At 37.3% G+C, this 144,179-nt stretch overlaps 1 protein-coding gene across 1 annotated transcript; it reads right to left on the bottom strand.

Moving 5' to 3' along the window:
* Positions 1 to 29,624: 29,624 nt before the first annotated feature.
* LOC107188798 (telomerase-binding protein EST1A-like) lies at positions 29,625 to 111,314 on the bottom strand. Its single transcript, XM_015577159.1, has 9 exons — positions 111,214 to 111,314; positions 98,220 to 98,323; positions 97,501 to 97,674; positions 95,922 to 96,052; positions 95,104 to 95,176; positions 57,930 to 58,092; positions 37,040 to 37,260; positions 33,056 to 33,140; positions 29,625 to 30,136 (listed from the first exon to the last, which is right to left on the bottom strand). Exons 1-9 carry the CDS (start codon positions 111,290 to 111,292, stop codon positions 30,000 to 30,002), a joined length of 1,167 nt encoding a protein of 388 aa, XP_015432645.1. The 5' UTR covers positions 111,293 to 111,314; the 3' UTR covers positions 29,625 to 29,999.
* Between the last annotated feature and the right edge of the window lie 32,865 nt (positions 111,315 to 144,179).

Raw genomic sequence — 144,179 nt, 5'->3', positions numbered from 1 at the left:
AAGTCTTAATTTTCAAATCACACGAATAAGTTAATTTAGTATAAGGTCTACCGGAAAGTTTTGTCCGTTTTTGAATTAAAGAAAATAATACACCTTCAATACATTTATTAATATTTACTGAACAATATAATTACTTGAATTGCGCAGCAAGACAATCACCCTGTACAGTGGTAAAAAGAGGCAGCCATATATGTATGTTTCAAACAAACACGTGGTAATGAGATGACATTATTCGACAGAAGTTTCCGGTAGACCTAATACTAAGAAAATGAAGTTCTTATTTAATTTTTATCTTTGTAGATTAGTATATAAAGGTATGAGAATGTATAATTATTTTTCTAATCACGTTTATACATACAACCGAAATAAAAATATAGAGAGTGAGATTTTAACGGTAAGTATAAATCATAAGATTCATGGTTTATAATAAGTAACTAAACATAAAATAAACTATTTATTGGTTTTGTTAATTAACCTAAAGTCCTTTTATATAAAATACCTATGAAATTGCTTGCTCCTACTAATTAACTAAATAGGTATATGTCGTAATGTGCATTTTCTCTTACGCTAATAATACCTTCAACAGCTCTAGTTACATGTTTATTAGAAGTATCAGCGAGTAATCTACAGTTTTTTGAACAATATATTTAAAAACAGAAATATTTATGGTAACCTGTAAGAAATGAATACTTTAGAATATAGCATAACTTCCAATTTCTGTATAAATAAGGACTAAATTTTGAAAACGAAATAATATAATATCTATATTATATACGTATATTCCCCTTTTGAAAACTTAAAAATGAAAATCAGTAACCCAGCACCATTAATACTGAAAGTTATAACTAGACTGCCCATGTACACAAAGGCAATTATAACAAATTTAAATATTTCAAATACACTGAAATGAAAAAGTAATGAAAAAGTAATGAAAAAATTAACAAAGTCTTTATGATATTTTTAATTTAATAAACCTCTTAATAATAAAATAAATTTTTTTCCGGTTCTGGTTCCTGGAAAATAATCTACAAGAATGGAAATTTGCATAAACATCCGCAGTCTAGTCATTAAACCAAGCATCATCCATTATCTATTAACCGCTTAAACCCCATAGCTTATCACTCTATAATATACGTCGTACCATTACTTGAAAATCGTTTTGCACATTACAAGAAATACAGACATAATGATAGATTCCAACACTGTTATTTCGAAAGAATCAGAAAAATTAAGAAATTCTTTATTTTTAAAAAATTATTGTAAAAAATTAATATAATGCGAATATATTCGTCATTCCCGCTATATATTAACTTCGATCACAATTAGATTGCGGATGTTTATGCAAATATGGATCTTTAAAGATTTATTTATGAAAACTAAAAACAAGCAAAAATTTGTATATTAGTTTTGAAGTTAATATAATATAAGTTTTGACGTATTGAAATTTCTATTAGGCCCCAATATATAAGAACATGTATATATATTCCCAAAGGAAAATAAGAACTGTACTAAAGTTTGCTAAATTTTTCAATATACTGAATTTTAGACCATCATGTATGCTATAAATCGGTATAAATACATAAAATCTGTAGTCTAGTCATAGCGTATAAATACACCAACTTTACGATACTACTTAACCTCGGATCACGTACAAATAAAACCTTCACATCGATCGAATAAATCCAATAAAAACTTTTCATCTAATTAAATATACCAACGAGGACAGCCACCTGCAACCCTAGCAACCGGACCGGAAGCTTCAGCTGCTCGAACTTACGATCGCGACGTCCGAAGTATGCACGAGTATCGTTCATCAGCCCGGGAAATTCATATCGAGTTCCGCATACTTTTTACGTATAAATACATCAGCTATCGGAAAATAACATTCCCCGGTGTAAATCTCGCCGGGAGGCACCGCGGTTGATCTACCGACGCGAACTGGCGATGCCCGAAGAGACGGCCGTCGGGGTTGCAGAGACGAGCGACGAGGGAGGAAGCAAGACACCAGCGGAGAAAAAAGGGACGGGTACCGCAGCAAACTGCGAAATATAATAGGTCTGAGTTACGACCGCGAATGTGTGGTCCTGGGTTTGACCCCTGCTCGCAACGACTAGTTAGCTCTGAGGTCTAGCGCTGGATGACGTGCGCAACTGGAACGAAGGGAAGCGGGTATGATGGCTCTCAAGATCCGACTTGACCATCGGTGTTGCATCATTAACGATAATTAGATTTCGTCGTTATTAAAGAGAATGAATTTGTCCAACAACGGTTTAATTTGTCTTGTCGATCTGCAGATAATAAGGGTCGGCCTATAGGTAATAAGGAAATTGTTGATCTTATGTACGTATATTTATGTGGTCTATCCAAGAAGAAATAGAACTTGTGAAATATGTCGGTACCGAAACGAAGCACTAGACTCGCGATTGTGGTGACGCTTAGCCTTGATCTTAAGCTTTTGTCTCCCATGTGGTAGATCACGCCACGTTAATTAGTCATTAAGTACATATAGAGGAGTTCAAGGATTCTTCCGGGTTCAAGTATGAAGGATCTTGAAAAAAAACGTGTTTGCGTAAATTTTTGTGCGAAATTAATGAAAACTTTTACCGAGACTTTCTCGTAGACTGTACTGTGTACAAGAACAATACCCGAATGAACTACGACAATGCATTTGCTCACTTGTCGCTTCTCATCTGTGAATTTTTAGGGCAGCACGAAACGACTGCAATTGAACAGCCACCTTACCCTCCAGATTAGGTAATTGCGGGCTTGTTTTTGTGTCCAAAAGTAAAATTCCGTCTCAAAGGGCGCAGATTTCAAATGATAGGAGAGATAGAAGAAAATTTGCTACAGGACTTACACAGTATTCCATACACAAAAAAAAATCAAAATCGTATCACGTAGATTCAGAAGTTTTAGTTAACATATTTTTTTATATAACATTTTGTAACGAAAAAACTATCGATTTTTGTAACACTCTCGCAGAGAATGTTTATTTCTTTTGTGTCTCTATTCTAAGGACTATGCACCAAGTGTTACAAATAGATCCATGAATATTGTCGGACCACTGCATTTATATGTTCAAATTGTCTTAAAAAAGCGGAAAAAGTGAGTTTTTAATTTTAAATGATAATTTTAACTTTTAATTGTAAACAGACTCTCATATTAGGAGCAGATTTTTAAAACAACTAATTTTGTACTCTTTTATATTTCCTGTATTTTCATAATAAATTGTAGTATCTATCAAACTAATGTATTTCTCAAGTATGTATAAACAAATGACGACCCAGATAGCACCATACATCCAAAGGACCTCCGTTTCATGTACAGTTTATATCCGAATGTCCTACGTTCACTTTGCATTTGTACTGACGCGCAACACATTTGACATTTGAAATTTTATGAAAATATAGCCAGGGGACAGAAGATTGGAAATAACTTATAATAATTGTTTGTAATAACTAGTTACATGTATAAATTGTACATAATAAATTGTAAAGGTAAGTTTGCTGGTAAAACACTTGTTTACCTGTTTAATATACATATACAGTTTATACATGTATATAATTATTATAACAAGTAATTATTATAAATATTAGTTCCAGTCTTATCCTCCTTCAAATATTTTTAAAGGATTTCATGGAAGTGTAGTACAGCCAACTGTCTTCCTATTATTGGTTTATTGTAGATACTCAATAATTGGCACTACAGAAAGAAACCTCCAATTGGCCCTTCGTATTATAGTGACGTGGGCCCTACGTTGGGTATGATCGTTGGCCCAGTTGCAAAAAAAGGGTGACAATTCTAACTGTTGGCCAACCAATACTGCATCAAAGGCCCACAAAAGTGCCAACAATAATTGCTACTAGGATAAGGTGTGTAGCTTACTTATCGACTCACTCTTTTAAATATCGTGATCACAGAAATAAACAACAGTTTCAGAAGCAGTATAAATTCATTTTCAGATAGCAGAATCCTCCGTAAATTTCGACCACCCCGTAGATCGAACGTTGCTGGTCGACTCCGCGAAGAAACATGTTCCCCGAAAGAGCGGAGCTTTCAGCACGAATCGGCGAGGGGAATGCGATTACCGCATTCGCGCAGTAAGTACGTCTTCTGCATTTCGTAACCCAGACGAGGCTGGAGCGCTCCGACGAATACAGAAAACGCATTCGAGTGACCGGAGGGTTAGGAACCTCGTCCGGGAATCGCCGCGCGTCCCTATGCCTGTCCCGTGTCGCCGGCTCTTGCGCAACACTTCGGAAATGGAACGCATGGGATCCGATCACGGTGACGAAAAACGGCTGTGTCGTCGACAAATTATAGCCACTTAATGGTACAAGCTTAATTACTTTCACTTTTTTTTTTTGCCAAATTGAATGCAGAATTGTGTAAAATCTCCGTGCAAAAATGAATCCAAAATGCATCAATGGTGTCTAAGTTCTTCCTTCGATGTCAAATCTATGAAGACAAGAAAGAAATTGTCACGTGTTGGTTCGGAAATGATGAAAAGACGGTGCTTAATCCTTTTTTGAAATTTTAGAGCCAAAATAAGTTGTCAATGAATTTATTCCGATTTATTCATGTCTTCTAACACACAAATTACGAATTTTTTCATTAAAAAAAAAAACAATTTGGAAAAATAATCAGAAATTTTGAATGTGGTAAGATTTAAAACAGTCATTTGTCTAAATGACTTTACACTTATCGCATCTTGTTCCGGGTCCCCTGTCAATTTCTATCGAAACAAGAAATTACCCATCTTGGGTTCATCTACTTAGACGAATTTTTATGCCAAAAAAACCGAAAAAATCACGAAATCTTCACTTTTCAAACTGAAACTTTGATTTTATTTCAACGCTATTTCATTAAATTTTTTCGTTAATTAATTGCTAATATTTTAACGTCAATTAAAAAAAACATCTAGCGGGAAATTTCTAATGGATTCATAGATCTAGCCCCGGAGCGAGAGAATTAAACCTTTTAAATCAGTATTTATTTTAACAATAAAAGTAAAATTTCATGTAGGGATGATTGGGCATTTAATAAATCAAGAAAGAAAGTGAAATTGTAATTTGTTAAAAGAATCACTTCACTAAACAACCATGTACATCGAACTTTTCAGGAATTAAAGAAAATTAAAAGAAACAGCAATTTTGAACATACTTCGTATATACGAATTTGCCGCATAGCCTGGATAAAACAGAGTACCGTACTCGATATGCTCCCCTAGCATTTGTGGCAACAGCATTCATCAAATTGATATTATTACACTTTATGTGCAATTTAATACACGACGAACAGTATAATTTATACCAAAAAGTGCATACCTAACACTGTCAATATGTAGTTGTGAAGTTTTAAAATGAACGATAATTAGATCGGAGTATTGAACAATACAGAAAACATAACCCTAGTAAGCACACGTGTATCGCGGTCGGTGTTTGTTGATGAATGATGCAAATGGATATGGTAAATGGCCACAACAATGTAGGAAAATTGAAAATAGTTTTAAAAATAACAGCGGGCCTTGGCCCTACTCGGGTACCCGGTTCTGGAGGGGTTTCCCGTAACCACTAACTACAAATAATATGACGTTATCGCATATTTATTGACATAACCCTTTCCGGCCCCGTGGTTTCATTCCGAAACCACGTTTTCATAGCCTTTCTCACACTGCCCATTAGCCTCTCTTTAAAACTAGCATGGTAAGTCAATTAGTATAGACCGCTAGCGTTAATATTCAATATTAGCTGCAACGATAGGTATTTGTTTTAATTAGAACTGTATGTATTCGAATATTCGAACTGTCCGAATAATTCGAATAGTACGAAGTATCCGAATAGTACGGAGTATTCGAATAATTCGAATAATACGAAGTATACTTAACGTTTGAAAAACAAGTAATTGTAAAGACTAATATGAAAAGAATTTTACGATCAAGTGTTAAGAGAATTTCACGATAATGTATCAAAGAAAATATTACGTTTAGATTCTCATTTAGAGAAATCCAAAATTTGATCACTTTGAATATTCGAATACTCCGAATAATCCGAATATTTCGAATACTTGCAATACTCCAAATAATTCGAAAACTTCGAATATTCGCGTATCAAATTCAATTTCTATTGCTATTTGAATACTCAAGTGTTCGAATTATTCGAATATTCGCAACAGCCCTAGTTTTAATCTGTATCATAAAAATAGATGAAAGAAAAAATTCATCTGTATTATCTATTTTTGTATTCTGGGCCACAAAGGACTAAGGGCTTCAGTTTTTCCTGAAAGATCTTTAATTGTTATGGCTACTAAACATTAATAACATTTATTAAACCCAGCAATTTCTAAAAACGAAAAAATGTTAAAAACACCGTAATAAACCTCATAATAACAACGAGTTCTCACCGTACAATGAATCTTAACAACAGTAATAATCAATAGTCCAGTCAAAATTTACTTCATTCACCGCCTTAAATTACAATCAAAAAAACTAGAAATATAAATCTCCGAACAGTCAATAAAAGACAACTGCCTAATATGATTTGGTTTCACCCCACAGATACGGTACTCCCGACCCCAAAATCCACCAATACCACACACTCAAAGGCCAAACGGCAACCGTTTGCCCTTTGCAACGCCACCAAAAATAAAGCTACAGAAAACGACCCTCGCCCCCGACAATTCTATCCTAATTTCTCCCCAACCCCCTGTGTCGTAACGATTACTGTTCCCCAGCCGTCCGCGAGAATCGAAAGTCGTTCAGCGTACCGAGCGGCGGGTACATCTGGCTCGTAGCCAGCTGACTCTGCGATAGAGCTTCACGACTACACCTTCTCCTCCAACCGGTGTGGTACACGTGCAACGACCCCGTGATCTTGAACTTGTCGTAATTCTTCGGTCGGTGGACTCGTTCAACGAAATACGGGGTGTTTTATAACACGTGTGACTCATTTCGACGATACAAGGGTCAGAGAAGACAAGGACTAGTTGTTACATTTTTCTGTTTTTTATTTTTCATTTTCCTTGGTATTCCATATCCAATACCATTAATGACTCTAACTTAAAGTACTACACATACTACCGAAACAAAGTCACTTTGAAGGTCGAGACGTCTTCGAAAGAATCGAAGACGGGGACAGTTACACAATAAGGGGACAGTTGATAAAATGATAAATTTTGGAAGAGAGGTTAATCATGAGTTATAGAATTATGTTTTTCTAGGAAAAAATTAATTTAATTTTTGTAAAAATCAATTACACTAAAATTCTACCTTACTTTCAAATAGCCAACAGTTTATTCAGAATCGTCTTTCTGCTAATACTTCTTAATAAATCTGCGCAGAGTTATAAACGTTACGCAACGATTTTAAGGCTGACAACCTTATACCTTTAGTTTATTATCGATAACGGTCGTAAACTGTTACCTCAAATACCGCTAGCGGAGTGGTACCTCCAGAGTTTCCTTCATATGTACACTTAGGTCCATACCATTTTCTAGCAAAATATTAATAAATACTTTGATTACTAATTATGAAATTAACTAAATTAATTAATAAATACAATGTAACAACATGGCCCTTTTCTTGTGTAACATCCAATCGTGGTTGACGCCATTGTATAAAAAAAACAATGAGTTCATACTAACTGTGCCTATTCTTATCTAATTGTCATAAATCTATAGCTAAAGGAACACTATTTCAAATATGGTAATATTAGCTTAGATACGTTTACTTGATTTTTCGATGGAAAAGATTGAAGTAGAATGAGAGGGATTATTAAAAAGATTATCAGAAGATGAGGTCTATCGGAGGACGACCACAGGATTCTGTTCAGGCCAACGTTAGACCGACGAGTGGTCATTTCGAGCATTGTGGGTAGTGGTGGGTAATCAGCCCTACGCAACTTTCAACTAATAATTCATTAATATATGTTAATGTGATTATTTAAAGAGTTACGTACCCTTAAATTATTTCATGATACGTCCAATGCTGCAAAGGAAAATTGATTTATATTTACCAATGTGGTAAAAATTAACATTAAATAAAATAATTGAGTTCTGGACCATCGTGGCTGCAGCAGCCCCAATGCATTTAGTCTACATATAGCACGAAGTATTCCTTTTCAGTTTAGCTTTGACTAAGGAGATCTGTTTATCTCACGGAGTTCGTAAGCAAAACATTGAGATAATATGAACGTGAGATGCAGCTTGGAAGTATCAGAAAGGCAGTCGATTTTCGAACCTCCGGCTGTGAACTTGTGAGACGTTTTAGTCGGTGTTAGTGAATACTTGTGATCTTGAAATCTCAGAAGATGTGCCCCTTGATGCAATTTAAGTTCCACGCCACAAAATTTTCGTTAAGCCATTATTCGAGGTGATCAAGTAAGCTGAGACACCTGTATTGTCTAAACAAATGACAGAAAAATGCACCAAGAAACTACTAGTTAATTAAATATATATTTTTTAACCACATTACTAACAGTTAATTAAATACATATTTTTTATTATGCAGTCTGACAGACTCGAAGATTTTCCGCTTGTGTTATGCGAAAGGACGTCACTACTCCAGGGTTAAACTTCTGACGGAGGAGTCTCCGTAGTTCAGACTGAGCCTCATCACGATGAGGCGTTCGAACTAAATGTCACTTCCAAACAGTGTAAGGACATTGCAAACTCGAAACTCTCGAGCCATTGTGCTGTGAACTTGCCAAACCGTGATGAAACGTTCCAAACTTCAAGCCTCTCGAGCTAACATGTGTGGGATCGGGAACTCCATACCCAACAAAGAAGCAAATAACATCTTTGGAAAATAGGAGGATTCCGTGGAGTAGTGGGTAGAGCCTCTGCTTTCGGTGCCGGGGGTCGTGAGTTCGAATCCCCCTTGGGCCCTCTCATTTTTCCAACGCTCCTACACATGTATCAAGATGGACTGTCAAAGTACAGAAGTTTTGCAACGTTCATTCTGGCGATAACTCACCAACTAGTCAGAAGCACTGTAACCAAGCTATCGACCGATCAAATTGGCTTAGGTCAGACCAAAACAATCTGACGAGTGATGTCGCTGTCACTGTGACCACAACCCAAGTGGTGATGTACCCGAAGCTTTCGATATGCAGTTTGCAACGTCATCAAACTGTTTGGAGTTTGCTATTTCTTCAGACTATTTGGAATTTCAATTTTCGTCACACGTGTCTGAGGTTTGAACCGTGATCAGAGGTGTTTAGAAGCAATCTTCTGTTCGAACGCCTCGCTGTGATCAGACTCGGTTTGAACTATTTAGACTCCTCCGTTAAATAGACCAAACATCAGAGACTTGAGGCTTTCACGGCCCGGCATCATACAGCTCTCACTCTTGAGGCTTTCGGGTGTAAGCCGTGTCCTTGTGAAATTGTTTTCCCAACGTTTCGCAAGCATTGCAGCTAGCTTCATCAGGGGGCCGAAGACACACTGATACTGGTGTGTGCCTTGTGGTGCTCCTCTAATATACTGGAGCTTGGTCATGTTACGGTTCATTGCTTACCAATCAAAAGAAAAATTGTAATTGGTCAGCTGAACAATAAAAATTTGTCTTGAAGTTAGCTGAAATGCTTGCGAAACGTTGGGAAAACAATTCCACAAGGACACGGCGTACACCCGAAATCCTCAACAGTGGGAACTGTAGACCAAATATATTTGAAACAGTCTGTCCGCGAACCTACCACCTACAGTGGGTCCAGAATAATACGAAACATCCTGTACACATTATTAAAATTGTCAGCGGAGTGGTGAGAAATAGAAAAGAAAGGAGGCGATGAGGAGCGCGGTGGAAATGAAAAAGGGGAGGAAAACGACGGACACGCGCGATTTTAATTGCTACCAGGAAACGGCGGCGCTCTGTTGGCCCCGACGAACACACGCGGTCCTTCATGCGTGTCAGGATCTGCCCGGATCTACGGGCAAGTGCTTGCCTTGGTGTTCCCTAGCTCCTCGAAACTAGCCGCCGCCAAGCTAGATTTTAGATTCACGGGAGGACGCGTGCGCAATTCCTTTATGCCGGCGCACGCCGGCCCGGTTTTCTCTCTCTGTGTACGTACACGCGGCTTTATACTCTCGTCGGACGAGTGCAGGACCGCTCCGCGAATGCGATTACGTGTTCCTATAAACGTAATGTCCGGGCAACCAGTAATACCAGAGGCCGCGGCGTATGCTCCGTGGGGAATCGCGACGAGGAACTCGACTCTGCGGCTGATTCGTTTCGTTTAATTGAAGCGAATTATACAGGGTGTCTCGGCTAACTTGATCACCTCGAATAATGACTTAACGGTACACTTTATGAAAATTTTTAGACGTGGAACTTAAATGGCATCAAGGGGCACATTTTATAAGGTACGTGCCTTTTTTGTGTGTGGAGGCATTTAAGAGATTCTAAGGTCACCTTGATTTTTTTGAACGGAATGACCTATTTTTTGTACCGTAGATCGATAGAGTATCAAATTCTGAGCAAAAATGTGTGGACCTTCATACGTCCTAAACCTAATAGTTATCGAGATATTTACAAAATAATTTTTAATACGTACTTACTACAGTAATGTTTCGATGAGTGCGACATACTCGGATCCACTTTGGAGCATTCATGGCAAGGCTAAAAGGTTGTCAGTCCCTCATAAATTTGTTTTTTGCCCGAAGCTAAACCTCTGATTAGCTTTTATTTACTCTGTTTTGATTGGTTCTACAGACGGACTCCCTAAGTGGTGGGAATAACGCTGTTGCTCGTGTTGCATTCATCGAGGAAGTACTGTATCTGGAAGTTATTTGGTACTCGAACTGATGCCTCTCAACTTCAATACAACGATTTCAATACTGTGATTATTTTGTAAACATCTTATTAACTATCAAATTTAGAACGTATGAAGGTCAACACATTTTTACTAAAAATTGGATACGCTATCGATCTATGATACAAAAAATAGGTCATTCCGTTACAAACAATCAAAGTGACCTCGTAATCTTTGAAATGCCTCCATTCACAAAAAAAGCACGTACCTTATAAGATGTGCTCCTCGATGCCATTTAAGTTCTATGCCTCAAAATTTTCATAAAGTTTACCGTTAAGTCATTTATTCGAGGTGATCAAATTAGCTGAGACTCCCTGTATATGTATACATAGGTTACGAAATGTTCCTAACATGCGTAAGCTTACCACCTGGGTGGGTACTTAACGCGTTAACTGAGAAATGGTGATTACTAGACCACGAATTTTTTGTACTTGTTAAATCTTCTCGTTAAGAGTGATATTTGTATCTTGATCGCTGATAATTAAATGTTCTGGAGAAGTAATCGCCTTTTCAAAGCAAATGGTATACATGTTTTTCGTGAGATTAACGTTAGTGATGGGTATAGAGATCTCTTGTAGCTTCGGCTTTGAATTATTAGGGAATGGTTAATGATCATTAATAAATTCCTTATTCTATTTTTAACTTAATAACCTTTGGACAGAGGGATCCAATGCATATTTAGTTTTTCCTCATCCCAATTGGTCTGTAAAAATTTAAATATATAAATTTTAATTCTACGAATTATTTTTGATTCTTTTAGGTATAGACGACCTCGAATACAAGCTGTCAATAGATATATTGTTAAGAATGCTTTTACACGTTCTCGAAGGTAGATCACGTACTCTTTTCCCACATTCTGTTATCATAATTTAATTTAAAAATTTTGTTTAACTTAATCCCAATTTTATATGATTTATTGTTTCAACAGTGCAAGACGCCACGTTTCTTTGCATCACTGAATTACTGGTGCCTTGATGGAATGTGAATCACATTGGTTAAATTTTAATTTCCATTACTTACCCTTACTGTCTTTAAATTTCTACAAAAAAACACTTGTTTACTATTCTCATATTGGTAGTGAAATCCAATTCTTAAGTTCCAAAATTACCAAATCAAAATTTCTTTTAAAACTAAAAAAAATACATTGTCGTTTACGCACAACACTCGACAGTAATAACTAACCGTTAGATTGAAAGAAAAATACTATATGCTAAGTAATACTGACACTTAATAGTAAACTGACTAATGAAGAAAATAAGTATTAACGGAGGTAAGAAGTGACGTAGATCTACTTATTGGTTGACTCGGTGAGTGCTCAGGTTTGACTGAGGATCTACGCTAGATATGACAAGACGAAAATATGCAAAGTAGAGGAACTCTCCTTCATTGACTACAGTATAATAAAAATGAAGGTTTTTTCTCATATGGCTAATTGGTAGCCTCGTAGGCGTAGGTTCATTACATCAAAGTAAAAAATTGACAATAGAGGGGGAAGTTACTGTGCATGCCAAAGTGCATTGTTCGCTGATTCCCGAAGAGGTTAAGAATTTAAGTTCAGCTACGTATTTAATCTGACGAACCATAGATCGCTCTGTAATTGTCAGGAAGGAAATTACATCGCAAATCATAAACAAGCTGATAACGACTATGATGCAAATCACTTTTTTATCCATGCGAACTTAACTGTACACAAATCATTAATATTACTTATTAATATACTAATTAATTTACCTTATTAACCATTTCGTTATTTACTTAACATTATTCCTTACATTGATGGTTATATTAATATAGTTATTTTTCCTATTGATGTACATAGCTGTTTTTGCTATTCAACTTGGTATTTTGCATGTAGTTAATTTTTTGTTGCAAAAGAGGAGTGTTTATTTTTTTTTCTATTAATTTAGTATTAGTAGTGGTTTTTATAGTTAATGTAATAGTAGGAACACGTAGAGTTTACGCTGTTCAACAAACTCTTGTCGGAGAATTACGACCTCCGTTGGTTCGGGTTTACCGGAGCTACTCGGTTTACCTAACCTATACCTCCGCGGTAACGAAGCCTCAGATTACATTATTGCTAAGGAAAAAGTTGTTCCAATTCACCCCCCGAGTATCCCATTTCCGGGTCAAGCAACATTTTTCTTACACCCTGTATAAACAAGTTCCAAATCCTCTGTCCCACAAGTCTAGGACAGGTCCCACCAGTTGTAGCCCTACTGACGAGTCTAACTGGTGGTTCCGAAACGAAACGCGCCTCTCTTTTGTCCTCCTCCTATCCGTTCTTCTCCTTTATTTCTTATCTGCTCTACACACTCTAATGCCTTCGGCGGGAGTAGGAGCAAGAACCCAAAGTAGCGTCAACGCTGGGATAACATAGCACGTTACATATTATGATATTGGTCTTAAAGACTGAGTCTTTAAGGCTACGCTTTATAGCTTCGAAGACTCGAGCTTCATACATCATTACTGTAATTAGCTACGTCGTACAAGTGAACGATCGACGGGAATAGCGCGCGTGTGATAGGTACTCGTTTATTGCATCGTTCCTCGAAATTTGTCTGTCTCGAAAAATGCAATAAACAAGCGTTTACTGTCTACCCTAAGTCCGGTCAGTATTTGCTAGGAGCGCAGCCGCCAGCGGATATACCGTTTCAGACTGAACATACACATCAGGTTTTCCGGCCAAAGACCGGTCAGATCTAAGGCTTCCTAATCGCGGTTATCTGGCAGCTAGTCGGCCACGTAGCTGCACGTGTCCTGTGCACGCCGTTTTTCACGAGGGGACGCGTAACAAAACTGCCCTCGCGCAGCTCCAGGTACACAGATCCCCGGATCTCCTCGTGATAACTCCCCGCGAGAGTTATGCGGTAGCCGCCGCGAGATAACATAAACTCGCGCGTTATCTGATCGGACAATGCATCTGTTGATTTGTGGACTCACGAATGAGGTGACCTGCATACCGAGATACCCCCCGTTCGTCCCTGCTGTGCGCTGCCCGCCACGACCGCCAGGGTACAAACTATTGGCCCCTGCCCACGGGACCGTCAAACCAGTCCGCTCATTTCGCGCGTTAATACCTTTCTGATCTGCATAGTCGCCCGACCCGTTTCCTCTTTTCGGGTGAAACGGAACGGGTTGCTCTTGGTTACGAAATAATCGGCTTACCTTAAATCATTTTACGTTTTCCTTGAGCTGTCATTGAACGTATTTTGGTGCGAAACACGATTCAAATTGATTAATTGTTGTTGGTGACACCCAGAAGTGACTATTTGATTCGGTTGCAGCAGCTCGTAATACATGACACCTTTCATATGTCACGAAACGCACAATAGAAACATAATTCCATTAATGTTGCGTTTTGGAGTCGATGTCGATGATTCGTCTGAACGTACTCATGATTTTTTACGCCTAGGATTATGGTAATACAGATTCCTCTCGATTCTCGTCCCGAACTCGGGTCTGCGCTGAGACAATAATCTTGTTTGTAGAAATACTTCAGACCCGCGTAAATTCGTTTTTTGCTCGTAGCCCGAGCTTCGGCAACACAAACGGCGGAGCAACGAAGTATGATCTTGACAGGTTCCACGGCCTCTCCTCAAGCCCCTGTCCTCTCAGTGGTGAGGATGACGACTGGACAATAATCGTGTAGAACAAGCCAGACGATAATCGAGAGAAGTCTGTGAAGCTATTCTTCATTGTCAGTTACAATTTGATACAAAAACTGTTTCTTTTTGTGGCAAGAAAGCAAAGAAGTGCAAATGATTGAACGATTCGGAATTGCCAATACAGAGAATTCATGTGAAACCCATGTTCCTTCTTTCAGAAACGGTTGATTTACCAATATTTAATACTTCAGCTAATTCTTGAAGCGTTTGAGCTGAATTTTCATGCAATAATGCTTGCAATTCGACATCTTCAAAATTCTTTGGTTGACCGGAGCGTTCTTCATCTTGCAAATCAAAATCACCACGTTTGAACCGTCGAAAACAGAGTACTCGCATGTTTTTACTGATGGAGCAGACTGAGAATAAGTTTCTGAGACAAATCGGTGAGCTTCGGCTGCCGTTTACTAAGAATCAAAGCAGTAAAGTAGCCAGCGAAGCTCTTTACTATGTTCAAAAATCGAAGAAAAAATTATTCCATCTATAAAGAAGTTTATTCAATGCAGAAAATACAAAAACTTCAGTCACCTTTGCTAAAATTTCCATTTCAGTGTACTCTGAACTTTTGTTTGCTATAAATACGTCAATATGTAGTCTAATTATTAAAAAAAAAGGTTTGTTTCTGTTTAATCGTTTTAGCTTCTTCTAACCGGGTTTTCTTTCTTTCGGAAAAGCATTTCTTAATACTAGAGGACTATTAAGAGGAAGAAAATGAAAGATACTTGACAGACAAAGTATACAAAATTAATTTGTTCAATGATATATTGCAATAAGATAATTTGATAAAGTGTATCATTGTAAGTTTAAGTAATGTAGAAACAGTCAATAAATTATTTTGGCTTATCATTCATTTTGACCATTCTGGTATTTCAAGTGGAGAGTGTTGAAATTGAAACATTAATGATTAAAAAAACGGAATATCTGAAAAATTGTTAAAAAAGAAATTATATTGAACGAAAATACATAGAATTTAAATATGGTATATTCATCATCCCTTCTTCAGCAATATGGAGTCGGAAGCTAGATATTTAAACATCAAATATGCAAAAAAAGCAGTGAATTTCACATTAGTGTATTAAACTTCGATAGACTCAGATCGATAAAAAAACAATTTCATTTAAAGTATCGAAGTTGCAAAGTAATTATAATAGATTAAGAAGTCAGTTTTCATATTAGCTTCAACCTCAAAAAACGGTTCCAAAAGCGTTTAAGTTTCTATTCAATTCTAAGTTAAATTAAAAATTGTGAATTTACATGAAAATCCGCAGAATAATCCCCAATTAATTTACGAAGAAACGTGAAAAAAAACATCTAAAGATAGAGATAGACAAATATTCATTAAAAATCAATAATATCATAATCTCCTGAATCATCCTGAAAAGAATTCATAAAAATAGTAATTTTCGAATCAATGCCTTCTCAAGGACTCTGTATTTAGCCCCCCTCCTCTGTGAGACTATCCAATTAAAAAACCAAGGCGAAAAGAAAGGGTCGAACAATATATCAGTTCGATTGTTCCACCGCGGGGGCACATCTTTAAACATAAACCCGGCCAGGCAAGTTACGTCGTGGGACATATATTGGCGAATGTTAAGAGGTCCCTTTCAAGCGTACCCTGACCGTGTCCCCGGGTACCCTCGGGCCCAAGATGTAGTATAACGTACGTACGAGACACGCCGCTGGTGGGAATACAGCGTGGGTACTTACCTTTAGCCGAGGGAGCCGATCGCCTTTCTCAGAATTAGATAAGTCCCTTTATTGGTGATCGGATCACAGCAGCAACCAGCACCACCGGTAGCGTCAGCAAGTTCAAGGTTTAGTCGACCGGAAATCTACTGTCCGACCATAAACATCGTATCCAATTCTTCTGCGCGTCGAACCATCTTTGATGATGATGATGGCCTGGGTCAGGTCCTAGATCACCTTGATTCTTATCGAGTATTGGAACCCAAATCGACGTTCTATCATCGTCGACTAGGAAGATTCGAATGATTGATAGTGTTCTCGATAGAGGTCCAAGCGGTGCTGGTTCACGAGCTTCCCAAGTTGTCTCTGGGAAAATAGTACCTCCTTGTGGTACCTTTCAGTGTAAGTAATGTCTCGCGATGGATGCGGTTGGTCTTGAATCGATGGGTTAATGGCGTCGGCTAGGAGAGCAACGGGCTGATCCCGAACAAAGTTGTGAGCCGAGATAAATCATGTGTGAACGAGGTAAATTGAGTGATTGGAGTTGCGGCGCTGGGCTGCGTAACGGTACACTGGTACCTTGAGGAATTGCCTTTCTTCGTCTCGTGGTGGGGGGCAAGGATTGGGGATTTCAGTAGCCTGGAATGCAGTTTGATGCGTTATGACATAACTGTTCAGCCGTTTATTGACAATGTTTCGCGGTCATTTGAACTTTGAATAAAACAACAACGCGATTCGCTGGGAACGTTACACGTGTGCAATTTGCATATAATGAGACGGGTAGAAACTGTGCAATTTTCGTGGTGCGGAATGCGGTTCGATCGATATGCTAAGTACTGGCCACGTAAGTTTTAATATTATAATTGGGTAATTATAGTAATGGCGCAAATACTGTAATAACCTGGCGTCTCTTAATTTTTTCGAAATAGAAATAGCGATTTATAGCTTGTTTTGAAAATAAAATAGTATTTAAATTGTATATTTTAACGTTTTTGTAATGATACTAGATAGTTCTACATAGTGAAATTTGAATATTCGAAGATGAAGGTTAGTTAATGCAAGTCTGATAAAAAGTTAATGATTCTATTATCAGTTAAAGGAATTCATATTTATTTAATTGCTTACATTTAATTTTTATTCTAGGCAGTATGATTCATAGTTCTTTAGCTTCAGTTAGTAGTTAATTCTCGTATAATACAGTTTCGAATCTTAACGCGAACGCCAGCTGGTGATTTCGATGCATGGTTCAGTACTATCCTCGAACTCAGTCTGTTAAAAAATGGTATTACATACTAACAATAAGTATAATAATTAAAAGATATAATCCCAACGATATTTATTTTATCTTATACTTTTATCAAATTAACGTTATTTTTTCTACACTTTTTATTTTTAAAAAATTACGGAATGATCATTCGTCGATAGGGAACAGCAAATTGTACAAGGTGAGTTACCTAATTTGCTCATTTTTCGTAAATTCTATATTATCTTCTGCATAAAAAAATATATAAAAAAATTTTGTTACTGTAGTTAAATTTTGATACTTGAAAATTCTATTCGTCTCTATTTCTCTACTCGATCCAATGCTTGTCATGCCAATTATGAGCCCATTATGGTTGTGCAGGTCGAGAGATCGAAATTTACATGTGTAGCTATTGTAAAACTATATAAATTGTGACTGTGTTCTTATACTTGACACTTATATGTCATTAAAACTTCTTTATTAACGCTTTAACGGAGTTTTATAATTAATATCTATCAAAAGTAACACTGTCTCATATTACTACCCGAATTTCTACATGTCTAATTTTACCTTAATTTAGAAAAAATAAAAAAATTAAAAGTTCTACAAAGTTCACAATATTTATGTTCACGCAGCACATTTCAAATGAAATTTCCCAAAGTTATTCTATTATAAAAAAATAAAATGTTTGTCCCATATTCATACCTCTTCCTCTTTAGATCTTTGCATGGTTTAGTTTAGTAATTCATTTAAGAATAACGAATATTAGTCTGAAATACTTTCTCTTAAAATATGTAGTATAAAAAACACGATTATTACTATTTAGTTAAATCTTGGCGCACAGACCATAAATTGCTTACCTATAAACGATACAAATTACTTGACTTGTAATAATTACACTTCTGTATAAATCTTGTTTAGTTAATATTTGATATTTCTTTCATTTCCGCGAAAATATATTGGACGATTTATATAAAATTATTAAACCTGATTACATTAATACAATTTAAAACAACTTCAGAAGAAATTAGCCGACTCACCTTGTACACAGACGGACAATAACATAGAATATACGTAGTTTTCAACAGCGATTCTGTCAACGTCACGTTTTATTGAATAATCAAAGTGGTAACACTACAGTAGCGACATTCCTCGTAAATTTAATAAATGATTAGCCTAGAAAATTTACCGCCGGCGTCGCCGTCATTGTCATTATCATCGCCGCCATAACGATCGTCGTTACGCCGAAATTTCTCTTCCTGAGATGGAATACGAACCGTTCCTCCGCTTATTATACATGATTACACTATTACGCGTATATTGGTATTGTAGAGAATCTTGAATAAAATCGGTGACGAGTGTGTTTCATTCGTATTCTTATATAATATATGTATATTCATATGCATTTATAGGTACACTTATGGTGTAAAACGCTCCTCGCCGACGCCCTTAAATCTACGTCATTTATCTATCGTCAGGCGGTTCAAACGTTCATCTGTCATTTCTGTGGTCAGCATAGAATCAGTCTGAAGAATCGAAGCTTTCGAAATCTCGACAGTCCCATCCAGAAAATTTGCCAATGGCAAAAGTGACGAATATTCTTCGTAATGAAAGTAAAGACTTTGAATAAATAGTAACAGAAAATCTTCACCTTTGATAAACGACTCTTGCAATGAAGGAAATGTCGAAATATTTTTTAGAGCAACATTAAAGTTGTTGACTGACAGAGTTAAAAACGTTCTTCTTGTATATCTTTGAATGAAATTTCTTTTATTTATCGTGCAAATGTTAGCGTAACACTTTTTGTTAATAAGTATTTCGTATAGTGAACAAGAAAAAGGAAGATTCGATACTGTAATTTTCAAATGATTATTGCTTTAGGTACTACAATATTAACATTGCGAACGATCTGTGAAGGGAACATTTAAGAAATTGAGCATAAAAATTGCAGATGAGTGATAATGATTTCAAGCATTGCATCCTAAAAATATTCTACTTAATCCTAACAACCATTTTGGAAAATGTGAAAGTTCGTATAAAACTCAATCTATTTCTCCTAACTACCGATTCATTATTTCGTATCAATTAAAACTTCAGATTATATTGCCATGCGATTTAATCGTATTAAATTCATCAAACTCAACAGAGTCGAGCGATGAAATCACCACAATATATTGCACTATTGCGATTATTGCGACTATTGCAAGAGAAAACTATTGGACATAATGATTCCAGCAAGAACGATGCAAACATAAATGTAAATTTTACTTCGTGGCTTCCCTCGAATATCCAATACGACTGATTCTAGCCGACTATCTTTTTACTCTCTTTTATTCTTCTTTCCTGTCGTACGCGCAATTAATTTAGAACTTACGCCCCGTTGTCCGTTGCATTGTTTTGCAGCCATTTCTAACAAACCCACCGCGAGAACAATGGCATTGTATACGTTTGATCAAAGTTCTAAGCGATCGCGATATGGATTCAACGATAATTGGAATTTTGTCTCGGACACATTCTAAATTCATTTTTTTAAATTATGATATTTAAATTTTAATAATTTGAAATATTATGTGCTGTATCAGATACATAAAACTTTAATCATCAGAATGGGATGATCGAACTGAAAATTCCTGTATGAAATTTTTGAAAAATCAAAAATATGCTATCGACTGAGAAACGTATCGACTGTTTAGAGTTCTTTATTATTGTATGAAAACATATTAATAAACTGTAAACGTTCGTACAGATATAAATTTTTGTAGACTAATTTACAGACGTTGGAATCAGAAAGAAGTTTAATTATTTATCAAGTTATAAATAAAGTAATTACCTCACTAATCTTTTTTAAATTCTTTACTAAAGTGGTCTTTAGACAATCGTTTCCAGCGATAAATACATGAAATCTGTCATTTTTGTACTAAATAGTAAAAGTTTTATTTAGCATTAAGCAAAATATAAATTAATGATACATTGAATATATAACATTATATACATAGAAATTATTAGGTTGCTATATATGAAATGTCGACTTTTTTAGTGACACTATTTATATTTTAATTCATTAATGAATTTCATCTATAAAGAAATACGTGTATATACATACAATTTATTATATTTCTGGGGATTAATTTTTTAATTAGAAACTAATTCTTAGAAATCATTAGAAATTGTAGTCTAAAGTTTTTAAGTGTAAATACACAGATAGATATTAGCTGGTTATTATCTCAATTCATCATCCATTTTAATTTGTGTTAAATACTTTTAAGCAATTATACTGGTAAAACAAGTAGTGTTTCGTAAACAATACATACCGAGACCTAACTTAGTATGCAAATGGTGGCTACTGTTAATAATTTTCTTTCGTGAACGTGTGACCAACTGTGTCAATTAATAAAAGCGATTTTATATATGCAACGACCTAATATAATTCATTGTATGAATGCAGAATAAACATCTGCAGACGAACGATCGTAGTAGGTTATAAGTAATAAGATTAAAAGGTGTACAAACACCTCTGAATGAGAGATCCTATATCGCAGAGGATTCGGTCAAAGCAGCAGCCAAAGACACAATTCACATTCAATTCTGATTCCGTGGAAGAAATCAGTTTCAAAAGAGTTTGACGCGCGAAAGAAAAAATCCACAGGACTATACTCAACATCGTATCGCATCTGATCATTACGGCTCAGTCCAGGGAACAGGCAGAGTTGCAAAGAAATCATTACCGATTTTAAGTGTGGGTAGAGGTGAGTCCCGCGAACAAACACTTTCAAACACATCTGAACATCTGATGGAGGAGTCTAAACAGTTCAAGCCGAATTTTTTCATTAAAAGACGTTCAAACGGAATGTCGGCTTCGAACATTCTGATGATTTTTTTAAATCTTAACTCTCGAGTCGCTGTAAACTTTCCACATAGTTTGATGAAATGTTCCAAACTTTCAGCTATTCGAGCTGCGAACGTCTGCTAAACGACACGAAATGGTGGGGCATCGATGGTTTCACAGTCAGTTATTCATCATTACCCTCTTTGCTCTGTAGTTTACAGCGGCTCGAGAGTTTAGAGTTTGAAACGTTATCAGCCTGTTTGAAACCTTTGAAGCAATTCGAAACCAAGCGTTCTGTGGAGTCCAGTTGTTGCAACGAGAGTCAAAGAAAATCAGATATGTATACCTGATAGGTGCAAAAGCTTATCGACTACCCTGATGGTTTGTGCTGGCCGCATATAGGTATGCGTTTCATTCGCAAACGATTAAACTCCTCGTCACATGTTTAATCCCTTAACTTTATGAGACTCGTGATCGGTTTTAGGGGCTGAACGTGAGAACGACATATCAGGCTCGTGGTACATTTGTCGGGTCAAACAAAGTACACGTGTGCAGCTGGTTGTTCATTTTTTTTAAATGCGTTTTCTTATGTATTTATAAAAATTAATCAGATTTTATGATTTTCGTAACGAAGAAAGGTGTTCTGTTAGCATCCACACGATTGTCGCGGTGATCCGACTGCTATGCGCCACAGCGTGTGTAAAAAATAATTACCGCGTATGGCGCTGTGTTACGAATTAAATCATAAGTTAAGAGCTTAAACGGTTTGGACGGTTTCGTTATCCACCACTAGGCACGGGTGAACAGAAGGCAGCGAAGAGCGCGTTTGTGTGGAATCTGCTATGCACAGACGGCCCTAATTTTGTTTCCCACATGGTTCAGTGGAAACAGACCCGGCGAGCCAGACAAGCAGAAAATGACATGACAGAAGGTTGCAGACACAAGTTTGGACCCCAGAGGCAGAGTGTATCGTAAAAATTATTTCGTTCTAAGTCGTCTAGTTCTTAATATAGGTACATAATAGTCTAAAAATCATATTAAGCTCATATTGTTAAAACAGTTTGAAGTCTATCACATAGCGGAATTAATGCAAAGTTCACCAGTTCTACATATAGAGACTTATTTTAACCCGATTCAATAGTTCGAAGGTAACAATTGTTTTACGCTGAATTCTTACCAAACAGTTCCAAAGTTATGAGGTTTTCGCATCTTTGATTTACTCTCCTTTGAAGTTTGAAAAGTGTGACGTAATACACTCTGGAATTGGGGTCCAGAAGCATGTATTTTATGTTTTCTGAAAGAGAGAGGATCTTAGGAATCCAACATAATCCCGCGCAATCCCACGCATTCTACCCGTGACGTCGATGTTAAGCGTAAGTCGATAATAAACAGGGTGAACCACGAATCGTGATCAGTAGATATCATTAGATGCGTTCCAATGTACAGAACGAAATGTTTACAAACAGTAAGCAACAGCTCAACATCGGAACGCGTACAATAGCGTAGCATACGTTACTCTTTGTAATATTAGTTCGAATATTTCTTTAATCTGTTCTCGATCCAGATGAAAAAAAAGGTAACACATGTTATGTTATGATACTTACCGGATTCGTTTTGAAATCCTCTAACAGATAGGCGTAAAAAAATTATGGCTTTATTTGCAAAAAATTGAAGGTGACCTTGAAAAATCATGAAAAAAAAAAGAGTTAACAAAAAATTTGCTATAATCACGTTAAAGCTCTCTTGAAACCATGCTAAACCCGATGAAAACATTTTCGACCGGACTGCTAATAACAGAGTAATTTCTACTGATCACGATTCGTGGTTCACCCTGTAGATATAGAGCAGAGCTGCGTAACTTCTGCTCCCGGAGTCGGTGCCCCACTCCGGGGGTACCCCCACTAGGCGGCTCAAGCTGCCTCTTCCGCTACGTACAGAGTACAGAGCGTCGCATGCTACCCGCCACACTGCCAGCGATAAGACCTTTCCCCGTATGGGCCGCAGCGCCGTAGCATGCGACGCTCTGTACGTAGCGGACGAGACAGCTTGAGCCGGGGGGTGGCCAGGGCCTAAGGGGTGGCGGCCATAGGCAGTCGGTCTAAGATGTTCAGAAATCAATTTTTCTTCAGCAAATGTAAAAAAAAAAAGGAAACAACTGATATACTATACTTCGAGGTAGTGCCTACAATGAAACTGTAATCTGTGTTACCTCTTCAGTATCAATATTCCCTCGATATATATTATGTACTCGGGTCTACAAAGAAGCGTATAACGAGAGACAACCACGTTTATATAGATTTTGAAAGTTGAATATTTATCATAAATTAAAGAATCATCGTGCAACTTCTATCCAAGTAACATATAACGATGGAACACTACTAACGTAACTATACAGAATGCAAAATTCGGATAGACCATTTCTGTAGAACTTTTTCTCTCCAGAATTAAGATTTTAAAATCTAGTATCATTGAATCCATTCGCGTTATCTTGCCGTCGTTTTATATATATATACATATATATGTATATACGTATATATATATATATTTTTTTTTTCCAGTTTTCAATGAAATTTCTAATCAGAGGATAATAAGAGTGAACACGTATCCACGTGTAGCGGCTAGCTAACCACGTGTACTAATGCATTAACATATACATTCTATATGATAAAAAATAATATTAATATTAGCAATGGTGTACAACTAAATTATGAAATTAAAGAAAAAAAGAAGAAGCACGATCAAGATGAGTTAAGTTACCTACACGTATGGTTTTGTCGCGGGTACAACTGTTTCACTTCAGCCAGCTCTCTCATTCACTTCGCCGCTTTCTCGCATTCGCACTACAATCGATTAATCGCTAGGGATCGTTAAGTAACTACATCTTTGTCGAAAAATAGGACACGTCACGGCTTAGTCCCTCGGTCCCTCGTTCGCGCCTTCATCCTCACCTTTACACAGCGTGATCCATAATCCACGGTACAATCGGGCACTTCATTCTTCTCATTAAAAGGACTAATATAAAAAATCAGATGAAATTTATCTTCAGAAGGCTGAACTATCTACGAAAATATAGACTCGTATGAAACATTTAGTTCTCGATTTTTTCATTATTCCTTCAATGCAATAGTCAATCGTCGAAAATCTTGACCATACCGCGAATTCTGCGCCACCTTGTATATGTTTAGAATTAACATATCAGGTATTATCGAACAGATCGTAATTAGTTCAGCGCTCCTCAACTACAATTGCGTCACATTTTATAAGTTTTAGATTACGAGGACCGATTATAACGTCATTAACTGAGAAGCAACGTGATTGACGTGAAAAAATTTCGATATAATTTAGACACTCAAGTCTAAGACCAAGAAACGGCGTTAGTTAGATTTGGCCAAAAGAGGAAGAAATACTACTTAAATTAATTGTTTACAAACTGGAATTATTTCGATCATTCGTTTCAAAATGACGTTTTCATTTAATACTATTCATCGTTGATCGTTACGATTAATCGTAAAGAACGACGCACACTTAAGTATCCTACGTGACTTTCCATGCAACGCGCTTCGCGGTCCCAGTCTCGGTCAGCCAAACTATTTGACGATTTTTTCGACAACTACGAGCATGATTCGAAATAGATTCGGTTTATAAGATCACAATAAATCCTCTCGTTGATCGCAAAACATTATAAATCAATAGATTCGATTACCTAAAACCCACTCAAACGTGATACGTCATGTCTTATGCGAATTATTTTTCCGACCGACATCGTGACGTACGAGAAAAAAAGATTTGTTGCAAAAGAAGCCTCCATGATCTCGCTGCTAGCTCGACATCGATCTACTCGGAATGTTCTTGATCGTACCAAATCTACGGGGCGTCCGAACGCGTTCCGCTCGATTGAGGCTCGATACTCCGCGGTTAATCATTCTTAACTATTTTTCGCCTTGATACATGAACTATGAAATTTCAATTTTTATTGGATAAGGCAATTTCTTGTAAATGTACGATCCACCGCGGACATGATTAATCTTTGTTATTCAATCGAACCACGTTGCGACGACACCAAAATACTCTAGATCCTACAAAATCAACGGGCGCCAAATATTAACAGATCTCTGTTACCTCCTGATTTAACAGCTGTGCACTTCGGGAAATTGATGAAAATCGCAGGCTCGGTATAACACGCGTACGATACTTGGTGAAACACGCAGACTCTTTGATTTCTGTCGTTCGTCGAGAGCCATTCGTTTATAGATCGTCATGCAATGCCACATGGTTCGATTGTCGTTTGTTCATTCGTGAAGCGGACATTTATACCTGTAGATGTCTATGCAAATAAGGCATTTTTTATGGACTATTTTAATGGAAACAGTAATCGGAGGAAATATTAGTTTTATCTATTAAGAGGTTTATTAATTTACTAAATTAAATAAAGATTTCATTAAGGTCGTGTTTTTATTGTGTTATATATGCATATAAATGCATCAACATCCACAGTCTACTTATAACTAACGATCAGGCTGTTGCACATGAAGCCTCGGTTTTCAAGAACTATAATATTTAAATTACGGTTACAAACGAAAATTATTTACAAACTAAATTTAATTTGTGTTAAATCAAAACTTGCACCCCATTGGTTACACGCGATGTATCATTGTGAGCTTGAGCTTAGGAATTCAAAATTTAAATTGTATATTAAACATATTCCTCCTAAAAACTATTACATAACGAACAAACAACATCGTTAAATAAACAGGCAGCATTCAAAGCTTCTTATAAGGATCGATTCCAAATTCGAAGAAATGCTTTAGAGGATTCAGAATGTTATAACTAGACTGGATCTTTATGCAAATTCAGATTTTCATGGACAAACTTATGAAAACAAGAATTACGTACATACTTGTTCCTTCCGTCAATCTTTTACAGAGAAAAGAAAAAAATACAAGGTTTACTTCGGACTTGTTTAAAATTATTATTGTGTTCTGCCATAAATGCATAAACTCCGCAGTCTATTTATAACAACGTTAGAAACATACTAAAACTTTATTTAAAAATTCATCAACAAACTCATTAAAAATTTATTACAATATAAAAAAAGTCAGTCAAAGTTCGCAAATTTCCGTGCAACAACCTAATAACAGTGAATTTTACTGGGTGCTTCCAATTTGATTGAACAACTACGACAAAAAAACTATAGCGGATCCCTGCAATCCACAATGATCTTGGAATTTATTTGGCTATATAACGTGCACGTATCGTTATAACTTCAAACACTTTGTGATATTATTATATGCATCATCTAAACGTGGTATACTGGAATTAATGAACATGCTTCATAACTATTGCTAACGTTAAACATTTCGAAGAGATATGGCGAAAATGTGGATCGCAAGGGATAAAGAAATGAAACGGAAAACGGCACCGCGATAAGCGTAACTGGAAAATTCGGGAAAGGCATTCTGGAAATAGATCTAGAAAATCTATTACGATTTCTTAAAATTCGATGCCTGAGATCTCTACGGAAAGCGTATCTAATCTTTATCTATTTCCACGATCGGATAGCCGTGCAACGATTACAATCATCGATCTTGATTATACGCGTCGATTGATGTCAGTTAATCCTCGTACGTGTGCTGGAACGTGTAAATGTGGCCAATCTTGGTCACAAAATGGGATTTGCAAGCTTGACACTATAAAGCTAGCTTTCACGTGCTTGCTAAAATGTCATCGATTCAACCGAACTAATAGTAACAAGAGTTTCATTGATAAACTGACACCCTTTTGATTAACACAATGATGTCAGTTCAACTGTCAAGATTAATACAAGGAATCAGTGTAACCGAAAGCATGACTTATCAAATCAGATAAGATGGCAATGGTTTAACCGAAGTAACAGTACAAAATCTATAAACTAATTTTGATTAATTCCATTAACGAAATGGCACCCTCCTAGTTAATACAATGACGACATTTTAACTGTCAAAGAAAGAAGTCGATTCGACCGGCACAATGGCGTCGAGACAGCTCATAATGGGGCCAATACGTCCTACCGAATAACATCCAAATTCGGGAAAATGGCGCCAACGAAAACGACGTTTCCATTACGACACGTACGAGTTAATTAACGATATTTTGGTTTTACAGTAGCCACGTTCCCCTGTCTGACGCGTGCAGGTATCACGATTAAAAATTCACTCGGTCGCAGCATGCTCGACAAGGACACGCGCGCAGTCGCTGGAAAACGTCGAGGATTTTCCGGACCTCGTACGGCATGGCTCTTGAACATTTTAACACGTTGCTCAGAATGCGTGAGAACGTTTAGAATGTGTGGTTCATGCTTATTTGAAATATTACCACTTTTTTTGTGCTGTGAAAACGTGTATCTCCTTGTTTCACACTAATAACATCAACGAACGTGTAAATAGCTATAAAAACGAATTAAAACGATACTTGAAACACCTCACGGATTGTAGCTACATAATATTTTAATATTCGATATTCTTTTACGTTTATTAAAAAAAAACACGATGGCAATGCAATATCTAGACTGCGAATGTTTATGCAAATTTAAATCCTGTTGGACTAATGCCTGAAAAAGGAAATTTAACGACAATTTGATTATCCGATGAAAGATTTAGTGACGATAAAAAATAAAATTATAACATTCTACATGTTTTTAGTTCCACAGTTAGTAATGGTACTTGCAATCACTAGTTTCATATAAAATGGTCACGACAGATAAATATAATGAACAAATAGGGTATCAAGTTAAAGTTACTGTGACCTTTTTTGTACAAGTTCTTTTCAGTTAATATAACGTTGCAATAATACGTTGAAAAACAAATGGTCATAAAATTAAGGCACCATAGCTCTATAATATTTTACATATTACTAAGACACTACAATTGATTTAAATTTTTCAAGGCCTAATTTTTAATACCACAAAGAAAAATTAAGGATACTTAACAATCTGTAAAATAGTACCAACATCAATATGATTAAAATGGCTATTTATACACATAGAAAATTCCCTTTTTATAAATTCCTGATAGAGTTCATTCGAGATTGATGCCTTTTTGAAAGAAAAAGATAGAATTAAATATATTTCCATATACTTGACTTAATATCGATATTATTATTGTAAATTCAAAATATAGGATGTGAAACAATACAAAAATAAGTATATAAACACTGAACTACAAAATAAATTTTCAATCCAACATATTCTCTCTTATACTAAAGAGGAACGGCGTACAGTACTGGGAAACAGCAAATATTACGAAAGTACTCTAGGAACAAATACGAAATTTAGTAAAAAAAGTAATGAGTTAATCAATCATGACCACTCGTTTATAAACATAATTCCGATACACGTTAATACTTGATTCACACGACTTCAAAAGAACAGTCCGACGACACAGCGCTTGCTCGATAAAAAAATGTACGTTCCCGAAACTGTTCCTTGAAGTGAAACACATTTTTCACGGCCGGCAATTCGTGAGGTGTTACAAAGAGCTAAAAAGAAAAATACGAAACGCGGCATAAAACAGGGACGAGCGTTAAAAAGGAAAAGATAGAATGATTAAAATACAAGAGAAGAACGGCACCGAGAAGCTCGATGAAAGTGCTTCGGTGTGCAGGTCGCTTGTCACGCGAAAGCCGAAGGAGCCAAGTAAAAGAAGGAGAAAGAAAGCGGAAGAGAAAAGGTTAACTCCAGAACCATTCGGTACGAGGTTCGCTAAGGACGGCATAAAAAAAAGAGACGAAAAAAGGAAAGCGGCAAAACGACACGCGGATGTATGCGGATTCCGTGCGCATCCTCCAACGACCGCATACGGCCTATACAATATTCAAAAGTGCGTACAAATATATACATGTAGATATATATGTGTATACGGTGTATAGATCGTAACAAACATGATAAAAGAAAGGTACACAAAAAAAAGCGAGCCGCGAGGCGGTCCGTCATCAATAAAAATCAACCAAAAAATATTCGTTACGTGTAAAAATACCGACGCCTCTCTCTCTCTCTGTCTCTCACTCTCTCTCACTCACTTCTCTCCCCCCCTCTCTCTCTCTCTCTCTCTCTCTCTATTTCTTACTCCGTTGCTTTTCACTGGTCAATCGTCGCTTTCTCGGTTGCCATCTATCGTCGGACAAAGAAACGTCAACCTAACATCTCTTCTGGCCGATCTGTCCGTCTATCGCCGAATTTCTGAACGATCCTACGCGAAAGGAGCAGCTTCTTGCGATCATATCGTGAATTCAAGGGATGAAATTTATATCGATCACGTATGTAGGACCACTGCCTTAATGCTTTCTCCCTTCGTTCGAACGCACATCGAAGAAGAAGATGTCATTGTTCGCGTTTACTCTCGCACGAGTTCAGATACACCGTCTGGATTTCTTACCAAAGATAAGTAACTTTATGGTGGATAAAACGCGACGAATCTGTCGTCTCGCAACACCGCCATGATCCTCGCCCTAGCTGAGATGAGGTACGCACGACTCCACGAAAACGAGGCTCGACGACACCTCGACAATCAGAACGAACGCACACGCGTGACAGCTGTACGGCCACGATTGGAGGAGCACGATGAACATCTACTCACGAGACATCCTTCCTCTCTTCCACGCTTTCCTCTCGGTCTTGCCGGTTGTTGTTGTTACTGCTGCTGCTGCTGCTGCTGCTGCTGTTGTTGCTGGTCGAAATTTACTCGGCGGGGGTAACGGGAGATTTTTTTTCGTTAACGGGTGGGTCAGGTCAGAGGAACGTTTCACCCGAGGCCGGCCCACTGCATGAAGTCGGGCACTTCTCTGACGGGAACGTCCCTCGCCAGTGCCTTCACCCTCAGGTTTCTGTCCTCCGTTAGCAAGACTACTTCTCTCCTCAGACGTCGCGGTTGGCCTTCCTCTACGGAAACAAACAAGGTAACGAGGATTTTTATTTCGACGACTTTATTGTTAACGGATTTTTGTCGATGGGATAGATCCAACGCATATCGATGATGTTTAAACAATTTAATAATAAAGTATTGACAAGGAAATTTGGATAACCTGAAAAGTCTGATTTTTTGAATTTTTGTTTTTCTGCAGGGGACCTGGATAACAGTGCCAGACAATGTTTTTATTTGGTTGCTTTTCGGCCCTTCAGGGTGCAAATTACCTTAATAATTAACTTTCATTGCGATATGAAAGTGAAGAAATTAGTTAATTTGTAAATTCGTAAATTTTACATAGTTTGTCATGTTTATCGACCGAAAAAGATATGCGTTTATCGTCGGTAATTCTAATGGTAAAGGTTAATGAGTGTTTTTCTATTTTCCTGTATATCTCGAAAACTATAGTATATATAATAAAACAATTGTTAGAGTAGGAATTTAATGACTTTACATATATGCCCTCTAAGACCGTGTGCTGAAATTGTTAAAAAATTGTTTAGTTATATATTTAATAAGAAATTTTAGCGATTTCGTTGCACAATTTTAGACAGCATAAAAAGCCATTCATTTTTCAGTGTAACAATTTGTTCATATCTACTACAGTTTTCAAGATATACCTATGTACATATAGGGAAATAGGAAAACACATTAACCTTTAACATTAGAATTACCGACGATAAACGCATATCTTTTTCGATCGGTCGATAAACATGACAAACTATTAAAAATTTACAAATTTACAAATTAACTAATTTCTTCACTTTCATATCGTAATTAGTAGCAAAAAAATTTGACAAAATGTATTGTTATAACACTTTAATTATCGTTATAAGAGTGTACTGACAAGTCACTTTTACTTGTTTGGTAGTTCTAGTGTTAAGGTGTGTTTTCGACCCGATGAAACGAAAAGTAGTAAAAAAACATTGCCTAACACCACTGTCCACGTCGCCTGCAAAAATGCAAAATTGCCAAAAAATAAGATTTATTAAATGGCATTCCAAGCTCAAACACTTGGTCTCGATTTTCGATACCGATATGTTTTATTAGTAATATCAATCATTATCAATACTGTACTAACGCGGTAGGTATATTTCAAAGTATTAAGTATTTTCAAGGAATTTTTCTAGTACTTTATGAATACATACATTTAGGAAACTTCTAATAATTTGTATTAATTTATATAATAATTTTGTATTAGCTATGCTGTGTTAGAATAATTCATACACTATGAAATATTTTAATCATGAAAAAATATTTTATTTACAATATTTTTAAGTGTATTATTTATGCAGTCTGTATATTTTCTCACATTTTCCTCCCGACATATAAGAGAACCTATTCTTCTATCATAATGTATGAATTAATACAGCTTTCCTTGTAAGTGGTCAAGTAAGGACCGCACAAGATGAACGAAGTAACGTGAGGATTGAACTGCGGATGTTTATGCAACATTTCAATATTAGGAGTATTTTACTGAAACTAGAATCGAATAGAAATTACTTTGCTTCTTTAAGGTCTTTATCAGATTTCAAATAAAATAACGATACAATAAGACATTATTAAAATTTTTACTGTACTATACTTAATGCAATATTGTATTCTGTAGATGCATGAATGTTAGAAACAAATTGAAAGACAATCTCCACCGAAGATTAATGAAATCCGTATTTTATTTCTAACGCAATGAACTTCTAAAGCGCTTAATAATTTCAAAATAATGAATTCTTAAAAATGAAAAATCGTATAAACGTCTGATGGTTATTTATAAATTACTATACTGTAAATTTAATTTTGTGAATATACAGGGTGGGGCAATAACTATGAACATTGCCACTTTGAATATTGCCGTTATTTGTAATAATATGAAAAAAATGTTATATACAAAACTTACACGGTATAGAGGGGGGCATATTGTGACACAAACAGTTTTTACGTGGGTGAAGGCATAGGGGAGATATCAAGGTCATCTCTATTTTTTTTTAATGAAATGCTATGTTTTTTTTATCGCGATGTGATAACCGGTGTTGAAACAGCTTCAGCGAGCTATCATTGAAGGTCATTGCAAGGTCAAATGTGGTAGTAAAATAAACTTTCGTACATTACAGGAGATGCTCGAACTGGTGACTGTTTGCGTCAATGCAAAGTTGCAATCTTCGTATCGCTGCATCACGTGCATGTATACTCATAGCAAATAGGAACACGCAACATACAGTAAAGCGAAAACTGTGTTACACTTCAATGATATTTTTACATTATACTCAATGTGTCTTCAAACTTCGTTTTATATTTAACGTAATTAATATTAAAGAAAAATTTAATTTCTATGTTTGTAAATTATGTTATATATTGACATATATTGTCTACTTTACATATATCGAAAACATGAAAACAAACAATAATAAAAACTTCATTTTGAACCGAACAAACCCGTCAATAGAAAAAGTAAATTTTTATATAATTACTGTATTTTTAAAATTACTCAATAAAATACGAATTGACAGAAACGTCCACAGTCCACTCATCGTACGGATCACAGTCCACAGCGTGAATCACAAATCAATCGGTGATTATCGTGTTTTCAATTAGCGCACCAAGTCCCAGCGGCACTGATTACATTAGGTGTCGTTCCCGGCACCGGGAAGAAGCGAATAATTAGTAGTACATTAGGTGATAAATGCTACCGCGGTAGAGATTGATAAAAGGCGAGGCGTGTCGTTTTTCAGCACGGTAACATCCCCCCCCCCCCCCCGATAACGGTTAATCTACGTGTAAACGAGAATTACAATCGGCACGGTATTAATCACTATCAGAGCCGTAGGAAACCCTGAAACGTGGCCGTGGTATGTATACATGTATACACCGAAGAGAAATGCGCGCGTTTGTGTACGTACCTGCATTTACTTGATCTTTGTTACCCGTTTTGCAGAGGCTCAAGCACGTAGCCAGTATTCTGTCATCGTTCCTTGTCAGCCCGTCCTGCAACAGAATCCCAGATGGTGCTTTATTATTTGCGAAATGACACGTGTCAGCTTTGCGCGAATCTTAATGGCCGACTTCATCCAGAGAAGCCTGTTATTTTTTTTTTTTTTTTGAACGATATAAGAATTCATTGAATTTTTGTTAGGAAGCTTCTGAAATTACGAAACAGGGACAAATTGTACTTTACGTCTAAATGATGGTCTTGAAAATACAGACTTTCCTGGGGATTTTGTTAGTATTAACTATTTAATTATACTTGAGTCTTGACAATCTTTGATGATTTAGATATGTTGTGTGTCCTGAAGGGACGAAATCTGCAATCTGTTTATAATAAACGATGAAATATTAGGTGCACCAGTAAGTAATCCACTATTTCTTGACGACATCTGTATCGGCTTTTACCGAAGCCAAGGATCTATGTATACTATTTAATTGTATTCGTAACAATTCTCCAACATCCTGCACTCTAGTTTTCTTCAGCGGAAAATCGAGAAAAATATTATCAATTTAAAATATACCGTTTTATAATTTAAGAACATAGTGGATTATTTATTGATACACCCAATGATTTTGAAATAGATATTCGAGAATAATAGCTTTCATTGATTTGTATGTTTGGTTATAATTTTATTATTATTTCTATTACTTCTTTTACTAGTAGAACTACTTCAAAATATTGAAAATAAATTAAAACGGATGATGGATTAAGATGATCTCTATGTACATATTTACTCTCGAAAAATCTTAAGCCAAACTCGAAGATAAACTTTATGAAACTCCATCCATGGTTTTGGTACCGATTACTATTTTAATAAAAAAAGATCGAGCAAGAAGACTTCAATAAATAACATTTTCCGAAAATTAGTTTCAAATTTAGAAGTTTACTTTCAAGAACTTAGGTGTTCAGTAATAACTGTACATACATACATACCTACAACATTTAAAAAATATATTCTCAAAATTTTTAAAGTTGAATTCCAAAAAAATGAACAAGTTGCAAACTGCGTGTTTCTCGAAACTATGTGTTTTAAACTGGCATGCACGATATCCAAAAGAGTAATATATTAATCAATTTCGGACGGTGTTCATTCAGTTTCTTACAAATTTTTCTAGGGATTAGGCATTAAACTTTTATTATACATTTGATTCATAATATTTTGTTAAACAATATAAACTCATCATACCTGCCGAAAAAGAATAAATTCTTCTCTTAAACGCTACAACTTTTCTAATTCTTCAGGTTTCCCTTTCAAAATAGGCATAACCCTAGCATAAACTATCTAACTATAAAACAATTACTTAGACCTTCCATTCTGTTAACTCTGACAGATGCTACACTGCACGCTGACATTGTTACATCGTCGACAACTATCACAAGACTTGCACAATAAATAATAAGAAGAATTGAAACGAGAAAAATTATTTTTACGCTCTAAGACTTTCTTTTTACATCCCAGGAAGGTGTAGTCCAATATCAGCAGTAGTTACACTAAACAAAATTCATAAGTAAATCAGCCCGCGAACGATAATTCAGTGTCTGCACTCGGTGTGAAAGTTTCAGCACTCTCAAGAAGTCGAACAAAAGGAGAAAGAAAAATAGGATGAACGGTGTGAGAACGGACGTATAGGCGAGAAGAAAGAGGAAGAGGCGACGCCCGAGTCGCAGGGTGGCTGGGCGCGGAGAATAAAATCTAACGAGCTCGGAGCGCACGTTATCTATCGTTTGACAGATCAAGGTTCCTGTTACGATACTATCCTACCCATGTATCCTGCATGTTACCGACGAGATAAGCGGCTGACCGAGATGCGTGCTGCGCCAGAAGTTACCAGCGCCGCGAGAAGAATTTATCTGTACACCAACGTGGGGGTTCTCGTATACTCAAACCCTTATCATAACATTCGCGCTTCAATGAGCACCGGTCAGTCCCTGCTTGCGTTTTTCGCCTGTACACAAGTCTTGCCTGATACCCCCATAGTATCTTCCATGGGTAATTTCGGTTAACGTAAGATACTGACAATCTCTCGTTATGTTAAGAATAATGTATACTACCGTTCGAAAGCTTCAAATCACTGACTATATTCGTAACTTTTAAAAGATAACACACTGTATCCCAATGTTTCCTATCGTCAGCAATACCACCTTTCTGTATGGTCATACAGGGTGATCCATTGCAAATCACCGTATTATCTTTCATTTGGTGGACAGTATAAAAAAATATTCACGTGAGTTAAAGTACTGTGGTAGTATACAGGGTGTTCGTGCTATTACTAAGTTGACGTTGTTCTCGCAAATGGTAAATATTAGAGAAAATAATGGGAGACAAAATTTTTGCAGTTTTCTGTGACCAATTTAACAGCGTATATCAACCTTTTTTATATTTGCAATATTTGTCGAAAAACGAAGGTGATCTTCCATTTTTTAAATGGAACGCCATATAGTTTTTTATGTCACACGAAATCATGTTACAAGACGAATTCATCCATGTACTACATTATGACCTTTAAGGTTACCTACTATGATAAAGCTTGTGCTCAGTTGAATAATTTGTCGCTTATGATACAAAATATAACGACTGTACCATGAAATTATTTCAAAATCAAAATGCAACTTCAACAAAATCATTTATTACGATACAAATCGGGCGCACATATGGGTTTATAGCGCGCATTGAATAGTTGTTTTGGGACATATAAATGGGATACAGCACAAGATGAACAATTTTTCGAAATTTATGCATGGGTTCGTAGCGCTAAAAGGGTTAATAGTAATGCGTGCCAGTACGCAATGAGTAGAATATGTGTATTATGTTCACTACAATATAATAAGTAGTTTTGGAAGTATGCCGATCACGGCCTTGTTAACCCCTTAACGCGCACGCTCGAGTTAACTTGAGCAGCGTGGACTTTTATGTTAATGCTACCGCGGTAGAGATTGATAAACACGGGCAATGAAAAATAGTCCCAAGAGAGTCATGGCTGCATAAAAGAATTATTATTTTAATATTTGCATAATTAACTCAATTTTCAATCATTTTTGCAACTTCTCGCGAGCTTAACATATCATGAGTATTCGCATACATCCACCGATAAATACAAGCGTCGAGAGAGTGGCTTTTCAAAAGTTTGCTTTATTTACGACTGTTATTATTTCAGCAATCATATTCATTCAATGTGGTCCTGATACAGAATAAGGTAAAATTCTTAATTTTTGTAATCCTTACAGTCACTGCAGTTATTGCGCCTACATTTTTCGCATATAACTTGAAGTAAAATTAATATTCTTGATTAAACACTTTTTTTGTCCCGATATGTATGAGTATTTTACAAAAAATATGTTCACATAATGATTTCCACGAATAAAAAATAGTCATTTTTTTAACGATTTTTTACAATAAAAGCGCACGTTAAGGGGTTAAACCAGCGCTGGACAGCGTAGGGGCACCGCACGCGCCTGTTTCCCCTTCCAACCTTTCTTTCGCATCGTAGAAACAAAGAAGCACAGACTCTTGTCTCTGTCACTCCATGGTAACGGTGGACGATGGTGGGGACAAGTTTTAGCTCCCAGGAGTCAACTTTGCCCACCGCTGGGTTAACACTTTGACTGCCACGTCACCCAAATATGGGTGACACGTACATTGAAAAGTGTCTGGATTATTTAAACACTGTTATAAAATGTTTGCATGAAATTAACATCACAGTATAATTTAAAACAATACATACAGCCTCTATTAACTAAACTCAAATATTTTCGACAATTTATGACTTAAAAAACGAAATAAAGTGTATCTGGCTACGGGCGGCCTTTTTCACTGTGGCAGTCAACGTATTAAACAGACGGTAAGTAGTATTAACTACCCAGTGTCAGACAGTAACTAACTACGGAGCAATCTACTTACCTTGTCAACGTCCTCCTCCACGGTGAAAGTGCTAGATGTAAGGACAGTTCCTCTCGTGGTTAAGCACCGGATCGCTGGATTTCTGCTTCTGGCGAAAGCCAGCGCCGCTTTCGCGCTCTCAGCTACCCTGGCCACGTGCTCTGGATCCAGAGCCGCCCTCGAAGCCGGAGGACAGTCTCTAGCATCCGCGCCCCTGGCTAAACCCTCGAGCTCATTCAAAACTGAAACAAAAAGTTGAAACATTCGATTGGATACGTTTCAATCTAAAAAGACCATTGCAGACATAGTTTCTAACTGTTTCCGCTTCGTAATAATATTATACCATTCGATGATTATTTACCCCCTTTCTACTCGAAAACTGTTTTAGCTATGGAGAACTAACAAACGTAGCTTTTTTTCCGTAGGACACTAAAAACACGACGAACTTTTTATTAAATAAACATATAAAGAGATAGTAAGACTAACCTTAAAATAACAGGGTATCGTGAGGTGCACGTTAGCCAAGTATTATTACCAGATAGACTAACACGATACAGTTACGCATCTACAGTGTGAAAATAAAGAATCGCGTGTCTGTACCGCCCGTGATACCTCCCGTCGTGAACATGTTAAAGGTAAATTAGTAGTCTTCTTATATCGATAAAATAATCACCAAAATCAAAATGCGTATTAACAGGCCATCAGTTAGTACAGTGTTAAATTTACTATTTCCAACAACTTTATGATCAGACGAATTTTATTGCCAAAGCACTTGATCGATGCTTAAGTTTTTATATTCAGAATAAATTTTAAACATATAGTACATATTGTGGATTTAATCATTTTAGCAAATGAATGTCACAAATAAGAGTACATAATAAGAAAGAAAACAACTGAAGATGTGCAATATGTTCTAGTACGCCTTAATATAATAAATATTACAACCCTTAGAATAGTATCACAATGTTCTATTATTATTGTTCGCTATTTTTAATGCCACAGTCTTTAGTTCAGAATCAAATACTTATTATTTTATCATCGAGGTATTGACACGAAGTAAGGAACTTTATTTTTTCCTTGGTAGAATGCACTAATTTCAAACCAACTCGTTGGAAAAGTTTTTTCATTGGGCACCGTGGCCCCAGGAAAAAAAACATTAACACGGAATCGTGAACGAAGGGGCCTTAACAATGTTTATTCAAACTTTGTCGGTCGACCCTCGCGGAGTGAAGGTACCACTAATGAACTTTCTGCCGAGGTGTTTGGGGGAGACTACATAGGCAGTCGAACTTCTTGCCCACAATTGAAGTTTGATGAAAAATTTATAAACTGGCTGGTGGAAGACCCAGAATGTTCATAGAGAAACTTCATTCCCCATGCACAAATAATAAACGCATTACAATATATAAACAGCCTAATAATGTAAACAAAAGATGAAGACCAAACAATTGATTACAAATCACTAGACTGCGGATTTTATGCATTTATAGTAAATGTGAATATGAGGAACACAATACATCAAAAATGTTCATAAAGATTACTATCAATTTTCCTTTACGTTGGACATTAGAAAACCTTCAATAAAGGAAACAAATTTCTGACATACTTTCAGCTCGGTATATTAATCTATAAAAATGTGAAATTGCATTAAGATTCGTAGTCTACATATCACCTATTACAGTGAAGATAAATTAATATTTTGTAGTAGTTGTGTGTCTGGGACCTTACGAACACTACAATGTTTCTATTATGGAACGGTTTGTATAAACTAATTTCAAGTTTCTGTTGTTAATTGTAGAACAATCACTCACGTCACATTAATTTCATTTTGTCTCAATATTTCTACGAGGAACATTTGGGGGATTCAATGTTATCAGTGTTATAATATCGTACTTGTTAAATATATACAGTAGTATTTTAAACAATGCCTCTTAAACAAAAATGTCACGAGGAAAAGTTATAACATCAGCAAAAATTGGTTTTCAGGGAAACGAAGGATGTATACCTAATTCGTCAATGTTCATGATTATTCTCCAACATCCCACGCCATTTGTACCAAGAAAAAATCGAAAAGATATTGACTATAAAATACAATGTTATAATTTCACAGAAAACAGTGGGTTATTTACTGGTGTATCTAATGTAAAAGGGAAGCATCGAGTGCCATTTAAATTAATAATAATCTGAAATCAAGTATGAACTAATCAACGATTGTGTGTGAACTACTAGCCATTAAACAATGTAGTAGACGATACAATAACTGAAAATTGTAGCATTATCAGTTATAATTTAAGCTATTCTAAAGAGGAGATTAAACGATTTTTTAAAAATCGAATCTACTATTCATACAGGTGACAAATAATAATAAGTCAAAAAAGATGTGCTTGCGCCAAGGAAAATGGTCATTTTCGACACAGATGTACTCTTTTCTTAACAACCTAATTACCGCGGTTTGGTTTCTATCGGTCATTACTGTCTCATAACATTCGGGTATTTTCACTTATATTTTTAAATCACATACCATTATAGAAGATTAAAAATAGGAAAAGTCTGGAGGTGTAAGCTCCGATGAAAAAAGTAGGGTACTCCACTACTACGATCTATATTTTATCCAGATATCTCTGTACAGAAATCTTCCTGCATTGAAACGATTAACCCGAGTTCACCGGAGCTCCACTTTAGTATAACTCGAATACCTGACGGATCTAAAGTCTGTATTCTGTGAGGATTTGCGAAGTCTTTCTCGAAATAGAGCGTAGCTTCAGGAATAATATATGAACGTGTAATGGTACGATATCGGCCATTCTAAATGGAAAATAGAATACGAGTTCCCGAGAGAAACGGCAGGAAGTGAGCAGTCAATAAGTAATGAACGAGGAATTTCTGGCTCTGTTGGCCCGGCTCACTATTGGAGGATATTCCTACGATGACATTTCTAGTTACTCACGCAGTATCGATTCAGAACTGAAAATACAACAAAGTTAGACGCGATTTCACGTAAATAAATATTCGTTGCACAAATTCATTCGGTTTATTTTTTTTACAACCATCAATGTTTGTTTATATACAAAAAATCAAATACAATTTCAATATTCGGAATAATCTCCATTATTTTCTATGCCTGTGCCCCAATTTAGTGGACACCTGATGAATATTTTTCCGAAAAATGCGTTCTCTCACTATACATCAGTTCAGGGGTCGCAAACTGTGGCTCGCGAACCAAATGCGGCTCTTTGGGTACTAACATGTGGCTCTGAAGTACAATTAAAAATGAAATTACAATCAATAAGAGCAATTTTTCTGAGAGTTTTTCTTCATTTAATAAAAATATAATTAATATTATAACTTGTTATAATGTTACTTTAAATTTTCCTTATTTATAAGAATATATTTATAGCTCTCAAATAATTTTTAAATTGTTGTAATGGACAGGTTTGGCTCTTCCGTCTCAAAAGTTTGTCAACCCCTGCACTAGTTATTGATAGATTAAATTATCCTGAATTCATGGTTATTTTATTGAATTTCCATGTTCAAGCTCAAAACGTTCATTATTAGGATAATATAATTGCAAAATGGTTTATTTCAATTCCTATTAACAAGAATAAACGTATAAATGGAATAGTCACCATCTGAGTAACTATTATAGGTATTATTAAACATGTCTACACAATCGGAAATTTTACTGTTTAGGAATGGGTATTGTAATAGAATATAAAATTAATATAATTAGTAGTGTTTAATCTATATCGGAAATTGTGTTACTTAATTTAATTTAACATTGTTCGTCGTCAATGAATTATATAATCATTAATGAATCAGTAAATTTTCAGGAGTAAATGCTTCATATTATAAACAGACTATGGATTTCATTTATTTGTTGCATTTGCAAAAGTGCCAACCGCGATACAATAAAAACCCAAATGAGTATATACGAAATCTTTCTTTTCATTTTCAAGCATTCATCTCCTAAACAGGAATTACAAAACCTACAAAATAAATTTTATAAAATTCTCCAAACACTTGTGCTCACAAAATAGTCTTCAAGAATCTAAATCCACACGAACATTCACAATTCTAATCGCTGAAGTTACTGAAAATGGTCATAAAATCATGACATGATTTAATAACAGAATTGAACGTGATTTATAATCGTAGACATCTTTCCATTCAATGGTATCGTCTAATTTGTTTCCAATTCTTCGTTTCTGCCGCTTAAGCGGTACAGATTCCGTCGTGACGCCGCCGACCGACGCGACGTTTAATACTAATCAGGAAGCGGAGTCGCGCGATGCACGGAGAAACAATTTCAGAGTGTCTCTGACAAGCGGTAATTGGACTGTCCAGAGAAGTACGTGACAGAATTCCGCGCATTTCACCACGCTGTTCGCAACTGGATTTTAAATAATCCTTACATTTCTATTCGACATCGCAATTTTATTGTGGTCCCCGATTTCCCGTTTTCGAATACACCGCTGCGACCTGACACACTTCCATTAGAACAAATGCATAAACAATAAACTAGAAACAGCTGATCTTTATGGTTGAAGTTAGAAGAACTTTCGTTTTGTACACAAAATTAATCGTTATATACAGTATCGTGAAGAAAACCTAGACCAGCTACTGGAAAAATGTATTTCACAACGCATCATTATTTTGTGAATGCAATTAAAAGTATCAGTTAAAATAGGTTATTACCATATTATGTACTGCTTTAAATCCTACAACTTCTATTCGTAACCTTTTCGTGTATTGTTTGAAATAACGATGATATTTCAGGTGGATAGAGTTCGTGAGCCACATTGTATGCCCTCACAACGTGTCAAGTGAATATCAAGGCACACGTGCTGATTGTTTTTAGGTAGAGAGCACCACAGCCAAAGGGTTAATACGACCGATTCAATGTAATCGTCAAAAGGCTCGATTATTCCTCGAGTCAGCATCATAGGGCAACACCCAGACGTCCAAGCGAGCGGTTTCGAATTGTTGACCAGCGCCAGGTATCGAGGGAAATAAGGTGTCGGGGTTGTTGGCAAGCGGGCTCAAAGGAGCCCAGGAACTGGCTCGAGACGTATTCCCCGGTCGGCCGGCGTCGACCACCATGGGCATCGCCCACGTACCCGATCGTGCCTGGACAGCGGCGGCGTAGTCGCCTGGCCAATCGCCGTCGCGTTTCAGACCGTATGCATGCATTCATGTATGAGCCGTGAGAACCTAACTGTGAACGTAGCCCGTTGTCGGGGGCCAGACGGACCGTGCTTGGCCGGCCAGGGGTCAAAGGGCAGCACGCCAGTCGATTTTGCATGAACGCGCACTTTCGTTTTTCGGTGCCCAACGGATGACAAAAGGAACGGAGCAAGGAACGGAGCAAAGAACGCCGAGACAAAAGAATAACGACTGCCCCCTCCTCCCACCCATCGGGTACGATGCGTTTAACGTGCTGCGTCAAAATCCATTAACGTGGGGAGGGGGGGTATTAACTATAAATACTCTTCAGTCACTCGTTTCTTGATTGTTTTGGTACAGCATCGCTCATAAGTAGTTGAACACCTTCAACGATTTCAAAGAATAGAATGTTCAGTCTTTGGTGAAAGTTCGACCGCCTTCGGCGATTTTGTACTTCGAATTATCCTTTACTATGAAACAACAATGACTGTTCCGAAAAGCTACGTGTTACGCTGGCATTAGTATACAATAATGAAACAGATTAGTAGTTAGAAGAGGACGTAGATGGAGAAACAACTGATGGGAGATATTCAATGAAATGTCGAACCGAGGATAAAGGCAGACAGAATATGAGACTGTTAATCCAATAACAAAGACTTATAACTATTTAGAGTAGGCTTCATTCCACTAAAAGAAGTATGTATCATTAGGGTGGCCCTTGCTTATACTTCCTGACTATTTTATTTGCGTATTTCTTTACTCTCACCCTCCACAATGCTTCGTTTATAAGAAAATAATCCCTGAAAAAGTTTATTGCAATTGAACAACAGGAAAGGACATCGACCAGACCTCAAAGTTCTGAAATTCTCCATGTTATTGGAGTTTTTAAGGAATTTCTCAAAAATGGTAAGTTCTATCGAAATTTTGAATTTCAGCAAAATTTCGATAAGACTTACCATTTTCGAGTAACTCTTTATAAACTCTAAAAACATCGATACCTTTCTACTTGAGGGTGAGAACAAAAGAAATCGGATGTTGAAAAATAAGGGCCATCCTAATGTGTCATTCAAAGAAATAATGAAATAAATGAAATAAAGAATAAAATAAGAAGTAATGAAATAAAGAAATAATGATATGTGTTAACAATACTGCGGAATACTTGCTTGTCTTTAAAAATGAGAATCAAGTATAAAAGTTGTGTTGTTAAAACAATTATAAATGGTACTGTATGTTCAATCTCTTTGGACGACCGAATAATAGAGAAGGGAGTGCAATGTAGTTAATGAGTGTTATGGTACTATGTACTTTCTGAATTAAACTCGGCCGAAGTAGAAATTGAGTTAATTTGAAGGTGGAATTTAAAATCAGATTTAATTACAAATCCAATTCTGTGACTAAGATATAAGAATTAATGTATTTTTATACAAAAGTAGGTAATAGATATAGAAAGGAATATATTTGTACATATTTTTTTTTAAACAATGGCTTTCCAAGCTTTATTCAGCGTGCGTGTGATTCACTGCGATTGACTATAATATGACTATCGTGTTCATTCATTTTGACTTACTTTCACATGCATTAATTTACGATCATAAAAATGGAACAGAATCAAAGTAAACCCGGCTTCATCAATGAAGAATCATATTAATTTGAAAATTAACAAGGTAGTTTATGAATCTTTGTACAAGTTTTTACTTCTTTATACTTCATACATTTGCATGAGGTATAAATACATAAGATTATATCTTAAAAACATAATAATGGACTAGAACAACCAAATCCGTCAAAACGATGAATTTCGAATTCCTTATTTCACAATTACTGAAATTGTGAAGGTGCTTTTATTAGAGTTTATGTTAACCTTTAATATATTATACAATATACATTATACTATATTCTGTTATATTCTATTTCATATCATACATATCGACATATTATACAATTTAGTTTATCATATATTCAAGTGGTAGTTCTAACGTTAAAAAAATTCGAAAATAGTCTAAAAGGTTACAAATGCTTCGTCTTTCTTCAATTTCCATTGAAATCTTCTTTCAATCTTCATCTAGTACGTACCATGTCTTAATCCCGGAGAACCCGCGCACCACGAAAACTCAACTTGAACCACCGATCATCCCAGGAATGTGTTTCGTAACCCCAAACATTTCGCGACACTCTGGATGCGAATCCAAGAAAGAAACTTTTCCCCCGTTCAGATAAATTAACCCAATGTCAAGACTCGACCGACAGAAACTAAGAAAGCGAACCTCGAAGATGCGTACACTCGTTGGGGGTCGCTGAACAGCCCTTCGACCTCCTCGAATAAATTGTATCCAGTGACGGTAGACCACGAAAAGTTTCCCGGAGAATCCGCCGGCAGACATGTTTTTCTGCCTCGATTGCCTACACACGTCCCTTTTACATCTCTCGGCCGATCACCCCCCAATCCGAGTCGCCCCCGAAATCCGATAATCGACTCGCGTGCACACGAAGCTTGCCTCCAGAAATACCAGGGCCACGGTTCCAACGGCAAACACGTCGGATCCATTCGAACCACTTTCAATTGGAGATTTAACGACATTTGGTATGCATTAGTCTAGCCAGGGGCCGCCATCCCCTCCCCTCGTAAACACAGCGCCAGAATCCGATACGGATTTGCGACGTTTTACTCGATCTCCGGTGGATCGGGTGGATTAGGTCGAGAACGAAAAACAGAATTACTTTTTTCCAAATACTGGATTACTTGAACCTGACCATTGACAATTGAAAGTCAATGGGGTTGTGAGGAAATCAGGGACTTCTATCGAAACGTAGATACCGGTATTATACCGGTATTATACCGGTATTTTTGGTTGAACCTTTGCCTTATATAACCGAAACAATACCGGTATTTATTTCGGTTTTCGGTAATATATCGGTTTCGGTATAGCTTTGATGTTATAATATCGGTATCAAAATCATACCGGTTTAAGTCCCTGGAGGAAACTGATCCAGTTGAAAAGTTCAAAAATTCAGTCACCAAAATTTTGAAATAGTTGTTCAACGAATTGAATACCACAGTTTTTACTCTTCGGATAATATCATGATAAAATACATGTGTTTAAGTCTTTGTTATTAACTACTTCAGACTCCGTGTACATAATGATGCACATGTATTTCAAATATTTTTTAAGAGTACTTACAATCAACTATCTTCACTTCCTGTTGGTGTTTTAATACTGGTAACATTTCTGCTTATAACCTAAAATTGGTGCGGTTGTATCCGATGAAAGACGAGGTAAGATCTTTTTTACTTTCATGTAATTACTAAAAAATGTTTTGAAAGTCGATTTTTTTTTGTATTTATATAATATAAAGAAAGAATGGAATTAGTCACTTGCATCACTGGTTTTTTTTCACGCACCATGAAAATGTCAGTGCGTCTGTAGCCATCAAAAACGGATGTGCATAATTATGCACATTCCTTTTTTTATACAGATAAAGAAGGAAAGTTAAAAGCATTGTTGTAATCTTATTTCAATCTAAAACAGTAAAATACGTAAAAACATACTTTTTTTTTCCTTTGAAATTAATTCGACATTGAAGAGGTTAAGAATATAAGTATTTTACTTATTATGTACTTTCATTATTACTCTACGACTAAGTATACTTATAAAATGTTAAATGTTCCTGTTCGCAAATTCAATGTTTACCATCAGTGCGTGTGATCACCATGGCAGTCGACGCGTTAACATTAAAACAAGCAAACACTTAGGAGGAATTGGGGCAGTTTGATGCTAGGGACACAATGAAACATCAATGGTATCGCGATATCCATAAAAATGTAAAAGTTCCCAAACGTGACCAGAAAATAACATATAAGCGATCTCATCTTGTAGTCATGTTTTAAACTTTTAAATGTTTATGATATATATATATTCACAATATTGATTTATTTTCACTCGTGACTGAAATTCTTTAGATTTTAATAATTCTAGCTACTGTGCATGAAAGACAAACAATTTCCTTTTTATCCAAGACCAATTAGATACGAAAATATCTGTTACCCTTCAATTCTGAATGATTTGACTTTGGGTGGGCGATATTAGATGCGCCTTACCCTACTCAGAAAATAATACAATTTCTATTCAAAGTCAAACGCTTCCCGAAATAAACCATTCGTCGAGAATATTTCCCTCCCGTCATCGTAACTCCCATCTACCGTCCCCTCACGTTCTCATATTTACATTTTTCCCCTATTTACCCGTTCCGTACTCGCTGCGATCGACGGTAACCAGGCGGTCGAAGATAAATGGCACCGTAAGCTCGAGGTACCTGGCGTAAAGTAGAAGTTTCCTTGCCTCCACGGCCGGAATCGCCAATCGTGGGCCAATTCTTCCGGACTAAAGTAAAAGCCGAGCCGCGATTAAGCGCGAACGCACACGCGAGAGGAATCGAGGATGCATTTCCCAGCGGGTACCAGACGAGTAATTCGCTTGCAAATCGATTCGTGGGTTATTCCTTGCGCGCCACCGTTGAATACCATTTAACGCGGAATAGGAAATTTCATCGAATTCAGGCACGCGTTCCGAAATTCGCGAACACCGTGTTCACGGCGAACGGGAGGAGGATTTATAGAGCGCGCGGAGGAATGTCTGGTTACCGATGTAGGTTCCGCAATACAAAAGACCCATCGTGCCATTTTCGAATGGAACTATTGGGTTATTGAACCCTGAACTGATCGCTCTTTACAATCTTTATGTCATTCGAAACTTTGAATGAAGTTTCTGACCAGAGAAGTTTCGTAACCCGAAAATTTTGATTTTTTGTTTGATTTTGAAACTCTGCAGATTTGTAGGGAACAACACTGTAAGTATCAGGCAACTTTCTATGCTACTTTTTGACTATTCAGGATGATAACAGCCCTTAGGGGGTTACATACCTTTGACAGGTTGAAATATTTTTCTCGTATAAAAAACACATTTATTTAAAAATGAAATTATACATCTTTTTGTGTTTAAATTAAGCTGTATTTATGTATTAAAAGAAATTTTATACATGGAGAAATGACACCGTAGCAGCACGTTTCTCCAAGGCCTCTTCACATTTCCAGCACTTGCTTTAACAAAATTATCTCAGAGATTACTGGACCAATTCAAGTAAACACGAATATTCGTAAGACTACAATCTAATACCTACTTGTCGAAACGATTTACTGATTCACGGCATTATATTTTTTTATTAACAAAAGAAAATGAAAATTTAGGTCGAAATCGCATGCGTAGATTTGAGTAGTTGCCATCTTTCAAAAAATAAATTTTTTAAAGTCTACTTCGAAAAACACTACTAGATACAAATATCTGGTCTAATGTAAAAAAAAAACTATGTTTCCGATTAAACTCCATGGAGATGTCTATATTACCGCAGATACTATAACTGTAAAGAGGTCTTGGGAGAAGATGCTGCAACGGTAACATTTCTAAAGATATCAAATTTCTTTTAATAAGTAGATACAGCTTAATTTATACACAAAAAGATGTATATCTTGATTTTTAAATGAAGCGTTTTTTATGTGAGAAACAGATTCATAAATATAACCCTGTTTTTCGACCTGTTAAAGGAATGTAACCCCTTCCTATTTTCCTGTATATCTTGAAAACTATAGTAGTTACGAAAAAATTGTTGCAATGAAAATTTCATGGCTTTCTATGCTCCCTAAAACTGTGGCATGGAATTGATAAAAATTTATTTGTTTATTTAAACAACAAATTTTTGACAATTTCAGTTTTATATTTTTACAATATTTAAATATAGTACCATGGTATAGTTCAAAAAAATACAGAGTTACAGTTCTAGGAAAAGAACACATACTTTATCCTTGTAATTGAACAGCCTATTTTATGTGTACCAGGCAAATGCTCATGTGAAAAATTTAAGAAACAAACATTTCTATATAGTTTAATGAAATTTTTCGTTTTAGTGCAATAAAATTCTAGATAGGTAAACTAAGTTTCTACCCCTTTCCATTATTTGCAAATTAATGCGCAGAAGTCTGAAATAAAGATTCATAGCCGTAACTACAATAGACTCACGGACATTACATTTTTATCTATTAAAAGAACGTTTAATAAAGTGTTAACATTTGAGTGCAGTTACTTTAAATGTACAATAGGAAGGACCATAGACACGTGGATACGGACTACAATGAAGAAATTAAAAATGCATGTTAAATAGCAACCAAGGTTTCATGAGGTCTCATTATTACAAATTTAGCTGAAAACTTCGAAATTTATATAATATAGGTATACGTACGGAAAATGGATAACTTTGGTTAACATCATTGGTCGATTTCAGACAATTTTCAACAGATCTCATCGTCCTAACAAATATTTCTCAATAAGTATAAATAGCGAGTTTTGATTGATCGCTTCAATTATAAAACCAGTGACACATCATCAATTCGGTTGTCATGTTAAAATTACTAACGGCGAGATTTTAACGATATAATAATTGGTCTAGCACGTCCAAATCCTCTTCAAATAAGGACGTAACAGGAAAAGAAATTAGAAGCGACTGTTAGCCGAAGGCTGATGAAACGCGACGTCTATATCTACTTTCGACAGCGAAATTAGCAAGGCCGAATATTCGTCCTTGCTCATCGTGATGGTATTCACCTAGGTCACGGCTAATAAACAGCTTGGGGAGATCTCTGTTAGCTTCCGACTCTGTCGGTACAGCGTGTGCTCGATGTGTTCGATGCCTCGAAACTGATTTTCTTGAATTATCGAGCCGATCGCCGCTAATTCGCAATCACGTAACAGTGATTGATGGACCTTTCCATTTCAAACGGCCTTGAACCCATGTTTCCACTTCAGGTCATCTTCTCACGACCACGTTTATTTGTGTCTTTCAATACACTAACCTTGTTCGCTGTTAGACTATATGTAAGATATTCGACGATAAAAGAGCTAAATAATGAAATAGCGAGATTACAAAGTGATGAAATGAAAAAATGATGGAACAGTGAAATAGTAAAATAGTAAAGTGACAAAATGAGAAAATAAAAAAATAATATAGTCTTGAAATGATGGAATAATGAAATGATCGAATGGAAAAATGGTAAAATGGTAAACTGTTAAAATGATAAACTAGGTACATGGTAAAATGAAAAAATGGAAAAATAGTAAAACGGAATCGTGGTAAAATTGAAAAATAAAGAAATGTACAAATGGTCGAATATAATGCCACAAGACTACTACCATTTTATAGGTTTGTGTGGAATTGCAAATATATTCGTAAATTTATGTCGTTCTTACACTACTATAATGTGAATTTTATCTCAGAACATTGCTTAATTGATCGCATCAATTTCCATTCTATTAGCTCTTACCACTTTTATAAAAAAAATACCCTTCCAAAACTGCCGAAATTTTGAATCCTTAGATAAAGCAACCCCCGGAAACAGCATAAAGAAATGCACTGGAGGCTTCTGTTGTGGACCAGACAGTCTCATAACGCGGCTGAAAGTTCAACACGCGTGAAGAAGGTTCCGCGTGAGATAACGCTTAAGTATTTATGATTGCCTGCGGAAAGAAAGCACGTAAGAAAACTAATAAATAACTTCAACCACGTTCGACCGACCGATGGCTGACAACCTTAATCTGACAACGTCTACAAATCTAACTGTATTACCGTGAAGTACTTATTAAACAGTCGGGTGGTGATTCTAGAAGAAACAATACGCCAAAAAAGAGAATAAAATTTTCCTTTGAGGTTCTATTTTCAAGAAAATCGAAAGTGAAAATTAATTTCAAAGCATGTATGCGCCTGGTAGTATGTAGAAACGGAATGCAATGAACAGACGGGCTAGTCATGGCCTATCACAGACGAAATAATATTTCGAATCCACGCATAACCAGCAGATTTTCAAATTCAATTATCTCGAAAAGAAAGCCTTGAATGAAACAATGCTGTTCTATATTGTCGACTTATTTTTGCTCGTCGAACCTCTATGCGGCCGGTTGTAGGTACCACGATTGTGGGAACACGATTTTCTCGACATTCATTTCATTCATTCCATTTCTCTCGCCTAATATTCGTTCCATTATTTTGTCATAAAAAATGCATATCGAATTTAAAACAATGACATGAACCTCCGAATCTCCATTCAGAGGGTAATTAGCGTCCTATGTTACATGGTCCTTATATTCAGAAAGATAGCGTTCACGTATAATAATAATATGCAATATGATTTGACTGTGTCGTATATTATAACATACTGTTACTACACAATTTTCATTTATCAGATTCTCGTTTTTATGTAAAGAAATAAGTATTAGTTATGGATAAATCTTGCTTACATTGAAAGTCGTGTTTTTTTGTTCTTCAAAATAAGTTACTAACGTTCAAACTTTGCGGTTCAAAAAGGTCATTTATTATACAACAATTTTATACACATGAATATCCTTCTGCATATCACCTCATATATTAATACCGTTAACGCGTTCATCATCTCGATCAGTGGAAACTGACGCTAAACTCGTACAGTGGGACCAATGAAATCTTTGAATAGAATTCTATGTATAAGTCTAATGCTTATTAAAGCTAAAGCCGAAAGAGTATAAATTATCAAAATACACTCATGAAAATGGATAGATAAAATCATTAAATAGAGTTGTCCGATACTTCACAAATTTTCTCTAACACGCCACCGTCTGGATACTTACCTCGAACCCGTAATTAACGCGTTAAATGAATTGCAAAAGTCATATCATATCCATCAGAAATCGACCGAAAAACGAGGGCCCCTAATCGTGTCGTGTCACGATGGACCACTCGAGGATCCAATATCGTCCTCATTTTTCGTCGTCGAAACGGGCCGAACAAGGATTTTGAGTGCGGTTGTCACGCGTCACTCTCAAGGACCCTTTTCCAACGACCCGTCGACGGCCGATCGACGACACCATCGGGGTCGTTCTCGTCCGCTGGAGCACATTTACGATCGCCCCCAGCCACGCCGACCGGCAAACACACCAATTCGACAAGATACACGCGGCTCGGTAATTGGGTAATTGCTATGCTAAGGTATACCGGTGCGTACTGGGTAATTACCGTTCCGCATCGGTGTCTGGGCTAACGGACTGTCGCTTTTGCCGGTAAAAAGCGAAACTCTTGGCTCCGAGGAACGAGGAAATTATTTTTGGATCAACTCGCCACAATTCAACGGTCTCGTTTAACGAGCTTCGCGGGTAATGATGATGTAATCGTAAACACCCGGTAGTTCTTTTTTCCCCCAAGGGAATGTTGTCGGAAATTAGTGGGTTGGACAGTTCTGGTGTTTTTAACCGGATATTACTGTAACACTCTACTACGTAATTTGTTGATATTTACGCGTCTGTTTTTTTATATACTTTCTTTGACTTTATCGCGTCTTGTGGCTACAGTAGTGCCAAGTGTCTAGTACATCGTGGTGCGACGGACTAGAGATATTTATACCTATGTGCAAAAACTAAACTAAAATATACAGTATGATTCGTCTGTAGAAGCTTTGATTTTTGAAAAAAATGATAATACTAATACATCTTTATATGTAGCACGTAGTGTAAGTGCATTGAATACAAAAAAGAAGGTGAAAGTAAAGGGAACAGGAAAAAAACTGCACTTATTACACAGTGGGTGATCAAATCATTATAGTCACAGTACAAAAACTATGTCTTTTTTGTATTTGTGTAGAAATGAAATTGCAATATCAAGATTTCTACACTGGGTAATTTTTAACTGTCCACTAATTAGACTTAGTTTACGTAATTATCGAAAATACAGTTAAAATCGTAAAATTGTCAATTCAGGCAGGTAGTTCTTATAATCTGATCACCCAATGCAGATATACACCTAACCCTGAATCGAATCAAAATGATAAATAAACTTTGTCTAGAGACTATCAAAGCTAAACAGACAGTCACAAGTATATAAGGTTATTATAGAAGAATGGAAGAACACTAAATTTTGAAATAATAAGAATTTATTTGTGGAGTTCAAAACATAAGAAAAATACTGTTAGGCTTTCGTGGGTTTTTCGTAGAAATGAAGCCACGTTACACAGTACAGAGGACATATCAGTCGAAGATTGGTTCTTTGAAAATGCGGATTTGAACACACCATTTTGTTACAATTGAAGAACAGAAAATCAGATCATTAAGGATAGAAGATAAATGATCACAAGTCTTAATAAATGCAATTTTAGAAATACGCATGGAAATTGTGAGTGCCGTGATACTTTATTGGTTGTATACAGGGTGTAATAAAAGTGTTGTAGGTCCCGGCAATGGGTCACTCGTGAGGTAATTTGAAACAAGTTTTTCCTTAGCAAAAATATTATCCGAAGTATTGTTAACGAGATATTAACGAAAAACCCGCAGTGCCGGCGGAGCACCCGCAGTAGCGTTGGCTTCCGATTGGTAGGTAACGTCACCGCTACAGTTCGGTCGGCAGACTCGCTTTCCGATTGGTCGGCGTTTTTTCGTTAATATCTCGCTAACAAAGCCTCGGATAACATTTTTGCGAAGGAAAAATTTGTTCCAAATCACCTCACGAGTGATCCATTTCAGGGTTCTACGACACTTTTGTTACACCCTGATTAACATCGCAATTTCCCTCATATCTTCAAGTACACAAATAAATTCGTATTATTTAGAAATTGTAAGGCTTCTTTCCTTTTACACTGTACATATGACAACACTTACGGTACGTCTATGTATTTATGTTAGTACACAGCAACGAAAAATGTGGTGTAAAGATGTCACTCTCTTCGAAATACCAAACAAATTCCCCACACATAGCAGGTGTCACAACGCTTATTAGTGGTGCTGACCATCAAAATGAAGCATATTCAATATAAGCCAATTTCGTAATCGTCGGTACGCGTCACGACGAGGACGTCGATCACGAATTAATCGTCATTTCGATTGCTCGAAGAAACGAAAGAAAGATCGAGGGGATCAAGTAACAGAACGAACGATGACGAACCCGGCGATGACGACGCGACAATGATCGTCATCGCAAGGTGAGTCGGATATTTGTGCATCGTTTTGACCCGCGCCATGACCCGCTGATGATATTCTCCCGATGACACGATCGCCCCCCGGCAATACTTTTAATGCCGGCGCGGTGCGACGCAACGCGGGGGGATCCATTCGAGGACTCCACGATCTTGCCGAGAATTTTTCGTAAGAATCGGGTACATTGTAAGATCCTTCGACGTTTCCATTAAACGGTAAGCAACTTTCAGAGATAATTGCCTCGCAATACCGTCGTGCGAGAGATTTTTTACAACTTTTTCCTTAGTATGAGGGATCGACGAGTCGCCGCAAATAAAAACTTGCTCGAGCCTGGTTCGTAATAAACGGATGGAAAATATGGCGAGAATGACAGTGATTTTATTAATACTTTGTGCTAAAAGCTCGAAATGAGGTTGAAGGTGAACGGATAATTTTATTCGTTCGTTAATTACGAAATGAATAAATGGTGTTAATGACACGGGCAACGGATTAACGAGGAATTGAATCGAGTCTGGTGACATGAAAATTGCGAATGTCAATTAACGTGGATGGTAAAGGATAAGTACTACGATAGTATTTTTCTTATTCTGAGTAATGAATACTGTGCTTTTTAATGCGTGTCTTTAGTTAATTATACCTACGTATACCGAATATATAATTACTCGAAGAATAAATTGGTTACTCTTCAAACATTGTTGAAATGATTTGGGGTTTTATAGGTAAATATTTTTTTCGCGATTATTACAATAATGTCTAGTGTTATTCCAATACAACGTTTATTCCATAAGTGTCCCTTTTTTAAATTTCACGAGTCTAGAGGAACCATGAATACAGTAGATAGGTATATGTTAAAAGTACTAAAAAGAATTTACCAAAACAGTAACTTCAATGCCTTATGTACATTTAATATACGAAAATGTGGTAAATATTATTATGATTATAATAACGCTAATTTAATCATAAGTATAATAATATTTTCAACATTTCTTCTTGTTAAATTTACATAATAAATAGAAGATTTATCTTTTATTATAATAATAAGAAAGTACTGTGACAATAACTTCAAAAAAATTATTTGTACCGACAAATTACGATATCACACACAATGAAATTAAATATGACATTTAATATTCGTATTGTTTACATTCCAAATAAACACTACGAAATTTGCTACACGTTGCTCATACGACGTTGTAGCCATATGTTTTTCTACACATGCTTGGCCGCTAATGTAGTTCATTACCAACAGATTTTAGCACTTATTTCACGAGATATTACGAGTGGCAACAATACGTGCTAGGGTATTAGATTTCCTTACTTTATACTTCATGCAATGAAGACGATCATTATTATTATTAACGATTCTACTTGTTTCCCTCTACCGTAGAAATCATTTGATAAGTCAGGAATAGAGTAAGTGTGGTTATTACTGCGGATGCCTCGATTACTGCGGAGATTTATGAAACAAATAATATTTAATGTTGAAAAGTACATAAGCTCTTGAAGATTAATGATAAAATTACTTTAAACTTCATTACAAATAATTATTGGTAAATATCTACAGCAAAGTTGTAATTAATTCTTTTATCGTAGTTTGAAAGTCGTTAAGCTTTGATCGATTTCCCAAAATGACGGTTCCGAATGCCTATTTAAAACACATTTATATGTTTGTTATCAACAGTAATACATATAATGTAGCATTATTACTCCATAGAGTAAGTTCTTTTTGCAAAAAGACAGTAGATTATTCATCTACAGTGTATTTTTAATTTTTATTTCTTACCGCAGTATTAAATACAATACTTTACACCACCTGTGTTTATTACTGCGGACATGCATGGATTACTGTGTGCCAGTTACTAACGAAATACCGATTACTGCGCGTATATTACTGCCGACTTGTGTTAAGAAAAATATTAGTATAAATACCTACCTATATCTTGTAAATAGCAAAATTAATTATGTTAGGTAACTGCGTAACCTAACCTATTTTCGACCGCATTTACTAATTTAAAAAATAAAGCTACAGAATTAATGTTGTTGAAAAAAAAATCAGAATAAAAAAATGTTGAGTTTCTTTTGAAAAGTTTATTATTTTTTTTATTATTACTGTTTATATTGTAATAAGGCTTAATATAATACTATAAATATATAATAAATGAATACTTTCTGTCTTGTATATTATGTCACATCCTTCTTACATATAAATCATTTTTCTATTTACAAGATATAGGTAGGTATTTATACTAATATTATACTTAACACAAGTCGGCAGTAATATACGCGCAGTAATCGGTATTTCTTTAGTAATTGGCACACAGTAATCCATGCATGTCCGCAGTAATTCCTGCAGTGAGATGTGGCATTAATTTCTTTGATTTCTATTATATCCGTCTATTAAGTATCCTGTTCTCATTTTATTATGGAATTAATATCAGCAAACTTACCTAAAAACAAGAAACAGGGACTTTCATTAATTTGAACGTTTTATCGAGCACTTTAAAGTTAACCTATCCTGAAAAACCGCAGTAATACCCACACTTACCTTACCTTCTGCCAGCCTGTCCCGTGAATTTGGCAGATTCTCGGGATAAGAAGAGACGAAGAAGACGAAGAAGAGGAAGAGAACAGGCACGCGGAGGCGAGTTCTACGATATTCAGCTCGATCGATTCGCATCGCCCCACCTTCATTTTTATTCGGCCTTTGGTACAGAGGACTTGAGATACGCACCAGAGAGCCACGACCTCCTCCGCCGTTATTTATCACCGATTATTTCACGCGTTTTACTTTTTTCCGCCGGAACGAGGCATTATTTCGGACTGCGTTACCCACCTCTCGCTTGGGATAATCGACGACCTTCGGTCGAAAGAAGTACCCGTCGAGACCGGGGGTCAACCGGTTTATTCGAACAACTTTTCGAACGACTGTGCAGAATTATTTAATCTCTTCCTTGTACTCCTCGCCGCGTTACGAGAGAATAACGTATTGATCCTTTGTGTGTCGCGGTTAATTAACCCCTCGCGTCATCGGGACGATATGTTATAAAACACCTCTTCCTTGGACGGGTATAAAGTAGCATTTTTATTTCTAACGACAAACTTTTCCTAATACTCAATTTTATGATCTCTTTCGTTACTAATTAATAAATTTATCCATGAAATGTTGAAATTTGTGCCAAGTAATAATAAACCAACATCTGTAGACAAATTTTAATTCCATTGCAGAAGTGGGATATTATACCGAGTGGTCCACCTAACTTTATCACCCGGAATATCTTGCTTGTTCTTGATAATATTACAAATTGTTTCACATACAAGTTGAATGGTTTCGAGGGGGAGGGGGGAGGGGCGCACAATTTGACATGATTAGTTTTTTCTTTGGTGAATGCATAGACATATGAAGGTCACCGAAGTTTTTTTAACAAATGGAATCATATATTTTCTAATACATTGTCCGACCTAGCTGGACATTCTCCACAAAAAAGTATTAACCTATCTATGCCGAAAAACCATTAGTTTAGGAGATATTTTAATTTCAAAATTACACACGATGTCTATCGACGTACTTGTGAATATCAACTTTAAGAAGGTAAACATCGTATTACTAGTACCACTTTGCTATTCTGAAATTAAAATATCTCTTAAACTAATAGTTTTTTTTGGTAATAAAGTGAGATGGACCACTCTGTATATGTATTTGCGGTTCATCGTTGTATTTTATTTTTTTATCTGTTTTACGTGAAACGTCCAGATCTCCTATTTCTGTAAATACGAGTTACGTATTTGAAATTTAGAATTGTTTTGGAGTTCGTGGATATTAGTAATTTTTGCATAATCTGTGAAAACAAGAAAATTAAATGCTATATTATTATAAGTCATTAATCTGTCATTCGTCATCATAAATTTATTACCGCAGTTTATTATTCATTAGAATTACATTCTGCTGAAAATTATTCTATAACTATGAGCATCCACCTCCATTTTTCACGATTACAATACATACTTAAAGTACACTTCAACTAAATAGGTTGTTTGAAATTCGACTAAATCGCTCGCACATCGTCACACGGCCGAGGTTTCCCGAGTTTTCACGAAGTCTCGCGAAATTCCGTCGCGCTCCTCGTTCCGAGAAATATCACGCGATTTCGCCGAAACCAATGTTGGCACGCACCTGTATCGCGCGATGACTCTCCGCCAATCACCGAATTGTGCAAAAAAAGACTCTCGGTGCTCGGGTATTGTCCTACGCCGAAAGCCCGCAGAACAGGAATAATACTGGTACTGTTCTTTCGCGACAATTTGCACGTGCCTCGCGTCGTTGTCATAAAGTTTCTATTGTTGCAAACAGCCAACATTTAAAGCACGCACATCGCATCAGAGTTCACGACTCTTTACTTTGTATAGTTTAATAAATGTTGTAAGTATTCTGTCACTTATTGTAACTTCTCGTGTGTTTTACTGGACTCGCGCAAGAGTCCTCCTTCAACCTCCACGCTCAGCGCTCAGCGATCTCAGCGATTTCATATCGGAATTTGCGGCTATCAAGCCCGTTTCGATACATAGGTGTTTTTTTATCAATCATTAACAAAACAGTTAATAGACTCTGATTGCTAACATACGAATGCGTCTGATCATAGAAGATGATCATGAGGTAATCGATGGTGGAAAATGATGGAAGGTGAAGAAATTTGAAAAATTTTCAAGAATTTACTTACCGACAAGCGGCACCATAAGCGTATAAATGGGTTGTACACCGGCAATCGCTTTCGCGATGTTCTGCAACTGCGGTAGATAGTCGATGAAGCAATTAGTGTCCGGTACCAGCTGCCTCGGTCTCACTTCGATTTCAACGGATACTGAAGACTTCTGCAGAATTTGCTGTAACATACAAGAAATCATTATATAGGTTTTTTGCTCTTTATTATGTACCCATTAGAGATCATTATCTACAAAAGGAAAAATTACTAAATCAAATTTACATATCTGGACCCCAGAGCCAGAGTGTCGATGGTAAAGATACTTCGTTCTAAATTGTTTAGTTTTTAATATAATAATGTAAAAATGATATTAAGTCCATATCTTGTTCCGAGTCAAACAGTCGAATGTCTTAATGTAATGTTCAACAACTTCTACATAAATCCACTCAATGGTTCGAAGGTAGCGACTATTTCTCGTTGAAACTTTGCCGAACGATTCCAAAGTTACAAGATTTCGGCACTTTTGATTTGCTCTCCTCTGAAGTTTGAAAAATGTGACTTAATACACCCTGGTTTTGGGGTCCAGATATACAGTATAAATATTATAGTTAATTCCTAAATAAATAGCACGTATGATATTACAGTATATGTAATGCATAACATCATATTACTAAAGGCGACAATTGACATAAATCATTGCATCATTACTAGAGTACTCGGGACGAAGTTTAAGGGGTCATGCTCAGTCAGGAGGCCGAAAAAAGAGTGTTCTTTGGGAATTTTTTTCTCGAAAACTATAAGAGCTTTTTCACAAAATGTGTTTGTGTTTCAAAGATTGCAGTTTATACATTATAAGGTAATTTTTTTATTTAAAAATATTTATTAGTAAAGAAATGGTAAGCGATCTCCCGGATGTCTCTTCACAAAAAGTGGTCTGCCGTGATCACTGTAACTTTGTAACGGTTCATCTGAAATTAAAAATTCAGTAAGATTTATGTAATGGAAGAACTAATGTTCTTGAACGTGGGGTTTTTCGAAATATTGATTAGGAACAAAATAGCGGACGTTTCCCTGAAAAAGTGCGATATTAATCTAAAAAATCACTCGTTTTTAGTCAATTGAAAAAAAAGTATGGAACGAACAAAAGAATCCTTCGTTCAAGGACAAGTTTTTCTGATTTGAAATAAGGCGCAAAAGGCTTCATGTAAATCGACACAGTAGTTTTCGAGAAATATTGATCACCGATTTGAAAAATGTAGTTTCGAAAAAAACGCGTTTAAAGTTTCAAGTCAAGCTTACACTTATATAAAATGTTCATTTTGTAACGCCTGTAACTCTGTCATTTTTAATTGGATTACCTTGAAACTTGCACAGAATATTCTCGAGATGTTGTACTTAAAGAAAATGTAAATAGTGAAAAATCTTTTGAAAATTTTTTGAAAATTTCTGACTGAGCATGACCCCTATTTTTAATCGTATATCGTCGGAATACATTATTTTATTTAACAACAAACGAGCACAAAAACATTCCGTTCAACTTGATAAATTAAATTAAACCAAATCTTTGGTTTTCTCCCGGCACTCATAGCGGGACCTATTTGTTCCGCGGATCGACCCAGGAGGACGCAGTATGCAACGGAAGAGACAATACAATTGAATCCCACGTATACACATGGGGCGCATGGTGGAACGACTGCGCACACTACGGAGAACAATGTCGACTCGGCGGCATAACGCGAATACCAAGTAGCTATTGTTACAGCGAAGGATACGAACGTAATGAGCCCTCTAATGTTACCCTTTGCCCGTGGGACGATGATCGATACACGACGGTAAATACTGTGATATATTGGTCCCCTCTAGCCTAGCGAATGAACTGCGCACAATGTGTACACATTGAAACGTTGGATTCTGTCATAAATAACTACAGCAGAACCGCGATTATCGGAAACTTCTAAATACTGATTGTTGGAGCACAGAACTAATGGACAAAGATAATAATGATTCATCTGTTTTTTATTGATGTATGAAATTATAGATCTCCTAAGTGAAATATCCCGAAAACCGTTTATCAGATTTGCTGAATTTGTCTCTCAAATACGCGTAACAATTAACCCTTTCAATGCAGCGGATCACTGTATTGTAGAAATCCGATCGAAAACTGCCAAGCAGTACAATCGTTCCTCTTTCGTTTCGTGTCGAAAAATATTGCTTCGTTACAACAATACTGTCAATACTAGCAGTTAGAATTGGATCATTGATTATGTAACATTTGGCAGTCCTGCGTTTAGAAGTTTGAAGTAGTTGTGTCTGACCATATAAAAGCAGATCAAGCAGCATTTTTCGACAAATAGTTAAGTACTAAGGATAATGAAACATTAGTAATAATTAAGTACTTATAATAACTAGACGTCAATACTAACTCAATATCAACATTAAAAGAAACACTTCGGACGAATAACAATTATTAAGTTTAATGATGGTAGAATATACAGGGCGTCATGGAATTGCTGGTACATCCGGGTAGATGGAGATTCTACATGAAAAAATAAGTCAAAAATATAAAATAAAAATTTTTCATTTGAGACTTCGTTTTTGAAATCATCGACTTTGAAAATCTGTTGAATACGCGTGCAATTGAATAGGACTTGGCTAGCGCGTCTGTTCATTGTATTCCGTTTCTACTTACTACCAGGACCACGTACATACGGTTTTAGATTAATTTTCAAATTCTATTTTCCCAAAAACAAAGTCTCCAAAGAAAAGATTTATGGCATATTTTCGACGTATTTTTTCACGTAGAATCACCCCCTACCCGGTTGTACCACCAGTTACATAGCACCCTCTAGTAATATTCACTGTAGAATGGTTCCTTGTAATTCTCGTAGGATTAGATTTTCGATTGTATGGACTTATAATCCACACAAATACACAGGAAGATTGTTACTAAAATTTATAAGAGTCTTTGTATTACTTCTTACACGAGAAAATTTCCACCGAAAGAAATAATTTAATAATTTACGTACGTGTGACTGCATCAATGAACGTATCAATCCGTATAAACATACGCTGTCTATGCACATAGAATAATTTAAAAACTACTAACAGAAATTAAAAGAACTCATTAGCACGTCACTAGTCGTTGTTCGAAGTGCCATGTGAAAAATTACTGCATAAAATGACTGTATAAAATTACTGCAATTTATCTAAGATAACGTCTTTTTCAATGTTGTGTAACTTTTATCATAAACGGTTTAATGTGACAGCTGCTTCTTGCGCGGATTTAACCACAATTCAATAATAAGTTAATTAATGTTTCGTTACCGCATGTGATCAGTTGATGTTATATTCAACCACTGAATGTGAGTTGGGTGTTTGGGGTCATATGATCCCTCTCTAATAGGATAAAATGATCCCAGGAATCATTTTACCCATATGCTATATTATTGTTTTTTGCTTTAGTTACAACCGGAGTGGGGCAGAATTTTATTCGAATAATACACAGTGAAAAGCAGCAGTATCTAAGAGTGTCGTTTTGAGCTTTAAACAGTTAATGAGATTAAATAATTGTTCGACAAATGTCGATTCATTCGTAAAGAAGTATTATTTTATTATAAAAATTGAAATTTCTATATTTAAACAACTAGAAATGACGAAATACTTTTTTTATCTTTTATTCGTTATTCGAAACGTTTATTCGAAAAACGCTAAATGAAGCTGTCGTTTATAATTAAGTGTCATCGCGTGCGCGCGGCGTAAATCACTATCGCGTAGACAACAGGATGCCCTCGGTGGATCACGTCGATTTCTGCGTAAATGAGGCTGCGACGCTCGCGCGTTAGCCAGTAATTAAAATCGCCGCGGTGACTTCTCACATGTGGCGGCGCGCATGCACGCACGAGAGTGCTTACAACCTTACCACTTCCTGCATTTAGATTAATAAAGATGCGTTTTAGATGAGTGTTCAAACCCAATTATCTAGAAAATACAACCTCAAAGGACAAAAATTTATTTTTCTTTTATATTCAATCGTCTATTTGTAACAATAAAACTTGAAGTATGGATCTTGAACTACAAATCATCATCCCTCAATCATGGATTATCAAGCTTAAACTATCAATTTGAACCATGACACACAGGAAACTATGGAAGTTCTTTAAGGTTAATGTCAAACAATACTTGCTCACGTTCGAAAGATGCTTTCATACTTCTTTACAAGCAACGTTAAGCTATACAGTAACTTCGCTGAAGGATTGAAGACACCTGCTCTAAAATATTCAAGTTGCCATCTTATGTATAATCATAATCACCTGCACCGACTGTTCCCTTTACTCACAGGACATAAAGTATCATACGCTAATGAATGAAAAGAAATATAATAACGGAAAGAGAAAATATTCTGTATCTATAACGTATTAATTAATATCAATTCTTTTGATCGATTTTCTTACATCAGAATCAAGTACTGAACAACTGACAGAGATGTATTTTAATTTTTCCTACAAATTTTTTTAATAACTTCAAATTAATACGATTTATGACTGTTTCGATTTAATCAATTCGAAATGCTAAGAAATTCGGTTGATATGTATGCCGATTCGATCTAAAATTAATTTAAATCCAGAGTACTGAATATAGCTGCACACCGTGAAAAGTAAAATTATTCACCGTGACGGGGAATGGAGTCTGCACGACGGTGCATAATGAACATCGTTAAAAATCGTCGCGCGCCGGCCTATTACGGATTCGTAGGTATTTCGAACGGCAGTGAATTCTGGAATGTTAGCTTTCTTTGAGCCCGCGACGCACACACGATACATGATAATTACCCGGGGACGAAGTTTTATCGAAACTGAACGCGTAGGAAATGGTAAAGGAGAAACGGTGACTTGCGTCTTTAGTGATCTTAATCTCAACAGAATCGCTAATAGCCTTACGAGAATACGTTAAGTCGGTGAGAAATAAATGGCTGACTACCATTCATGTCTGTAGACTGTTATAATTGTATATATTGAATTACTAAGTGTCTAAATGTTACTCATCTATTATTCATTTTAATTTTTTCATACAATGCATACTTTAAAAGTTATTCAGGATGAACAAGTTGCATGAACCACCCTGTATAACCCTTATTTGCAATGAACGACGTCGTCAGCCTACAAAAGTGGTAGTGGTGATCGCCAAAAAACGAATTCCTTAGAAAAATTAAGAAATCCCTTTTCGACAATTAGCGATTCATCTGTAAATTAAATAGTTCGGTTGATAAACGTTGCTTTGCCCGACAGTCTCACTTGGGATAACGTACTGTGTTCAAATTCGCCTTGTAACGCGACAAGTCGCACGGTGTTGCATATATCGGTATAGTATGCAACGGTGCAAACGTTGCGTGTTATCGGTTGGTGTCAACGTGTTCACCACGCGGGGTCCCCGGCGTGAGCTGTGAATCTGTCCTTAACGTGACGCGAGTAGGTTTCCGCGTCAGTGTCGAACATTAACAATTTCGCCGGAGGCGCGCGCTGCCTGCACGTGTCTGCGTGGCCGCTTAATATGCGTGGGCGTTGGAGCCGCGGTGCGTGATTCAAGGCGGGTTCTCACGAGCCACTCGTACGGCGTCGAGGGGGCGACGACGGTGAAGTTCGGGGGGGCGGGGGGTACGAGGTGCGAGAGGACGACACGAAGCCGAAGAAAAGTGACGGGGGATACACACGAAAGAGGCGAGGCAGCCGGAACGCCGCAACGGTACGCCATCGGTCGTTTAGGAATTCGCGAACACTTTAAACGGGAGTAAAGCACGCCGGAGGGTTCGCCCTCCTCGTTCTCGTCTCGGCCACCTTCGCTTCGTGATAGCACGCGAAACGGGAGTGAATGCATAGTAGTGTGCGGAAACTTGCGCTCCAGCTTAGGGATAAGTATCCTTTTAACAGGTCATTCTACTTTGACAGCCGAGAAATGAAGGCTGTTTTTAGGGATTCTTTCCTCGGTAAATACTTTATGTAATAAAATGCATCTTGTAAGTATTTAACTACTTACAAATAATATAAAAAAACTAACAAAATAATTTTATTATATTTTGTTTTAACCAATTAACAGTTTACCACGGGCAGGGCGCACATATCATGCAACCACATAATTATTAAAAAGATACGTGTAAAAAATATTTTTTTTTTCACATTTTTCATCATGAATAGAAGTAGTTTAGTAAAAAAATTAGTAAAATAAATTTGAAGACCATCTACACTACTACAATATGAAGCATTGTTTTTGTAACTCTCATAAGGTCAATTTAGACAAAAATGGAGTTAAAGCTAGTTTTTGCTATGAATAGAAGTAGTTTAGTTTCATTGTAGTAAAACCAATATCTATTATACGGTGTAATTTTTAAGGGGGGAGGCTCCTTCGAGGTCAACTCTGAATTTTTCCGGGGCTGTCAAATAAAACGTGCGAGATCAATTTCGGACAGCACGAGCTCGTCGCGTGGCGGGCGTTCCCCACTCCGTTCCCGCCGCGCGCTGTCCTGTTTACATACAGGAACTTTGGGTTCTTTCTATAAGAAACCACTGAATAAATTAAGTCGAAAATTAAGGAACAGATGATTTAACTCTTTCTCCAGATTTCGTCCGAATTTCAACTAGAAAATAGTGATAAAAATACTTGATTGATATAATAAAAATTGATAACTTAAGTACTTTCTCCACTCACTACTTACTCTTAATTAAACGCTCGCGGTCCGATTAATAAAACTAAAAATCTAATTGTGACCCGCAAGTCTGAAAAGGTTACCGACCCTTGATCTACACGAATCTCAATTTCGGAATGAAAAAACCGACGTCCAACCACAAACCCGCAAGAAAAGATCCCATATAATATTTTCTACAGTTCCCACAGTATACGTATACACCGTATCCTGTATAAATATTTATTCCAGCTCGATCTTAATCCCCATAAAAGAGAGTCTCGTCTTCCTTAATCGTTATCAGTGTCGGCGCAAATTAAACGTGGTTTCGTGGGCCATTAACAGAATCTGGTCTTCGGCTCCATAATCATCGCCGGAACGTCTGCGTTATTTTTTTTCTTCTTCTCTTCTCTCATCCACCACGGAACATTACAAACACGCCCCCTCCCAACCCACCCCCCTTCCACAAGGAACTCTCGGTTCGCCTCGAATTAACATTGCACGATGGGAACGCGTTCGCGGCTGATTCCCGCGAGCGTAAGAAATTTCATTCAACTGCTACGGGATAAGAATCAATTAACGGTATCGCATTCCGTCAGAGCGACATCCCCCGCGGACGTCGCGATAAGATATCGTGCGATTCGAATTGCTCGGGCGCCACGACGCGACCAACCGCGCAGAAATCATTCTAATCCCGGTAACTAGGTCAACATACAAACGGAGAAGGGGACACGGCGTGTGTGTAATAACATCAGCGAATCGATGTTTCCGGTCGAAACGGGGATATGATGCTCGCGAGACGAACCCGGGACGCGATTATCGAATACGACACGCGGAGGAATAGATGCCCGGAGTCACGGCACATTTATCAGCTGTCCCGAGATGATAAATCACCGACCGGAAATACACTCACGCTGGGGGATATAAGGAAGACCGTTCGCGAATTTACACGCTCGGAATCGCACGACGGTGTTCTCGCGGGCATACCTACGTCGTGCCCGGCTTTTCCTTTTTCGAAGCATAGAAGAACCTGTTGGTCTAGTCGGGGAGGATGTTGGAAACCCGGCAAGTCAATAACACACCGTTGACAATAGGGGAAATTCAAGAGAGACGTCAAATAAGAAGAGGCGTCACACTTGTAATAAATCTTCCGATTGAAAAAAGGCAATTACATACGTTGCGTCTTTTCATAACCACACTTGTCTGCCCAAGGCAACAAATTAGTGTCCGTTCGGCTGTCACTGCTCGTGTCGTATCCAGGAAGCATTTAAGGAAAAATTGTGGGAAAAATTTCGTCAGAATTGTGTGTATCCTCACGAGCAAACTCGGCTACCGTTAGGGGAAAATGTGATGTAAGAGAAAGACCTCCTACCACTTGGTCTCGGAGTTATTGAAACTTATGCGAAATTAACATTTGGTTTAACATTTATTTCAGTATTTGAAATAAATTTACCAAGTAGTAGGAGGCCCTAACTCCTACATTACTTTTTCCCCTAGTGGAAGCCGAGTTTGCTCGCGGGTGTACGTGAGATATTAATGCCTGTTAATGGAGACAGGACACAGTTAGTACCTATTTTATTGTTTAATATGGTTTCGTGGAGGCACTACCATCTGCATTCGCCACTAGAGGTCTGTCAGGTTAACATCTTTCCTGCAACTACTCGAACTCTTCCTCGTTTGTATATACAGGGTGTAACAAAGCGTGAGATGATTTGGAGCAAATTTTGTTTCACATCTATTGGGATTTTTCGTTAATATCTCGTTAACAAAGCCTCCGATAACATTTGTCGGATGACTAACTTTCTTACTCACTCATAGATAAAGTAACCTAGCTGCATCATCCTTAGTCATCGCAAAGTCCAAAAAGACAAAAACCGTTTTAGTCACCCTGTAACCAAGAGCCACGTCCATCCCTTCCCTAACCAGAAAACGTGTATGAGATCTCAAAGAGTATTCCGGAAGCATTCGTATTCTCGCTGTCAAACACACTATTAGCCATACGTACATTATATTCAGTCACTTGGACACAACCGTTTTAAATAAAACTTCTTGTTAAGTTTAAAGAAAGTGTTGTTAATATTCCTACACCTGGAATCCAAGACATTTTTGTTAAGAAAAAACTGGTTCCAAATCATCTCACGAGTGACCGATTTCAGGGACCTACAACACTTTTGTTACACCCTGTATATGTTCTTAACCGACTATCGAATATCCCCACGTCTAAAGCAGGGTCTGCTAGATAGCCTTACTGACGAGTCCACTAGCACGCCCAGGAGGAAACGTTCCCTCTCCTTTTGTTTTCAAACCTCTCCTCACAACAACCGCGAAAGTTTCGTATTAATTAGTAAAATACAGTTTTTTTTATTATCGTATATTTTAAGTTTGTTTTTTGGACGTATGGCATCTCCCCCACAAAATGAGGAGAGACGCCATATAAAGTGATAGGTGTTATGGCTGGCTTATAAAGATCGAATTATAATATTAAATTATAATTACAATATTGCGTAGAATGTTGGGAAAATTAGTTGATTGCCAGAAAAACAACTCACTGAATCAAATGCTGCTCATGCCAAAAATGGTTCTATGAGACTTGCACAATGCATGAACTACAATGCAACAACTGTGGGAGAGAAAATATAAGAGGAAGGAATATAAGAAAGAGAAATTAGTAGATGTAACATCTCACTCCAAGAGCGTGGCATCTTTGCTACAAGATTTGGGAGACACGTCACAAAAAGTTTTGTTAATTTTTCATGAGGAAAGTTTAGAATTGTTTGTATGTTTTCGTAGTACATGAGTGTGTTATTGTAATAAGAAAAAAAATCGTATTAATTAGTACAAAACCAAAAAAGTTATTGCCTCTCAACCTAAATGGGTGGTATCCCTCTTAAATTTACTCTACAATAAATATATTTCGGGTATCGCAAGGCTTACAACAACATACTTACATACAGACACGACTAAAGATGGCGTGAACTGCTACTTGTGAGTCACTCGTGATTCGATCACGTTCGTTCCCAATCGCGGCGATTTTTCACAGTGATTCGTGATTCTTCGTGATCGTTTCCGATTGGTAGAGAAACATAACAGTTCTTTACACGCGACACATAACTTGTATATTTTATATTAATGATCGAAACAAAAATTCGAGTTATATCGTATAAAGTGAAGAAATAATTAGAAACAATGAAGAATAATGAATAAATTAATGATTGTAAACTATAATCTACATGTTACCTAGCAAATCATTATTTTAGAATTTCTAGCTTTTTCTACTGATTTTTGAAAACACTAATAGTCATGTAATTCATCGTAAAATCATATTGCATACGTTTTTCTATTTAAAGGTCAAGGGCTTACGATTGCAGTGAGCAAATTCACTCAAGATAAAAAAATCGGATTCACGGTCATGAATGAATTTAAATCACGACCGTGATCATGATTCGGCGATCACTGTGATAAATCACCGTTGGTGATTTTGCACGCCATCTCTACCAACCCAACAGTTGTTTCGTTTCGGGTCAAATTGATCCAACCAGTGTCTAATGGTTAGACACACTATCAATATGAAATAAAAGAAATTCTTCGCATATTCATTTATTTTCATTATTCTGTTCTCCAAAATATTTGACCAACAAACAAACCTTACGTGTTGTCCAGAGTCCGAGAATTCGCCAAAAACAAACGCGAACAGTTAACCTCTCTTGTACACGACACATCGAACACGTGCACATAAAAATATCGAATTATTAAAGCTTCCCTTTACTTATCGGTGTGCATCGAATATGTTAAAGAAGCCCGCGTCATACACGAGCAATATTAATCGATCCCGCCGTTCAAACGACGCTCGCACGCCACGAAAGTTGCGACGAAGAAAAATAAAGATCATGCGCGGACACCGGTCACGAACGAAACGAGGTGTACGAACGAAGGGAGAAGAATTAAACGGACGGAGAGAGTGAGAGAGAGAAAGAGAAAGGGAAGAAATTACCACTCGTAAGTCCGTCGTGATTTTATTGCCTCCACCACCCCGACGGAATTAGCGGGCAAAGTTACAGGGACGATATATTAAGGGTAATCGCATTCATAAATGCAACAGTTGCGGCTACAACGATCGGACCGGGTGTAATGGCGCTCGCAAATCAGATCGCGGGCCCCCATATCCCCCCTCGTGAACCATAAACTACACCCACGTGAAGATCGGGGCCGACGACAAATATCGGAACACTTGGAGGGGCACCGTCTTGATGGCCAACGCCACCTCCCGGCGAGAACCTGTTACACGCCGAACAAGTATCCCGTCGTGTCAAAGTGTAATCCCTTCGGGGCTGTACATTCGCCGGCGATACCGCGGAAAGCTCGAACCGTGTACGGATCGCGACTGTAATTTATGTAGTCAAATAGGCAGCGTGTCAGTTGAATAAAATTCGAGCGGTGTTACGAGTATCAGACGGCCTGGTGAAAAGGTGTCGAACGACACTTCCTTTATACAGGGTGTCTCGGCTAATTTGATCACCTCGAATAATGACTTAACGGTACACTTTATGATAATTTTGAGGCGTGGAACTTAAATGGCATCAAGGGGCATATCTTATAAGTAGACTGCGGATTTTTATGGAAAATCACATTTTAGAAGGTTGTTCATAAAGACAAAAACAGAAATGGAAATTTCTTTTTTCCTTTAAGTATCTTATTGGGCTCAAAAGGAAATAGAAAACTCGTTGTTTCTGACGAAAGTTTTGTCCTTCATTGTATTTCACAGACACCTATAGGCTATAAATGCATAAAATCAGCAGTCTATTTATAAAGTACGTGCTTTTTTTGTGGGTAGAGGCATTTCAAAGATTTCAGTCACCTTGATTTTTTTTAACGGAATGACCTATTTTTTTGTACCATAGATCGATAGAGTACCAAATCCTGAGTAAAAATGTGTTGACCTTCATACGTCCTAAACCTAATTAACGTAATATTTATAATCATAGAATTTAATTCAATTTACATTCAACACTGGTAACTGTAATGTTGAGTTATGTACAAATTAAACAAAATTTCTTACTTACTGCAATTATAAATTACAGTCGACATTATTCGTTATTAACTTGCTAACACGTAAATAGCTTCTGTCCCTATTATAACTGTACCAAATGTAGAATTTCTCTATTTCTGTAGTGGGATGGACATTGGTAGTTCGAGTGTTAGATAAAGAGGAAAATAGTATTTTATTACTACATCATTTGAGTTTTATAGTTCCTCTGTATGATATTTTTTACAGCATACTGGAATTTTACAAGTTTTGCACATACGTGCAAATGGTTTTCTCTTTTTTTTGTTCAATAAGACCAAAAGTTTCCTCCGCACTATCACAAATTGAAGGACACAAGCTGTGTCCATAGTTTTATGAAATACTAATATTTGTACACACGGTCTATAATGTGTTAAGGTCACTGCTCTTCCAGCTATGTCATCAAAAAAGGTAAAATTATTTAAGATTCATCGTAACATACTCAACATATCACATGTTCTTATATGCGGCAAGGAATGTGATATAAATTATAAACAAAACATGTCACACTTTCTTCAGACACAGTAGGTCTGGGTTAGGTCTCAACACTATACTCGCAGAAGACCAAAACGAAATCTCTCCAAGTTATAATATCACGGTTATGAATAATACCAATTTGAAGCATAACCTACAGAGATAAAATACGATCCGAACAGTTACACGAGTTTTCCAGGGGCAGGAAGCGAAGAAAACGGTATCCGATCAATGAGACGAAAATCTCTCGAGAGACAGAGAAAGAGAGAGTCGAAGAAGGATCAGAGGCTGAGCGTAGCAGACGTCGGTTGACGCGTCCGCGGCAGGAGGAAGAGGGCCGAGGCGAGTGTTCCCGGGGAAAGCTTGGAAATTAATGGAAGTTCATTGAGGTAGTCCCCGCAAAGAGCGACTAGTTCTACGTACCCTCGACACGAATTCATTCTTCCTGTACAACCTGAAGACACTCAGTCTCTGGCTGTTCCTAAGAGTGCTTCGCGGCAACGACGCAAACATTGACATTGTCACGAGTCGTACCACTCTTCTCCATCCTCTGTCTCTCTTCTTCCGCCTGCTCCCTACTATCCAGAGACACGTCGAATATCGCGGGGTAGGGCATCCCAGTCTCGAGTGCATCCGAGAAGAAGGCCACAAAAGAGTGTTTGCACTGTCAATGACTGAACTAATAGAAACGACGCGGAACGATCCCTCAGCGTCGACCAAGAGGAATTCCAGGTGTCGGCGAGCCGCGGCCGCCTTCTCCTGATTTTCACAGGCGAAACGTCGCATACCGGTCGGACACTTATTCCGCCCCCAGGCCGGAAATCGCCGCGCAAAATGGAATAACACGACGAAAATGTGGGAGGGGAGGAAGAAAAGATTGGAGTCGATACAACGCGGCACCCTCGAGATAACGGAATATTGACCTTAAAGGAAAGGTACGGGCGAACTGAAAAGAAAATCACGCGTTTCTGTGCTTCCGTCGCCTTCCTACGCCCTTTCCAAAGGAGAGACACAATGGGCAAAAGTAAATCGTCACCTATGTACACAAGCGAGAGGCCAGATGGCGAGACGGGTGAAGGGTTCTTCAAAGGGTCGCTAGGAAAAATCTGAAGAGAAAAAGTGCCTTCGAAAGCGTCAAAGACAGGTCCTGCCTGCTCCTTCTATGGAAAACTACTTCTGAGTAGGATGAGAAGCGTCTTTTCTTCTATCGACGCAGGGAAGAAATTGGAGAACTGGAGTGGCGTTTAATGGATCGGAGGATTGTAATTATTAGGATGAGGGGCTTCGTTTAAGTTGTAATAAGAAGATTGTATAAGAATGTAAGTTCATTGAATGTAACAAAATTGCTAGTTTAGAGAAAAAAAGCCGTGATCGTATCTGCATTTTGTAATAAAAAATAATTACACTTTCTTGAACCGTCTTTTATGGAGAATATATTTCAAAAATATTCAAGGGTCCATAGAGTAGGGGAGTCCGGGGCAGGTAGTTGTAACATAATAAAAATTTTCTGAACGACAAATTTGGCAACGCAGCAGGATGCGAGAGCGGTTTGAAAATATTGTTCTGTTTAGTATCAATTGTCTGTTTAGTAATTACAGGTTAGATTTTTATTATTTGGAGCACGTAAATAAATATTGTCCTAGCACTTTTATTTCAATTAACCGCCACTTTATCGCAAATGAAACATTACACATTGGTTTATTATAATATGTACGCATTTCAGTAATTTAATGTTTTTATCGTTTGCTTGGACAAAACGCAAAAATTCAAGCTCGGAGTAAATTGTAACAAACTGCACTGTCCGTACTCCGAGGGGTTATGACGTAACCTTTCCCTCCAAAACGGTTTTTACTGAATAATCATAAAAAATGGATGTTCGCATAATTACACGTTATCGGACATTTATCCTGCAGTTACAGAAGAACAGATGGCGAACAAACGATCATATTCGCTCCACGTTCCTAAGTAAAACGAAACCGTCCCCTGATTACCCAGTCCCCGACAATGTTACGCAATCAGGAGAAGAAAATGTCGGGGCACGACCTTTGCCGCGTGTTCCCCAACGCATCGCTATGAATCAGCTGCCGCAGATTACAGTGGGCCTCGAACGGAACGAGGGCCGGTGTTTCGTCCGCGTGTGTACGAGGCCCATGGGAGGACAAGTGTCTCCTAATATCGCGAAATTAAAGATTTCTTGTAGCGGGTGAGTCTGCACGGCCATTACCCGTGCCACCGTCCGAGAACAATGAGGACAATGTCCTTCGCCCGTCGCCGACAGATCCCTCCCCACCTGCCCCCGTTACTTTAGGGCCGACACACCCGGAAACGTTATCTCGACCCTGCAGATGATTCGAGGGTGAACCTAGCTCGTCTCCCACGGGACCGTCGCAGCCTCGTAATATTTCAACTATAAATGTTTGAATATGACACGGCCTCTAGTGGATCGTGGTAAGAGGGTGGTGTTGACTGAACTTGGGGTGAATATGTGGGATCGAGTGCAAGCATGGTCTGCCACTCGGTTCCATGGGGTCTTCTGTGATGAAGCCTTTAAGAGAACCCGACCGTAGAAACGATGGTTTAGAACGAGAATGGTGTAGGGGGTACCGAGAATTAACAGGCGGATTGCTTTTCGGGAAAACAGGGGAGAAATGCAGTTACTAAAATTCGGATTACGATAATAAGGCGTTTCAAAAAATATTGTGTATTTCCAGATATGTAATACTTTACTAAGAATGGAATTCCTACGTTAAATGTTATAATTATGTTATAATGGATTAAAGGTCAACATACATTTTGACCAAAACACTTTTATTATGCTTTCGGTGATAGTGAAACAGGAAAGTTGAAACCCGTCAGTTTCACGGGTCGGGAAGGTCTAGTTTTAAGTCTTAGGTTTGTGTTTTTAGTCATTGTCGTTGTTGGACTAAGAATTATATTTCTATGCTACAGAGGAGTTTAATCCCCCACGTTTCTATTTAAATAAAATGCAAACGATACTGATTGAATAAAAAAAGAAAATTTGAATAAAACTTCACGTATGAAGTTTTGTATTACGTACCTTGCAAAGAACTCTATTGTTCTTCGTGTCTCGTGCCTGAATTCTCATCACCTGTACATAGTTATATTACGTACATATTTTACACAAAAAACCGGGTAACTTTCGGAACGAAAGTACCTATTATTAGACTGTTACATAATACAGTAAATGTCGTTCCTACATTGCAGAGTTTGAACAATTATGACTCATTTTAAAATAAATTTTTTTAATCGAAATAAAATCCTTCTGAACTCTTGCCAATGAGTTACAAGCTTCTTGATGCCATGTCTTTAATTTGGTTGAAGTGAAGCGTACTGGAGAACGACATTTATCACGGAACAACCTATTGTATTAAAAAATAAAAATTCTGACATGTTTTTCTTCGTTGTGTCGGTGAGGTGAGAAACTGTTTGAATAAATTACGAGGATCGGGAGCGTGGATGAGCTGAAAGACAGACACCTGTCGCGAAGCTCTGGAGGAAACCTTCTTTTTTTAGAGTGGAGAACGTACCACCCTCTCCTTTAGCCTGGCTTTTCGGGCTGATTTTTTAACGTTGCCGATATGCGTGACGTGTGACGGGTTTCTCGGTGCTCATGCAAAGAAAAAAAGAACAAAGTCTAACTCTCAGCTTGGATTGCTATTAGCCTCTATTGTAGGTACTCTGTCTAAAAATATGCCTCATTTTTTCTAATCACTAAACTGCGGATGTTGAGTTTACACGAGTTCACAGTAGCTGCAATCAGTAAGTGTCTGATTAAATCGAAATTAAAAGAAATTCCTTACCTAAACCTAATTAAGCTTATTCTGATATAAACATTCTACAGATTCTAATTTAGCATAAACAAATGAAATCCGCACTTTAGTAATAATTTTGTTACAATACTAGGACAAAACTGTTATTCAATTGGATGAAACCATCTTATGAACCAATCTTAACCGCTTGTTCTAACAAGTAGTCGTCCTTTGGAAGGACTCCCGGGATGATGGTCCGCGGTAACCGCTAACGCCGAGAAATTCAAATTATGCAAAGTGCAAGTGGCGGATCTTCGAGATAGTTTTCAACCGTGTAATGGTACGACCATCGCAACACGGCTGTGAAGATCTTATTAAGTTTATCGTTACGAGCCATTCCGCGGATCGAACCGATAACACGGTTGAAATCGCGCCGGTCTACCTTGCGGGGAATAGAAGACGGGCTCAGTCTTGGGATACGATTCTCAGGGAAACGTGGAGGATTCCCGGAGGTATCGGAATAATCCGAGTTAATCACTGCCCGAGTCAGGCATGCGCGCCGGTGCAACCTGTTGTCGGTAATTCTGTTGCACAGGTTAATTTTATCGCACGCTGAACATGGTTGCAACGCCTGATTTTCCTCTCTGCCACATCTGGACATCTCACCATTTTTCTCTTTCTCGCTCTTACTCTCCCAGCTGAGATAACGAATGTTAAGGCGTCATCGTGGCACAGACGTGATCTTTCCCGGCCGCACTAACGTTTCCATTCGCGACGGTGATATTATTAACGGCGTGTTCGCGCGATCCTTCGTTAGGTAAACGAGATACGCTACACGTTCGCTGGTTCTGGAAAAGCGAATCGAAGCCTCCGCCTGAGTTACGTTTCAATGCTCCATTAACCACGGACAGCCATGAACGATACAATTAATCAATGGGCTCGTGGAGAGTTTAGTTGTATCGAATTAATTGTTTTTCTCTGCGCAATCGAGATTGCGTCAATGCGACTAGATTCTTGAATGATAGTTCGTTTGATCGCGTTCGAGATTGTACTATCATTATTCTGTTCGTTACGCAATAAGGTAGATACACGAAAATATTTGTATTGGCTCGAATTTATGTAGAAATGTCCAATTGTATTGGCATGTTCAAAGTTACATCTTATATGTATAGTTTCATTTATTTAACAAGGAAACACTTTTTTAAACTTTTTGAACTTTGCAGGTTTGTAAGGGACCTCAATACAGGGTGTAACAAAAGTGTTGTAGGTCCCTGAGATGGGGCACTTGTGAGGTAATTTAGAATAGTTTTTCCTTAGCAAAAATGTTATCTGAGGCTTTGTTAACGAGATATTAACGAAAAACTACTTCGAATGATGATTGTACGAAGGATAGTCAAATACGATTAAGAATGGCTAAAGATGACCGCAGATAACTAAGGGGGAATCGAATATGGCCGAAGATAGGTAATGGATTCCTCAAACGAGAGTCTTGTCGAACGATGAGGTCTATTTATATACTAGCGTGAACAAAATGTGCGCATGTAAATTATCTCAGAGTCACAATCAAGCCTAGTGAATAGTATTATTATCATAAAAAACGTAAAGAATGGTATATTAAGTACAACCACTTCCTTGATGTTATATTATATAATTAAAATATATTTTTTACTTTATATTGGAGTCATTCCACGTGAAATCGGACACTTTTTGGAACATTTCGGATTGTGCTCAAATTTTGATATGTTGTAGTCTTCAGCGATATATAAACATATCTCGAAGGATTTTTGAAAATTTTTTAAATTGTTGATTTTACAGTTGTTTGAAATTTAGAGTCAACAAACTGATCAAAATGAGTTTTGTGGGTACTACAGTGGAGACATAAGAGCATCAACCAAAAATGATTTCAGTTAAAGAAAAATATATTGTAATTGTTTTAAATAAATGCCGTTTTCATACCGGGGAACTATTTAAAAATTTGAAAAAATGAGGATATAGCCCTATTTGTCCTCTTTATGGACATATCTTCAAAAATATGGACACCTTAAAATTGGCTGTACGAAAATTAATTGAGGTGAATGCTGCGTCACCTTGTACTTATGTACCATTCATAGCATGATATTCAGAATCTTTAATCATTCAGACATTTTAAAAAATTTTCCCACCTCTATTCTTGAACAGACAATTCTACCCGAGTTTCCTCTCTCGTAATTCACATCGAAAATCAAACTTCCAGGCGGATGAAAATTAATCGTGATCGCAAAGCCGAGCGACAATTACGCTACCGGCGTTTCCAATATCATCATGAGCCGACGAACGTAATCATCGATTATTATTACCACTATAACCGGTGGCGGATGACTGTAAATGTATATTGCGGCCGAAGTCGCGGCGGCAACGAGTCAATATCGATGGACTCTCGCGTGTTTCGTTGCTCGGCAGTGGATAATTTATTGGTGTTCGGTGTTTCCGCGCGATTGTTTAGGGCAAGCCCGGGCGCACCGCTCGGAATATAAATGGCGGAGCGCAATTCCCATGCAGAATGCACATAGTCATCCTCCCGGCTCCCCCAGCGTTATATAGCCGTGGCCGAACGAGATCGTTAATAAACGATACGGTTTATTATGATTTATATCGGTCGTGGCCCGTATTGTGGTGGTGTTTCGTCATTGATGAAGTGCTTTCGTGCGGACGCGGTGAAAGTTCATCTTTTCCGAGTCATCCGTTCTGACGCGTTACTCCGCCACCGCCCCGTTTGTTAGTAATATACAAGGGCTGTTCCTAAAGTTGTCTGTATTATGAGAATGGAGTGGGACGGTCATGTTATAGTTTCACCATTTTAAACAAGTTTCTCGGCTACGAGGACAGTGGGGTAGGTAAACATTTGGAAGCTTTGTAGAGCCATGTCGCTGCAGCAACAATTGTTTGAAATTTTATTCTCAATTCACCATATTGCCCACAGTGCTCCAAGGTGTTACATTCTGTACAGGTGTACACGCCCACAGTAACCAAAGAATTAATATTACTTGTTTACTGACATATTTTCTTTGACACTGATTTAAATTTACAATAAATCAAACGTTAATGTGAATGCTCAAAATTAAGAAATAAAACATTAAAAATCATACATGACAAGTAAAAATATTCTCTTTAAATTACGTGTATTCAAGAAAATCAATCATTCTCTTTTGTGTGATATATCAATCTTTTTGCTGCGCGTTGCGATTGGTAGCCGACGCTACCGCGGGAAGATCGGCCGGCAAACTTGCACTCTGATTGGTCGGGGTTTTTCGTTAATATCTCGTTAACAAAGCCTCGGATAACATTTTTCCTAGGGAAAAAGTTGTTTCAAATCATCCCAGGAACTTCTCATTTCCAGCATTCGAAACTAAAGTATTTTTCAATACGAATGATATGATTGTGAAATGAAATTGCAACCATGTTTAAAATGTTATAACTAGTATACTCTGATAATTTATCATTGCTAAATACACGCTTCAAGAATGTTTGGTTATTATGCAAAACTTTTATGAACATAGACGTTCGTTTGTGAATACTCAACGTGCACTTCGCAAAAATTATGGTCCACATAATCGCCCTTCTGTGCTTGCTATTCGTCGAATCGTTGAAAAATTTGAAAGGGATTTTACTCTTCGCGATGCGGACACACCAACAAGACGTCGAAATGCAAGAAGTGTAAAGAACATTGCTGCTGTAAGAGATAGTGTTGCAGAGGTCATAAAATCGATTCTTCGTCGTGCTCAAGAATTAGGGCGTAGAAGAACGACAACTTGACATATTTTCCGAGACTTGGGTTTACACCCGTATACGATTATGTCGAATATTTTAATAAAATTGTAATAAAATTGTAATAAATTGTACTTCAAAATAATACAAAAAGTTTGGTTGTATCTAAAATAGTTTTTATTTCATTTCATTGTCAAATCATATCGTTCTTATTGGAAAACCCTTTATTTTGGAATACCCTGTATACTGCCCACAAGTGTGTTTTAAAGTTACTACTATAATATTGATGCACCACGTGGAAGCATCAATTCGTTCACCACGGAGTCTATTTCCACTGACTTACCATTCACGCCGAGTATACATATATCAGTAAAGGCTCCATGAAAGTTGGGTAGGGAGTTCCTCGTGAGAGTTTCCAGTTTATCTTCACCACTGGTGGGGGGGGGGGAGACCTTGTCAAGCACATAATTTATCCCCCCCTCCGCCCCCTTCGTTGCTGAGGGTCGGGCTTCGGGCAAGTTAGCCTTTACTGTATTTCTGAACGGAAAATTCTGTTGGTTGCCAGTAAACGACGCGGCGGTGAATGTGTTAACATAATTTCTCGACTTTATTACCCGTTGAAAACAGTATGTGGTATCGTATATCTACAAATGTAAAATATACATGTTTTACAAATCTTTATTATGTTCCACGGGTCTCGTCGGATTATTAACCCTTGAATCTATTAAAAACTAAACCGGAAGGATCATATTTTACAGAACGTAATTTAACAATACCTAGAGGAAATAACTAGAAATGATTAGTAATAAAAAGACACATCCGATCTAATAGGGAGACGTAAGTATTTGGATATAGGAATTTTTGGATAACCAAACAATCAGTTTATGACAGTAAATTTCATGTATTTAAATAAAGATCAAAAAACTGATAGTTTGTTTAAATATTTATAGACCCTGTATCTTTTTGAGTGCCTGTACAGAATTATTTTCAAACTAAATCGTTCTGATCAGAATTCGTTTCGATCGAACAGAGGAACGTACCTACACATTGTGCTTGCAGCAGAAGAAGACTTACTTAGAAGAAGTTATCACCTTCTTGGCTTCATATCTGTCAAACTTCTCAATGCCTTTAAATATATTCGTTAAATAATACTCATTTCTCTTGAAGATAATATAGATTAGTGGAGAATTAAATGTCACGGAGCTTGTATTATTACACTGTAAAATTCAGTTTATCCAAGACAGATAATTTCTGCATATCTGTAAAACGTAAGAAAAATAAAAGCTTCATGTAACATTAAGAATAAAATGTTTCGCGACAGGCAGTTTTCGACAAATCGTTTAAATGTAAACGATTGAACAACAATTACCACAAATCGAATTTGTATAATAATAACTGAAACATTTGTTTAACTTATTCTGTATACGAAAATGTTTCTTAAAATGAAAATTCAACAATTTTTAAATTTGCCCAGCTTTCAGAAACTGTTTGGAACAATTCATCGTGCCCGACAATAATTCACAATAATACATTAAAATCAATCATTTCTCCATCAAATTAACAAACACATAAATCATACCTACGATCACTATACACTTACATTCAGTATCAAAAATTTGAATGCTTTATTGGCCAAAGATTCACGGTTTAAAGGCATTAAACGAATCTATCCAGGTCTAAAAATCTTTTTTTCCATTTAAAGATTCGACTTTTGGGTCAAGTAAATTAATCATCCTGTTAATTATTATTTCAGAAACTTTTTCAGTGGGAATTTAAAAAAACTCTAACAGTATATCTGGCGCCTGTAGACTCTTCGTGCATAAATGGAAATATTTAAATTATTGAGATTAGTTGCTGAGAGCTGGATGCGTTCTAGATTCACCGCGCAGACGAGGGACACGACCCTTTTCAGGAAATAATGGACTACGGACTTTAATTAACGCCTTTATTCCTGGGTCGTTTAATTAAATACAATGTCTCGGGCTAAGTTACAGCCTCGATGAAGGCTTCTTTTAAGGGGACACGCTGCTGGTGTTGTTTTATGTAAATGGATCTCCGGCAGTTGTTTCGCGACTCGCCGAATTAACTCTTTGCTCGAGAGACGAAATCTCGTGCTTCCTCCCGACAGTGACATCCCCGCCTAAATGGACTTTTGGACGACAGTATAAAATTAATTGGTAAGAAAACACGAGTCTCGAGAGATTATAGAAATACTACGAAATGCAAGACAGCTTCAGATTAATAATATAGGTACTAAATATAGCACGATATATTGGATTCTGAGAACGGAAACGAATTTTTGATTTACTGTTACATATAGAAATATTATCTTCTCGGTTGTACCACGAATTTGACCGTATACTATATAATATTCGATGCATGCAAAAATAATAACCGCCGTAGCTAAGTATGTACTGTGGTTTGATTTTAATTTATCGACAAGGAATTCAAGTTTTGCCAGAAAAATGGTGAAAACTTAAAGGAAATAAGAAACCCGTTTTGACTAAACTGTGCAATATTATCACAGATTTTCAACAGAAATGGATTATTGCTTTAGCGTACCTACACATAATATTCGTGGGAAGTGTGATAACCTGATATTGTTTAATCTGATTGTGTATTTATTTCTATAATCTTTTTAAACCCAACTGCACCCTACATTTTAGGTCAGCCTGTATGCTCACCACTGAAATGAAACGTAGTATTCGTCTAATTAATAATTATTTAATGACAAAAGCGGATACTGTACTGTGCTTTCAATCCAGAGTTTTACGAGTTTTAATTTTTTTAAGCAGAAAATAGGTGAGTAGGTTTAGGGTCAAGTGAATTACCGTCGTGTCCGCATGTTTTAACCTCTATTTCTATTCGAAGGTATTTTATTTGTTAATAAATCATTTTTTATGCTTAAAAATAATGTTATTCACATGTTTCATATTTTTGAAGATGGAAAATAAAAAAGTAGTGAAAAAAAAAGAAAAAAAAATAGTGAGAAGAATGATCCCAAATGAAACAATAATGAAGACAATAAATGCTATTTCAAAAGGAGTATCAGTCACGGCTGCTACCAAGGAATATAATATACCATTTTCGATAGTAAGGTGCAAATATAGAGGAATATATCCTACTGGAAAAAGTTGCGGTCCAAGTTCTATATTAATAGATGTGGAAGAAGACTGTTGAGTTGACTGGATCCTTTATGTAGGCAGTAAAGGTTTTCCTTTAACTAAAACAATGCTTTTGGATAGTGTTAAATTATTAATAAAACTGTTAAAGAGGAAAATCCATTTACTGAAGGCAAGCCAGGAAGGCACTGGTTTAAACATTTTTTAAAACGTCACCCACAGTTGTGTGTAGGAACATCACAAAATTTTGAATAAGAGAAGAGCTAATGTTACTGATACGACTAATGAAAACACTTGTCCCAATAAATATGGTAAATAAAATTGTTTTCCAAGAACAAAAATTAAGAACAATTATAAAAATGTAAGTACTTGGACGCGTACGAGTCACTAGCTCGAACGCCGGTGAACAACCTTCCCGCGCTAATTTGAAATAATAGTTAAAATACAGAGTGTCGAGCTGCCAGGCGGTTGCGATCATCTGTTGGCTGCTTGCGTATCGATTAGAGCTGTCCCTACCATTCCGCGATCTTCTTCACAGAACATGAGCATTCTTTTACAGATTCCGTGTATAAAACTGGTTTCAATAATGTATCGACTGGTTTTCTCGTAAATATTCGGCTGAGTAATAATATCGTCCATATTTGTTTAGAGAAACAGAAAACTTTCCACCGGAAGTGCATGGACCGTATTTTCCTAAAAATGTTTATTTCTTTCGTTAAACGATTCACCAAATACATTTCTATTTCCTCTGTATTTTTTTAACTCTTTGATTGCAGGTAGCACAATTTATAGTAGTAATCGCAGTAAAAGTTACGTTTACAAAGTTAGTTTGCAAAAGAAATTTGCAACATATACCAGTTAATTTAAATATTGAAAGGCAACTGTCCCTAACCAACTCTGAATTACGTTTTTCCTTGAACTGTCTTTAAACAACTCCGGTCAGTATACTGCTTCAGAATTGAATAGAAACAGTTCATGAAAAAAAGTAAATCAGGATTGGTTAGAAACAGTTCAAGAAAAAGGTATCATTCTTCTCCCAATTATTTTGTAATAAAGTACATTTGAGAACTGAGACATTCTGAAGGTGACTCAGAAGAATGACCTTGACAACGTATATCAAGGTCAAGGTCATTTTACTTATCAATACTACTAACATACGATACTAACCTTTTGTTTGCTCATAACTTTTTAATAAAAAAACAAGTCACGGCTAAAGATTCTTGGGGGTTACTCAGCAGAGTGTCTTTAACAACATATGTCAAAGTTAAAGTCATCGAAGCGACATCCCCTAAACGTAACTTTTAACGTAATCGCCACTATACATATAGGTAGGTACGAAACATTGCCATATTATATTAAATTTTCAATTAATGCTCAAAACTCAGAACCGCTTTGGAACAATTAAATGTTATAGTACACTTTCAATTTACTTTTATATCTTAAACAATGTCCCACTCAATGAAATCACCAATTAGGCCCAAGTCCATCATAATCTACAGTTTCCTGTTTTTATTATTAAAATGTATTCATATTTGTTGCAGGGAAAAAATAACAGACAGAAATGTGACTAAAGTATCATAATATTATCCGAGTCGCCCTAATAATAACTGTAACAATTCTCTCCAAGCAGTTTCGCCATAGAAGAGAGAAGGAAAAAATATACAGGGTGTCCTACGCAACTGGAACAGGCTGTACCTCCTAAACGGTTGGGAATAGAAGATGTTATAAGTAAAAGTTAAATGGTATGAGACGGTGCATAATATGCAACTAATTTTATGCACTTTTGTGCATCGGTGCATCAGAAAAATGCAACTGCACTTTGTTTTAAAATGGAAACCTATGTTTTTGACTGCACCAATCGATGCAGTTTCTTGTGCTCTACATAAAAGTACTAACATACTTATGCCTTAAACTTATTCGTTAGAAAGTTATCGAAGCTTCATGTTTACAAACATTGTAATGGAACATAAAAGAACTTTTAGCTTCGATAACTTCCTAACGAATAAGTTTAGGGCATAAGTATTGTTATGTTTTACCCGATAGGTAGCACGTATTGTATAATGTTAAAGCGAGAGGCTTCAGGTTAGCGACGTCGTTTTGGTAACAACGCCAAAACAGAGACAGAGTAGAGTCGTGATACGACTATAGAATAGAAAAGACGTGTTAAGATAAGTACTCCTCCTCTCCAAATAGATAATTCTTCCTTTTTATTAATGTTGCCTTTATTTATTCGAAAGTCATGCCGCGTCCACGCAACAGTATTTTAGTAAAAAAGAAAGTGCAGTTGCATTTTTCTGATGCACCGATGCATAAAAGGGCATAAAATTAGTTGCATATTATGCACCGTCTCATACCATTTAACTTTTATTTATAACATCTTCTATTCCCAACCGCTTAGGAGGTACAGTCTGTTCCAGTTGCGTGGGACACCTTGTATACACCAGAGAGACGAACGTGACTGAATAACGCGGTAAACAATTTTCATTCGAAGCAGTCGTGCTAGAAAAAAAAAGGAAGGATAGAGACACAGGGATAGGAGAATAAATTGCTCCTCGTGGCTACGTCCTTCATATCATCGCGTATTACCGTTAACTCGGCCCTTGCGATTGCGATTACCGTGGAATTCATTTCGTTCTTTTTCCACCCACCTGCAGATTGCGCCCGGTCACCTTCGTCGTTCAACCGCGACGAGGGAACCCGTTCGATATTTCAACGTATCCCAAGAAAACGACCTCTAAACATCGTTAGATACAAACAGAGATCACGATCTACCGCAGCATTCCGCCATTTTCAAGTTACTCCCAGCTCTCTCAATTATGCCTTCGGTTGCTGCGTACTGGTAGTGTAATTTCATGGAAGAAAAGCTCTGAACCAATAATACACTGTTCGACAGCGAACAATTTATGTATAGTTTGAACACTCGTTCGTGCAGGATGGTACAATCACGAAGGAAGTTGTCCTACGTGCAAAAATAAAGACGAAACTGTACTGTGTTGGATTTGACTAGGTTCCAGGTTTTATTCTACGCACTGTTCTGTGACAAAATAGGCGACAAATTAAGTGGTCGTTATGATCGGTTTGAACTCATATTGTCACATTTTGTAATCAGAGAATAACAAATTGAACAAAAATAAAGCTGTATCTCGAATAACTAAAAAAAATAAACAGTTAAAAAATGTTCAAATGAAAATGAGATCGAAAGAGCTCGAGTTTCTGTAGCATCCAGATGCGGACAACTTTCTCATATATTCCATACATAACTCCAAAGCTTTAATAAACGATTCGTGTTTTTTAAAAAGGGTTGTTTTGTATTGTATGTAAAAGTTCATAAAAATACAAATCAGTTAGATATTTCTTTATCCCTTTCACGAGTAAATCATCTGTGTATTCCATTTTATTCAAAAAATAACAAGCGCAATTCATAAAAGAAAATTTATTTTATACGGGCCCTTATTAATGGCTTTCTTTGTTAATTTCTGCCAGTAAATGTACATCGTTCGATGGACTGTAAACTGTGTTTGCATCCACGAAACATCGTATAACAAAAGGTGGAAAAATAACAATACCAACAATAAAACTGAAAGTTTGCTACCGGTAGAGTATGTAAAGAGTTTTTCAACAGGGGCTTTGTTTGTAAATTTTAAATAAAACACGTTTACAGACGTCGATCCTTTTGTCAAAATTTTCAATTACATTTTTGCATAATTGCGGCTCTATCTCACCAATTACGCGTTGGATGTCGGTTTCCAAGGCTTCAATGGATTGTGGATTATCTGCATTGACTTGATCTTTCACATAGCTCCATAAGAAATACTCTAACGGCGTTAAATCACACGATCTAGGCGGCCAATTGACTGCAGAATTACGCGAAATTAAGCGATCGGGAAATTTCGTTCACAATAAATTCACTGATTCCGAAATTTTGCGATATATAGTTTCCACAGATCCACCATTTTCGTAGTGGATTTTAATTATTCTTTTGCGATTTCCGATTGAAATTGAAGACATTATAATAAATTGTAGACCTTGTACTTGACACATGTCAAAAGACAGAATGACAAAACTGTCACCACATCCAAAAGTGTCCCTATTAAAAAACAAAATCCCTGTTGAGAAGCCCTGTATATAGGTTCACGGTGAACTTATTATAGTCCGGATATGTTCACACGACCACGAGCAAAGTCTCATAAGGAACGATATGCTCATCCGAATTAACGGTTTCGTGCCGCGTTTATATCTCGCCACCTAAATGATACTCGAGCGTATTTAATCCCCGCGTCCGCATTACACGGAACTGCTTTTTGCCGGACACATCTGCTTTCCAGCGAGTCGAATTTGCATTTCGAGCGACCGGTCTCACGCGGTTGCTGCGTACACCGTTCGGTACGAATGTCTTCGGAACACCTTATACAAGGTGTTTCTGCCTTGGTATAATACAAAAATCTGGACCAATTGTTTGGTATATCATTCCGAGGAAAAAATTTCATAACTGCAAAGGTTATGATGGGTTTTGCTCTAAAAGAGTAGACCAATAATGATTTGAATTATCATGTAATGAAATACACAATGATTCGTTAATAACATATGTATTTTGAACAGAAAGTTTTGCCTTAATAAACAAAATTTTTTAAATGTTATGCTTTATTAAATTTATATAATAAAATTATAATAATAAAGTTACAGATTACCACAGAGTTGGATCAACAGCTTCTCTGAACACATCATAAATGTTTTTTTACGATGTTTGAAATGCTTGTTCCTTTCATAATCAATCTTTTTCTCATGAGCTGAATTGAAATTTTAGTTTAAACAATAGAATACCCTCAATCTCGTCAATCTTTGATCTCGATAACAATTCACTGTGTTACACTGACATTGACACATAACACATTAACATAATTGTTTACTGTTTCTAGAAAACCATTGCGATCATATCGTCTACAGAAAATCCATCAAAACTTTTGCATCGATGCAATACAACAATTTTTCTCCCTGTATTTTATACAGAGTGCGGCGATATTCGTGGTAGAACCGAAGAATAAATTATTCTACGTGCAAACGCAAATTGAAAATGTAGAAAAAATTGATTTTTCATAGCGCTACGGTTTTGAGAAATCTGACTTAGAAAATTTATCAGATACTTATGTATTCAATAACGAAAAACAAAGTAGACTTTTTTGACAATAAAGCTCCGTATAAACCGATTTTACGTTGTATTTTTTATTTGCCTTTACACGTAGAATCATCTCTGTTGTATCATTTCAGTTGTACCAAAAACTTTGCCGTATTCTATACGGTCATAATAACAATTGAAAGTTTTCCTTATGCATAAGTAGACTCGTATACACGACTGGTCGATGGAATGCTTGCGTATGCAATAAGTTAAAGTGCTACTTTAGTGTCGTCGATATACTCAATATTATCAAAAACTTACAACAGTTAAACAATGAACATTTCATATTCTTCTGTCTTGTTACAATCTTTTTTAAAAATCAGTTCGTATTTAACTTGTGATTAGAATAGTAGCGAAACATTAGCACTCTGCGGTACGCTACCCACATCAAGTTATAACACCCATAAACTATGCTATTAAAGTTAAGCCATTCTGATCTTTTACCGTAAACTTCATACGGTTTCTTTTATAATTAACCTTCGAAGATTGTAATTTAGTTTTGACTGAAAAAAAGCTAACACACATAGGTGTACTGATTTTTGCGGGCAATATATGTATACCACTTGTTTTATGATTTCCATACAATAATATAGGTTACAAACCAGATATTCACTACTATTTAAATTCATATGTATTTTACTGTATTAGATTCGGTGTTACTAAAGTATCAGTATTAATTACGTATATTTCTGTTACATGACACACATAAAAAAATATTCTAGTTATACCTACAATTGTCTGCACGATCTCGCCCATTACACCACCAAACTAACCATCCATAAATATGGTCATGTATTGTGAGTGGCGAAAAAGAATATCTACATCAGAATTCTTGTTTTCGGGGATAGAAATAATTTGTTTCCAAATTGCTCTGATATATCTCAACTACTAAGAATACGGAATTTCTACAAAAAATGATCTCCCAAACAATTTTTCAAACTTTTTTACACTCACCAGCAAGCACATTCTGTACATCAGCTGTTCACTCGAAGAATCTCCGGCGATTAAAAGAAATTTATACGGAGCCTCTAACAAAAAAGGCTTCCTCGAAATCTACGTTCTACCTGTTCCATCCTGGGGGAAGAAACCGCTCTGGGAGTCGCCTATGTCATCGCGAGACGATGTATCCCGTTCCCATCGCGAACTGTGACTAATTAATCCTTCACCTACGATATACCCCGTCCTTGATACGATCTTCAGGGATCTTCGCTGCCGGCTTTTTTTTTTCACCCGCCAACGCGTCATGGTTGGACGATAAACTCTGAATCGGCGATCCAGAAAACCTGGCTTGAGAGTTTAAGTGCGGGACCTCTGCGCCACGGAAATACTTCAGGAGGCGTTTCGTTGTGGAAACGTGGGTATAATTGAACGGATGGTGGCTAATTACAGGTACCGTTCAGAGAAGGTCATTTGTTTTGGATGAGCCGACGGTAAATATTAGGTCTACCGGAAAGTTTTGTCCGTTTTTTGAATTAAAGAAAATAATACACCTTCGGTACATTTATTAATACTTACTGAACAATATAATTACTTGAATTGCGCAGCAAGACAATCACCCTGTACAGTGGTAAAAAGAGGCAGCCATGTATGTTTTAAACACACACGTGGTAATGAGATCACATTATCGGACAGAATTTTCCGGTAGACCTAATAACTACAATTCTGAGGTAAATGCCTCCACTCGGTTTGTTCACTATTAAAACCACTGACGATCAACGTATCTGCATTACCAACTCAATTGAATATTATTAATCCTTAACTACAGAAACTCGTGTCTCATAGATGAACAATCTGTCAATGATTACTTTGTAACACTTTTGATAACCAACTGACTGTTGTCGTTATCATTTTGGAAACACTGTGCCACTTACGGTCAATTTAGACTCAACTCTACTCAAACGATAGAACTTCCGAAATTCTGCGCTAAGTTGTGCTAGTGAAAGAAACATACAAATCCCTCTCCAGGCGGGTGGTCTGTAGTTAAGGGTTGAATTACTGTTAAGTCGGGTCTTCGAGGTCGCAATAATTATAGGATACCGAAAAATCGACTGAAAGAAAGATAACAAAAAAACGTCCATGGTTTTCAATTGAATATAATTAAAATAAATATTAATGCCTTGTTATTATCTCAGTCACAGTTAATTCACAGGTGTCTTGATAATTAGAAATTTCTGAAAACTCGAACAAAAAGGAAACATGATGCTAAAATGTTCACCAAGATATTTGTATACAATACTTACACATATGGCAAGAAAAAGTAAAATATTTAATCAAAAACATTAATTTCATTTCTTCAAGTTACATACGTAAAATGTAGTCACCCCTAATGCGGTGTGATCGTTTTAGCTTATTTCTCCTCTTAGTTGTACGACTAATAAAGAAAAGCGTTAGAATATGACCGTCATGACACGACAAGGAAAAATTTACTATATATTTACATATATTTATATTTCAAATGCATAGGCGTAAATTTTATGTTATTTTGTATTACATACTGCCGCAATGAATTAAATTGATCGTTGAAATAAGAACAGTCGTAACTAAAGAAAACATTTAATAATCGACATGTCTTATATTCATCGATAGGTGTATGTAAATAATCACAATATTTTAGGCTTACGAAAAGTTACAATTATGCAAATACTAAAATAACAATTCTTCTTTTATACAATTATAACTTCCCTGAGACTATTTTTCATTGCCCCTGTTTATTCGAGCATGTACATTATGGGAACATAAAATTTTACGCTGGCCGTAAAAATTATTTTAATTTTCTGTTTTGCAGACTCATATATACGATAAACGTACAAAATCCACAATCGAAAAATAACAATAAACAACTAAACATAATGAAATTAAATTTCAATTCTTAATTTTGCAGACCCATATGTACGAAAAACGCACAAAATCTGCAATCGACTAATAACAGTAAACAACTAAGCATAATGAAATTAAATTTCAATCCTTATGTAGTTTTCTGTTTTGCAGACTCATGTATACGATAAACGTACAAAATCCAAAATCGAATAATAACAGTAAACAACTAAACATAATGAAATTAAAGTTTAATTCTTAATTTTCTGTTTTGCAGACTCATGTATACGATAAACGTACAAAATCCACAATCGAAAAATAACAGTAAACAACAAAGCATAATGAAATTAAATTTCAATCCTTACGTAGTTTTCTGTTTTGCAGAATAATGTATACGATAAACGTACAAAATCCACAATCGAATAATAACAGTAACCAACTAAACATAATGAAATTAAATTTTAATTTTCGTTACGATAACAGTCGATCCAGCGACACGATAACATCAACGAGTACAGAGTCTATCTCCCATGACCTGTTCCCGTAATCTTTCGTACTCCAACCGCAGGACTACATGTGGATACAACACGAGCCTCGCGTGTCAATTATCGCGACCCGAAACCGGCGTACCTGTTCGCACGCATCCGGAACGATTTCCTCGTCACGCGGGGCCAGTTCCACCTATCTCGGCGTTCAATTACTTATGTCACTCTTCAAGAGAACGCCCTAAATGCCCCCCGTGATTTCGTGGCAGCGTCGAACGTGTGGCTGTCGGCGAAAGGCGTGGCGTTCTTAAAATTTAATCAACCGGTAATTTCGCGCGTTCCCAGCGCCGAGATATTCAAACCGGTCGAAAACGGCGTCCTCGGACGAACGCGTTCCCCTAATTTCCTTTTAATTCCGAGTCCCTGTGACCCGACGACCGCGAGTATTCGCGACGGGACGGGTTATAATGGCCGTTGTTCGTGCGGATTTCACGGGAAGTAGGTACCGTTCCCTGCGTCACGACGAAATTAAACTCGCGAGCGTAATTAATTTTTCGTTACAGTTACGACGTGTTTCGCGGACCGTTCTCGACGGGATAACGGGCACCGTGAACTTGAAGTAGAACCCGCGGGCAGTGATTTATCGATTGTTTCATCGGCGAGGAGACTAAACGGGGGAATGTAGGCGACGGTCAGGGTAAACGGGCCCTGTAATATTAACTGGCAGGTTTAGATGGTGTTTAATTCAGTTCGGCTACGGTTTATGAGTTGGAACTGTTTTCGTTGTGTCCAGAATTGTACTACCATTCGTATGTATGTCTTTAGGGTATGTATTTTATTCATACTTTAGCGACCAACAGAATCAAGATTAAATAACTAACATCTACTGACGAGATAATTTTGATAACATGAAAATTCCAGTTCTTTCTTTGAAAATTTACTGGTCTGTAGGTGCCCTCATAGAAGCGTTTGACAAATTGTTTTTGCTATTTTTTGGTTCTTCTGGGTGAAAATAACCGTTAAAGGTTAATATGTGCTCCTATTTTTCTGTATATCTTGAAACTTATGGTAGATATAAACAAAATTATAACAATGAATATTTAATGGTTGTTTGTGGTTTAGAATCCGATTCTGGTATTATCTTTTTTACTAGGGTAAAGAACTACCCTTATAAAGTATCTTTTGTACAGCGTGGTCCGAAAATTGTGGTACAACTGAGAAGAAGACTTTTAGGTCCGCAATTTTTTGGTTTGTGGGAACAGTTTTCTGTAATCAATTATTAATAACAAAAGCCTAAATAAACTCCATGTTAAATCTTATGACCCCCGATTATCGGATTTAGCTATAATAAATATTGCATGTATGTACTCAACTAGTATTCGCTTTTACGCACGAAATAAGTGAAATAGCACTTTCTTATTTCAAACAAATTTATAATTCTTACTTTGTTTATTATTACTTTAATAACATATTTAAACTATACACATGACCTGCTAAACGTAGAAATGCCGAATTTTTCATGAAAATCGAACAAAATAAAATTGTCCGAATTATGCATTTTTGACGAGGTATTCGAATTTAGCAACCCCAGAAACATGAGAATACCGATTTTTATGAAAATCCAATACAGTCATGAATTTTGGCCAGCATTTCAGGATAAAGGACCACCATGCGTCGTACCATAAGTAAAGGAACCGCGTTGACCTGATCGACGAAAAAATAAAGCAACAGCGATAATAGTCGATCTTCCAGTTCAATCGCTTGTTGATACATTACGAACAGCGTAGATCTACCCTTCGTTCGCCACGGCTAAGTTACTTCGGCCGTTAGAGGAGAATTTCATTCGGGAATCTCCGCCTCGAGCGACTATAACCGATATCGTACTACAAGGTGGACGCGACGTTTGCTTATCAGGGCTCATAAAAAGTAGGGAACATCTGTACGTCGAAAAAAAAGGGGGGGGGGGCTTGGGGTTACAGAAGAGAAGAACGAACGGCGATACAATGGCGCCCGAGCCGATCAGACACGGACTACCGAGAGACATGTAGCGGCGGGATATCAAAAGTATCCTTTATTTCGGCACGGAAACACAGCACACTTGTCAGCGCTGACCGTCTATCGTGCCATGTCCACTGGGGTAACTTTATACTCGGGATGATATTCTCGTGTTCCCAAACCAACCCGGCCTCTGATAAAACCGTTCCCGCAGAAATTCAGCAAATACTGCCGAATTTATTTTGTATCTCATTTCACGGGAACGAAAACGCAGGTGGAGCGAGAGAATAATTCGAATGGTGCCAGGCGAGAACGAACATAAGGTAAATGTCCCGGTGAAAAAAAAAAATTGAATTTTTGTTAATATTAAATTTTTTTAATAATAGCGAACTTCAGGATAGAAAATGATTATCGTTAGTTATTTCTTATCATAAATCATATAAAAATATTATCATTTAGTAATCATAAACTTGAGACGATATGAATGCCTTCGTAAATGTTTCGCTAATATTGAGAGGGTATTTCTTAAACTCGTAAATAATAAATAATTCGTGTGTTTCTATTAAGTAAAGGTTTCTTGAACTTATTAAAGTCTGCAGAATTGATACCAACTTTGTTTTAATAAAACCTTTTTCTTTTAATGTCCAAATTACCGAGTTTATTTACTGGTACATGAGAATACTAATTGCGTAGTCGTTGGACGCTTGTCCAGTCACTCGAGCAGCATCGAGCAAAGCGTTAGGGTATGACTTTTTCGTCAAACTGTTTCATATACAAAGTGCATTAACGAAACATAATAAATATTACAAACATATAAATTTATATCCTCCCTATTATTATATACCTATATTATTTAAAAACAAATTTTAAAAAAGTAATGATGAAGGAATAACATAATCTACACATGTATATTCTGGGTCATTTTGATCCGTCTCCGACATTCTCGGAGGATCCGGACTCCGACGGTTAAGATAAAATTCTTAACGCCTCGCATTCTCTCCTTCATCTACCCTGACATTAACCCCTTCGACTGTCCAATAAAAATGACCAGACCCCGTTCATGCAAAAGAAAAATCCGTAAAAAACGTAGTATGAGACACTGACTATGTGTTTGACTATTCCAATCCGAAACAGTTAACGAACAGAAGATAAACTTGGGAATTAAATTTAAGAAGACATCTAAATCAAGTACAAAATCTAAGACAAAAACAAAATTCAAGTATTGACACCGAAAACTACAAACAAAGAAACTGTCTGTGTAGTTTGCTTAGAGAGCAATACTGAAGACTGGATTCAATGCTCAAGCTGCCAAGGATGGGCTCACAAGGCTTGTGCCAATATTCCTGAGTGTTTTGATGCTTATATTAAATATACAGTACCGGACAAAAGTATTCGTACACCCTTTAAAACGTAACAACTTTTTTAAAATTGGCCCAAGTGACTTGAGTTATTCTGTGAAGTTAGGGACATTAGTTTACTAAATTATGTGTAAAAAAAATTGAAAAAGTTGCCATCGGTTGGAATCGCGAAGAAAATAGTTAAGGTCGTTTTTTACAACTTTTTAATCTGAGGTTATAATAGAAATTCAATAAATACATATCGAAGATTTATGTTAGTCGTATTCATGTTGAAAATTTCATCAAAATCGGTTAACGTACCTACGAGATACAAACGATTAAAAATGTTGAAAATCACAGTTTTTCCCGACTTTCGCCCTACTGTAGTAAATCTAACAATTTCTACATCTTTTGATGCCTGCCGCTCGTTTCTGTATCAACCGATTTCAGTGAAAGTTTCAGTATGTAATAACTAACATAAATCTTCGATATGTATTTATTAAATTTTCATTATAACCTCAGATTAAAAAGTTGTAAAAAACGACCTACGTGCTGGCTGTCATTCAATGTCCCGTTAAAATCACACATCAAAGTTTAATGTTAACTTAATTTAAATAATACAACAATGTTGGTTACATTGTTCCTTTACTTTGATTTCTATGGTTGTTAACTTGTAAACAATTCAGAATAAAAAGAGCATAAAATATTATCTTTTTATTTATCTAAGGAATACCTTAAGTATTCACCACTGCGTATATTCTAAAGTAATCCGAACCGAAAGAATAATAATAAAAGACGCGAGCGGACGTAGCGATTTCTTTTTCTTTCTTGTGCGGCTCATTTGAGAGAAAAATATTTTTTAGCGAGCCGGGGGCGGGAAGATGGAGGGCCGCGCACAGCGCTCACGAAATCCAGCCCCGAGCATGGGTTCGATAATAAATATGCAAAAAGGAGAATCGTCGATGCCGTAAATAAAAACGGCGGGCTTGCGTGCCACGTCGCCGAGGGAGTTAGAACCCCGAAATAAAAGGACGACACAGAAGGGGGGGATAGAAGCGAGAAGAAAGAATAGCGTCGTGAAAGGGATAGGGACGAAAGAAGCAACACTATGCACCGACGTGTCCTGGTAATCTCTTGATTTAGTTCGACTTAGCACTATGAACACGTATTTTTCTTTCTTTCTTTCTTTCTTTCTTTCTTTCGACGGCCATTTTGTCGGTCCTTTCGGTGGACCAGGGAGAAACGATGAAGATAAAGGACCGACCGCGAGGAAACGGTCGCCCGGATATCTCGGGTTGGAGAACCATTGGACCGCGATATTGGGCTGACGTCTCTATTTATAGAAGATTCGGGCCGAGCCAGGTTAACTTTAGAAGTGTCGATTCTGTTTTACGGTCGACTGGTCGCGAGTCCCTCGCGAATAGAATGGGACGGGTAAGGGAAACTGAAGAGCCTTGTGGATTGTTGGTTTAAGATAATCCTTTTAAAAAGAAATAAAATTCTAAAAAGCAATTGGGTCGAGAGAAAAATCTGTGTAGGTACTGTATGTAAAAAATGGAGAAAATGGAGCTTTGCAATTACCTACATTGCGTAATTCACCGTCAAATGACGCACACTGATCCAGAATTGAAGTGAAATCGTTTAGACTTTCAAAGAAATAGTAATTCTTGAAGCCAGGGATCGAATGAAACTGTTAACTCCTAGGAATAAAAGATATTTACTGAACTTTTATCTTTCCAATTATTTCTTTTCGGTTTTGTTAACTTTATACAGTAACATGTTAACTCTCTTATAAAAGCTCAGTTATAACAGTCATTTTGTATTCCATTAATAAAAGTCCTGAAGAATCATGTAGGTATTTTTTAACAGATATTTTAAGGCAAAATATAAAAGTTGGAATTATTTTTTAGAAATACAGAAAAGAAATCAAGTTGGAATTATTTTCTAGAAGTACAGAAAAGAAATGAAGTTGTAATTTTCATGTAATTGTTTTATTGTACTCAGAATAAAAGAGTATGGGTCATTCCAGGCCAAGCGGATCACTTTTGGACACGATGTCTGGGATTTTGTTCAAATTGAGATATGTTACACCTCACGTGAAAATAAGGAGGGGTTAATTTATCATTTTGGTGGTTTCGAAATTGTTTAAACAATACAACCTCTCAAAGTTGGTAATATTTACCGATTTTTACGAAAACTACCATCACAAAAGAATTATTATGGTATTTTATGTACAATAATATGGTGCTAACAAATTGTCAAGAATACAACTTGTTTATAACACAAAAATGTGTATAATTGTAATCCATTGTAAATGCACGCGCTATAAAGAATCATGTATTTCAGTAAATTATGACTAAATTATCATTAGATTCATTATTAGTCTACGCTTTTAGAGCAAAATCCATAAAAACTATTGTACTAACCCAATACACAGATAGTTGGTCAATGGTCAAGTGAATCTGTAGATAATCCTACATGTTGAGCATCAAATAAGCAAATATAGTAACATAGCTTCTAATAGTTATATGGTTTTCACTCACCTGTACCCGTTGTCGATGACGATCCTGCTTCCGTTGCCGTCTTTCCAGTTCCTCTTTCCTCTCGATCAACGACCTTATCCAGAGATGGGCATTATTTAGATAAAAAATTATTTAAATAACGGTTCGAGTAAAAGATACTTTATCTTTATTTGTTATCCGAAATTCACATTAAAAAAGTATCTTCATTCGACGAGGATTATCCGACGAATAAAACATACTTGTTTTATTCGAAGCGTTTTATTCGTAGCGTCGAATAAAATTTTCATCTAAACAGACGCAGATGAGATAAGAAATCACATATAAATGAAAATTTACACTTTTACAATTTTCAATATATTTTGATGAAAGTGTCAGGAACGGATTGAAGAGATTCTGCCGGTGAAAATGAATCGACACACGACATCATTCGGACTATTTTCAATAATATATCATTTTTATCGCAACATTACGTGTGAGTAAAAATTGTTCAATTACACTCGAATTTGGACTCATTTTAATCCGGAGAATCTCTTCAATTCATTCGTGACATTCTGGTTTATTCGAGTTTGCCGAAGTTATTCAAAGGTTTATGCGAAGCCTTCGAATAAGAGTTACAGATAAAAAATGAAAATTTTATTCGACGCTACGACAAAAACGCTTAGAGTAAAACAAGTATCTTTTATTCGTCGGATAGTTTTCGTCGAATAAATTTACTCATTCGACGCTCCTCGAATGAAGATACTTTTTCTATTCGATCTTCGAATGACGAATAAAGTTTTTTTATCTTTTATTTGTTATTCGAAATTTTTATTTAGATACAAATTTTGCCCAACTCTAACCTTATCTCGACCGTAGCAATTGGCGCGGTAATATCATCAGGTACGTCCGTGCACGACGGTAATCTCTTCAAGGTAGATACCGGCTCATCCTCGCCCTCGCTGTAACTTTCGACGAGAAGCTCCGAGTCGCTCTGAAAATCGAGTTGCAGTTTCGATTCAACTTATTACCCTGGGACTGTGAACTATGATTGAGGCTCGCTATTAATTATCAGGAAATTTGATTTTCTATGAACCTATTGGAATCATTGAGAAACTTGAAAATTTATTATTTATCTCTTCAAATCGACATCAAACATAATGATGCCAATTTAACTCTGGTGATTTTTATGATTCGATCCACCTTCAGCGAAAAATCGTAACAGAATAATGTGTAGAATTGTCCATAGGTTTGTACATTGAATCGGCATAAATATAACCCAAATCAAAAAGACATTGGATTATATTAGATTGTTACATAATAAATATAATTTTTCAGTGCGTTTTAGTTCAACCACTTTAGTTTCAACGAAATTGGGATAAACGAACTTATATACTCGATAATAAAAGGACGTTAATTCGGATAGACCTTAATTTCATTAAAAATCTTCATTTTATGGTAATTTATAATCACTGGAATACTGCAGTCCGAAATCGACGTTTATGATGCAATAACCGAATAAAATGATTGATTATGTAAACGATACGAAAGTGATTCATTGATATGTAAATGACACGAAAGTGATTCATTGTTATCTAAATGAAACGACAGTGATTCATTGATTATGTAAATGATACGAAAATGAATGACTATGAAAATAATACGAAAAATATTCTTACAATCAGAGGCAGTAGCATCGCTTAAAATTTAGTGTACATTCCTATGTTATATTAGATTCATCGCAGGTACATCCATTTAAGTGATAATGCCCAGGTGAAATGAACGGATATATTCACGTTTGATGCAAATGGGTTAAATATGTTACATCAATTGTGAAATTTCGTTTAAAGTATTGCTTCCATTAGTATTTATACGAGAAAATAATAGCTGTAACATTTAAGTTTGCGTTAAAGTTTTATTTGATATTGTTTAACGTGAAGTTCAACTTTTGCTCAAAAGATACCGAAAAGAAAGTTGGGGTTATAATTTTAGACAATTATATAAGTTATAGGTTATAATAATAAAAAACGAAGGTAATTATCTCGGGTAACAAATACTGTAGTAATCGTTGAATATCAATGAAAACTTCTGATGGTAATTCAATAATTACTTCTGCTTGTACATTATATCTATGAAACCAGTACTTCTCCTTATAAAACAAATGTCCAGTTAAAAATGTTACTGTTCAGAGTTGTTCTGAGGAGCAGAACTCCGTGGTAAACACTTGGTTTCAATTAGATAAAACTTGTAGTTACATACGTATGTAAAATGTTTCATTTATCTTTTAGTCTTGGATCGCCACATATTATGCGCCATCAGTATAAAACGTGTTCTGTTAACTCAATTTTCTCCACCCCTCTATTTAGTGTAATATCTTTGTTTGGCGTTCTTTTCAAAATATTATTATATCAAAGTATTAAAGACCCTGAGTCGGATACTTACCTGTTCTGGGGGTGAGCTGGGCAAACTTATGCTCGAGGCCTCGACCACGGAGACGTATTCGATGTCACCTGCCTCGTTCTTCTGTAATTTCAACACCGGCGTCTCGAGACCGCACAAATACACTTCCCCGAAAAACAGAATCTTTTGTATTCTGAGGCACACTTGAGCGACGTCCTGCAATTTATCATAAAAATAAAAACATTGGGGGACGTATGGAAAACGGCGTCCTTCAATGTTCTTAACACTAATTGTAAGTCTTAACATAAAACTGTCAAACCCGTCAAAATAACCGATTTCAGATTTCTTCATTCACAATTACTGAAAGTATAAAGTTGCATTAGTCGGAATTTATGTTGCCCTTTAATTTATTATACATAGCATGTACAATATATTATACTATATTATTTTAAATTGTATCCTATATTATGTATGTATGAGCCTGTTTTCTAAAATATGTAGTGTAAGTCCACTTTTCTTTATTTCGAGATACTTAAAATAAAGAAACTTTTGTATTTTACCCTACTTAAAAATTTTGTTATATACTAATAAGCTTGCTTTATGTTTTTAAGATTGCAGACATTCCGTCAGAAAAATTAGAAACACGATAGTAGAATTCGTTTAGAAAATGTAGGCACAGTAGCAGTATTCACTTAAAAAACTTAGAGACACGATCGAAAAGAGTTTTGTTCAATAAAGTAAAAATACTAAGAAATTTTTACCATGTCGTCAGTCTTCTTGGAGTAACAGGGATCCTGCGGATTCGACATTAATGGCGTAAATCCTGCCAAGGTCGTGTCTTCCGGCAATTTCACCAATTCCAGTTCTAAAACATAAATTAAGTACGTTCTCGTGAATCGTATAATATACATCCATTACTGTAACATGAAATTCCTATAAATGTACAATAAAATGTTCGTTATTTTACCAAAATTCAGAAATGTTTACTATCTCGGAGAAAAACTTTTTACAGACTAGACAGAGCGATCTAATTCTTTGTTTAGTTACACGTGATTCACTTAAACGCACTAAAAATAATGATGTCCAGATCCTTAGCCATTGAGCTTTAATAACAGATGAAAATGAAACATTAAGATACTTGTTGTATATAAAGCAACGATTCGTACAAATTACGGATTATGCATTATTTTCATGATTATATACTACTGTAAAATATCAACTGCTTAACTTTAATTTTCTCAGAACAACATGTATTTAATACTATGAATAAGTTAGTAATGATTTTCGAAATGTACTTCACATTTGATAAGTGCCCCAATACTTATGGACGGGAGTGTATGTAATGTTGAAGAGTCGACAGCCATAATGAATTTCGGAAGTTCAAAGTTTTAATTCCGTTAAAAAATTATTCCGATCCCACAGTAAATCTAATCAATGCATTCAAAATTTGATAAATTTGAGAACACGCTGTATTCTCGTTTTACCGCATAAAACCACTTCTGAAGGAAGTAAGATTCCATTTAATTCCTATTTTTTAAATTAATCCACAAACATTTAAATTTTCATAAACACTCATAATCTACCTATTAATGTGAATTAATTCATAGTTGTTTATCTTAAATGTCATACACTTAAAATTCGCAATTTTTACACGTGGTACGAACACGATCACCTTATAGTATATCGGCCACAAATTATGCATTCGCAACGAATCGAAGCAACAGGTAATGACACACGCAGTCTGTTATCATGCAAATGCGAGGCCGAATGCATCGGCAATAAACATTCAGCAACAACTACCGGGGGAGTGACAGGGCGTTCCAGTTGGTCCCGGAGAGGATAAACGAGGCTCGACAATGTTCAACCTGTCCCGGTCGGATGACACAGTTGACCGATAGATGTGCTTCACGAACAAGGCACATCGACTGACTGTGATTGCAGATCTTGATCATGCCAATATATTCGACGAATATTTCTTACTGGCTTACATTCCTGTGGAGGGGGTGCGTCGATGTTTAAGGGGGTTGCTCTCTCTGAAGGCTCAAAAAACAGGCACCTTTTGAAGTCTTTTTTACGGAACTGGTCAAAAATAAATTGAATGGGAGTTGCTCGGATCAATTAGGCAATGTTTTGAGCAGGAATCGAATGAAACTGTTAAATAACAATCCTTTTTTTTCACTATTAACTTTTCTGTTCCAAAAAGAAAAACAATTATGAAATGAAGTGTATTTACTGAAACATTTATTTCTGCATAAGTAGAAAACTCTTATTTTCTTAGTATTAGGAAGCTAAAATTTTCTTAGCATTATTTATTCCGCTTGGAAAAAGTCGAAGTTGTAGCAAGATTTTTCGTTGTATAAATAAATGAACAATTGCCGCGAATCGACACACGACGCAGTCATCAGTCGCTGCTGCGTAATTATTTACCCTTTTACTGTTAGAAAATAGAACAATAATTATATAAAAAATCACAACTTGCTTTCTGTTCTATATTTATCCAATTTTCAAATGCTTAAATAATGTTATTTAAAAACATAATTCTAATTATCATATTTGACTTTAAAATATTTGTTAAAAAGTATGTGATTCTTCATAACTTTTATTAATGGAATACAAAATAACTGTTATAACTGCACTTTTATAAAAAAAATTAACGTGTTAAAGTACAAAATTGATATAAAACAGAAGAGAAAGAATTGAAAATAGAAAAGTTCAACAGATAACTTATTTATAAGTTTCATTCGATCCCTGATTCTGAGATAAAATTCTCATTTTAGTAATGTAAAGAAGACATCAATTCATAAATACAGTAGGTACCTATTTGCAAATCGACACAAGCTTTCATAAATGCAGTAGGCGATTCAAGGAGAGATTTTGTTTTAATACTTTACTAAAATGCATTAGTTATTGAGCAAACAATGATCAGACAAATGGTCGGCCCGATTCCTCTTGCAGGTTACTATCCTTTAGTCGAAATTTTGTACAATATCTTCGCATAAATGTGGCTCTACTTCAGCGATAACACTTCGAATGTTGTTTTTCGGATCTAGAATTTATTTGGGATTGTTAGCATAGATTTTGTCCTCCATGTAATCCCAAAGAAAAAAGTCTTGCGGTGTTTGATCTCAACAAGCGTTGTAATAAAGCAATTGTTTCAAGTGTTGTGTCGCAAACTCTATTGCCATTAATAATTTTAAATATTTGTGGCAAAAAGATGGGAGCCTACAAGAGGAACCTGGGTGGTCATCTGTTTGATATTTTTATAACCGCTACCTATGCACATTACAGTGGACTCTAACTATATTGCCATGGTTGGGGCTGCAGGTGAAGTAAAATGGCAATGAGTTTAGAGCCCCCTCCATGCTAAGTTTTATAGTCATAGCCTTGGCCTCAGCGCCTGCGCAAAAGCTGTTTGCGTGCTGGTGCGCCGGCGTAACGCAACGTGGTTGGAGCTCGAATCTGTGTGATCGAAAGTACGAGTGAGGGGGAAGTGCTTCGCGTGACAATATATTTAGTGGCAATATAGTTAGAGTCCACTGTATATTGAAATAGAAAAATGATCGGTTGCTCAATAACTAACGCTTTTATTGAATCATTCTTTATCATTTTTATTACAACAGAAGAGCTGCTATTTACCATAATTTTTTATCAATACTTGATGTAAAAAAAAAAAGAACATTGAAACAAACGGGATTACGTGACCGCGGGCAAAGATCTCGCGTATCGTGTCACGAGCGAAACGATCCGCCATCGCGCCGTTAACCGACGCTAGTTAACGCGATCGCCACGACACCGATTCGGAATTCGCATCAACAACACGTGCATGCGAAATAGAGAGCGCGATTACGTTTCTATATTTCTTTCCTGCGGCGGGACGAGCCTGGGCTTAATCTACCTTGCGCGAGGTCCTCGGGATGATCAACCGCGAGACTTGGCCGCTGATCCTCTTAATGCTACGTTTCCACGTGGTTGTAAGGCTTGAGAATTATGCTAAGTATTCACAGGACTCTAATTATCCAGTGTTACGCTGCGTGTCCACATTACGTTAAAGAATTATATCACATGTATGTATATAGAATGTAAATTCTCGAGAATTATGTCTATTCGTGAAACATAAGAATAACTTTTCGGAATTATATAACACTTCTAATTGGAAATAAATTTTTGCTGGATTTATAATACGTATCCACGTGAGATTAATCGTTAAAAGGTGCGCTACGCGTCCAGGTGAGTGTACTATCATATCCGCATACATAATATAATTTATTAATGTTACTCTCATGCGGACACGTAAATACATCACTTGAGCATAACATTGAATAGTTGGACTATGTACAGACGTACAGGCGCCTCGAAAAGTCAGTTAAGTCCCCTCTAATTCTTTTAATTCAGGAACAATGATAAACGTTATATTGCTATGAATCGAAACGTTCTTGTGATTTTTTTTGACATTTATTAGAGACTCATTAGCGTATTAAACGTTTATTTTAACAGTATTTTGATGAAATGTTGTATTCAGTAGGTTCACTCGGACGTTAACTTACTTTCCGAGTGATTGTATATGTATACATGGGACTAACATTCAAGAATTATGCTAGATATAAACATGCGAGTAAACAAAAAATTACGTTAAGTACTCATTTCAGAGAAATTTTCGGAAACTATGCTTCGTATTAGTATAAAACTAACTGAAGAGAACTATGTTGCGTATCCACATAAGAACGAATTATGCCACGTATTCACATGAATGTAATTCTAAAAATTTATGCTATGTATTCACACAACAGAAATTCTGCAGAGCAATTTTTGAATAAACTTTTATAAGTTGTCCTATGAATAGTAAGAGCAACAATTATTAAAGCGATAATTTGTCAGACGATTGCTCTCATGTCCACTACCAACTCTCCGCAGCAAACCATTCCAGTCGACACGCAGCCTAACTCAAGCCTCCTCTCGTTCCACGCGAGTTCCCGGTCGTACTGACCCTGAACTTCGTGTAATATTCGCAATAAATGTATCCTGGCGTTGTAAAGCGATTCGCGCAACGCGCGAGAATATTAATGGCGGTCGAGCGCCGACACAGATTTGAAATCGGTAGACGGGGCAACAGGATCATTTCCTCTTCGATCCTAATCCGAACAAGAATACCGTATGGTTGGTCCAATGGGAATTTTCGTTACAGTTACTATAATACATCTAGGCATAGTAGATTTTTAGTTTAATAAAACTAACTTTAGTTTAATAAAACTTTCTCACTAATATTCGACAGAACAGGAGTATATAATCGTCTTTCGTTAGGTAAAATATTACGTTATGTTTTATGTACAAAATACAGAATAACAATATTAAACAAGAATCGGCAGAAGTGATAGCTTTAGACATTAAAACAGAATTCCGACGACTTCTGGAGTTATCCCGTTTATTCAGAAAAATTATGATACCTTAATAGTTTGCAATACTACTTACAACTGTTTTATAATCTTCATATTTCAGTATAATAATATCCACTCTTCTGTTCTATTTCTTTAACATGCAAGTCACAATATTTTCTATTTTCATGAATATATAAATAATTCCTGCCATGATCACGACAACGTGTTTAATTGAATACTTTTTCACAAAGATAGTGTCACAAATCTTGCCATAGTAGAATATTTATAGCATTTGAATATTTATATCAGCTGAACGTATACGTTTCACAAAGCTTCACAGTACTTTCAAACAATATAAACCAAAATTCTTTAGATCAAGATTTTCATTTCTACCGCCCTTAAAACATTTTCTACTCACGACTCAGTTGATTCATATTGCTTTTGTGTATATTTTTCTTGTATTTATGGTGTATAACTATGTGAAAGGCCTACTAAAAGACACAAGAAAGCCAGAGGAAAGAAGAGGGAGAGAGAACAGGAGAAAAAAGAAATGTCTGGGGGTCGTCACAATAAAACATTGTTTATTCGTTCGGCAACCTCTTGGCCCGACCCAGCATTCTCTGGTACCCTTTTGTCCAATTTATCCATTGTGTCTCGTGTGTAACGCGCGCGCGCAAGGTAGATTGGGGAGAAGGAGAATTGACGTGGACAACGAACAGAGAGGAGTAAACGCAGGAACCGTCGGAGCCAACAAATTGGCATTACGGCACACGTTAGCCGAAGGTACCGTTACTGTCTCGGTTCCTTTTTTCGAATCGTATCGTTCGCTGCGTTCTCGCGTGCGCACGATCGCTCGAAGCCGGACATTCCTTCTACTTAGCATTTCGATTCCCTTTTTTTGCTGGTTATTTTTTTTTCATCCACCATTCTGTTCGAATAAATGGAGATGTCTTTGAATGCTGGCACGCATGAATTTTATGGTATTAGATTAAAATCGAACGGTTCATCAGGAACGTAGGAATAATAGAGGTTTACTACAACTGTCAGATCTGAATAACGTTACCTTTTATCTTCGCTAATACTCAAATAGATTAGATTCTGGAAATGTACGATACAATTGTTTCCAGGATTAAACTGTTGTCCATATTGTACTTTGATGCAAATGAAAAAAAAAATTTTTGGGAAATCAATCGGGTAAATTTAACTTCCCATTTTTCAACACTGATCAATCAACCAAATCTATAGTTTATAGGTATCATACCTCATTTTGATATCTTCTATTTGAGTTGTACTTTATTCCTCGAAGTCTTGTAATGTTTATCGAAATGTAAGATAGAAGGGTATTTTTTTGCAAATTGAGTATGTCCTCTATATGGTAGATTTAATTTAATTTAATTCATACGGGTGAGAACCCATTTTTAAAATATTTGATTTAAAACGTTACGGCACACTAATAGAATAATTATTAAATTGAGGTATAATGAGATATAACAATTATAAGAATAGAATTCAGATAGATATAAAAATACATTGGTACTTAACCTAATAGTGATAATAACTATATTACCCTATCATAGAGAACACTGTGAAATTCAGACCTAAATTTATTTATGTTAGGCGCGAAAATGTCAATTTTGTCGTTCCAATTATTCGCCAAAGTGCAAATTCTATTGATTAAGTCTATATTATTGAAGCGAGAAAAGAGTGAAGATGGTCTGAAAAGCATAGATGTACTGGTGTAACGAGTGGGTGCGTTGAAATGTATCAGTGAAGTGATGAAAGAATTATTAGTATGACCGTGGACGATTTTATACAGAAAGCAAAGGTCAGCAGTGACTCTTCTTGCTTCAAGAGTTTGAATGTTAAATCTTTTCATTAATATGCTATCATCGTGGTCAATTCGGCTCATAGGTTGACCCATTTTATAAGCAACTAATCTAAGTAAACGGTGTTGAATTTTTTCAATTTGACACTTGTGTTTGGAAGTATGCGGAGACCAAATAACAGATGCGTATTCAAGAAGAGAACGAGTGAGTGAGTAATATAGATACAGTATCGTATACGGATTTTTGAAGTGAGTACAGTTCCTGGAAATAAATCCCAATGAGTTAGATGCTTTGGATAAAATGTATTGAATATGTTCATCAAATGATAATAATGAAGATAGAATGATATCAAGATCCTTTATCGAAGATTTAGCTGTTAGATGCTTTCCACATATCGAATAAGAAAAGATAGATGGATTACTGCTTCTAGAAAATCTTATAATATGACATAGATAGGTAGATGGTAGTTAGCGTTTTCAGGTTTAGCAATCTTTATATTACATTTGAGTTGCTTCTGAGTTAATCCTCGATTAGCTAGTAGGGTCAGAGTTATTTAAATGTTAAATAAGACATCATAGTACGTTATATATGCCCAACTGTGTAAATCAAAAAAGATTTTTAGGTAATTTTATGGGAAAATAACACGCGTCGTCATCGAGTCCTGTGACTAGAACTAGATCATTCCTAACGGATCCGCGCAGCTGGGAATTCACCGTTCTAGTTCGAGCCGCGTCCTTGGTCTTGTTACACTTACTTTTAAGACAGGTTTATACACGATAACAGTACATGATTCATGGTTTAATATGTCAATGATACAAGACCGATCGCTGGCCCATTAAATCACGTGTGGTTTTGATTAAGCATAGGTGTAACAATGTTATTTGCAAAGACGATGTTCTATTTTTCATCGAGAAATTTTTTCAGTTGTTCACATGTAAAGAAATCGATGATTTATTAATTCGACCATATACCACTAGAACGTATGCATTATCATACAAAAATATCTGATCGCTTAAAACTTACATTTCTCTATAAAAAAAAAATCTGCGAATGAGTGATCGAACTTTTGTAGCAACTACTTTGTTATTGATGGTACAATCGATAAGGAGGTAATTTGTTATGAAAATAAAATACAAAGTCTCTTCGTGCTCCCAAGCTTGCAAGGGCTCGCTCGTGTTCAACTGAAATGCTCGTCCTACGTCCACACTGGAACGAATTCATTTCTGTTCGCAATTGATCCGAAGACTAACCGCGAGCAGATTGTGAAATAATGAATAGGCAGAAATTTGTTTGTGCAAGTGCTGCTTTTATTGTGCTGAAGTTAAGTACAAAAAATAAAAACAAAGAAAACAAGATAAACGATGGCTGCAAACTTCACTCTTTAAAAACAGACAACGGTATAGTGAAAGCCGTTTGTTAAAGGACCTGCAGGAAGAAGGTTAAAGCTAAAGAGGTTTAAGCTATAAGAAATATTTGGTAAAAATTCCGATATCAATAACGTATGCACGAAGCAGAAGGTCACAAATGTTGATATCTTCTGTAACTATGATTACTTGTCTACTAACAATTCATGATCGAAACAAATGAAAAATTATATCACTATACAGAAACGAGGGAACTAATATGTACATACATCTACAAACAAAGAATTAGCTTCCAAAAACTAATAAAATTACACTATTTTAAAGAAATCTTGAATCATGTTTTAGCGAGCCGGTATTCTAGGACTACCATGTTATTCGGTGTGGTTTCTCAATTCTTTAACACTATTAGAACCAAATCATGTTATGAAGATGCAGTGTTACAGGAGGATTGCCTGTACCACAGACGAGGTATATGAGTAGACATTTCATCCAATGTATTTTTGCGGCCCACTTTTCTAGGGTTACATACCCCATTTCCATTTTAGTGTCACTACCCACCACATATTCACCGTTCTCAAAACGTAGTGGTCGCTAAAATCATTATTTAGTGTCACTACCCACCACAGATTCACCGTTCTCAAAACGTAGAGGTCGCTGAAATCATTTTTTAGTGTCACTACCCACCACAAATTCACCGTTCTCAAAACGTAGAGGTCGCTAAAATCATTATTTAGTGTCACTACCCACCACAGATTCACCGTTCTCAAAACATAGAGGTCGCTAAAATCATAGGCTTTTTAAGGTGTCGGTACTACAATTTAGGTGGGCCACCAACATAAGATGAAATATTTACTCATATACCTCGTCTGTACCTGTACTAAGAAAAATTTTCTCTAAATTTACCGCTGCTAAAAATCTGCACAAAGTTTTTCAATATTTCCAACATCATGAAAAACCATCGCCAGACCGCGTGCCTAAATCAGCTGGAGTTAGGACGACCGGCAATTTCTGTGTGTTCCATAAGATGCATACAGAAAGGGACAAAGAGAGCGAGTGCAGAGGGCACAGTAGCACGGCGTGGCCTGTGGTACCTAGATACACGCCGCGAGACCATTGGCTGGCGACTTGTAAACGGCCCGGCGAGCGTATGGCACTGCAGTGGTCACATCGAACGGATTCACCGTTACGTAACCGGCGGCTATCCACGGGTCAACAGACGGGCAGGGGCTTCACCGTTCGAGGAACTTAAGTTTTTCGATTAAGGACTGGTCCAGCGTCGGGTGGGGAGGATCCCGAGCTGTTTATCGCGGGGGATCGTCGCGCGGCCCGGCTGCCTGAGATATTTGCTCAGGAATTACAGCAGCAGCCGGCTGCCGGACAGCTTGTAATTAACGTCCGAGACGGTGCTGTTTGATCGAGAATTATTACGGTGACATTGTTACGGACCGAGCCACGTTTCACGACGACGGTACTCGCTGTCAGGTGTAGGAGAATCTCCATTGTTGTGTTAAAACCGGGACCGAGGATGCATGCCAAGCGTCCTGACGTTTCTGAATATCGAGGTGTTAGATTGAATCGGTGAGACGTCTACTTGAATTTCAGATCTATCGTTCCTGTTCTACTGTTATTTTCATTTTATTTCTTTGGGTTTGTAGTCTTTCGGTGGAATGGTACGGATTACGTTCGTTTACAAGTATCGAGGTTCCACTGTGTTTTGGTCGATATTATACACATATCATTAGATCGCGGATGTCTATGCATTCACAGCGTCTTCTAACGTGGAAAACTCGACAAATTAAAGGTTTGAGTAAAGTTTGATACTTTCAATGTGTTATTGCTAGACAATCTAGTAAAGCTTCTAGTACAGAATTGAACATTCTGCTCAGTTTTAAGTTCTAATTATTAGTTTCGGAAATTGTGAATTTGCCTGAACGTCCGTAGTTTACACATAATATATCATAATACCGATATCATAATAGACGACGGTGCGTATTTCGATTGAATAAAAGTTACATTTTCAGAAATATCGCGTTTCTTTTTTGGCCTATATGACTATTGGCCTAGACATGACAATTTCACATGTCACAATAAAATGAAAATACCGTAGCCTCTCTCCTATTCGATCTCACTTTAACCGGCCATATTTGCGGCGAGGTTTTCTCTTACCATTAAGAGAATGTTGCAATGATCGGAATGAATGAAAATGAGGTGAAGCAAGGTCTGATGAATATTATAGGTGGATTAAAACACCTCAACTAAATTACGATATTGTTCGTCGTGTTACGGAAAAGTTACGGAATTAGTAATGCACAAATAATTTCCAATCAGTCCCAGCACATTGCTATTTATCAAATCTATCTACAATATAATAATATTTTTCTCTTTCGTTAATTATCAGACCTGGTCCCATACTTTTTCCCGGTAGTGTATTTACAATACATAGAAGGAAGAAATATATACTATTGAAAAAATGTTGTCCTGGAACCATTAACTCATTACAATCCTACGTCGAAGTATACAGAGCTTCTATCCACATTCCTCGCAGCCAAACTCCAAGAGTCACGCATAAAAAAGAATTATTACGAAATAACACGATCGAATACGGTTACGTGACTCGCGGTTATATATTTATAATACCTCTCCGGTTGTATCATTACGTAGTTACAGTAAACTCCGTCCGAAACGTTCCATTAAAATCGTTGAATCGTCGTAAGAACAGGTCCCCGCGCGACCACGACACGCCATATTACACATCGCGGTACCCTTTAGGCGTGTTCCGGCCCATCCGATTATGCATTAATGAACAGACGATCGTACCGCGGTGGGGAGAAGGGGGGGGGGCATCACGCTACTACTCCGATTTTTTTATCCAGAAGGGGCCTTACCCTAAAGATCACTAGCCTTAACAGCAGATCGATCGGTTCCCGGGCCGCAATTACAGTAATTATCCCAGTCCACTTGTCCCGACCCTCCCGAATGTCGGGGGGCCCCTGGTCGTCCGCGCTTGAGAATCGATCGTGCCCATCGATATGCGTCGAACGTCAAATCGGCCGCCGCGCCGCGGATTACTATGATTACTAATCGACTTACATTCGATTACACGGATTCGCTCGTGACTCTGTTCTCTCTCGAACGCTCGTTCACGATGATCGACTGCCCGTTGCGTACTGTACAGCTGAATCGTGTAATCGTCACGAGAACCGTCCCTGGAGCTGTGTCTCTCCGGTGCTACTCCAAGAACGTTTGTTAAGCCGCATACTCACCAAGCGAGGGTTCGCTCGTCTTCAACTGAAATGTTCACCCTACGTCCACACTGGAACGAATTATTGTGCTGAAGTTAAGTGCAAAAAATAAAAACAAAGAAAACAAGATAAACGATGGTGGCAAATTTCATTGTTTAAAAACAGACCACGGTATAGTTAGAGCCATTTATTAAGGGACTTGTAGGAAGGAGAAGGATATGAAATGTTCCGAAATTTCTGTAGAATGTTGACCGAAGATTTTGACAAATTTCTACAACTTCTTGAACAAAAAATAAGGAAAACTATAGGAAAGATATTCTAGGATTCTTGGCTACAGACAACCTCTATGAGTTTCATAATGTTTACATTACATCGTTCCATTTTTATTTCACACGTCTGGTGTAGACAGTCATTTGTTGCATTCGACTGCTTTGCCCAGGAACGTTCTATTCCGTGTGAAATAAAAATAGAATGGTGTACTGAAAACATTAGTAAACTCATAGAGGCTTACTGTAGCCAAGAATCATAGAATATTTTTCCTATAGTTTGTGTCAGTTTTCATTATTTTTAGTTCAACAAGTTGTAGAAATTTTTCAAATTCTTTGGTCGACATTCTGTAGAAATTTCGAAACATTTCATATCCTTCTTCTTCCTGCAAGTTCCTTAACAAATGGCTTTAACTATATCGTGATCTGTTTTTAAACAATGAAATTTGCTACCATCGTTTATCTTGTTTTCTTTGTTTTTACTTTTTGCACTTAACTTCAGCACAATAAAAGCAACACTTGTACTAACAAATTTTTGCCTATTCATTATATCACAATCTGCTCGTGGTCAGTTTTCGGATCAATTCCGAGCAGAAATGAATTCGTTCCAGTGTGGACGTAGGGCGAGCATTTCAGTTGAACACGAGCGAGCTAGTGATGGGCACTATCGACTAAATTAAACTATCGACTAATTACTATTTAGTTGCAACATAATATCGATTATTTAATCGTTAGTTTTTAGTCGACTGAAATTTTGCATTAGTGGTTATGTATAGATTATGTCATCAAATTCTCAGCATCATTGGTGTATTTACCATTTACAAATTTATTAGTTTGTAGATAGAATTTCAAAAATATAAGTGGTAAACAAGTTTTTTTAAACAATTAACGATCTGACTTTATCGGAGAAGTTTGAAAGATTAGTTTACAAGGTAATGCATAAGAATATATATGGAAAAATTAAGTAATCAAGATCCAGTCAATAGCTTGATAGTTCGAGCGAGTCGTCTGAAGCGACTGCTTCAGTCAACTGAATTAGTCGATGGTTTAAAAAATTAGTCGACTGAAAGTAGTAGTTGGTTACTATCGACGTAGTCGATAGTTTTCAGTCGATGGTGCCCATCACTAGAACGAGCCTTTGCGAGCTTGGTGAATACGCGGCTTTATGTTATGCACACGCGCGCGTTGTGGTTTCTTTCTATGTTTTTCGTTTTCTTTTCGTTTCGTTTCTTGTTGACCGTGGAATGCAACAGAGTTGCCAGTAACGGTGGTTAATGTCGAAATGACAAGTTGTCGAGGGACTGGATATGGCATGTATAGAGAGGGAGAGAGGTACGCAATGATGAATACAAGTAGCGATGAAGTGGTTTGAGACGAGGGCGCGAAAATCAGGGTAATCTTTCGGTTGTTGGTCACTTCGGGACCGTGAGCTGAGTTTCTTGAGAAACGAAAGGTATTTAAATAAACAGGGTCCATATAATCAAGGTATTAATACATTCAAAATACTATCCCAGTTCGGATAACAGAGGTTCTCTTGTATTATACACAATGGTACATTAACTTAAAAATTGTCACTTTGATGGTGATTCAAAAAATACTTACTACTCAACAATTCTACACTCTTAAAATGGAAATTTATATTCTTTTGTAACGAAAATAGACTGATTTATTTAAATCGCACTCACCATCATGTCGACCTTCCGCGTCCTTGGCCTGGATCAAGATCGATTTGGGATAATTCAACTTTTCCAGCAGGTTCACCATCGTTGCCAACCTGCTCCAGGCATCTCCGGGAGGGCTGCAATACAAAACAACGTTATCTTAGTAAAACGAATTAACTCCCACTGTTTCAACTGCTCGATCATCTACTAAGATTGCGTAACAAGAGTACAGAAGGATCCAATCGCAAACACTGCATTTCACCTGAGATAAATATTTCTCTTTGATTTGGTTAGCTGCCAAAATAGGTCACAGTACATATACAGAACATTAAAAAAAAATCTATGTTACTGAAGGCTAATATTATTCACAGAGAAGAATAAACAAATGATTGACTAACTCTGATTTTATTATTACATATGTATGTAGTACAATTTTGCTGATTTCAGTTATCACTGAAGTAACAGACTATTATCTATTTAGTCGGTTCTTATTCCCTCACTTCCAATGAATATGGTGATAAGAGACACTTGTGTTGGTTAAGGACAATATGCTCTCTAATTGTTAAACCTTCTCTTTTCAACAGCCTGTACAGTTTACACGTACAGATCAAAATGGCAACCACTACAATTCGCCTTAAACTTATCAAGTCTAAAGTTGACCCCAAATTAAATGTTTATGCAAATTTTTTTAAACTTGTTCCGGCTCATCCGATTATGAATTAATTAATTGTCGAACCTAACACGAGGAACCTTTATAAATCTTCAGACCATTTATTCATTCAGTACATAAAAACAATCAAAGACTTACAATATTGTTAACAATTATAACCCAAGTAATGATAACCTTAACTCTTTGAAGCACAGGAATCGACTTGAAAAAATGACAGGATGTGTAAAACATGTGCCATTTCCCGCTGAACCACTGATATAGTCTGTAAAAATTCGAGATTTAAAAAAAAAATTAAACAGTCACGAGTTTTTAGTAGTACACAAACAGGGACGAGCTTTTCTTGAAAAAATCGTCGTTTTGGGACCACCAATTTAAAAATTTTATTTTGATTTTTTAGATTCAGCGGGGAACTACAGTCCTAACAACCTTGTGAAATTGAATTACGTCACTTTTGAAGATATTGGGGCAAAACCGCAGAAAAACGTTGCAATGTTTACCAGCTGCACCACCATTCAGAAAGCACATTGTATATATTTCATACCTTCTTTTTTTTAAAACCTTATAATAGTAGTAAACATTGGGTAAAAGGATACATCTGGACTTGCTTTTGGTTTTCTTATAAATAAATGAAAAACGATTACCTAGTCCCCTCGAAGACAGGAAAAAGATTAAACGGTCATTCTGTCTTCCCGTCAACCTAATAAGTAGAATCTGGCGCACGCGTTATTGCATTCGTCCTCGTTCACCAAATGATCCGAACCTGACCCCGAGGATTCCATACGAATACTTTCCATTAACGCGTTGCCGTCTGGCCAGCCTAATACGGCGGCACGAAACAAATGAGCGCGATTTATTCGGTTCCTTCGAAATTGGTACCATAATCGAAGCCGTTGCGAGTGTATCGGCGACGTCATTGGATAGACGATGCGCGCGCGCGCGCGCTGCTATCCACCGGCCACTTCCGTATTACTGTAAATCCAAAGTCGTCCGTTTAATTATTTTCACCGCGATGAATGGCAGTGCTCGCGGGGGATCATTTTCCACGCTATCGATCATTCGATGGTATCGCTCACGGTGCGCTCGCGATCCCTCGCAGTCCCCGAGGCGGCGATAAAGAACAGAACGGAACACGGACGCAAAGAAAACCGCACGACGACGCTACGGCCGCGATTAATCGATCCACGGCATGAAAGGTCATTCGTTAATTGCGCCACGGTTTCATTCGTTTAATTGATTAGCACACTTTATCTGTGGATAAATCGTTGCTGGCCGTTGTAAGGTGTTATTGAAAATTGAATGGAAATGGACACGTTTGTTTAACACTTTCAGGATCAAGGCACCGATGAGGTTTAAGAATAGACTTTTCATCTTATGGGAGTTGTTGGCTCACTTAAACTGTAGTAAGATAAATGTCCCAGTTGTTGGACACATCCTGGTGATTGGACAATTATCGTGAATTTTTGTCAATATTAAATTTTTTTTAAATAATATCGAACTTCAGGATAGAAAATAATTATCCTTAGGTATTTCTTATCATAAATCATATAAAAATGTTTGCAAAAGCGCGATGTATTATTTAAAAAAAATATTATCATTTAGCAATCATAAACTTGAGAGCGCATTTCTTAAACTCGTAAATAATAAATAATTCGTCTGTCTCCATTAAGTGAAGGTTTCTTGAACTTATTAAAGTCTCCAGAATTGATACCAACTTTTTTTTAATAAAACCCTTTTCTTTTAATAAATCATAATTGCAGCATGTGCTAGAATAAGTTCAGAAACGATAAGACATGCACGTGATGCAACGATACGAAGATTGCAAATTTGCATTGACGCAAACGGTCACCACTTCGAGCATCTCCTGCAATGTAAGAAAGTTTATTTTACTACCACATTTGACCTTGCATGACCTTCCATGATAGCTCGCTGAAGTCGTCTCAACACCGGCTATCACATTGCGATAAAAAAAATATTGCATTCCATTAAGAAAAATAGAGATGACCTTGAAATCTCCTCTATGCCTTCACCCACGCAGAATATGTTTATGTCACTACATTTTTTCATATTATTACAAAGAACAGCAATATTCAGAGTGGATATAGTTATTGCCCCAGCCTGTATAGTTCATCATTTTTATTATTTTATTTATTTATAATTTGTTTCTTCTATTTGTTGCATTAAATTAAATTTGTTACGTTTTTATTTGAATTTTTACAATATAAATGAAAACTATCATGTTTTACTATTAAAAATCAGATATTAATAATTTACTGCATGTTATGTCCAAACAATCCGACAGCTAATCACTAGGACATGCCGTAAATTCCGTCCAATCACTCGGCTAATTGAACGCTTTTAGATAGTGATAAATATTAATCCTTTTTTTCACGTGAACGCTTTCATATAACGACTTGTCTGAAAGAAGAATTTCTGCTCTATCGATTGAATGTAGTTTTTGCCAATCTATATTATTTTTACATATAAAAAGTCTTCGTAACCGCAATCTTCGCCTTAAACGTCCAACCACTGGGACATTTACCTTACTGACACCTTAAAAAGCCTGTGATTTTAGCGACCTCTACGTTATGAGAACGGTGAATCTGCGGTGGGTAGTGACACTAAAATGGAAATGGGGCGATGTCGCCCCAGAAAAGTTGGCCTGATCTGCACACTACACTGCAAAATTTATATAAACTTTTAACCTACATTAACCAAATAATAAACAATAAACAAAAGTAGCTACAACGTATCAAAAGCATTTCATAAAGTTAATAAAGAAACCGTTCACACATAACCGCTCCAAAGAAAGGCTGGTTTCAACCAATGTCAATAATCATATCCGAAGCTAATCCGTCCCCAGAGGCTCGCTCAGCAGCAGCCGCGATAGTAAAGAAATGTAGAAAAAGACGATCCGGCCGATGGTGATTGATCGATTGATCGCAATTACACGGCCTCAGGCACGCTCGTGCCTGATAGAACAAAGGTACTATCTTCGGTGAGATAAGCTATAAAAATAAATGAAGTAGAGGGACGAGGAGGGGCTCGAAGAAGTCGCGATAGACGGCAGATTAATCGGCGGTCCCGTCTTCTATAAATAAAACGGTTCTCGTCGCGCCGAGCAGGATTAAGAGGATACACTATCGGCCGGTGGTTATGCCGCGTCCTTGCCAAGGAAACGCTTCACTCGCATAATTGTTAATCGCAAACGAGCAACAATAATTAACTCTTGTAGGGGCCGTTGGTTGCGCAAAGAGGTGTTCGATCGCGCTCGTTCTTGCAGTTACGGGACTAAAGGGGCCTTGAAACTCGTTTAATGGACGATCGATTGCATCAGTCGGGCAAGCATAACTCTTTTTTTCTCTCTCTTTTGGACCCTCTTGCTCGTCTTTTTCCTCTGTCTCGTTAGAAAGATCCAGCGGATCGATATTCGGCCGAACTCGACGCCGGCGCCGGAAGGGAGTTCCCGAATAAAAATCGTTGTCTTCGATCTTTCGCTCGAATATTCGACGAAAACAAGCGTTTCTTCGAGCGTCGACAAAAGAGGGTTACGCGCACACCTAAATTTAGCTATTTAATCCTTAACTGATGAGGTGTGGTCTGAAGAAGCCCATAAATATTTTTAGAATGTTTTATTTATTCAATAGTTATTTAACCCTTGTCTGTGCAACCAAAATGTTCATGGTTATTGAGCAATCGGAATACTATTATTTTGACAGATTAGATAAACATAGATAATTTTACTTTCATACTTTCCCGAAGCTTTTAGTTTTCCCTTCCTATAACATCCCAAGTGCGGTTTTAGACAAGAACATAAAAAATTGTGAAAGAAACTTTAGAAATGGGCTCTGGGTACCCGTGTTAAGGATATGCTTCTTTATTTCAATGTTTTCTTGCATGGTAATGCAAAACAGCTAGTTCTGTAATAAGTAATAAGATTTCCACCTTACCAGTTAAGGGTTGCATTGGCTTGTGGGAGTTTCATGGTGTTCGACTTATTTTTTATACTCGTCGATAGTGATGGGGCCAACGACAAAGAATGGAAACATACAAATCTGTAAACTCGAGCTACAGAAAGATACTAGAAGCAAGGATTTCTTTTATAAATTACATTTTCTTCACATCATTTCGATGTTTTTAATCGATGCATTAATAGAATGCGGTATGCTCTTAGATGGAGCATTAATATGATGCTACGTGCAAATCAGATATTCAGTGTATTAAAATAATTAATAATTAATTAATTGATTGATTAAAAGAACATAAACATACCGTGAAAAGGAATTAACAGGGAAGTAAATACTCTAATATTTTAAAGAGTATCTGATGAGTACTCGTGTAAAGGACAGTTATTTTCCTGAAAAAAGGTAAGATGAAAAAACCATATCTTGCACATTTCCTTGGCAATTATTTTACAAGGCACAATTCCTACAATCTAAAGAATATCGAAATTATGAATGAATATGTTATAGTAGGTTTCATAATGTAATTTCTTGATGTTTCTATAAAAAAAACTGTCAGGTTGTGAAAATAATACATGTAGTCCAAAATATATCAATTTGTTCATAAAAAATGTTAAGTTAAAACTACTGACTGTTAATGTAATAAACAAAATGTATAACGTAATTTATTTAAAAAAGGGGGGCCCTTATGTCTATACTATCTTCATAGGCCAGGACTATCAATTTGTACACCTCTGTATACTCGCAGATTATACATTCATAGATATCAGTGGCGTAACTAACTTCTCTGTCTATATCCTTATACTGTAAACGTGTATTTATGGGTGTAATATAGAAATATAGATATCTACACTAAAAACCAAATAAGACTATAACTGCGAAATGACGAATTTCGGTCTTGTTTGCGCATATTCCTCTCGGTTACCTTAGTTACCAACGTCTTAAACAATTGAGCATCATTATGCCTCGTGTAGCATCATACATCGAGTGACTGTGAAGTACAAACGTGACAATTCATAAGTATTCATATCTTGAGAAATACTTCATTATGTCACCCGGTGTATGACAAAGTCTATCGCCCATGTTACAGAGAGACCTCTGGTGCTTGTTCCAGCTACGCGAAGCAGTTATGGTCTTATTTTGTTTTTAGTGTAGATATGAATAATTCGTAATACAGGAAATGTAGTTCTTGCTGTTTTCACATTGATACTAGCGACTACTTTTCTTCCCGACCGTATCTAAATTTGGCTACACAAATAGGCATGCGAGAATTTTTCATGATCTTCGACTTTCCTACGATTGCGAGTGACTGGACCCCTTTTACACAAGCGTAGACGTTCGTAAAGGAGCCTCGTTTCTCCGTTTTCGAGCGTCGTTAGCAAGACCATCTGATCTTTTCCAGCGATTCCCGTGGCCACGGCTCCTTTGTCAATCATCGAGAAGAACGCAAGAACGCAAGAACGCAAGAAAGAAACACGTTGATCGGCCATTCTTCGAACGTCCCCGTGGTTTTGCATCGCCGTCGTGCACAACGACCGGATGCTTTTATTTCGATGAGTCACTCCCACGCTTCTCGGCGTTTCGAGAACGGAACAGGTTCGCGAGCCGGTGACTTCAACGCGTGGATAGCCCGTGAACCACTGCGCGCGCGCGATCCTCCCTTACTGGATTCTTCTGTTTCAAATTATTTCTTACAAGGTAGGTTTCCCAACCCGCAGGTCTCATATTTCATGAAACTTTGTGGGATTGTACAGGGCATCGAGTTATACAAGAAACAATATTTTTTATGAGTCGACACTCGCGTTAAATGAGTTAAATCGTCCCTCAAATTTTGCCGAAGTTTTCGTTTTTTCGGTATATCTTGTTAACCGTAAGAGATAGGAAAAAATCTTTAATGGGCGAGTGTCACGGTTTTTGTTATGTACAATAATATGGTGCTAACCGAGTGTACGAAACACAGTTTGTTTATAACAAATTTTTTATACCTTCATTTTACAACTTGTTCAAATTTGCATAATGACAAACAGTGACGAGCATTTTATTCCAAATACATTGATATATATGATTATGAAATTGCCTTCTACAGTTTCGCAGATTTTTATTGTATACATATATCCCGTGCGCACGCCCGCCGACAGGGAAAGTTTCCCAACCTGTAGATTCTGATTTTATTGAAACTTTATGGGATTGTAGGGTGTATCAAATTTATGCAAGAAACAATTTTTTTCGGCTGACATTCACTCTATTTAGTATATTCGTTCTTTTTAGTATATTCTGTTATATCAGTTCAGTATACTACTGTGATCAAAAAGTAAGGTGAATTTGTTTATAAAATGTAAATTCTTTATTTATTCTTCCAAATCAATTTCATCCCCTTCAAAGTAATCCCCGTCCGATAAAACGCACTTTTCCCAACGCTTTTTCCAGTCCTCGAAACAGTCGGAATAGTCTTTTTCCGGTATAGCCTTCAAGACCTTCTTCGATTCGGTTTTTATCTCCTCAATCGTGTCAAAACGGCGTCCCCGCATTGGCCTTTTGAGTTTGCTGAATAGCCAGAAGTCGCACGGAGCCAAATCAGGCGAATACGGTGGTTGCGGAACGATATGAGTCGAGTTTTTGGCAAAAAAGTCGCGCAGAACCAATGCAGTATGACATGGTGCATTATCGTGATGAAGGAACCAAGAGTTGTTCGCCCATTACAAAAACACGTGTAACTCGAAGATAATTAAACCTTTTGACAAACAGACGCTTGGCAAATGTCATAGACAGTCCTACCAACGTAGGAAAAAAAATTTACCTGCCTTCCTAATGCCCGGGAGTTTTAAATGACAATTTCACCTTACTTTTTGATCACAGTAGTACATATATCAATTCTCGGTGAGTACTATAAGCTCCAAAACTCTGAGACCCTTTTTTCAGAAACTGTACGGTAACATAGCACAAAACGTTGTCATTATTTATCGTACAAAATAGAAAAGTGCGACGCTACCTAAGTACCAAGGGTCGAATGAAACTGTTAAAATTTTCAATTGGTTATCAAATAACAGTACTTTTTTTACTATTATCTTCTCTGTTAAAAGAAAAACAGTTATAAAATGAAGTGTATTTACGGAAACTTTTATTTTGGCATAAATAGAAAAATTTTATTTTTTTAGAAGTAAGGAAGATTTGCAGTTAAATAAAATTATTTATTCACCTTTAAAAAAGTTAAAGTTGTGTCAAGAAGACTTTTCGTGGAATGAACAAACGAACAAAAAATATGCAATTTTAAAATGTTTACGTTTGGGGCGAGAGTGCCGCGAATTGGCGCGCGACCGCAGTCATACGTTGCCGCGTAATTATTTGCCCTTTCACTGTTAGTAAAATAAAACAATTACATAAAAATCACAACCTGCCTTCTTTTCTACACTTATCCTACTTTCAAATGCTTAAAAAAATAACCTTAACGTTTGTATTTTACCTTAAAATATCTGTTAAAAAGTATATGATCCTTCAGAACTTTTATTAATGGAATACAAGATAACTGTTAAAACTGAACTTCCATAATAAAGTTAACGTGTTAACCTATAGAGTTAACATAAAACAGAAAAGAAATAATTGGAAAGTTAAAAGTTCTGTAAATAACTTTTATTTACTACAGTTAACAGTTTCATTTGTTCTCTGCTAAGGACCTTCAATTTTCCGTGCGATAGTGTCTACCGCAAACATATAAAATCAAGTTTATCTCGACTTGAACCAGTATCTCAGGACCCACTCCCTACGCTCCTATCAAGAAACAGTTTGCATTTCACACAACAACGGCGGCAGGACAAGCCACACAGCCTGAATTTCGCGCGAAAGTGCGATGACCAAAGCCGCGTGGAAGAAGCGGCGGTGGAAGTGTGACGCGGGTCACGGTCAACCGCCGTATCGTATCAAAACTCGATCTACAGTCACGCAGAGGTTCACGGCGAGAGAAGATTCCTGTAGGCTTGGACTCCTTGGTCGATCCTCGCGGCTGGCCTCCCCTCCATTCCCTCGCGCAATTAACGGGCCGGGGCGTAAGCTTCTAATTTGACGCGGAGAACACGTGCGTGCGGAGTTTCGCGCGATCCACGCCCGCTTTCGTCGAACCGATTAATCTCGTTGGCCCCGAGACCGGTGGGATCTGAGGGATCGAGCCAACACACACGGAACGTTCGGTTCCTGTCGCAGCTGCGAGAGACTATTAATTCAGGTTGACACTTCAGGTGTCTTGAATTATGACTGTTGTGTTGGACTATTAATTCTCGCCCGGACATCAATTTCTCAGGGATGGGAAAGTTCGGAGTTGTGGCTGCTAGAGACATCAACGGGCGGACGCCGGTGTACGGCGGCAATGTTTCTTACCTCGTTCCGTGATTTATCGGGACGATAAGACACGGGGATTTCCATGGAAACCAATTAATTGTTTCCCTTGTCTGTTCACGACGCACAGTAGTTGGAAAGCCCGAAACTTACGGCAAAATTCTTTTTAGTTTTTTTTTCAGTATATGCATGGAAAGAAAATTAAACATAGGGGGAGCAACGTGTAATATTGCATCTTCTATTGTTCTTATTCTGCACCAATTACTTTAACTTTTCATTGTAATGTAGGTACATGCAGAAGTAATGTGTGTAAAACAACTTTGTAATATAAAATCGAAAATATCACATAAGGGACACTTAAAAAGGCATTACTCGATTTATCTATACATACGTATATGCGAGCAATTATTTATTGAGCTACAAAAATTGTATGCCCGTGTGTTTTTTTTTTTTTTTTTTTTTTTTTTCGGGAAAAACGTGTGGCGTAATGATAGGAAGAGAAGAGAGCGAATTAACGTCGAAAACGCTGATTCAAACGGTGCGTTGGAAGTAACGAATTTGCACTGGAATCCGGTGGTTTAACAAAATGGTACATTTCCACTGAGATGATTACAGATATGGTCTGACGAGTTTGAATGTTTATCAATTTCTGATATTTTAGTCGAGCGTAAAAATATAGTGTTGGAGGCAGTCAGTTCGCCTGGTCAGGAGAGGTGGAAGGTTTGGTGGAAATATTAGGTGTTGCTGGTCTCTGATTGGTTGTTAGGTCCTGTTGTTTAGAATATTGAAGTGAGTAAAAAAGTCGGTAGAGGGTGGTGAAGGATCATCCGAGAGTTGATGAAATTAAGTGGAAAAATGTTCAAAAACGAATTTTTTATCCGAAACTGATAGATAAGAATACATTTTTATATATGGAGTATTTTTTAAATCAATGAATCTTCCTTAGAAGATAATGATTTTGCTACGAATAGTTCCTCCAATGTCACCACCACTGACGATTTTAACAGCAACGAATTTGACTAATGCAGATATGCATATGGTAAATGTAGTATTTTATCTTCTTGTTTTATAAAACAGTTCCATCTTTGTGTAACAGAAGGTTAACCAAGTCATTTCCTCCATTAAATATTATATTAAGTCCTAAATAAGCTACACACACCATTATTTTCATTAAACTTTTTACTGTGTTATCTAAAAAAATCTGTTAGTTCAAGAAGAAGTTTCTCTAAAAACTACACTAAACCGCCAATGTATCGGAAAATTTCTCACAACATCGATCTCCACTGACGTTAATTCAAAAGCTTTGCAGTTTAACAACAGAGAAGCAGTATTAATTACAAACCAATTTCTAAAGACATTGATCGTCAGTGTTTCGAACGTGTTCACTGCAAAAGTACCGATCTTGCGGCATTTAGAATGCTACGTCGAGTCCCGAGATCGTGTGCAAGAATGAAGTCGAAGGTTACAAAATTATCGTCGACAAAGAAAACAAAGGCAACTTCTTTCAATGAATAATTTGTGGCCGTAGCGTAATCTGCTGGCGAGCGTGCGCGTCGCGCAACAGTTACCGACCGAACGCCGGGGAGTGAAGAGCCAGGATTCTGACCGCAGACCGCAAACCGCTGGATCAGGGGAGTTCGAGATATCGAGGGCATTCTTTCTCCTCCCCTGGTGAAACTGCTGATCCTAATATACGCGACCGCGCGCAAAGCTGGCGCCCGGGAAAATTTATTTCTGATATGTACTTACGTCAGCGGTTGCGTGTTCACGACGCACGGATAAGCGAAAAGTTTTCAATGCTCGTCGAGTAATATGGGAAATGGCGAAAACCATATCGAAGGATTGAACTAAAATTTCGTTCGGTTTTCTCCTAGCAAATGAAAACAACTGACCGTTTGCATTACCGGCATTATAACCTGGAAATTATATGTCAGCGTCAAAGTATTTCGAGTGGAATCAAAGGCAGATGACCTATCGCTATTTTACCATCGATTTATGATAGGTGACTTAGGCCACAGTTGAGGTATAAGAATAGACCTACCATCTTATGGGATTAAGTGTCCCACGAAAATGTTTCGAACGCAAACCACATAAAAGTGTACGACTTCAGGACCTACGTTTGACATCGTGATGCCACACAGCACACACACATCTGTAATTTCATATAGCGATACATACATACATTATTGTCCCGGTTTCATTAACAAGGAAAGCAATACTGAAATGGTACGGGGGCTTCTGACGCCCCCAAAGCATGGGACAGAAAATTACATTGCATGTTAGGTCTATTCTTATATCTTGCCTGTGCTTAGGCCTTAAGCCTTATTTCCACTTGCCACTAGTCGCGCGCGATCACAAAGTAGGGGAGACCTAGGTTAGCTGACTAATTCCCTCTAATTATTGTTTTATAGAATAAATGGTGCTTTTATTCGCGATATTGACAAATATGAATGACTATGTCGCCATTTAATGTGACGCCGTGACAGAAACTCGCGTGTTATATCAGTGAGAATAAAAAATTAGATTTCGGACTCGGGTCGGGTTGGTAAAATTCGAACGAGCTCGAACGGGTACCCGAGACATACGAATGTTCGGGTAGCTTGATCGTCTCGAGCAGGCTGCCCGGGCCAATCCAACACATTCGGGTCAGATCGGCAAAAGTATTTTCAAATTCTGGTAGAGTAAAGAGTTGAAATCATACAGTTCTCACTATTGAGGATTTCAGGTGCAAGTCGTGTCCTTGCGGAATTCTTTCCCAACGTTTCGCAAGCATTGCAGCTAACTTCATCAGGGGGTCCGGAAGTCACACCGATACGAGTAGACTAGCGTAAAACCAGTGTTTGTCATTTCCTTACGTTATCATATTATTCGAGTTATTTATTAGCCTGTTAACTGAAGCTTTCATCGATTAAAAACGCTATCTGTGCATGTAGTTACAAATTTGGAGGGACAAGATTAATTAATAGTATATGTTACTACATTAACAAATGGACGAACTATACGCTGAAGAAGTATGATACAAAGCGTTGAGAATTGTAATATACGTAGGGCAGTCAATAAGTAAGTTACACCCCACCTCTAACTTTTGTTATAAAATAGATGTATTTCTACCCTGTCGATGGCTATACAGGGTGTCACAGGTCGGGTAGTATTATCAACTGTGCGGGTGATTCTATGAGAAGAAATAAGTCGAAAAACAGAATAAATTTTTTCGAATATTCATGCTACAAATAGGTAGACACGACCGGCAGTGAATATACGCGTTAGCCAAGTCCTATTCCAGTGATCGTATATCTAACATATTGTCAAGTTCAATTATCTCGAAAACGAAGCGTCACTCGAAAAAGTTTTATTTCTTTTTTCAACGTTCTTTTCAACTTTCGTATAGAATCACCTCCTGCCTGGTTGTACTACCTGGTCTAAGACATCCCATATAATAAAAACACCTTTAAAAAACTAGGCGTTCATAGGATGTTGCGAAAAAATTATACACCAACAATAAACTAAAGGCCATAATTATGATTTATCGAGATATTCTAATACCAATAAAAAATTAATATTACCAACAATCAATTACTACCAATTGATGTTATTAAAAGAAATTAATGTTGCTTAATATTTATTAATTTAACGCGCTTGTATCCTTCGTTGAAAAGACATATTTTAAGATTTCAAACATTACAAATGGTATAGATTTTTGAAGACTCACCCCACTCTGTAGTCTGTGCAAGATGGCGGCGGATTCCAAACGGTGCTGTGGCAGAGCATCCAATCGCACCAAATCTAGAACAAAAAAGTTACAACAATGAAAGATAGCCCCGACTGAGAGAAGAAAAAACGTTCCTATTTATAGAAAGGCCTAGGAGATATTTTATTAGTTGCACCCAACTTCCATCCATTCTCTGAAAGTGAAACGTATTCTAGCAGTCTTGTATCGCGTCCACATTATCGACAATATTAATGGTTTTACTTGGGAGAAGAGCAAAACTCGCCATTATTTCCCGCGCCAGGTTGCGCCTCGATACCTATCACTCTTTCGATACAAATTTCACTAGACGACAACAATTTAGCAATATGAAACCACAATCAACGACATTAAAGTGAATTTTATTTACACTTGATGAAAAATTTGTTTAAGATTTGTTTCGTACCGCCCCCAAAATTGCTCAGTGGCAATATCGTTAGAGTCCACTATACTACTCTTGAGCAAACTTCAAGTTAAATATGCAACCTTTAAATTGAAAACACATTGTAATGAATATGAACATTAGATTTTATTCGGATATGATTAGAAATACTTGAAAGTAATACAGGATACAAAATCATGGATGCAAAAAGTGTTTCATTCATTTTTTTAAAGGAAATAATGCCATTGTTCCCGATGTGTTCCCGTTCTTTTATTTCCAATTTTTATGACATACACTGCAGACAAAAAGTATGAAACAGGGTCCCCAATGCTACCCACCCTTTCATTTTACTTAATTAAAAGGTAATGTATAGAGGTTTAAGTGCAACTAATGTTATTATTAAACAGACTCTAATTTACATAAAAACGAAGAAATACACGTATTTATATGTACCTACTATTTCAAAATTAATGTTGAAAAAGTGTAAGTGCAATTTGAACGTTAAAAATGCGACTACGTAAGTAGGAGGTGATAGCAAAATCATACAAAGAGAGAGAGCAATAACTTTACTATTCAACCTACATCTATTGTACAAAATGAATCGTTAAAGTATATAAGAATTATTTTAATTTTTAAGGTGACAGTTAAGTACACATTGCTCGCAGATTTCAATTAATTAGTTTCTCATATTTAATGTATAAAACTATTCTTTTTTTAATGTAAGATATATTAAATAATATTATGTTAGAATCCGAGACGGTTTTTAGGTTAAACAACACGTAAAATGATTACATGAAATTAGACTACAATCTTAAGGTGGCAGTACCTAACTGGGACATCTACCCAACTTCGCGAAATCGGCATTTCACTGTATTACTGTTATCATAGAAAAAGACTGATGCACAGAACAGTTTATAAGCGAATGTCTTCAGATGATTCGAAACCACCCTGCGTACGAGTCGTCGGAACGCACCGCAGGCGAGCATCCTTGTTCTGCCCCAACCAGAACCAGGAAGAAACGATGACATCACCGCGATTCTAATACCGTGTCATACGTTGACCTTTATCGATGGAGCGTGCGTGAATAGCTTACGCGCGATAGGTGCATTAATCGCGAACGCTGGGTTGCATAATAAGTCGGGACACGAACGGACCAGAAACAGGACCTGATAACGGCTAGCAATAGACCTTGTGTGGGTGCGAATCCTGCGTTGCGTCATAAATTCTCGGCTGGTTAAATGCGACGGATTACAAAGATGTCGACCGCCAGTTCCTAATCAAAGTCCACAAAAAATCATAAACTTGTCTGAATGGAAGTACAGTAACGATTTATTTTTTGCACGATCAAAAATTTTGATACCACGTAGGTCCACAGGGTGATCGAAAGTATAAAAAGAATCGTTAATACTTCAATATGATGTTTTCTCTACTTAATGCAGTCGATTGTTTAACACGTTGACTGCCACAGTGAAAAAAGCCGTACGTAGCCAGACACGCTTTATTTCGTTTTTTAAGTCATAAATTGTGGAAAATATTTGTGTTTAGTTAATAGAGGATGTAGGTCTTGTTTTAAATTATACTGTGATATTAATTTCATGCAGACATTTTATAACAGTGTTTAAATAATCCAGACACTTTTCAATGTACGTGTCACCCATATTTGGGTGACGTGGCAGTCAAAATGTTAAATATAGTGCTTCATATGGTTTTAATATAATTGTTGAATATACTATTTCATATTATTCCCAAACAATATTTTCACTGTACAGCAGTTCATACAAAAAAACTTATAATCTATATTTATTATAATGCTCTGTACGGTTTCTACGTATGTACAGTGATTCCTCGGTGAATGCGACACGAGCAACGGCGTTATTCTTACCACTTGGGGAGCCCCCCTTTAGAACCAATCAAAACAGAGTAAACAGAAGCTAAACAGAGGCTCGACTTCGGGCAAAAAACAAATTAATGAGGATATGAAAACCTTTCCGCCTTGTCAGGAATGCTCCGAAGCGGAGCCGAGTATGTCGCACTTATGGAGCTATGTGCAAAATATTACTCAATTCTTCGACCCGGAGTACGGCCCCAGCACCTGCACAAGAGCTGGATCGTACTGATGGGGACGACGTACACAACGTATGTAGTGTGAGAGCGAATTTGGGTTGCGTGAAGGTACGTCTGGAGGGGAAGTGCCTTGCGCGGCAATATATCAAGAGTCCACTGTATATACTTAAATCTTTATCATTTCTATTATTTCAAGCCATTAATATAGAACACAGCGATCCTTCACTCATTCACAATTTTCCCCCACGATATCAATGACTGATTTTTGACAAACTCCGATTGTTCCAAGCAAGTTTTCCTAACTAGTCATCAATGTATACAAAAATTCGAAAAAAAAAAACATTTGGATGGAAGAATAAATCGATCTAACGACCGGAGAGACCACGCAAACCGTTTGTCATACTGTTCTTTTTCAAGATTCCCCAGCCGATTAACCTCCATACAATTAAAATGACGCAGTTTTCCCGGTACAGCAAAAGTTTCTCGGAAAAAGAGATCTTGATAGGGACCCATTAGATATGCCATAGATAACGGAAATACCTTGATAGCTGGTAAAAGGACTTGCATGTCCTCGCTAACAACTATCCTCGGCTCTTCGGTGCTGTCCAACTGAGACTTGAGCAAGGACACGCCACGTTCTAAAATCAGATTGAACATCTGCAAGGATACAACGAGTGCCCTTTCTTGGACTTCGGACCGGTACCCCTGCTCCATTTGGGCATCTGAAACAGAGGGAAAAATCGAACCGTTAGCAACACGTCTGCAACATTTCAACGCTTACTTACTAAACAGTTAGGGGTTACTGCTGCCAGGAATCCCAACTTTTAATGCATAAGTTGCAAATCGGTGAAACGTACAACGCTTTTCTATTAAAATGTGTGTATCGGTAGTTAGCCGTTTGGAGTTCATTTGCTTCAACGACTGGTGCTTGACCAGTGGTGTGCAAGAACCCGAAAATACACGGTTAGATGAAATAGGACATTCTTATTTTTTTTTTTTTTTCGAAATATAGAGTAAAAAATGTCAAGTTTGAACATTTTGGTCTTCGTCAATATGAAACGAATTTGATCCAAAAACGAGTATCGGATACTGAAAATTGTTGAAATTCCCGATCCTCGTATATTATATTTCAATATGTTTTGGAACTAAATATCTATTTAAGTCGACTTGAGTAAGATTTGGGGAAGATTTTCGTGATTTTATGTTTATGCGCGAATTCAGTTGATGAATTTTAAGATAGAACTCGACAGTGTTTCATGATTTGAATTCTCTAAAGACAGTCAGTTGTTAGTACACGAACTTTAATTATAAAAACTGTAAATCATATTTTACTTAATCCTGAAATAATTTTCTACCTCAACAGCCATTAATGTTAGATATATATATATGTAGATCATTTTTCACATTTCGAAAAGTTATATTTTTCCATTTTAAATAAGGAAAAAGAAGTCTGATTTGTTTGGTACAATTTCACTTAATTTTATTTCATATCCTACAATTTCGGTTATTGTAACACTTGATATGCTGAAAATTATAAACTGAAAATATTCTCAAAGGACAATAAAGAAAATATTCCTATCTTCATAATGCTCAATCTATAATAATACTAGATGATATGCAATATAATACACATTACAGTTCATAGAAAATCATAAAAATTGAAAAATTCTTCATATTAAGGAACACCTCCTCTAATTATGAACATGGAAACCTTCAAATAGATATAAGTAGGTTGTAAGCGTTTAAGAAAATTCACGGTTATCTATATTAATTTGTAAAACGTGAAATTCAGTATGCATCTATAATATTTTCTCTGTTACAAGTGTTCTTAATTATGGAAAAAAATAAAATTCAATTTAAGTTTCATTAATGTCTAGATTCAGTAGTGCTTTTCTTAATTGCATCTAATATAAACGTACAAACTCGCAGTATAGCCATAATCACAACGTTATACCACTTAAATCAACTAATTCTGCCATGAATTTCACGAATACAGGAACTGTTTAATGTATTTATAATATGCGAATGTGTGCAACGTAAAGATAAAATACACAAATTAATAAAACCCGATCATATGTCTATGTTATCTTTAATAAAACCCTTAACAGGTAACGCAAGTTCCTAATGGTTTATTTTACTGTTTATAAATGCATTTCCAAAATAGCAAATTTTGTCTAATCATCCGTCGTCCACTTACGAGCAACAAACCACAAACACCGTTTTTCCTCCGTAGGGTCAGGCTTATCCCCCACACCCATACTGAATCCTTCGTCTCTACAAACAAGCATTTTCCACCGATCGAGCAGTTTCTCTAATTGTCACTCTCCATCGACCCCTGACCTCTGGATTATTAAAGATCCATCATCGCCATCGCGAAACCGGATTGCTGTTAACAGTATTACACAGTGGTGAACGCGAAGGTAACGCGGATGAAGCGATGCGGGTACGATTACGTGCGCGCGTGATTCCGTTGTAATTGTGGAAAAGGAGAATGGCTTCTGGTAACGGGAGACGAGGTTACAGGCATAGCAAGAAATCGGTGTCGAGTAGCTACCGTACGATTAATGCCAAATTCTGGAAATTTTTGGCCTCTGCGTTTTCAAGCCGGGATTAGAACGGACCGCTGAGACAAAGGCAGATACAGATGCAAAGGGATGCCTCTGCGTTTTCAAGCCGGGATTAGAACGGACCGCTGAGACAAAGGCAGATACAGATGCAAACGGAGAGAGAGAGAGGAGGTGGGTGAAGAGACACGGAAGTGAAACCCGGCCAAAGGAGACGAGCCTTTTCATTATCTCATACATCCATCGCTGGTAATCGACATAGCCAACATTTTAACGTCGATTCCATTGTACGGAGTTGGGAATGGGACTAACAGAAACTGTGTAGTAGATCGGCGGAACGAGCTGGGAGGGAGAGGGAACCCTAACTGCTTCGCGAAGGCGACATAGCGCGGCACCTTTCATCTAGAATACCGCGCTACTTTGGCCCTCGGCGTGCTGTGACCACGGCGAACGTCCGTCAACGACGTTTCGTTATTGATCGAACCGGGCACTGATGGAATTTCAATCATTCTCAACTGAAGGGTAACTCATATTTTTGTATCTTATTAGTATCGGATAACAAAAAAATTGTTTGTGTTTCATGTAGGTACTGCAGGTTGAAACTATTAAAATTGAAAGATTTTCGATCGCGACTGAAAAAGAAAGCATACGATAGGTTGATACAAAAAGCTCTTGCACAAAATTCACCGTCGACATGAAAACTCCTGAAAGTGGCGACTCGGAGGGACAAAGATGGCGAGCTACGGGACAGCCATAGGTGCTCAAGGGCAGAAAATTGAATAAGGCGAGGGCAAACAAACGAATATTCCATATACATATCCCCGGGACGTGGCCGAACGTGCGCCACACGCGAGAGCCACTCGACGATACCATATGGTGTCTGGCAGTTTAATTTATAGTGGACGAGGATAATAATTAGCGTTTAACTGCGAGCTTCACTCGAATGCCGTTTGGCCTTCTTCGAGGGTTGCGATTGTAAGGAGTAATTAGTTAAGGAAGATTTATAGAAAAGCCCCCTAACAAATTGCCAATGCAATCATTAGCGAAAATTACGCGTACCGCCTGCCGACCCCCCTCTCCTTGATCTATTCATCTACAAACTTGCGAGTTTGTACTGCTGTCAGTGTGGGAACAAATGAACGTTTGCTTGTCGGTTTGCAACACGAAGGAAAATTCCTGGCGATTCTATCGAGGCCAGTTTTTTAACGAACAGGCAATTAATTAAGGTTCACGTAGATTCGAGGTACTGTCCAGGGTTTAATTGCGAATTGACCTTTGTCCGGGATGTAATAGTTGGTTGTTTGAAGAATGAGGAGAGTTTATTAACCCCCTACACTGATCTGTAACCCTTAACAATAATAAAAATTCGGTTTGCTTATTAATACGTAGATTATGGCTTTATGAATTTGTAACATTATTCGTATCTACGTGTGAAAAATTGTGAAATTGAATTTTTAATCAAAATTCAAGAATGTTTCCAATTCACTTCTACCTAAATAAAATACTTAAGAGATAATGTTCACATGAAGATTCACAGTAAATAAACAACGCGTAGTCTGACAAAGTCTGACTTTCTTTCTCTATAGGGTGTCCCAAAATAGCTTCAATTCCCGAAAATGAGGGGTTCCCGGGATGATTTGAAATAATTTTTTCCATAGCAAAAATGTTATCCAAGGCTTTGTTAACGAGATATTAACGGAAAACCCCGACCAATCAGAGCGTGAGTCTGCCGATCGAGTTTCCACGGTAGCGTTGGCTACGCGGTGCGATTGGTAATCAACGCCACTATGTGTTGGTTAATTTTTACTACTAGCGTACGTTGTTGCACACGTCGGAACCGTAGGGCTGTTCGGGAGAGACTGAACAGTCGTAAATAAAGCACACTTTTGAAAAGCCGGACTTCTGACGCTTGTATTTATCGATGGGCGTATGTAAATAATCCCGATATTTCAGTCCAATGAAAAGTTACAAAAATGATTAAAAATTAGATTAAATTATGCAAATACTGAAATAATCATTTTTTCTTTTTTATAAAGGTGACTCTCTACAGATTATTATTCATTGCAAAAGTTTATTAGAATATGTATTGCACATAATGGTAGCATAAAAATCTACGCTGCCCGAATTCATTGGAGCATGCACATTTCTGCCAGTATCGTAAAATCGAGTGTTAGAAATCAAGCGTCGTATAAACACGACCGAATGCCCAGATAGCATAGCTGCTGCACTGTTTACGTCAAGGCAAGCGGAGTAACGGGGCCTGACAGCAGGACCCCTGGGATATCGTAAATTAGCCACGGACCCTTGAGGAGTTTTCCGTGGACGACGACGAAGGGACCTCCCCGTCGAGGAAGGTCATTCTTGTATCTGCAGTCGTTTGACACGCACTGTTCGAGACGACGTAGCAAATATATATTCGGTTATACCATTGTGGCGGCACTACCTCCATTCGCCATCAGGGGTCTACCGAGTTGACACCATTCCTGCAACTACCCGAAGCCTTCCTCGTTCGTATATGTATATACGTCCTTAACCGACCATCGTATATCCCTGCGTCTAAGGCGGGGTCTGCTAGGTAGCCTTACTTGACGAGTCCACCAGCAGGCCCAGGACGAAACGCTCCCTCTCCTTTCCTTTTCACATTTTTCCAGTCTACAGATTGCCGCCAAACCATCATTGTTTGCGCGAGTTTTCTTGGCTCCTTAATTTTCAATCGTTTCTTACACGAGTTATTTCGTGTGTGTGTTTTAAGAGGTTCAAATTTGACATCCTTATAAATGCAATCAAATGAGCTAAGGTGACGCCAACTCGTAACCAGCTGAATAAGTCGAAATCTGAGCATTACTTCGTTAAAGCATCAATTACAACAAACGAACCGTAGGACCGGAGCAGCGAGAGACAAAGTACTAACTGGAAGCTGCAACAGTTTGCAGAGCGGGTGTAATTCGATTGATCCACGAATAAGAGAAGGCAGCGGCGTTCTCCATGAGGACTGAAAAGGTAGTTCCACTGGGCTCTCTCTCTCTCTCTCTTTCTCACCCACCCTTCTTTCCTAACGAAGTGAACGCGAGAAGGGCCGTTCTCCGTAGCCTAGGCGAAAACTGCTTTTGAACGTCGCCTCGCGCGCCGTTTAATGAAACTAGAGGGCGAGGTCAGCCTTCCTGTTTCCAGAACCGATACTAACGCGATTACCCACGCGAAAACGGACGGGAATCGAGTTAGCCAGCTGCTCGGCTAACTCCATTAGCATCAATTCTGGCGGCTGAGTTTCTAACTCTCGTTGTATTCGGGGGCGCGCGACGCTGATAATGAATTTTCGCGAGACGTTTAATTCCACGTCGCCGTGAATGAAGTCTTTCGTTGTCGAATTAATGGCACCGCGAACGGGAAGAGACTTCCGGGGGAATCGCGGCTGGGCGCCTGAGTATCCATTGGAAATTGTATTTACCGTGTCTCGATCGTCGCAAACGATCAGACGCGTATTCGATTTTGAACAGAATTTCACGAAATTTCGTAAAATCTCTGGTTGTTTTCACGAGTCTATGTTTTTGGAGAATAAAGGAGTATTGTGTTATGACTTAGGCTTTCGAGCGTATGTCGTACCACTTTCTGAAAAATTATCTCGGCGATTCACTGGAAATGCAACGAGCATATATTAAGGTGCGTACTCACCAGCGAACAGTTCACAAACACTGTTCGCAAACATTTTATAACCACTACACCATCTTTTCGCAAACACTGCTTGTAACATGTTCGCACACAGTTCGTAAGCAGTTCCCGAACACTTTTGAATAATCACTTCGTTGTGTGTATTCGTTGTGCACTTGCTATTTATTAAATCCAATTTTTTTTAAAAGCGTCGATAAGATTAATTTAACACTAGAACTACCAGCGTTGAATGTATGCTAAGGTAAATTGTGTGATATATTAATACGTGTAATATATAATACAATACAGCTTAGTATAGTGTAATACAAGGTACATAAACAATTAGAAGTTAACATAAATTCCCATGGAAATTCTCTAGGATTTGAGTAATTGTAAAATAAAAAAATCTGAAATCCGTCATTTTGACGGGTTCGGTAGTTCTAGTGTTAAACTTGTAACAAATTACGAGTAGGGGAAAGGTGTCTGAAACGATCCCTTCAAGGCGTAATTTATATAAAAATTACAAATGCTCATTCTTTAAATAAAAGTAAAGTAGTTTTTGTAAGTTAGTCTATCTATCTTATCATTGGCTTAAATAAAATTTAGCTACGTTATCAATTATATTTTTCATTCACATTTCATTGAAGGCACACTTAAGGATCATTTTATACCTACTGATAGTAAATACGACGAACATTAAAAAGCATTACAGTTATTACATTATATTTAAATAAAAACAGCTTCGACGCATTGTTTTTCTTTCATACTGACGGGGCATTGTTGTAATTAAAACAAAAAACAATAATATAGCACATGGGTAAAATGATTCCTGATGTCAACATTTCGAGTCTTTGTCACGCCACAAATCGTACAAAAATTGTTCTCCGTCATGTTCGGTATATTAATCGCGGAATGAACGCGCGGTTTTTTTCGTCCACGGTAATTATTCTAATGAATATCCGGCGTGAACAGCGGCAGCTCGCCGGTGGAGGAGACGTGAACGTCCTGTGCGCGAGATCTCCCGGGACGAGCGTTAAATCATAAATCCAGCAAATTGCCCGTGGGGGGCAGACGGCGTAAAGTGTTGTTCACACCTACGTCCGCGCGCGACGTGTAACGCGGGAACGCCAGGAATTTCGTCACGGCCTTCGGTGGATCTTCACGCACGAACGCCCCCTTCGCCGTCCGATGGCTGACGCTCGCCTCGCGACGTGCCTGTCATACTCGCAGACTGCTTCTGAGGGCTTCCCATCCGCGGCAAGACAGTTCGATTTAGTTAGCCAACCATTGGGCGTAACCTGGCCTCACAGGCACACACAGCTATGCGACAACAGGCAATAATTACCGAATCAATCATCAGCCTGGATATAACCAAAAACAATTTTTAAAGTATACTTTTTTCTTCATAGCATCATTCTACTTAATATCCTGTACACCCACGAGCAAACTCGGCTTCCGTTAGGGGCAAAAGTGGCGTAAGAAAAGAGCTTCCTACCATTTTGGAAAATTTATTTCAAATACTGAAATAAATGTTAAACCGAATGTTAATTTCGCGTAAGTTTCAATAACTCCGAGACCAAGTGATAGGAGGTCTTTCCCTTACATCACTTTTTCCCCTAGCGGAAGCCGAGTTTGCTCGTGAGGGTACAACGTTTTATGAGGAATCATGTCAATCGGTAGTGTGCTTTTTAGTCATTTTTAGTTACGCCGCCATCTATCATTCAACTGTGCAACTTGGAGGACAATAAAATGTACGCGACTGTTAGGTATCCTCATTGCAAGACAGCGGGAATATTCAGGTTAACTATTTCTAGTATTACTTATCTTTAGCCTAATGTTGGAATATCATTAATTCTGTCAATAAAATAGTCATATGGTTAAAATAAATTATTAAGTGTCTTTAATTCAAAATTCACAGACAACACAATCTAGAGAAATAAATGTGTAAAGTTTTAAATAAATATTCTATGGGTAGTCATTCCTCTGACGAATTTCAAAGAACTTCTGTGCATTCGTATAGGATCACTCCCTTAACTCTAATGCCCAATTCGAAAAGCTATTCCTCCATAATTCTATAAACTAAACAGGACCAAAGTTAAAGTCATATCGAAAATGTATATTCGCCTATCACTATGTCTAAGTAATTCTCGAACTTCTGCAATAAAAATCATAATCAAACACCAATGTTCGGTTATAGTTGACATTAACACAACAGATACACAAAGATTAAGAATTTAATTAAATTATATTAAGAGTTTCGTTCTCGAGATTTAACTATGTAGTACTGCTAATCCACACATAATATCGCCACGATCTTTAGTTAACAAAAGACGTAAGAAAGAGTTAACAATCGTCATATTATTTTTTCGTGCGTGATACGCCACATCGATAGTGATTCTTTTTATTTATAAATAGTGTATTTTACGGTTTTCATTGAAAACAAAAATGAGGAAATCTTAGGGGCTGTGGGATAAATCGCGCGAATCGGTCGGTACGACAAATGCCGTTGTTACCAACGGTCGATAACAGATTTTCCATTCTTTGTAGAATCTTATACATCTTCGGAGATCTTATTGTCGTCGGACAGAGAGGATCTCAAAGTTAGCAGTCTGCTTGATAATTATGATCAGGAATAGCAAAATGCAGACCAATGCAAGGACAAAGATGTTGAAGAAGTAGATCCTCTGGATGAGGAAATGTTAAAAGTTCTCGGAGAGAAAATATTAACAAGTGACGGTGACGAACTGAATTTGCATTCAGAAATCGGCGACCGCTGACAGATTTGGGCGCAGGATGGTCTCAATAAGGATGAGAAACAGAAGCTTTTCCAGAAATATCCTCGTAAGGGTTATTATAATTTTGAAGCACCCGAACTTAACCCAGAAGTGGAGTCAACAATTAACGACTCGATCAAGAAGCGAGACAGATTTTTTGCTGCGGGTGAAAATACTCTGGGTTCGGTAACGTCTGCTCTGGACATAGACGTTTCTATCCTGGTTCGCAATAAGGATGATGAGGGACATAGAGCAAAGGATCTTAAATGTTTGGCGGACGCAAGGGAAACTTACGTCCGAGTCCTATTTTCAATTCACTAAGACGGAATTTTATATATCCTAGTTTGGATCGAAAAGCAACAGATCTTCTGGGAAGAGCAAAAACCGACGCGTTCCTTTTTGGAAAGGAATTATCACCGAGACTGAAAACAGCAAAATGGATGGAGAAGGTCTGGCTGACCTTGAAATCCCAACAACTTGGTAAAAAAAGGTGCCACCCTAAACAACTGCGTCGGGAAACTAGAAAGTCCCACCTGGAAGGAACCAGGGCTATTCTCAGGCAGATTACAGGCTAAAAAGTTATCATCGAGGAGTGCCACGCGGCAGGTATCAGCCGCAGAGAGCGCAGAACAATACCTTTCGCTCACAGGGACAATTTCGATCCCGGATCAACCCATAACAAATTTCAACATAGAAATAGTAGGGGTAAGACGTATAGCGAGGAGGCTCAAAAAATTCCCAAGTCGGATATTACTAATGGTGAAGTGTTATTGAATTGTATAAATGGTTACACAATTCCTTTTGACGAGGTGTCATGGCAGTTTTTTGTGCCCCGGAACCCTCGTTAAATGCCTCGGAAGAACTAGAATATTTGAATGTGATCGCTTGTTTGAGGAATTTAGGAGCAATTAGAAAATGCTTACTCTGCGATGGTCAATTTATTTCCAGATACTTCCTAGTAGCTGAATCGAACGATACTATGAGATTCGTCCTAAAGTTAAAAAAGCTTAATGAATTTATTACTCAAGATCATTTTAAAATGGAGCACATCCGAACAGCGACGAAATTGGTGTCCCAAGGTTCGTTTATGGCCATCATAGATTTACGGGATGCATATTTTTAATTCCGATTCGACGATGCGATAGGAAGTATCTCAGATTTTCTTGAAAAGGTCAATTATTTGAATTTACTTGTCTTCCATTTGGTTTATGTAAATGTTTATCTACTACCGTTTTAGCGCTATGGCTTGGCCCAGTAGCGTGGACACCCTGTACAGTCCCATCAGTCCTTCACAGAGGAATCATATGTCCCAGTAAATCTAAATGGTCAGGGAAAACATTATAACAACTGGAAAAGAAGTGTAGGTATTCATTGAAATGTCTTACAAAATAGTTAACAAAGTTAAATGGTTGATAGAATAAAATAATTAATTATAATACTTGGAATGGTAAGATGTAAACCATCTAAGATTCCAACTCTCTACACCTTCAGCATACAGTTCTAGTTTATTTTTTTCCACCTTGGCTACTGAACTTCTAATACGTATTTCTCTTTACAAATTTCACTTATACGGACAAATAATTGAATTTGAGAACATATAGACCAGCAAACATTGTAAAAGTTATCGAGGGACGTATTGATCCCATCACAGCAAATTCGAAAGGGTTAAATGTTTCGATTCGTGATTCCCGGGTACACATATTGGGTGCGTTGCATCCATCGCTACCACTCTCTCCGGCACGCAAAGAAGCTCGGCGGAGGAAGGCGCCTGGCGCCAGCAACGCACACCGAGACGTTCGACGAATCATACAGCCCCGTCCACATCGTGCACGCACGCGAGATAATACGCGACGTCCTTGACAACGCAGATTTTTCCTGGCTCGCCATGCCACGATAAGCCCTGGTGAGTGCGAGCGCGATTCAGCTATGAGGGAAAGAAAGGAAGGAAGGATCGGGACGTGCGCGCGCGAGTTAAGTTATCGTAAACTGGTTTACCGATCGGAATGGCGCGGACCGCGAGGACGATTTAATAAAATGGCGCCAGTCGGCTAGCTGGATATCCGATTACGATATACCCTTTTCCCCGCGGCGCTGGTAAATTCCGCTAGAAACGGTGGCTCGTGTCGATAACCGACGACGATGTAACCCGCGCGCGTTTCTGAGACCAGCGGGCAACGGCCAAGACGCTAATCGAAACCACTTTCGAGAGGTGAGAATCGGTACCAGACACTGTCAATCAGACGGACAGTGTTAATCTTCTTGACAGAGGGGTTATCGTACGGGGAGGCTGTAACTGCTTATGGGAAGCCGTAAACGCTATGATATTTGGTATTTTCCTGATGTGCTTTCTTCTTTTTTTTATATTACGGCCTCTTCGATTCGCAGGAGTATACTGTTGCCATATCTGGTATACGTGTGTATACGACCCTTAAGGGGGTATACCCTGACGGCTTCAAAAAATCGAATTTTTTTCAAAATGTTCGTTAAGTTCCTAGCGTAGGTATAAAATATTATGTCAACGCGATTTTTCAAAATTAAAACACCTGGCGAATTTACAGCAGTGAATATGGGGACCGGTCGTGTAATGCGGAAATGTCTCGCGGGCCCGATGAGACGGAGATATGACTTCAAAGCAATTTTCTGCTGCTCACAAGAAAATATCGTTTTTTCGAGTATGATTCAAGTTTTTCATGTCGTATATAGTACGCGATAAACTAAGAATGTGGATTAGAATATGTCGAAGAGTGTGGCTGGGTGAATGATTTGCGAGTGTGAATAACAAATACTAACGTTTCTAAGAATATATGTAGATCTATAATTCAAATTTTCTGAAATGATGGACGAGCAACGACTAAGTCACGTTATAGCAAAGACAGAGGAGAAGAGGAAAAGAACTCGGTAACTACTTAGGGCAAGCCAAAAAGAGACTGGCGACTGTTTTTCTCAGGCATAAGGATTGCTATATGGAACAATGGCTGACTGACATGAAAATTTTAAAAATCTTTCTTTATCACAGAAGAATATAAGATTTATAAAACTTGTGTGCTTTTCTCAAAACTATGTTTCTATCTTAGCCACCACAAAATCTCTGGAAATATAAACCCGAATTTCTTCAAATATAGAAGGAATATTCTCCATAAAGTGTTCTACAATGCAGCGTACGGTTTTTTCGAAATTTCAGTATTCTGTTTCCTCTTCTGACTGTTTTGAACCGCAGTTTACGATTTCAAGTTTGCGTTAACTTAAACTTGACCACCTGACTGTGGAGGAGAGCGATCGCTTGTCTGGCCAAACCTGCTGACAGCGCGATCTCTTATAAATTCTCTTTGCAGCTCGTGTTTCCGAAGGGCTAAAAGCTACTGCAAGTACGCTGTGAACAGACTCTAGAGAAATTGTGAGACGAGAAAATTCATGTGGAAAAAACAGGAATAAATCCATAGCGAGTCAGTTAGAAATCGAAAGTTGGAGATGAAACCCCATTAATTTGATTTACGCATACAGGGTGATTTTGGACATCAGAAAAAATCATAGTGGAAAATTTTGCATTGTTTTACATGCTTTACAATTCGACGCTATGATTCTTTCGTAGCAATGCACCGGTGCACTTGCAAAATGCAATTGTAGTTTTATTTAAATTGAACACTACGATTATTTTTTTTATTGCAGAAATTAATTCCCTCGTGTCATTCTGCGCATACCATATATAAGGTATGGTCATTGAAAACGTATTACTTCATTAGACATTATGATAGAAGATAAAGAAGCAGATCACATACCCCCCACACAAAATTGGAAAGAAGTACCTACCGGTCAATTCATACCAATAAATGCATTGCTCAACACAATTAGAGAATTGCGTATTGCAGTGGCCCTGCTCGTCAATATGACGTAAAATCTCTGAAAAGTTTTTACATAAAAATACCTGTGTTAATACTATTAATATTGTACTGGAAAAATATAGATTAAGCATTTGTTTCGTTTCTTTTACTTGACGCGTGCAACAGAACCGCCCACATCAGGAATCCCCTAATGTCTTTAGCCCTACGGTACTAATCTGCAAACAATCGGTGACATGGTGACAAAAAGTGTGCAACTTGACCTGGAATACCTCGCGTGCGTTCTAGGTGGTACAAGACGTCTTAAAACCGGACTTATCAAACAACACCTACGACTCTAGTAGTCCCTTCGACTCGAAAAAGGATCAAGATCATCGGTTTCCAACATCGCTAAATTTTCTTGTCTCTCATTCGCTGTCGATGGAAGTCGTCCAGGTGGTGGTCGCGGCTGACTTTTATTTGCGCTCGACACGAACCGGCAGAAGAAACTAGAGGCAGAAAAAGAGGGACGAAGCAGGATGGGGCAGTGGGAGCGAAATAAGAAAAAGGGTGAAGGTACGTTTATTCGTCTGTAAATTAGTCACGAAGTCGGCAGATCGTAGTGTAGCAATGGAGGCCCCGGAGGACATAGTGGTGGCGCTGCCGTGAACGGTAGTGGTGGTGGTGCTGGTGGTGAACAGCTTCTGCTCGGTGCTCGAGCTCAACGTACGACCTTGGCGAGGCCTTGCGAGGTCGCTGACATGATTCTGTCCTGTTCACGGGCTCGGTAGATCGCCGGGATTAGGTGAGAAGCAGGGAGAAAGGCAGGCAGGAAGAGAAAAGAGAGGAATGGCTGAAGGTGTCACATCACCTCTTATCATCATCCGCGTCCCTCTGTCAAGGAGCTAGATTTTTATCGGGCCCTGCGACTAGCTTCCTCTCCAACCCGTCCCACGACGCGCAAATGTGTAATTTACGCGAATCTAAGGTCGATGCCGGGGTCTGTGTACCCGTCTTAACAAGCTTCGTGAAATCCTGCTTGCAGCAGATCGATTTAACGCGTCGGTCTTATCCCACAGATCACCCGTCCACTTCTATGAAACAGAATGAACGATAGGAAAAATTGCAACTGACGAAATAAAGTTCAAATCTCAAATTAACTGTTGTCGAATGCACGTTTACAAGATTCGATAGATTTTCAGCTGATTATTCACAGCTAGGGGGTAGAAAAAGGATAGAGCATAAAGCGTATCGCGAACGAATGAGATATGATGCTGTCAAGGAATTTCAAAGTTATGTCAAACTACCAATGTAACATGTGTTCCTTTTTGTAAAGGTTCTTATGGAACATAAAGTTAGCTGTGTAGGAATAATATTAAGTGGTGGTTGTATTCGGTAGAAATAAATGGTTTATTCTAAAATGTGTAATATAAAGAATTCGTTAGGACACGCTTGAAACAGTCTAGCTCTTAAGACACACTCGCTCTGACTAACTTCCCTCTTATATATCCCCTTTCATACATGGTCACACTCGGTCATAGGTTCACACACGCATTCACACATTCTCGCCTCGTGTCGATTTTCGATCACGACGTTCGACGCAGTTCCTTTCATTCAATCTTATCTAGCACGCACTCTCGTTCGAAGAAACTGTCACACGGCATAAACACTCTTCATTCGCACCGCACTCGCTCGATCTAAAACTAAACTCACGCATCTCACTCACACCCTACAGCTGTTTATTTTCAAAATGATGTACGTTCAGTTTCAGTGGCTGCCATGAGTATAAATAAGAACAAGTAGTTTAGAAGTAAGACAAAGTGGACTTACGAGGGTCGTTTGATAAGTGTGGTAAATTTCCCAGAGATGGTGCCACAGTTCATTTCGTGACGTCACGGCTGGCAAGTATCACTCTTTCATCGAGCTCGTCGAATGAGGATACCATCGCCGCTGTCAATGCGTATTTTGCAATCTTTGAAAAAAACTGTTTTTTCGGCGGGATGGAGAAATTGGAAACTCGCTGGACCAAGTGTATAGCCCTGAAGGGAGACTATGTTGAAAAATAATGTCGATTTTTTCCAAGAAACGGTGTTTAACTTACTTTTTTACCCTAACTTACTTTGTCACCCATATTTGAGTGACGTGGCAGTCGAAGTGTTAAAGCAAATACGTGCGGTAGTAAGTGCGACAGACGGTTATCCGAATAAGGTGATGTTTTGACTAATTGTCACTAGGAAACCTCGCCAATTCATCATATGATCATGTCCATTTTGAAATTGGTGTACGAGGGTCGTTCACGTCACTCAAATATGGGTGACACGTACATTGAAAAGTGTCTGGATTATTTAAACACTGTTATAAAATGTTTGCATGAAATTAATATCGCAGTATAGTTTAAAACAATACCTACAGCCTCTATTAACTAAACACAAATATTATCGCCAATTTATGACTTAAAAAACGAAATAAAGTGTGTCTGGCTACGTACGGCCTTTGTCACTGTGGCAGTCAACGTGTTAATAGTAGGTATTCATCATTAGAAGCATATCGACATTATACAGCTACTGTCGTGTTTTGTCACATTTTTAATGATAAAACTTCAGCAGCTGATTCATGAAGGATTCATAAATTTATAATGAAAAATAAGAAAATGTTGGTACTGCATTAGTAGTTGTCCTAAGACACATTCTGCAACATCGCATTGACGTTCTAAGTGAAAAGCTATCTAGTGCATCAATATTTAGAAGTGAATAGATTTCGTTAGTGTATTATTTTGTTGTATTTTGCATGTTTGCTTATCCTAAAAATTCATGAACCGTAGTCTATTAACGATAAAATCTTCACTTCTTCATGCTAATCAAAAAACTCTGAATTTTATAATTTATTGCGAGCGTAAATACGCTAACAACTGTAATAAAGTTCTTACTTAATTGTGAGCATAATGAAACTCTTAATAGAGAAAATATCTCTCTTCAATTTACATTTTTATAAGATAGTCTACAATTTCAATGAAACTTTCTTGCATTTTTACTTTGTTGTCGATCACATAAAAGCTCATACAGGGAAAATCTATTTACTTTCAATCTTTATTACTTATTCTAAAAAAAAAAGTGTGGATTTGTATAAACGTTCGCAACCTAATAATCATCTGCGATTCCGAACAATCAACGCTTTCAGAACTGAGTTTCACCAAAAAGTTAAGAAATACAAATCAACCAACGAAGCTGTAACACCGTTGAAATGAAGAGAGTGTAAAGAAGAGGAAGAAGAAGAATATGATGATGAAGAAGAAGATGAAAAAGACGAAGAAGAGGAGGAAGCGTCGTTCCATGACCGAACGTCGACAAAATGAAAGCCTGAAGCTTCACGTCCCGCGAACAATCTCATTTTGACTTTAATTATACACCCGGGACACGCTTAACATTGGCAAGGAGTGGAGAAAAGGAATATAAAAAAAAAACGGTCCACAGTTTTGCATCACACGACACGGCATCGGGGCACGCAAGCTCAGGTCTTCTCTCGTGGTCCTCTTAAGCGCCCCACCCCCCTCCCTCTTCCTCGCCCCTCTTCCCTGACGCGTCGTAATTTTCCTCTTTTAATGCGCGCAGATACACAGCGGGAGCAGGAAGAATCGAGCTTCCTATAATCATCGCTGAAAATGATACTCCGATACATAGTAATGATCGTGGATATTACGTGGAACTAACGAGCCAACTCAGGCTACGTCGGGACCGACTACGCGTGGTCGTTCCCTTCGTTCTTTGACACAGTTCCGGGAAACGACCAAATTATTGCGGACATTTACACTTCCAATCAGAGGGTAATGCTACGCGTCTGCGTGAGAACAACTCTCGAGAACAGAAGACATCAATGGATGTAGTGTTTAAAGCAACTCTGTGATAGCTTGTTTCCAAACAGTTGTCGGTGCTAATCCTGAGAGTCTTTAGAGTCTACTCTTAATACTAGATCTACCAAAGCAGTCAGAATACATAATAGGCTCGTAGACTTTTGTCAAAGTGGTTATAGTGTCACAAGTAACTGTGAATTTCATGAATATTTTCGCAACTTCTATTACAATATTATATTGGCAAAGAAATTAATTAACTTATAAATCTGCATAGTATCTTAAAACTATTATTCTTGTTGATTTCCTGGAAAGATGTATAGTACTATAATTGATGGTAGTTCCAGTGTTAAGAAGACACGAAGATTAAATTTTGCAGGAGCATCGATTCAAGTAGACACACCGCGTAAACCTTTAAAGAATTATCTATGTATTATGTAAACATTTATAAATAAATCTTGGGAAACTCTATTTTAATGTTAATGTGTAGCAAAAATCATCCAAAAGTCCAGTCTTAGAACGATACTAAGCATAAATCTCACAGTAATCTACTATGTAGTGAAAAATGTAGCATAAATCTTGGAAGAGTGTATTTCAAAGTGGAAAGAGCACAAAGCTCACAGAAATCTATTTTCAAATGAACACATTTCATATGAAAACAAATGCATTTACAGTTTCCATACGACTTAAGCCAGATTCACGCTAGCGGTCAAAGGTACGGTCGGATCACGATCAATCTAAATTTAGATTATATCTCCCTCGTTAAATTACGTGTGATTGATAAAGACCGCTGCCTGATTTGGCGTGATCGGACAGGACCGTAACCGCTAGTGTGAATCCGGCCTTAGCATTACAAGATTCTAAGCCTGAATAAACTTATTCAATTAATTTAAAAAAAAACTACATGTAATGAATTGAAACTTTTTTCTCAAGTTTTCGTAACAAGTAAGAAGCAGGGAAATAGAACTGAAATGAGAGTATACCTATCAACTGAAACAGCGTTGAAGTATGTTTAATTGTGTAATGCTAAAAAAATTACTCATTGAGAAAGGGTTGAATTTATATATTATAAAAGTGTTAGAAAAATCGACTAATGTTCTTTCTTTTTATAAAAAAAACTTTATAAAAACTATTATAAAAACTTTTTTTGATTTTAATAAACTGCTTTGTAATAGCACTGACCACGCATTGAATTCTGT

Source organism: Dufourea novaeangliae, unplaced genomic scaffold (assembly GCF_001272555.1).
Source record: "Dufourea novaeangliae isolate 0120121106 unplaced genomic scaffold, ASM127255v1 scaffold108, whole genome shotgun sequence".
In the NCBI taxonomy this organism is placed as follows: domain Eukaryota; kingdom Metazoa; phylum Arthropoda; class Insecta; order Hymenoptera; family Halictidae; genus Dufourea; species Dufourea novaeangliae.
The sequence above is the reverse complement of the archived record's forward strand: the minus strand, read 5'-3'. Positions and strand labels throughout refer to the sequence as shown.

Bases quoted from the DNA above. Each gene is read 5' to 3' on its own strand.
- LOC107188798 (XM_015577159.1), bottom strand. From the start codon at position 111,292: ATGGTGAACCTGCTGGAAAAGTTGAATTATCCCAAATCGATCTTGATC. The intron at 97,675-98,219 runs GTAAAAATTTCT...GATAAATTGCAG, and splicing joins CCAAGAAGACTGACGACATG to GACGTCGCTCAAGTGTGCCT. The intron at 96,053-97,500 runs GTAAGTATCCGA...CTCGATTTTCAG, and splicing joins CCAGCTCACCCCCAGAACAG to AGCGACTCGGAGCTTCTCGT.